Source organism: Onychostoma macrolepis, chromosome 08 (assembly GCF_012432095.1).
Source record: "Onychostoma macrolepis isolate SWU-2019 chromosome 08, ASM1243209v1, whole genome shotgun sequence".
In the NCBI taxonomy this organism is placed as follows: Eukaryota; Metazoa; Chordata; class Actinopteri; order Cypriniformes; family Cyprinidae; genus Onychostoma; species Onychostoma macrolepis.
Window position 1 is genome coordinate 8,555,550 of NC_081162.1, and position 139,073 is coordinate 8,694,622.

Below are 139,073 nucleotides of genomic sequence, written 5' to 3' on the forward strand. Positions count from 1 at the left end.
CTGTCCCAAAGTATATGTTTAACTTGTAATAAAAAACTGCTAAAATCCAATCAGACTTCTTAAAACATCCAGTACATCCTTGTTTGATTAGTTATTATATCACAAGCTTATTTGAGGTGGAACTTTCCACCATGTTGTGCGCAGTAGAGCTGCAAGAAAAAGGTACAAAGAGCAAATAAACACACAATAAGGATACAAAGCACTAGAAAACAGACTGAATTGACAGACAATTTACAAGTGTTGTAGCCATGCAGGTGTGTATGGTTGTGCATGTGGAGAGGTGTGAAGTCGTGGTGCAGTGTTTATGGGTCCTGAATGATTCATGTAAAAGGCCTCTGGCAGTGTCCTCCATTAAGGATCTGCATGGCTTGAGGGAAGTTATGTTGGCCCTGAGGCTGCGGGAGCTACCTTTTGAAATGCTCTCCAACACTCTCACCCATTCAAAGTCAAGCCTGCTCTGTTGTCGAATGCCTTCTAGTAACATCTGTGCCATGTGTTCATCAGTAATGCCGAGGGTATCATTTTGCAGACATTAGTGCCTGTGACAGGCCTGGTCACTGGTCACTGCCGCTGTAACTAATGTGTCTTCATGCACTGCAGCAGTTTCAGATGATGGATGCAGATCACCTTTATACATCTGCCTGGACCTGCTCACGCTTTCTCACCGACTGAGGGGAATCAGACAGAGATGGAGGGCTTTTGGATGTCTGCTGCATCAACAGTCTTCCCATTACTGTAAGGTGAATTCAAACCACGGTTGCACCCACTTTTGCACATAGTATGCAAAATCCTGCTAAATGCACTGAATTGGCACAGCACAGAATTGAAAGTGTTATTATTTTCCATGCATACACACCTCCTTTATGTATAAATTAGGCCCATTATATAGGTTTTATAGAATAATGGTAAAGGTAATTTTTATTTATGGCAGCAATTCCTCAAATGATGATCCAATTGACATATTGGTAAGCCCTGCCCCCCTTAGTTACTGTTGCTCCCTTGGACAAACAAACAGAGTTTTACAATGACAGCTGTCAATGTGAAAATCCTTGTCCCACAATGTTTTTGCCCAATTTTGGGCACAGAATGGCCACCATTCAAGTGGGAATTAAATATTCCATGGAGGGATATATGAAATATTTTAAAATAAATACGGTGGGTAACTGGAAGCGAGAGTTTACAGATCACAATGCAAGCAGGAGAAGTCTCATATTACGGTCTTCACGATCGCGAATGACAACATGCAGGATCAACACTGTTCATGTATCGCAGGGTATGATTAAAATAATGTACATTTAACCAGTTTAATATGGAGAGGCACTGAAATGTAGCCCTTCGTTTATGTGTTTTTAGCTATTAGCTAGTTTTAGCCAGAGATACCTTGCTGAAGCACAAGATAACATTAACGTTCTGCTTGAGCAGATGAAAATTGTAACTTAATGAGTGTATGGCAACCAGAAAATGAACGTTTTGTCTTCATTGGGATTGGGGGTGAATGCTTAGGGACATTTTGCTCTGTTTTGTTTGGGTTTAGGAAATCTAATAAAATAAATACTATTGTCCATCCCCTCAGGAGACCTGGAATCAGTGTTACAAGGGTAATAGTTTGCAATAAGGTGTCATTTGTTTAACATTAGTTAATGTATTAACTAACATGAACAAACTGATCAATACATTTATTACACTATTTATTCATCTTTGTTAATGTTAGTTAATAAAAATACAGTAATTCATTGTTAGTTCATAGTGCATTAACTAATGTTAACAAACACAACTTGAGATTTTAATAATGCATTAGTAAATGCTGAAATTAACATTAACTACGATTAATAAATGCTGTGGAAGTACTGTTAGTTTATGTTAACTAATGTTGTTAACTGATGTTAACTAATGAACCTTACTGTAAAGTGTTACCGTTGCGTTACAAGTACCACAGGCACATAATTTTTCCATTTTTGTAGCATAAACACCATCAAACCAATGCGAGCTTCGGATCTTCCAATGTTTCTCTATGGCACTGAAACCTTAAGATGTCCGAGTTCCGCTCCCCGTTCAACTGATACTCAACTTACCGATAGGTCAATTCTGAGAAAAAATTGTCATAACAGGGCATATATACAGACATGCAGTATAGCAGCAAAAAAATTAAATAAGGGGGAAAAAAAAAAATTTTTTAGACCAACATATGAAACGTGAAATCATCATATTTGTGGGTAAGTGACTTTAAAGTACACTTATTTTGATTTGTTTATTAAGTGAAGCACATACAATTATTATTAATTAATGGTTATTAATTATTAATATATTTTAAATACTAAATTGAAACGTCATTGTTACAAATGTGCAACTAAAAATGTTAAAATACAAGTTTCAATAAAAATGACATTATATTTTGAAAGTGAAAATGAAAGTATATTTTAATTACCTTAAATGTTAGTCAGTACATTCAGCAGTACACTTATACACTATAATTCAAAGACGATTAAGTAAGCATTTAATATAAATTCAAGCTATTATACATTTTCATTTAATTGTAAAGAAATGCAATCATGTGTCCGAAAACATTACATTCAGTTTGCACTAAAGTATATTATTTTATATTATTTCTATAATACATTGTTTTTCGCAAGGGTAGGCTTAGCTAGCATACCATGCTAGCAGTATGCCAAGCTAGTACACTAAGTAGCTAACTTGCATAAAACATCTAAGAACAAAAACAATGAGAAATATTTCATTTCCCAATCCATTTCATTAACATAATTTCAAATACATTGTTGTTTAACAGTTCAGACCTCATACTGAACATCATAAAACAATTTGCCTTAATCAGGCAATAAATAGAGGCAATAAGCTATTTATTCAAAATGCGGAGTGAATTGTTTATTAACGCAGATTGTGGAAAAGGTTGATGTTCATTCAGCTGCAAATCATGGTCAATGTGAACGCCTCTTTAGTGAATCTGCCCTCAAGTCTCATGTTTTGCAGCTTGTAGAGGGAATATTTACGACCATTAATTAAAGAGTGTTCCTATAGATTTTACTTGCTTTATTTATGAGTACTTGTCACCAATTTTCATTGTGGGTGTTCATTCAGCTGCGTGATTATGTGAGTCTGAACACAGCTGAATCACGGCATACATTATACTTTAGTGGTGACTTTTTATTTTATAAATGCTGATTTAAAAGGTTGTTACTGAATAATAAGCATTTGCTAGGAGCTGTTTGGGCTGGTGAGAGTGAGCAAGCACCGTTTTGCCATCACTGTACCCCCCCCACACACACACACACACAGTCAGTGAATTTACTGCAGTGACGCAATGGTTGTAATCTTTACAGGGTCATTATAAGGTTGCATGATATACGTGGACATATGTGCAATTCATATGAATTACAGTATCGGCAAAGACTGCCATCCTTCGTGGTAATGACATAAAAATTCACAAATGAGGCATGCATCATTCACATGCAATATTCATGCTCAACGTGACTGCAGCAGAGAGGAAGCCTGGCTCTACACTCACAGCTCATACACTGTAAAAACGTGTCCTTACCCTGTTTCTACATCATCTGACCCTGGAAATTACAAGAGAAAGAGAAAGATTGTTCACCATTTCAATGTTCAATGTTTTTTTTTAAGTTCATTTTAAATGAGCCAAAACCTGAAGGATGGCAAACAAATTTTTAAAAGTATAAATATTGCGTGTTGTCTTTCAATTAATGAGTTTTTTTTTTTTTTTTTCCTATTGCTTTTTACCTATAATAGTTTAAATATTCTTCTTTGGTGAAACAAAATACATTCAGGTTGCTTCAGTTATATTATTTATATTTGTGAGTCCAGAATAGAATGTGAAGAACATCGTTTTAGATTATATGACAACTATATTTACAGCACTGTAAAATTTGCTGTAGTTTCTACAGCAAGATTTTACAGAATTTTACTGTTTAAACATTTTACAAGATGTAGCTGTAATTCGCAATGCATTATGGGTCAAATAAGGTTTTACAGTTGTTAACAGTATATTTCCATGTAAACTGTAATTAATTTACAAGAAGCAGGTGTTGTCACTGTAGCTCCTGCTTTTTACACTAACTTACTGTAGTGTGGTATTATGGGATTGCGCGCGCATCGTTCAAATCTGAAATCCAGTGGACTGGAGCTGTGCCAGAACGATTGAAGATTAGAGGCTTTATTCATAATTCCTGGTAAATTCACTTAATTTTTCTTAAGAAATATATCCTTTTATATTTATTTAAGTTAATGTAAAAGCGATATCATGTTGCAATAGCCTGCTATCACGCCATTTAGACAAGCGGCCTTGGTATGTGCAGTAAGCTGGAAAGTGCTATCATAGCATAGTTAGGCTAAATGCTGCATTTTTCTCATTTTGACAGTTTAATTTTCTCACTGAGAGTATTTAAAGTAGTGTTTACCCAACTTTTAACATAATGCCCAATGCCAACGTTTATCATAGTAACTTTAACTTGTCACGATCTCGGGTGGGGCTGCCCTGCTTTTGTTGTCCTGGAGCACATGGCCTTTTGTGTTTTGACAGCTGGCCATGTGCTCCGCTGTCATATGGTGTTTTCTCCGCCTCTTATTATCCGGGTTCTAATTTTCCCCTCCTCACCTGCACTCTATTTTGTACTCATTATCTCCCCTTTATAAACCCCTCTTGTTTGCTGTCTGGTGTCAGTCCGTATGCATTATACTGAGGTTCAGTTTGTCTTGCTGCCTGTTGTGTTTTCTGACTCGATCTCGTTTTGTTTATTTTCCTAGTCCCGTCGGTCTGGCGCTCCTGTTTTGCTGCTCTTTTTGTTTTGTTTTATTTTGTTTTTGTTGCCGGCTGCTCTAGGACTCTGGCGGCTCACCGCCGTGGCTTTTCTCTGCCCGTCGCCCGTCCCTTCACGATCACCCCTTCCGATCCTCCTCTGCTCGCTCGGCGCCTCTCTGGATTTCAGCGGCCGCTGTCTACGAACTTTCCGCCGCCGCTCTGCCTTGCTGGCTTTGGTGAAGCCGGACTGATCTTCGCGCTGTTCAGTTGGACTATATACTGGCGAGTTAAGCCATTCGGCTTATGGTTGGGACTGAGTTCTTTTTTTGTGTTTCAATAAACTCGTATTACTCACCTGCTATTGGATCCCGCTCTCATCTCTGACAGTACGGACTGACCATCATGGATCCAGCCGGTGAGGAGTTTGTTCGATCCGCCATTGCTCATCAAGGAGCTCTCCTCGGCCACCAAGCCAGCCAGCTCTCGTCCACAGCTCAGGAGGTTGAAAGCCTCACGGCCCAGCTGGCTGAATTAAGAGGCCGCTTCCGTGAACTTCAACAAGACGTTCTGTCGTCCTCCGCTTCAGCAGCCCCCCTGCCTCTCTCTCACCGCGATCGCGAGCCTGAGCCGCACGCCAACAACCCGCCCTTATATGATGGGGATCCAGATTCATGTCGGGCGTTTCTATCTCAATGTTCCCTGGTGTTTGCGCTGCAACCACGCCGATATGCTACAGAACGGTTAAAGATTGCTTACGTCATTACTCTGCTGACGGGAAGGGCTCGCGAGTGGGGGACTGCCGTGTGGGACGCAGGAGCTTTTTTCTGCAATAACTTTGAGGAATTTCGTGATGAGATGACAAGACTTTTTGATCGCTCTGTAAGGGGGGATGAAGCTGCATCCAAACTAGCGCGGCTCCGTCAAGGAGGCCGTACCGTGACTGAATATGCCATCCAATTTAAGACTCTAGCAACTTCCTGCAACTGGAATGAGGGGGCGCTGCGAGCTATGTTTCGGGAGGGGCTTAACTTTGAGATCCAGGATGAGATTGCCACCCACGAGCTACCCCAGGACCTGGAGGGCTTTATTAATTTGGCCACTCGAGTCGAAAGCCGCCTCCGCTTGCGTCAGCGACGCTGGGCACCCCGCTCATCCTGGGGACTGGAGGAAACCCAGCCCTTCAAGGGCCACCCACCACCTCAATCACCCCTGCCTGATCCAGAGCCCATGCAGTTGGGGCAACTTCGATTGTCGGCCCGAGAGAGACAGCAGAGGCTGGTTCAGGGCCTCTGTCTCTACTGTGGCAAGTCAGGCCACTTTGCTCTATCGTGTCCTTTAAAAGCCAAAGCCCACTAGTTAGCCGGGGAGTCCTGGTGGGCGTTTCTTCACTTATTTCCCCTCAGTCACGCACCCAGCTCTCTGCCACCATCACTTACCAAGACTCCATCCGCTCCTGCAAGGCTCTGATTGATTCGGGCGCCGAGGCCAGCTTTCTGGACTCTAGCACAGCCAAGAGCTGGGGCATCCCTGCCATTCCTCTCTCCTCTCCTGTCTCTGTCTGGGGCCTCTCTGGCCAGCTGGTAGCCACCATCACCCACACCACCCCCTGTGTAAGTCTTGTTGTGTCAGGCAATCACCGTGAGTCAGTTGTGCTGCTCCTCATGGAGTCCCCTAATGCCAGTCTTGTTCTGGGGCATCCCTGGTTGGTGCAGCACAGCCCTCAGGTTGATTGGTCCCGCAGTCAGATTATGTCTTGGAGTCAGTCTTGTCATGCGCGTTGTCTTGGCCTTGCCTCTCCTCCCGTGTCTGTGTCTCCTGTGTTGCAGGTTGAAGCAGCTGATTTCACCGGGGTCCCGGAGGAGTACCTTGATCTGCGGCTAGTTTTCAGCAAGTCCAGAGCCACCTCGCTTCCCCCCCACCGGCCGCTCGATTGTGCCATCGATCTCCTTCCAGGCACTTCTCCGCCCCGGGGTCGTCTCTTTTCCCTGTCTGGTCCTGAACGAGAGGCTATGGACAAGTACATTCAAGAATCCATCAAGGCCGGACTCATTCGCCACTCGTCTTCCCCTGCTGGCGCTGGGTTCTTCTTTGTTAAGAAGAAGGATGGCGCTCTGCGTCCTTGCATTGATTACCGCAGGTTGAATGACATTACTGTTAAGAACAGGTACCCCTTGCCTCTAATGTCATCTGCTTTTGAACTCTTGCAGGGAGCCAAGGTCTTCACTAAATTAGACCTCCGCAACGCCTATCATCTTGTCCGCATTCGCGAGGGCGATGAGTGGAAGACAGCCTTTAATACCCCCACGGGACACTATGAATACCTGGTCCTTCCGTTCGGGCTCACTAATGCCCCTGCTGTCTTCCAGGGCATGGTCAATAGCGTGCTGGGAGACATGATTAACCAGTTTGTCTTTGTGTACCTCGATGATATTCTCATCTTTTCTCCATCCCTCCAGGTACACACTCAGCACGTCGCCAAGTCCTCCAACGGCTGCTGGAGAACCAGCTTTATGTCAAGGCGGAGAAGTGCGAGTTCCATGCCAAGTCAGTTTCATTCTTGGGCTTTATCGTTTCAGCTGGGGAGATTAAACCGGATCCGGCCAAGGTCGAGGCTGTCGCTAAGTGGCCAGTCCCGACACTAGGAAGGCTCTGCAGCGTTTCTTGGGCTTTGCCAACTTCTACCGGCGATTCATCAGGAACTTTGGCCAGGTAGCTGCACCCTTAACGGCGCTCACCTCCATTAAGGTACCGTTCACCTGGAGTGCTCAGGCTCAGGAGGCCTTTGATAATTTAAAGTCCCGGTTTATCTCTGCTCCTGTTCTCTCCATTCCAGATCCCGAACGGCAATACATTGTTGAGGTGGACGCCTGATGTCGGGGTAGGCGCAGTCTTGTCCCAGCGTTCCTCCAGGGATGGGAAGATGCACCCCTGTGCATATTTCTCCCATCGCCTCAACCCAGCTGAACGCAATTATGACATTGGCAACCGGGAGTTGCTGGCGGTTAGGTTGGCCTTGGGTGAGTGGCGTCACTGGTTGGAGGGGTCGGCTCAGCCCTTCTTGGTCTGGACGGATCATAAGAACTTAGAATACATCCGTTCGGCTAAGAGGCTGAGCTCGCGCCAGGCTCGCTGGGCTCTCTTCTTTGACCGGTTCGACTTCTCCCTTTCGTACCGGCCCGGGTCCAAAAATGTTAAACCCGATACTCTATCCCGCCAGTTCGAGCGCCCGGGAGAGGAGACCCCGATCGATGCCATACTCTCGGAAGGAGTGGTGGTAGGGGCTCTCTCCTGGGATGTCGGCGTCGGGTGGAGGAGGCCGGACGAGGGTGGAGGTGCCAGTTGAGTGTCCTGCAGGCGGTTGTTCGTTCCGGAGGCACTGCGCCCTGAGGTCCTCCAGTGGGGTCATGAATCTAGGGTTGCCTGCCATCCAGGAGTCAGGAGGTCGCTGGCTGCCATCCGCCAGCGATTTTGGTGGCCATCCATTGGCCAGGACGCCAGGCAGTTTGTATTGGCTTGCTCTGTTTGTGCCCAGAACAAGGTCTCAAACCGTCCCTCCGTTGGTCTACTCCAGCCCCTTCTCATCCCTCTCGTCCCTGGTCACACATAGCCTTAGATTTTGTCTCTGGCCTACCCCTTCAAGAGGTTACACCGTTATTCTCACGGTGGTGGATCGCTTCTCTAAGGCGGTTCATTTCGTGCCCTTCCCAAACTCCCTTCTGCCAAGGAGACAGCCCAACTGGTAATTGACCACGTCTTCCGGATCCATGGTCTTCCGGTTGATGTGGTCTCTGATAGGGGTCCCCAGTTTGTCTCCCGTTTTGGCAGGAATTTTGTAGACAGATCGGGGCCTCCACGAGTCTGTCGTCAGGTTTTCATCCCCAGACCAACGGACAGTGTGAGCGAGCCAATCAGGATCTCGAGCGGGCCTCCGCTGCCTGGCGTTCCGCAATCCTGTCTCATGGAGCCAACAGCTCACTTGGGTTGAGTATTCCCACAATACTCTCCCAGTAGCCTCCACAGGTATGTCACCGTTTGAGTGTTCTATGGGCTATCTACCTCCCTTGTTTCCTCTCAGGAACCCGATGCTGCGGTACCGCCTGCCCTAGCCTTTGTCCGAAGATGTCGTAGTGTTTGGAAGAAGGCTAGGAAGGCCTTGGTCCAGGCCTCCAGACGGACCAAAGCAGCGGCCGATCGCCACCGGATTCCGGCACCCGCTATGTCTGCGGTCAGAAGGTATGGCTGTCCACCAAGGACCTGCCTCTCAAGGCTGTCTCGCAAGTTAGCGCCTAGGTTCATTGGTCCATACCAGATCACCAAGGTCCTTAATCCGGTTGCGGTAAGGCTCAAGTTACCTTCCTCTCTTGGTCGGGTACACCCTGTTTTTCATGTATCCAGGGTTAAATCTGTTTTCAGGTCTCCTCTAAATGCCAACGTGTCATCCCCTGCCCCCTCCCCTCGTCTAGTGGATGGTGCTCCTGCCTATTCTGTTAGGAGATTACTAGATGTTCGTCGTCGTGGCAGGGGTTTTCAATACCTGGTGGACTGGGAGGGTTACGGCCCGGAGGAGAGGAGTTGGGTTCCGGCTCGGGACATTCTGGATCGGTCGCTGATCGAGGACTTCCGCCGGAGACCAGGTAACCCTTCCCTTAGGTCGCCTGGGGCGCCTTGGGAGGGGGTACTGTCACGATCTCGGTGGGGCTGCCCTGCTTTTGTTGTCCTGGAGCACATGGCCTTTTGTGTTTTGACAGCTGGCCATGTGCTCCGCTGTCATATGGTGTTTTCTCCGCCTCTTATTATCCGGGTTCTAATTTTCCTCCTCACCTGCACTCTATTTTGTACTCATTATCTCCCTTTATAAACCCCTCTTGTTTGCTGTCTGGTGTCAGTCCGTATGCATTATACTGAGGTTCAGTTTGTCTTGCTGCCTGTTGTGTTTTCTGACTCGATCTCGTTTTGTTTTATTTTCCTAGTCCCGTCGGTCTGGCGCTCCTGTTTTGCTGCTCTTTTGTTTTGTTTTATTTTGTTTTTGTTGCCGGCTGCTCTAGGACTCTGGCGGCTCACCGCCGTGGCTTTTCTCTGCCCGTTCGCCCGTCCCTTCACGATCACCCCTTCCGATCCTCCTCTGCTCGCGCCGGCGCCTCTCTGGATTTCAGCGGCCGCTGTTCACGAACTTTCCGCCGCCGCTCTGCCTTGCTGGCTTTGGTGAAGCCGGACTGATCTTCGCTGTTCAGTTGGACTATATACTGGCGAGTTAAGCCATTCGGCTTATGGTTGGGACTGAGTTCTTTTTTTGTGTTTCAATAAACTCGTATTACTCACCTGCTATTGGATCCCGCTCTCATCTCTGACATAACTACTATCTGTCGAAATAACTGTCGAATAGCAAAATATGTGAAATTTAATTTGTTTATATGTTTTCAACTGTCCCATACTGACATGACATCTTACTATAATTATAAACTAACATTACTTGTAAATGAGAAATTGTGTCTGCCACTGTAAGTTAATTGTACTCGACATTAAAGCTTGTCCAGGACAATTTTTTTTTTAGTGAAAAACTAAAAAATTGGACAAGTTAGCCTGATTAAAACTTGAGTAAAAAAAAAAAATAATAATAACTAGGGAAGCATCGAAAAGCAAAACTGATTCTGATTTTATTACATTCAACATCAAAACAAATAACCTTAAAGGCACACATAAACTCACAGAAGAAACAGGAGGTAAATGTTCAAACTGTTGAGTTTATTTATAACATATGATATTGTTAAGTAGCATAGCAAGTGATCTGTTGCTGATTATCACCATTGCAAATGTTACATAGTTCAATAAACAATTAACATTAAGTTGCTTACTTTTTAGACGCAATATTGACTGTTGTTCTATTTCACCATCGAAAATCGTTCCAAACAAAGATCAAAGCAAAACTCAGCTGTGTTTTTACTGAATGATTCAGCATTCTGAAGGAATCGGTTCAATGAATGACTCACTCATTAAGTTATTTCTGCCCCCTAATGGCGGTTTAGTTTCACGTTTAAAAAGTATCATTGCAATTTTACAACATTTGTAATTTCAAAACTTAATATAAAACATTAATGTCATAACACAGTTATAATTTTGCATTTTAAATTATTTAATTTGATTGGTGGTACAGTTATACAATGTATTATTATAATTTAATTTATTAATAAAATTAATTTTGGGGTGTTCATTTTGGTCTCATTCATGTAAATGCATTTAAAAAAAATCACAAATTAATTTTAATTATTTCTTGTAGGTGCAAAGAATAGCAGCTGATGTGGAGAAATGTTTGATGCTTCAAGACTCTCTGAAGCTTATTATATTAGGTAATGTATTCTTATTCATTCTGTTGTAAATCATTTGATAAACTTGTATTTTAGATTACAATTTATATTGAAATACTGTATTGTAAGTTACATTATTGCTTATATTTATTTATTTCATTTGTGCACCCATTGGCTTTTGACTAGGCCTATTTGAGGGTCACATTATTGTGAATTCATACCTCAACTTTGTGTCTGGATTTGCAGTCTTATTACAACTTCAGTCTGGCGTCCCGGGAGCAGGCGTCTTTTGCACACTCAAATTATTTCAAAGGTAACATGTTTTATTTGAGTAATTTCATTTGTGAAAAAGGTTACTTGTTTAGTTTAAGTACTGGTAAATGCTGATTGTATTGTATAAGTGGCATTTTTACATTTATTTTATTGAGCTAGTTTAATTCAATACTGAACTTTGTTCTAAAGCTTCTGCTTGTTTTTATGTGCAGATGTTTTGTTGGAATCACAACACTTACTGGATACACAGAGGCAAAACAAGTGGAAAGGTCTCAGAGAAGAGGGACAACCCTCATGTGTGTGCTCATCTCGGGAAGTTGATGGACTTTCAGTATGTATTTATTAAATTGTCTTTTGCATGAATATTCTAAATTTAATATAACATAAGCTCAACAGAATTTGTGGTATATTTATTTGCAACATCTTTGACTTGGTTTTTATTCATTTCTAAATGTATTAAGGTAGTTCTCATGACAATGCATTTAAATCAGTATTTTACAGTTTACTGTTAAAATTATTCTTTGCAGCATTTTCATTGTGAAATTATTACAACATCATCTTGGATTTAGGGGTATTTACAGGATTTTATTGGCAACTTTTGTTGCCAGGTAAATACTGTACTTTAGTGAGAATACAAAATATTGCTGTAAAATAAACTACAAGTTTAATTCAATGTTACTGTAAAAATACTACAAATTACTGTATTTCATATACAGCAATTAACTGCAATTTGCTTTGCGGTATTATACTGTAATTAATTTTACAGCAATTAACATCATTTTTACAAGATTTTATTGGCAACTTTTTTGCCAGTAACATCCTGTAAATTCTACGGTACATTTTTTTCAGTGAGTGCACACTGCAGGACATCACTTGTTAACAAGAAGTAGACTTAAATTAGTTGAATATGCACTTGGAATGTACTTAAAATCTTTAAAGTATATGTTTAAAAAGCTGTGGTATATTTAAGTATTCCATCAATGCTCATCAGTATTCAGCAGAATATTTTAGCCATACTTTAGATAATTGAATGGTTTGATAAATTTATGTCAAACATTTTGGTCGTCCCTCATGTTTTTTCTTTCACTGCACCTCCATGAAAAAAAGAAACGGTTTGTGGTATGGACTGGAATCCATATAGTGTGAGCTGTGAAGCCACAACTCAACAATCGGACTGTATAGTGTGAGCAGGTATACCAATAGCTTTGGTTTATATGTTTATCTATTTGTAGAGATGGTATTTAATAAAAACATTGCTAAAATAGCAAAGTATACTGTATGTCTGGATTTGGAGTGCTGTGCTGATTCTGTATGTAAATTCTTGTCAACATTACTTTGTCAAGTTTTACCATTTTGTTTAGGTTTGTAGTTTCTGGGTTAAATGATTTAGTACTATCTAATTCCTTGTTGCCTTTACTTTCAGTATTTCTAGTTGCTTTTTAAAGGAATGGCCTTTGACTTCAAAACGTTTTTCCTGGTTTTCTACAAAAAAAAAAAAAGAGAGACACATAGAGACATATTTTGGGTGTTTGTTTGTTGGAAGTGGACATAATTGTCATCCTGAATATGCCTTAGCTCTCTTCTGCATAATTTATTTGCCAGGACTCCTTCCTTCCTTGATCTATTTATAAACACCAATCTTTATTCATTACTCAACTCTCTCTTATGTGCACACACACACTTACACTCACACTGTGTATGTCTTTCTCAAAGACATCTGACCTTTTTATTTTTAACTTTCTTTCTTTCTTTCTTTCTTTCTTTCTTAATTTAAAAATCACAGGTTATTAATCACTAGAGTGCAACAGCGCCCGTCCTCTTTTTCAGTGGCCTTGGTTCTAAAAGTATTTTTCCCATTCATTTTTCCCCAGAGATTTTTAAGAAGTCCTAATTAAAGTGTTACAAGCCATGAACCAAACCCACCAGCTATGAGGTAAAGCACAAGATTAGAAACTTTGATTTGAAGCAAAAGGTACTTGAAAATCATGAGAAAGGTACAAGACTGTGATGGCATGAAGCGTTGTGAATGAAATAACCAGTTAAAAGTGACAGATGCAAATAAAACTATTGATTTAAAGATGTTGATTGTGTATATAGGTTTGTACATTTATTGCAAAATATGCATATACACTAATATTTTAGTGGTTTGAGCACTGCAAAAAAAAAAAAAATAGTTTTTCTTACTTAGATCTTTTGTCTTGTTTCCAGCCAAAATATCTAAAAATTCTTAAATCAAGAAGGAATTTCTTGACAAGTAAACATTATTGTCTTGTTTTCAGAAAAAGAAAAAGAAAATGAGTTTTTGCTTAGAACAAGCAAAATAATCTGCCAATGGAGTAAGAAAAATAATCTTATTTCAAACAGAAAGCAAGATTATTTTTCTTACCCCATTGGCAGATTATTTTGCTTGTTTCAAGCAAAAACTCACTTAATTTTGATTAGTTTTTTTCTGAAAACAAGACAGTCATTTTTACTTGTCTAGAAATTCCTTCTTGATTTAAGAATTGTTAGATATTTTGGCTTAAAACAAGACTATAAGTTTTATTTTGGCATGATGTGCTTGTCATTATTCTCTGATTGGTGGAAAATGTTTTGTTTTTGTTTTTTTCATGATAATGTTTTTCACTGGAAATTCCAGTGTTAAGCCGTTTGTTTAATAAATAAGCTGAAATAATGCAGTCCGATGGCTTCAAAAGAAGCAGATACCATCACTTAACAATGTTGTAGCCCACTAGGTCTCCCTTTAAATTTACCGTGAAACAGGTTTTTTTTTTAAATCTCACTATGAGTCAGTGACCTCCTGTATAATGCTATGGATTGTGTATGCATGCTTATTGCTGCTAGTTTATGCATGCAGTTTTCTTACTGTAACTTTCGGTCTGCCTCTGTGTTTTGTAATTTTCTTCCTGTTGGTTGGTTTTATGTGAACACTTTTCCCTATTCATTTCTCTGGTCATGATTTATACATGCTTTGCACTCAAGCCTGCACTCTGTCTACACTACACTGAAGTTAACACATCCCGAGGTCTTCTGTGGAGGGATGATATAACTCTTAGGGAAAACCCAAAAACCTCTGAGAAACCTTCCATACTGCTGCAACAGTACAAATCCAGATCAGATCATGCAAAAAAAAAAATTAAAAATTAAAAAATGAATGCATTCAGTGCCCACATAAACAAAACAGCAGTGTAGTGCCAACTGCGGCACCTCTTCAAACAAAGTGTGACTCAGATGGCTGAAAAAAATAGGACACATACACAGAAATTCTGTTTATTTTGTGACCATCAGCCATCTAGAGTTAGAAAAAAATCTTAGAGATACACAGTATACTGTAAAAAGTAGTAACCAGCAGTTGTTACCTATAAGAGCTATTTCTACCTGATTTAACTCATAAAAATTAGTTTTGTTGGTGTGGATGTATGTATATTACTCGGTTCAGAGATGATAAATAATATTTTTGTCCTGAATAAAACCAGTTCATTTAGATTTTTAATTATACATCATATGCATTACAATCAATGCTTCTATTATCAAAATGCTAACAATTATATCAGATTATAAGATGTCGCTGTTTCCTAATATTGCTGGTTTGTATGCATTAATAAACTCTGAGAACATTATTGACATTATTGAATGATGTCAAAAGGTCATTTACAGACGTCAAATATTTCTGTGTACCCAAACTGAATAATTATATTTCATATAATATAGAATATAGATATAGAATTACATATAACCTTAACTGTTTAAAAGAGTCTGATGTTTAATGGATAGATCAAATTGAATCGCTAAAACATATTCCTTTACAAGATATTAAATTTAAGGTATATGTTGGAAACTGAATCTGTGACCTTGCCGTTGTTGGCCTACGGAAACAATAAAATAAGAAAATTGTATGAGCTCAATAGTGAGTTCAATGATTAATGAATCATACTGAATTTAATGCCACAGCATGACACACATACATGCTGCCATGCTGATTCAGACATCAGTGAATGAAAATCACATTTCCAAATACTCGTGCACAAATCCATGCCAATAACTGAACAGCACACTTAGCAGTCCCCCCCCCCCCCCCTGCAACAGATAACACATAATTTAAGGTCAGAATATCTGCAAGAGTGGAATGAAAGATTCAATATGCCCTTGACTTCCTCCAGGGGTGCATTCAGGACAGGCTCAATTTCTCTTTCTGTCTTTTCTTTTAAATGGTTGTTCCTCTCTCTCTCTCCCTGGCTGCTCATAAATCTCAGAAGCTCTAGCTGCAGTGCCAATAACAGGGTTGCAGACCGAGGTGAAATCAATATGTTCTGCCGTGACTATCATACCTGTATTGTAAAAACTTATTGTACAGACTTTATTGTTACATACTTAACAAAAAACTCCTATACAAACACAAACTTTCACAAGTGCTTCATTTGCCTATTTGGATTTTAGCAATAAACATAATTTAACTCTTAGATTTTTAGATGTTTGTTTATTTGAATATTTTTTCTATAAATAATATGTAAATCTATATTCCAAGTGAAAATTTAATATTAACACACACACAAGTTTGTTTCTGTGAATTGTGGGGACTTTCCATAGACTTCTATTACTTTTATAGTTACAAAACGATATTTTTTACCCTACCCCTTACAGAAAACCTGTTTGCATTGTTACACTTTCAGATAAACATCATTTAGTATTTTTTTTATTTTTATATATAAATGTGGGGACCGCAGTCCGATCAAAAATTTCTGGTTTTACTATCCTTGTGCGGACATTTGGTCCCCACAATGTAGCATAAATAAGTACACACACACACACACACACACACATCATTGGTGCTCAAGCAATATTGCTTATTATTTTCATTGCTGAAAACTGATTTCAGTTTTCAGTTCATGATGATCATAATTTAAAAGAACATTTATTTGAAATAGAAATCTTTTGTATAATTATAAATGTCACTTTTGATCAGTTTAATATGTCCTTGCGGAATGAAACAATTTAAAATAAAAAATTAAACTAAACTAAATAATAATACTAAAATGAAATTTAAAAAATCCTGACCCTAAACTTTTCAATGGTAGTGTATATAATATCAATTATTCTATTAAATGCTACCATAACCAAATGTCTGGAGTCTGATTATGAGTCATAAACCTTTACTTAAAACACACATTAAGGGTATATATAAACTTAACTAAATAACTGTCCATCTAAACCTCTGAAAGACTTTGCAGCCGAATCTTGACATCATGACATTCAAACAGTTCTTGGAAGTCCATCGTGTCCTGTGGCATTCCACCTTACGCAATATCAGTTAATGATAACCAGAGAGCACTTTGTGAAAGATTGTCATCGGAAGGTCATTTTCTGCCCACGGTTTTAATCTTCACCCCAGTACAGCTGCTGGTCAGCCTAGTGCTTTCTGTAATCCCAGTGAAACGCCCTTGGTTGTCCTGGGGCTAAATGGACAGCTCATTTCAATTCCATTTAAACATTGGCAAGTCTTGATAAAAATGAGAATCCCAAACTGCTTATTGCTTAAACGAGCTTATTAGGCGCTCATATCCATGTCTTGTGCTGTCGAATAGAGTGAGATGACTCTTACATTCTTGTTTCATTTTTAGCTTAAATGAAAAAGCAAATTGCAACATTTTTCTATGGCCTTAATCTGTGGATTAGGTCAGCTTTTGCAGTCTGGGAGGGTTGTGTTGTGTATATGTGTATGCGTAAAGATGGGAGGTGCCCTCCGGGTTAAGCGCTAAAGCCGCTTGGCCCAGATGAAAATGGTATTCAGGATGGATGCCAATCATGGCAGGAATTTGAGATTCCAGCAAACTTGAGGGAGTCGGTCCACATCTGGACCAAGCCTTTCTATTTCACAGCACAGAAGATGTGTGATCCTTGAAGATTCTGTCAGCTCTGCTTCTGTCACTATCCCTAAATAATGTTTACTGCCACTGAAAAAAAAGAAGTGAGCTTAACTGTATGGAATGCACACTTGTAGTGTACTGCACATCTTCAATGTATGTATTAATGAGATACACTTTCATGATTGTTTCTTAACACGCTTAAGCATACTTTTAAAAGTGCACTTTGCATTAAAGTCAAATTAAAAGTTTTATTTTAAAGTACATTTTAAATCATTATGTTTTAAAGTTTATGTTTTAAGTTCATTTCAAATACATTTGAATGCATCTCATACAAGTTTCAATAGAAATGACGTCAGAAATGACACTCTGCAATACACTTTAACCAAATTTCAAAGACAGTTGAATTCTGAAATTCCATATAAAGAAGTATTTAAGTCCTATTTAACAGTGAATAAGTGTTCACTATTCTAAAGTGTTACCACATTAACATTCTGAAACATGGACAAAATTGGCAGAGCTTGTGCCAAATTTTATTAATGAGCCCTAAATTGTTATATCATTAGAGAATTCATTTGTTTCATGATATTTGATGCCTAATTGGACGTGACTGTGTAATTATCAAGTAGTTTTCGATTGACATTTGGGACATTAGAGATTTTATATGTATTTTTTTTAATTATTCATTTTAGCTCATTCTGGAAATTGACAGACTATGAACATGCATACAAACAGCAATATGCTTTTCTGACAAGTGATTTGGATTTGGACAAAAATGCAAATGGTGGTAAAGTCAAAAGTTTGTGAAGGTGCTTTAATCAGTCATTTAATTACAGAAGGTTTTTTGTTCTCAGCAATGTCATTAGAACCATATATAGAAATATGTCTTTACACAAAAAATATGCACAGATATGAGAACAGATTCTTTAATCACAGAGAAATCTTCAGAGTTCAGAAACATTTTCTGTGTCTTTGAGCTTCTGATGCTAAAAATAGGCGAGATGCCGCACTTAAATGCTTTTAGGAGGAAAAGTGTTGGTCTCAGTGGAGATTCACTGCATGAATACAGCCAGGCCAGCACGTTCTCATGCTTCTCAAAATCTTATCTCCTTTCTTCACCCTGGACCTTGATACCACTTATCTGCACAAGGTTCATTTGGGCTGTTATTTTTTGTTTTTCTTCATTATTGTCTCTGTTTCTCTGATTCAGTTTGTATAACATTTGATAGAACATTTAGCAATTTTAGTGCATTTGAGACAAGACACTCTAATAACTATTACCATAATTACCCAGTTGATTGATTACATTTATAACTTTTATTTATTTATTTATTTATTTATTTATTTATTTATGTGTTACAAGCTTTCTGAAATGTTATGTTTAAATTTGCGAATGATTCTTGTCTAATTAAATATGCACTGATTTGCATTTGCATTCCAGAACAAAAATATGAACATTGTATAAAGCCAGGCTCAGAATTCTTGTTTGATTTCTTTGACATATTAAAGTCGAAGGTTACAGAGGATATTTTGGATATCTTTTCTGTTATAAATCAGAAAATACTGTCAACAGCCAGAAAAAAGGAATAAAATCTTATATAAATCAGGCAAATGATATACAAACAAATCCTACTGTAAAACCCTTCACAATATAGATAGAAATAAGTTATTTTCTAACTCATAAAAAAAAAGAAAAGAAAACACAGCCTTTAAAAATGCATATTGGAAATTAAATCTACAAATGAAAATAGATGAAGTGCAATAAAATAAACATATAAAAGTGTATTTTTGATGTTTTCTTTCCGCTAGTCTTTCCAGATAGCCTAAAATATATATATTTAAAAAAAAAAAAAATTACCAGCGTATGAAAAAACTGTGCTTTTGCCTGTAGTGCCTTGTCTTAAGTAACATTTTTTAAATTAATTTACAAATTATAAGCGTAAAAGTTTGAAAAAAAAAAAACAGATAATGACTTGAGCTGCATGAGCTCCACATTCATATAGAAGTATACAAAATTTCTTATTCAATAAAGTTAAAATATTTCTTTGTTTAAAAATGTTTTTCTGTTTTAAATTAGATTATGAATTCAATGTGGTTTTAGAAGTTTGGAGTCTACATGCAAATGCACATACTGTATAAGATGTATGAGAACATTTTATGCTGTTCCAGAGCCCCATATTTGTATCCATACTTTGACCTCTCCAGCTTCACACAGTGGCTTTTATCCATCAATGTTTCTCTCTGAGCAGATCTATCATTTATGTGTCTAACCATTTGTGTGTCCCTCATTCCTGATGTGTGCTCTTTCTCACCATCCTGCACTTTAGAAGAAAAACCTTTAAAATCTCTCTATACCTTAATTTATTCTCTGTATTTATAGAAAGCTCTCAGGAAGGAAGACTCAGTGGAGTTTACGTCTGAGGTCAGAAGGAAAGTGTGTATAAAAGACAGCAGAAAGCAAGATTTCCACATCACTTCATCTCACAACGACTCCCCAACCTGTAGCATGACAGAGAGCCTGTAAAAGCCTCTGGCAATCACTCCTTACATGGCTTATGCCTCATAAGTATTTTATCACATATAGAAACATATAGGTGTTTGATTCATGTGTCTCATGAAATGGCAGAATGGAAATATCGATGCCCCTATGTGATTTGATATCAAACCCAGTTTTCAGGAAAACAGGAAAATAGGTAACACTTTACAACTTGGTTAAATTTATTAACAATATTAATACATTAGGTATTGTCAATGAAAAATTAACTTGTTTTTTGTTTGTTTGTTTGTTTGTCGTTGTTGTTGTTTTTTTAAAATGTTAATAATTTCAAAATACTATTGTTAATGCGATTCATTCATATTATTATACATTAACATGCTAATTTATACAACTTAAAATGAATTAGCAAATGTGGAAATGAACATAAACCATTATGTTTTTAAATTATGTATTATATTATAAATATTCTAAATTATATTAAAGTTCCTTTTACAAAATATTTTTAAATTATTTAAAAATATTTTGTAAAAAGAACTTTAAAATAATTTAGAATAGTTATAATGTTAATGTTAGCTATTTGATTAACGAGTGTTAAAAAAAACTGAAAACAACACCCTAAAGCAGTATATATATACAGTGAGGAAAATAAGTATTTGATCACCCTGCTATTTTGCAAGTTCTCCCACTTAGAAATCATGGAGGGTCTGAAATTGTCATCGTAGGTGCATGTCCACTGTGAGAGACATAATCTAAAAAAAATCCAGAAATCACAATGTATGATTTTTAACTATTTATTTGTATGATACAGCTGCAAATAAGTATTTGAACACCTGAGAAAATCAATGTTATTATTTGGTACAGTAGCCTTTGTTTGCAATTACAGAGGTCAAACGTTTCCTGTAGTTTTTCACCAGGTTTGCACACACTGCAGGAGGGATTTTGGCCCACTCCTCCACACAGATCTTCTCTAGATCAGTCAGGTTTCTGGCCTGTCGCTGAGAAACACGGAGTTTGAGCTCCTCCAAAGAAAAGATTCTCTATTGGGTTTAGGTCTGGAGACTGGCTAGGCCACGCCAGAACCTTGATATGCTTCTTACAGAGCCTCTCCTTGGTTATCCTGGCTGTGTGCTTGGTCATTGTCATGTTGGAAGACCCAGCCTCGACCCATCTTCAATGCTCTAACTGAGGGAAGGAGGTTGTTCCCCAAAATCTCGCAATACATGGCCCCGGTCATCCTCTCCTTAATACAGTGCAGTCGCCCTGTCCCATGTGCAGAAAAACACCCCAAAGCATGATGCTACCACCCCATGCTTCTCAGTAGGGATGGTGTTCTTGGGATGGTACTCATCATTCTTCTTCCTCCAAACACGTTTAGTGGAATTATGACCAAAAAGTTCTATTTTGGTCTCATCTGACCACATGACTTTCTCCCATGACTCCTCTGGATCATCCAAATGGTCATTGGCAAACTTAAGTCGGGCCTGGACATGTGCTGGTTTAAGCAGGGGAACCTTCCGTGCCATGCATGATTTCAAACCATGACGCCTTAGTGTATTACCAACAGTAACCTTGGAAACGGTGGTCCCAGCTCTTTTCAGGTCATTGACCAGCTCCTCCCGTGTAGTTCTGGGCTGATTTCTCACCTTTCTTAGGATCATTGAGACCCCACGAGGTGAGATCTTGCATGGAGCCCCAGTCCGAGGGAGATTGACAGTCATGTTTAGCTTCTTCCATTTTCTAATGATTGCTCAAACAGTGGACCTTTTTCACCAAGCTGCTTGGCAATTTCCCCGTAGCCCTTTCCAGCCTTGTGGAGGTGTACAATTTTGTCTCTAGTGTCTTTGGACAGCTCTTTGGTCTTGGCCATGTTAGTAGTTGGATTCTTACTGATTGTATGGGGTGGACAGGTGTCTTTATGCAGCTAACGACCTCAAACAGGTGCATCTAATTTAGGATAATAAATGGAGTGGAGGTGGACATTTTAAAGGCAGACTAACAGGTCTTTGAGGGTCAGAATTCTAGCTGATAGACAGGTGTTCAAATACTTATTTGCAGCTGTATCATACAAATAAATAGTTAAAAATCATACATTGTGATTTCTGGATTTTTTTTTAGATTATGTCTCTCACAGTGGACATGCACCTCGATGACAATTTCAGACCCTCCATGATTTCTAAGTGGGAGAACTTGCAAAATAGCAGGGTGTTCAAATACTTATTTTCCTCACTGTATATATATATATATATATATATATATATATAATTATTATTATTATTATTATAAAAATATATTAGAAATATTATAAATAAAATATTTCTATATTTCTATAGATTAAATATTTATTTATTTATTTATTTTATTATATATGTATTTTTTTATGTTAGCCATTGCATTACCTAATTATGGAGGGCCGTTTCCGCCACTGAATAAAAAATAAAAAAGGTAATTGCGACTCTTTATCTCACAATTCTGATTTTTTTTTCCTCGCATTTGCAAGTTTACATCTCGCAATTCTGACTCTTTTTTTTTTTCTGAAAATTGTGAGATATAAATAGAACTGCGAGTTTGTATCAGGCAATTCTGAGAAAAAAGTCAGGATTGCGAGTTTGTATCTCAGAATTTGTCCGAATTTGAGTTTGTCAGAATTGTGAGATGTAAAGTCGAAATTGCGAGAAAAAAGTCAGAATTGTGAGATAAAATGTCGCAATTACCTTTTTTCATTTTTTATTCAGTGGCGGAAATGGGCTTCCATAACTAATGTTAAGAAACCTTATTGTGAAGTTTTATCAGAAAATAAAACCCCGAACCAGTTAGTGTTGGTCTTGTGCTGGTCTAGCTTGTTACTAAAAAACAAGAATGAATTGACCAGCCCTTTCTGGTGATTGCTTGTTTGTTTGTTTGTTTGAGCTAGGGACCATCTAAAACAAATCATGCAACAAGCTGTGCTGCTCTTTTCAGCAAGGAAGGGCAAAAATATAAATATCTCTAGCTTTCAGACTTGCAAATTGGAACTGCATTGGACTTGCAAATTAGCAGCACCCAGAACAGATTACCAACTGCGTAGCAACAACCTAGCAACCAGCCATTACACCCTTACACATTTTCTCAAAACATACATGCAACAATTCAGATTGCTGCTTTTTTGGTTGGTGAATTCTCAAGGCAAACAACCTGTGAATGAAAGCTAAAGTTTTAACCCACAACCACATGCAATCTTTTGTTGATTTGCCACCTTTCTCATATGAGCACACTTTGACACAGTGATGACACAGACATTGCAACAGACACCACATGTAAGCAAAGAACATTCCTGATCACTGCATTGTGCGTATAATGGTTAGGCACAGGCAGCCTCTAGTTGCGTAGCAGAGAGAGAGAGACGACATGCTGTGTGAGTGTTTGAGAGAAAAAAAATGTGCTCTTAAGCATTCCATCATTTACGTCCCTGCAGCCTCTCTCTGTCCCCCCAACCCCTCCTCCTCCTCCTCCTACAGAGAGAGAGAGAGTCAGTACGCAGAGAGGACTCCAGTCTGCTGGAGCACAGCACAGCTCGCTTTCTTGTGAGGAGAGAGGCAGAGAACCACGAGCCTTCTCCTCCTCCATCCGTGTGAGGCTGGTACACGCGTTGGCTGGTGGACACAGCAGCAGTGTTAGCATTAGCAGGGGATCTGTGCTCGAGCTTCCAAAATGCTCAACAACCTCACCGAATGTGAAGAGGGCGATGGGGGACCCAACAGTCAGGGTGAGTGGACTGATCCTGTAACAGCTATTGGGTGTGTGTGTGTGTGTGTGTGTGTGTGTGTGTGTGTGTGTGTGTGTGTGTGCGTGTGTGCATGCGTGCAGAGGATGAGCAAATGTGCCTTTTACCGGTCACTAGTGATGGTACCAGTTCAAGCTGGAGTGTGTGTGTGTGTGTGTGTGTGTGACCAGTCATGCACCAATGACTGATAGCTGCTTGTCAGTGTGTGTGGGAGATACAAGATGTCAGAATATGAGTGCAAATATTCTTGCACTATCATAATCAGTGATGCTTTTGTATTTGTGCGCATGTGTGTATGTGGCAAGGAAGCATTCAATGGAATGATACGGTTGGAAATTATTTTGTGTGTGTGTGTTTGTGTTGGTGTGTATGCAGCTTTGGCAAAGGCTCGTGCTGCAAGGTTGCTGTGAGGAGAATGATAATGCTTTCTGTGTCTGTCTGAGGAAGTACAGACAGCAGTGTGTGTGTGTGTGTGTGTAGATTTTCACACTCTAAGAAAAGTCTGTAAAAATAGACATAACATACAGTTTTAATGCACTGAAAAATGTTTGTATGTATTTAATATGATTAAAAATTAATGGATATAAATTAAGTTGAATATTATATACATTATATATATATATAACTTATTTTTATTGATTAAATCAGGTAGAAGTCTTTATGGTAACAATTGCTGGTTACCAGTTTTTAGAGTGCATGAAGGAATTTTCCATATTCATTTTTCACAGGCGTTTTACTCCTATTTTGACTCACGCATTGCATTGTGCTATTTTAGGATTAAAATTACCATATAATGTCCTTGCATAAAATTACCAGTACCAGTCCATTTTTCTATAGATTTGTTTCTTACAATTGTAGAGGACGACACTGCTTGTCACAGCTCTTCTGCTTGTCTGTCCTTTTCTCAGTCTGTCTCTCTGTTGCTTAATCGTATTTCGTTTCTGCAGGCAGGCTCCCTGTGTCTTAGATCCTTGGGAATAATTGGAATAATTGGAGCGTTTTAACAAAAGCAGACCTTCGGTGCGTTTCATGTCGTTAACCTCTTGAAAAAGGGGAAGGGGGTCTTAGATGCAAGATCTCAGTCTCTAAAAGATCTTCGTGCCTACAGGTACAGCTCAGCTCCAGCCCGTGAGAGAGGAATTAAATTAGCTTGTACCTGACCTCTTCTCGCATGCGTTCTTATCAGCCCCCTGCAGTACAGCAGAACCTGCACTCATTATGAGTGCTGAAACATTTTGTGTGTTTCACACACATTACAAATTGAGGCAGTTGAGCAAATAGCTCTCTTATTAAATGCACCGTGGTATAAGTGTCATGATTGGATTGCTGCGGTTGTAGCAGAGACTCTGTCCGTGGTGCTGAAATGGATGCTGATTGAGCTGCTGGTATCAGTGGAGCTCTCCATGGTTCTGAAACAGTCAGCAACGGCATGCATTGTGAATGCAAACCCATTCCAGGCCCACTGTCACTGACAGACTGATCTGTTTTGTGTAGACATGAGTGGAGCTGGCTGCAGAGTGCTGCATTATAGCTTTTGCTTCTTTTCAAAGGGTTTCTCTCTCTCTCACTCTCTCGCTCTCTCTGCTTCGCTTCCTTCAAAGTCCAATGCTGCCCTGAATTCGCTCTCTCTCTTCCTCCCATCAGGGGGTAGGGACAGTACTGCAGTGGTGCTAATGCCTATTTGGTCATAAAATTCATGCTTGGAAGCTCACCAGCTAAAGCTGTCCCAAAACAGTCTTGTTCTGTCATTCTCATTTTGGGGGAAATAATAAGCTGACATAATTCTCTCTTAAATTTAAACTCAAATACATTCAGTATTTTTAAATTATAAAATAATTGAAATGTAATGAATGAATAACTAATATAATATAATATAATATAATATAATATAATATAATATAATATAATATAATATAATATAATATAATATAATATAATATAATATAATATAATATAATATAATATAATATAATATAATATAATATAATACACATTGTAACACACTGAATTAAATGTGTAATTTTGAAATAGATGGAGTTAGTATTTTCTACTAAAATATGCAACAATTATATTGATTTTATTTATAACTTTTAAAATATATATTTGAATAACTAATAAATTATAAATATATATTTGAATATATATACAGTGTCGTGAAAAGTGTTTTTGCCCCCTTCCTGTTTTTTTTACATTTTTTGCATATTTGTCACACTTAACCTCTTAACTGTCACCGTCCACCCTGTGGGACGCCTACGTTTACTTCACTATTTTACAATTAAATCCTAATCTAATCATGACAAACTATATATCGTTGGAAAGGTCTAGGACTCCTAAATAGGTATTTTACCACTTTTTTTGTTAAAAAATGATGTAGGAAAAGTAATAGATTAATTTATGACAAGAGTGGCCCTAAAAAATGTATATCATAACAGGAGTTCTGACCTTTGTCACAGAAAGTCTTCTTAGTTGCCTTTTTCTCTATCACGCTTTAGAAATCATAAGAAATTATATATCAGTTGAAAATTTAAAATCTCAAAATTCATCCTTTGAAACCCATTTTAAAATCAGACATTGCATTACCATGGAAATGGTACATCAAAATCACATTGGAAAATGTTTTCATTCATGAATTATAAAAAATTAAGTTTGGATAGTGCACTATAATGTCTATGTTCAAAACTGTGAGTGACAGTTAAGGGGTTAAAAGATTCAGATCATGAAACAAATTTTAATATTATATAAAGATAATGCAAGTAAATACAAAATGCAGTTTTTAAATGATGATTTCATTTATTAAGAGAAAAAATCTGTCCAAACCCAACTGGCCCTAAGTGAAAAATTAATTGCGCCCTCCTATTAAATCATGAAAGAACTCTGATTAACCACATTATTTTAGAAAGCTGAGTTAAATTTCACTAGCTAAACCCAGGCCTGATTACTGCCAGACCTGTTGAATCAAAAAATCACTTAAATAGAACCTGTCTGACAAAGTGAAGCATGTTTAAAGATCTAAATGTGTTGCTCTGTGTGTTGAAGATCTAAAGAAATTCAAGGATAGATGAGAAACAAAATCGTTGACATGTATCAGTCTGGAAAGGGTTATAAAGCCATTTCTAAGGCTTTTTGGACTCCAGCGAACATGGTCAGAGCCATTATCCACAAATGGAGAAAACTTGTAACAGTGGCGAACCTTCCCAGGAGTGGCCGGCCTACCAAAATTACTCCAAGAGCGCAACGACGACTCATCCAGGAGGTCATAAAAGAACCCAGAACAACATCTAAAGAACTGCAGGCCTCACTTGCCTCAATTAAGGTCAGTGTTCATGATTCAACAATAAGAAAGAGACTGGGCAAAAATGGCATCCATGGGAGAGTTCCAAGGCAAATGCCATTGCTGACCAAAAAGAACACAAAGTCTCGTCTCACATTTGCCAAAAAAGTATTCTGATTATCCCCAAGACTTTTGGGCAAATATTCTGTGGACTGATGTGACAAAAGTTGAACTTTTTGGAAGGTGTGTGTCCCATTACATCTGACGTAAAACCAAAACAGCATTTCATAAAAAGAACATCATACCAACAGCCAAACATGGTGGTGGTAGTGTGATGGTCTGGGGCTGCTTTGCTTTGCATGGTTAGATGGAACCATGAATTCTGCACTCTATCAGAAAATCCTGAAGGAGAATGTCCGGCCGTCAGTTTGTGACCTCAAGCTCAAGCGCACTTGGGTTATGCAGCAGGACAATGATCCCAAACACACCAACAAGTCCACCTCTGAAGGACTCAAGAAAAACAAAACTAAGGTTTTGGAGTGGCCAAGTCAAAGTCCAGACTTAAATCCGACCTTAAACAGTCCATTCATGCTCGAAAACCCTCCAATGTGGCTGAATTAAAACAATTCTGCAAAGAAGAGTGGGCCAAAATTCCTCCACAGCGGTGTGAAAGACTCCAGATTGCCAGTTATCGCAAACGCTTGATTGCCAAGGGTGGCACAAACCAGTCATTAGATTTAGCCAGGCTGGTTTGGACAACTTTTTTCCCTTAATAAATGAAATAATTATTTCAAAACTGAATTTTGTATTTACTCGGGTTATCTTTGTGTAATATTCAAATTTGTTTGATGATCTGAATCATTCAAGTGTGACAAATATGCAAAAAAAAAAAAACAGGATGGGGCAAAAACTTTTTTCACCACTATATATATACAGTAGTTATACATACACTTTGAATATATATTTTTATATTCATTTATGTTTTTATTTATATTAATTTTTTGATATAAGATATTTGTATAAGTTAATAAATACATCAAAGGGAATTCAAAATGTTAAGGTTTGTATAAAGTAAATAAATGAATGTAATATTTTTACAGCCTGAATGTTTTTACTTTAAAATTTTGTTTTATAAGTTTAACAAAATCACAATCTTCAATCTTTCTTATTCATTTTATCTATAATCATTTTGTCTAATCATCCATCTGATTTCAGACAGATTTGATTTATTTTTTTCCTTTGTACAGTGTACTACCCAGAAAATTAGTGGATCGTATCTTTACGTTTTTGCATTCTTGAGCTTTCAATCTTGAGTCATCAAAAAGCAACTTAAAAGTCATTTTCTTGCAACCATGCAGACAATTCCCTACTATCTCCATCTGACAGCATCTTAAAATTCACAGACTTGTCGGCTTTATGAACTTCCAGTGGAGAGAATGTCATTCTTTTGTCTAATGTTTTGTCAGTTAACAGCCAAGCTGCACTGTGTGAAATGCTGACTTCTGTTTAGGTGTGTTATTACCAGTCGCAAGCTTCAGCAGCTTCACAGATAATGTGCATTCTAATGACAGTCACTGTGACAATGTAGTTACATCACTCATAGAGCAGCCTGCCTGACGCATCGGATCGTTTTGGACCTAAGGTGCTTTCTCTCAGTGGATAATGAGGTTTGAGATTGCATTATGACACCGGTGATCTTTGGCATTTGTTAGCAGTGAAGAAGGCTGGACTAGATTAGTTGAGAAATTGGATGGGAGGCAGAAGGAAATTGATTGTTGATCGACTTCAGAGGAACAAATAAAATCCCTATCAAATCACAGCTCCAAATTATACACACGACTGTCAGCATAATGATATATCTTCTCACTGTGATTTTGAGCAGGCTCCATTTAAATGTAATGTTTTTTAAAAATGTCTCATGCTCACCAAGGCTGCATTTATTTGATTCAAAATATATTGTGAAATATTATTACTATTTAAAATAACTATTTTCTATTTGAATATATTTTAAAATGTAATTTATTCCTGTGACTCCAAAGCTGAATTGTCAGCATCATTACTGCAGTCTTCAGTGTCACATGATCCTTCAGAAATCATTCAGTTTAAAATAATTCATAAATCATATTGTAAACCTTTGGCCATATAAACTCTGTGTGTGTGTGTTTCTGTTAGAGATGGGTGGCTTAATTTTATATACTGCAATGTAAGATAGAAAGCACAGGAAGATGGAAAATAAATATATTCTGTGAAGAGCGTACACGGATGGCTGCTTGTCCTTGCGGTGAAGTCTCAGGTCAAGTGAACATCAGGCCAGATGGCACCTGTTTTAACAGCCGCAGACACATTATAACATAACAGGACCACCCTAAATTAGGAACATCTAGAGCACTAGCTGTCCTCAAAAACCATACAGACACTAACAGAACAAGAGAGAACTATTTGTTCTTAAGCAAGCTTAATTACATGGGCATTGCCATAAGAATTATACAGGAACCAAGAATTTTTACCTAACACGACTTAATGCATTTGGGTTGCTTTAGTCATGTAAAAAATATTTTGACTCGAATAAAACCAATTTAAATGCATGTTTGGGTTCCCTTACAAAACACTTTGCAGGCAGACACAGCCATCATCATAATGCCATGACGCACTCTCTCTTTGAGAAAAAAGGAGCTGCCAGAAGCCATAAGTTATGTCAAAACATACAGTATTCATAATGTTGTAATACTTCACTTTTACATAAACCCTGACTTGGAATCCAGTAATACATTCTTCAGTATTATAAACTGCACCATGCAATGTTACCTCATAAACTCATAAAGTATAAAAAAATATATTCATAACTTTTCCTCATAAGACACAGATGCTAGTAAATATTATACTTCACTGCAGGTTGTTCATAACTATCATTTGATAAAGACAGAATACAGTGTTACTGGATCTGTTTGATGTAAGTTTTTAATCAACACTTCATGTGTTACCAACAGCTTCTCTCCGCCAATCAACTCATGGCATTTTAAGCTCGTAGTGTGAATGTGTTTGATAGACAAGCTGCCACAGTCATGACAAGCAACAAAAAGGCAAGCAAGAAACTCCATTCCCTGTCAGCTCGTTGCTTGGATCCATGCAGAGTCGGTGTCGGATGCGTTTATGAACAAAAATATATTTGGGTGGCTTAGTTCTGAGCTATTGTATTCATTGACAAATAGACTGTTGTGATAATTGGTTGCGATTTATCTTTTATCTAAAGTTTCAGTTACATGTATAGTCAGTACTGTCTTCTTCAGGCTCATGTGACATTCACAACTGAATTGGTAACACCTTTTAAATTGAAGTTATGTTTTAAGTAGTAAGCAGGATGCAGAACTGTAATTAAAATTTTAATGCCATTCTTTTGAATTTGTATTCAACTGAATTTCGATTTTAAATGTAAAAATTTACATATCAGGAAATAAACATAACTGCAATCATAATTCATGGGGTAGGTGTGTAATTCATTTGTTTTAGGGTCGGGGGGATGTAGTTCTTATGTAATTGTGGCAGTGTAGTGAGTATTATGTCACTGCAAAAGACCACGCATTATATAAGAATATTTCCCTAATGCCACATAAAGGATTTTTGTATGCCCTCCTGTAATCCTGCTGATGTATTTGCCCTTGATGGATGGTTTTGTTAAGTTGTCGTGGCCAGCTGTCTCTGGCAGGTGCCTGGGAAGCCATTTTAGGGTGAGAACAGAGGGGAGGGCAGAGGCTGTGAGGTGAGACATTCTAAAGAAAAGAGCAGCGACAATAGTCTGAAGAGAGAGGAGGAGATGAGATTTCATGCAGGGTGGAAGTTATAAGAAGGTTAATCACATGTTGAACATGTTAAATGCTGTTCTGTTAAGACACTGGTTAGTTATAAAGAAACTGCATTATGTAACAAGGAGCATCATGCACAAATTATTCTCAAAGAGGCACCAGTACTGGTACTTTCAATGACTACAAGAAAATATAGTTTGGTGGTTTAACTTTCATTGGGTATGCAAAGGGACCGAGGTTTAAATTATGATTCGTAATCTAAATATTTTTGTACTGAAATCACCATGAAATCAAAAATAATAATTCCTTTTTTTATGGGATATTGCAGAGTTTATTATCTATGCACATCATCCATTTTTTGTTATTTATATGCCTTTGTAATCTTTAATCTTTAGGACCTTTTTTTTCATCAGAATTCCTCTAAATCCTCCACCTCCCCCAGCTCCACCTGTCTAGATCTATATATATATAAGGTATCTGCTTCTGTTGTAAGAACAGGGCAACTGAAGAGTCACCTATTTGTAAAGATGTTAGTCATTCCCAAACACTGACTGTGTGAAGTTGTGAACATAGCCATGGAGAGTTGGCAGCACACACTCGCTGTATTTGACTTGCTGGTTATGTATGAACACTCATTACAGTGATGTCCACAGAAGATTGAGCATCTCTGCCTTGTGCTACTGCAGATTGCAAAATGTAGTGCTGCTAATCTGCGCCATTTTTTATCTCATATAGACAAGCAAACATATACCCTCAGAGTCTCTTTATTTGTGTCCACTGGATAGAGAAGAATTAAGTCTGTCTGGGGCTTTTGATGTTTGGAGGAATTTTCTCGGCTACATGACTGTGTGAGGTCTGCAAGTTCACTCTTCTTATCGTCACCTTCCTGCTGTCAGTTAAGAATTCATTAAGTTTCACTCTGAAGTGCCAAATCATAGTAGGCAGTGGCCTTGAAAAAGTAATGAAATTGTTCTTGCATAACCACAATGAAAATTGAAGAGCGAGGTACACATTGAGCTGTGGTGCTCATGCAGATGATGCCAGTTTGAATTCCTAATTCTGTTCACGTACCTTTTCTGTCTCTTCTGGTTATTCAGATAAATAGGCCTAAAGATCTTGGGCCGGATTCACAAAACATTCTTAAGAAGAAATTTCTTCTTAACTGCCGTTTTCTTCTTATTTTCTAACTTAAGATAAAAGTTAAGAATATTTTGTATTCCCAAACATTCTTCTTAAGAATATTCTTATCTTTTTTCTTAAGATTGTTCTTAAGACAAAACTTAAGGAGAATTCAAATTCTTGAAAAGAATCTTCTTAAAAATCATCGTAAATAACTTCTTAAAGTTAGGATAGCCCCAGAATTGTCTTAAATCCCAAATAGTAAGAATTATTTAATGAATTTATTGGGTTATTTCAAATTAATTGTTATATTTAAGCATTACAACAACACTAGCTACATATAATACATAGTGGGACTATTAATAGTGATGCACACAAGTTTTCTGAAGTGACAGCAATGACTGATAATATAAACAATGATCGGTCATGATTAGCCTATGTGTGACGCTTCATTTCGCTGACTTCAAAACTCAGTAGCAACTCAAAAACGAGTCAGATAGGAAGCTTTAATTGAACGCTTTTAATTTTAGCCTATAAATACGACATCATCTTTGGCAGTATTCAGCGCATATGAATGCGCAGGACGCGTTTACTGTATCAGCGTGGACAGGCTACATACCGGAACCATTCACTCGGATGAGAGCGCAAAAACACAGCACAATAATGAAACAGATCGCTGCAACTTGAGACAGGCTCTTTAAAAGTAACTGTTCAAAAAGACGGCACATTAAAAAGTGAAGCAGAGCGCCAGTCAAGATCGCGACGAAAATAGTATGAGCACTTATTGTGATTATTAGGGTAATCTGCAGAAAGCACAAAAAGACGATCCTTAAAGCGTGAGTTCATCAGTGTGTCTTCATCCATGTATTCACTCATAGACTTTCATTTTCTTCTTAAGAAAAAACAATTAAGATGCTCTTAAGAACATATTTGAGAACTTCTTAAGAATTTTTCAAGAATTGCACTTAAGAACATTCTTACGAACTTCGTGGAATTTATCTTAAGAAATTTCGTAACTTTTTTCTTAAGATGATGTTGGTGAATCCGGCCCCAGGTCCTTGAATCTGATGATGCAGCATTCCAAGAACATTGCATCATTTCATTCATTTAACCAATTCATTTAAAAACGCTGATTCATTCAGGAACAAAATAAGTGATTTTCTGAATTCGGTTCCACATAGTAATAAACTACTCTTAATATTTTTAGAAATAATAAGAGTAGTATATACAAATTCTGCAATTCGTTTTAATGAGTGAGTCATTGAATCATTGTCTAAACCAATTTTTTAAGAGTGGTGGTTCATTCAGGAATTAAAGTCTTAATGACTGAGTCATTGACTCATTTACTCAACCAATTCATTCAAAAACACAAATTCATTCAACAACAAAACACCAGTACTTTGTGTTGTGCAACTGTTTGGGTCGGCGGAGTAAAAACTCACAACTTACCTGGCAATATTGTCTAAAATGTAAATTAATGTAAGGAATGCCACTCATACCTTTAGTTTACTTTTATTTGCTCATGCATTCCCTGGGAATCAACCCCATAAGTTAGCATTACTAGTGCCAAAAACAACTGTTTTTAGCTACAGAAATGCTTCCATTTGCATGGCTGTCTTTACTGACTAAAGCCTCGTGTACACCGGGACGATTATCGCACGCACTTATTGCCAGCGTTTTTCAAGACGTTTTTCGATGCGTCTTTGTCTTCATACCCAAGCGATTTTTGTGCAAATTCACTCCCTGATATTAGATGGTGCTTAATGAAAAACAGAAATACAGAAATAATTCTTCGTCTACTTCCTTCTTCTTCATTGTTAGGTATCAATGTGTGCTCGGCAAGACTGTTTTGTACTTGAGCGCCACCAAGTCGTGTTTTACTGTAACTTCAGCAGCTCCAGGCACGTGAACAAAAGTGCCAATCTCATTGGTCGGCCAGTTTTTAACGCGGCGTGTCAAACCAAAAAAATGAGGCTTTTTAAAAAAATAAATGACACTTTTACGCCTGCCATTTTGCACGTCGGTGTGCACACTCACATTGGCGCCCTTTGTTTAGACACGAGGCGTTAAACATCGGCGATAATCGTCCTGGTGTACACAAGCCTTAAAGGTGCAGTCACACTTACCATTGTTTGGGAGATTTTGTGCCTGATACCCAGTCATTTAAATATAATTATATGCAGTCGCAAGGTGAAAGTATGGTTATATTTGCCGTTGTTTGCGAATTGCAAATTGCATATTTGCGTGTTTGCGAATTGTGAAAAATCAAGTCAATTTAATAGTAATCCATGTGACTGGTAATGTCACATTAGAGCAAAAGATTTCCCCACACAGATTTTGCATCGAGTTGAAGTTGGTCAAGCGAATTCGCTGCAATGAACAACAGAAAACTGCTTGGTTTGAAAGTTAGCTTCACTTTGAAATGCATTTTGTACATCGCTACTTTATTGCCAGTAGACAGTGGACCATTTTTTGCTTGTGAAATTTAAAAAAATGTTGCTAATGTGACTATACCAAAACAACTGTTTGGTGAGCTGATATTCATATATTCAGTCACATTTGTCCATACACTGATGAGAACAATAAATTACCTTGAGAGCAGAGATGGAAATGAAGAAATGGTACATGCTGTCCCTGTTAGTGCTGGATGAGTCAGTTTCACCCTAAGCGCACTGTGTGCTTTCTCCATTTCTCTCTCTCTCTTAATCTCCTATTCTTTCCCTCCCTTTTCTCTCTCTCCTTTCTGAATAGGGTGAGGATTTCCTTTTTCATCTGGAACTGTACTAAATCCCTCAGCCGGTCTTCATGCATGTCTCTCTCAGTTCTGTTCTCCATTTGCACTGGTCTACAGTCCCCTGTATTCTTGTTTTCTTTTTAAATAGGGAAGTTAGCTGAGCAGGGCTTGTCTCTTGATGTTGCTATAGAATTGATGGATTTCCGTGTTTTATTCCTCTGTCAGACAATGATGTCAATTTCATAGTTTTTATTTATGAGAAATAGATGGTCTAATTGCTTTGTGTGTGTTTGCATGTATGTAGAGTCATGCTTATCCATGCAATACATGCGAAGCAACAGCAGTATTGCACATTTTTGACCTTGACATTCATATTGCATTAATCAGCATAAATCATGCTTGATTTTGCACAGTAATAATATAATTAGTAGCTCGTTTTTGCAGTCAGCATTAACATAGCATGACAGTTTAGTCCTTAGTCATCTCTAGTGACCTTTTCCACAGCTTTGTGTGTTGCATATGAATGGCTTTATTGATAAAGACGACATGATCTCCAAGGGCAAGATGATTTATGACATGGCCCTTGTTCACAGACACAACAGATTTCTAAGTGGAGCTTTGCCTGGGGTTTTGTGGCAGTTGATATGTTCATGCGCAAGACAGTGACATATGACGTTCCATCCCATGTGCTAAAAGAAGCTGTGTGTGTGTTTAGTCCAAAACCATGTCCTCTTTCAACAGGACTGTTTTCACACCATGTGCCACTGAAGTCTGGTGAAGCCTGCCAGTATTGGCTCTTAACACTTTGTCCTGCTCTCCCACTCTGTGGGACAAATCTTTAATAGCCGCTCAGCTGGCTGGAGTTCCGTGTGCGGGTGCTGATCTCTGTAAGCTGGCCTGTTAAGTAGCAGTATTCAGGACTGTCTTAGACTGGTCTGACCTAAGAACGCTTTAATGTCAGTGCAACCAGCGACTCTTAAAAAAGGTCAATTGCGTGGTGTGCAGAGATGAGCTGGCCATAGGGAACACAGGGACTTTTCTTAGAGGGTCGGTTCACTTGTGGGCCTCCTGTTAAAAAGGATACAATTTTAATACACCAGGTAATTATACAAAGAGTTAAAGGGAAGAATGTCCTTGTGGGTGGCATTTTTCAACTAACATTTTCCAAATCTCTTGGTTATTTAAATATGACTCAAAATCTGCAAAGGGGTAATTAAATGTAACAAATCATGTAAAATGTATCATCTTTTATTGTAAAATGAAACAATATTTTATCCAACTTTGATAATTGCCTTTTAAACAACTGAGAAGATAGTGATCAAACTATAATCACCTGTCAGTTTTAGCGAGTGAAGAATAAATTTATTCTCACGTGCGTTATGTATTTTGTATGTTACAGTCTCTGACAAACAGATGAATCAAAAGGTAATAATTTATTTATTTATTAGCTAGCAAGTATTCAGTGAAGTGATTGATGCCCATGAGTGTGTTCTGGCAATGTTTTCCGTTCTAATATTCTAACTGACAACAAGCCTAAGTTTTTGACGGACGTGATAAGGCATGTAAGGGGTGAACTGTTTGATTTTGAGGTACTATAAAACATACAAGAAACATTTTAAATACTTTTTGCATCGTATTATACTTATACTTCATTATACTTATACTTATTTATTTCTTGGCTTAAATAAATGACGTTATACTCACATATTTGGCTTTTAATTTTACAGTCAGCTGCTGAAAATTTGTTGATTTTTTGTAGTTGTAGTTTTGTAGTTGTTTTTATCATCTCTTATAACAAAAATATTTTATTTAATCCCATGAAAATGCACAGTCTATTGTAAACAATAGTGAAAAATCACTTTTAAAAAGTGCTGTTCCATTATTACCCGTTAGTAAATTTTGACATCACACTTGTATCACAGTCTCCACAAAAATGTATTAAGCACCACGGCTGTTTTCAACATTGATAATTAAAACAAGGCAAATCAGTATATCTACCTATCTATCTATCTATCTATCTATCTATCTATCTATCTATCTATCTATCTATCTATCTATCTCTCTCTCTCTCTCTCTCTCTCTCTCTCTCTCTCTCTCTCTCTCTCTCTCTCTCTCTCTCTCTCTCTCACACACACACACACACACATATCAGGTGGCTCTGTGCAGAAAATGTTATGTTTTAAGGAATCACAATAGTAATGAAAAAGCTGAATGAATCATGTGGATTTCAAGCATGAATCACATTATGTCTGGTGCATTACATGCGTATCTGATTGTGTGTGTGTGTGTGTGTGTGTGTGTGTGTGTGTATTCTTGTGGCAGCTGCATACACCATCAGGCAGTAGTTCTCCACTATGTAGGTCAGACTGCATGGAGAGAAAAAGATAGAGACCTGTGTTTGCTGAGCTGAATGCCATCAACACTGTAACTCTGTTTGCTTATTTATTGAATTGGAAGCAAGAGTTAATTTCTTTCTGACCTTTTCATGCATTCATGTGTTCAATTTAACAACAAAAAAAAAAGAAAAAATCAGAGGTAAGGTTTGAGTGTGCACATGTCAGTGTGTATGTTTACTTGTGTGCTTGTATGCGCAATTAAGGATCTTGTCATAGAAATTGTCCTAAAGTAAGAGAGACTCCCCTGGGGGTTTACACTGGCAGCTTAAGCTTCCGGGAACTCTCTAGAGAGAGACAGGGGTGTGTGTGTGTGTGCAGGTGCATGGATGGTGAAGGTCAGAGATGCATTCCTGAAAGAACCCCCAACAATAGGCTTATAGGGATAGGTACTCAATCACACTGTTGGACTTGTATATTATGCTGCATATCAATTTATCATCAGAGATGTCACAGTTTTACCTAAGGCATGTGATTACAGATGAATTTGCTTTTGGATTTTAACATAATGCATATTTACGGCCAAATTTACTAAACAGGGCAAATTAGCATCACAATCCCATAAAAGTGCAGATCGGAGTGACAAGTTTGGTTGATCTGCTGACAATGAGCAAATTAAAGAACACAGATGCAGCCAGATCGTTTCCATAATGACTAATGCAATCTACCAAGAGCAGCACAAATCAGCAGCTATCACAGCCATTTGAAATACAAAACTGGTTAAGACATGCTCTTTTTTTCATTAAATAATGGCACAAATACCAGTAAATTGTCTGATAATGTTCCCCTCCATTGGACGGCTAACTGTTGTAACTGAACCATTGAGTCAATGAGCTGAACCCAACTCAGAATCAGTTCAATTAATCAATGAATCATTTAGATTGACTTTTTTTTAATCAAATAATTAATTGAAAAGATCTCAAAAGATTTTTGTTTTGTTTTGCTTGTTTGTTTGTTTTTTCATAAATCAGACATATACCTGCTTTATAACTACCTCATCGGTTATGGTACTTTTGCATCTTTTTAAAGCTTGAAAGTCTTACAGGTTTTAATTTAAATGACAAAATTTATAGTAACACATATCATAACTATTTTTATGCTACTTCTGTGCTGCCTTTGTTATTTGGAGCTGAATAGAATAGAATAGAATAGAATAGAATAGAATAGAATAGAATAGAATAGAATAGAATAGAATAGAATAGAATAGAGTAGAGTAGAGTAGAGTAGAGTAGAGTGGAGTGGAGTGGAATGGAATGGAATAGAATAGAATAGAATAGAATAGAATAGATGGGAGATGGTGGAATGGACTGCAGGAGAATGTGATGTCAGTGCCAGACTAGCCATTATGGGAGATTAAATCTGATCCACGCTAAGAGTGACCCTGTGGAGAGAGAGAGAGAGAGAGAGAGAGAGGGAGGGAGACGCTCAGCCTGACTTATTGTATTAATAGCTGTCTGTGGGTGTCAATAGCTGTATATCAGATCTGGAGAGACTTTGATTTGATTTAAAGTTTGGCTGTTGGTCAGTCCCTGCCCTTCAGTTACCCAGCACTGCGATGTCTTTTCTTAAGTATCTCCAAATGTGCATTCATATAACATTGTACGTAGTTTAAAAGGAGCTCTGGAACACAGGATTTTTCTTGCTCTTTTGAAATAAACATCAACCATGAGCGTATTAACATTCAACTGCCCATATCTGCATAACAATTAAATTCAGTATTCAGCAACTTAGCCCACCTAGTCACGATGAAGTAATCAGATGTAGGATCAATTATTTCAGAGACACAAGAATAAAATACTAATTTCTAGATACGTGGGAGGTTCAGCCATGATTAGCATATTCCAGAAAAATTCTTAAAATGTACAGAGGCAATTTATGATACTAAGACTTTTATTAAGCTAGGATACATTAAAATTATTAAATAATACATACTGTGAGTAATATTACAAAAGATTTTCTATTACAATAAATGTTATTCTTTCATACTTTTTATTCCTTATAGAATCCTGAAAAAAATGTATCTGTTTCCACAAAAAATATTAAGCAAACAACAACTGTTTTTAACATTGATGATAATAATAAGAAATGCTTCTTGAGCAGCAAATCAGCATATCAGAATGATTTCTGAAGGAAAATATGACACTGAAGACTGTAATTATGCTGAAAATTCAGCTTTAATTACAGGAATAAATTGCATTTTATTTAAATATATTAAAATAGAAAACTTTTGATCAAAGTAGCCTTGGTAAGCTTTAAAAAAAAAACTTTGAGCTATAATGTAATTATAGAAGTCTTAAATGCAAAATATTGATAAAAGCAATAATATGCCATTTTTACTTCTGCTTTTTCTGCTGCTTCTGTTATATGTTCTGTTATAATATTTCAACTTGAATAAAACCATTGTCAGGGTACAAAACATTTTTTTTTTTAAAGTGAGTCTGAGAAAAAATGAAAACTAGTAATGTAAAATTAGATTATGGCTTTAAAGGATAAGTTCACTTATAGAATGAAAATTTCCTGATAATTTACTCACCCGTCTTTCTGTCTTCAGTCGAAAATACTTTTTTTTTTAGGTTTTTGAGGAAAACATTCCAGTACTTTCCTCCATATAGTGGACTTCAATGATGGCCAACGGATTGAAGGTCCAAATTGCAGTTTCAATGCAGCTTCATAGGGCTCTACACGATCCCAGCCAAGGAATAAGGGTCTTATCTAGCTAAACAATTGGTCATTTTTTAAGAAAAATACAAATTTATATACTTTTTAACCACAAATGCTCATCTTGCACTAGCTCGACTTCACGCATTACGTAATCACAAATGTGTGACGTTGGTGGAAGTACTGACCTAGTGTTTACAAAGCGAACGTGAAAAGAAAGTCAAAAGCCCTTTACAAAAAAAAAGGTAAAACAATGATGTCGGACGTTTTTGAAGTTGGAGGATGGAGTTTTTCACCCTACCCTACCGTTCTGAACCGGAGTACACAGACAAAGAGCTGACTGCGTGTGACTTTTCCAACATGATAGCACAATGCGTGAAGTCATGCATGTACATCGCAGAGCTAGTACAAGATGACCATTTCTGGTTAAAAAGTATATATATTTTTTTTAAAGAATATGACCGATTGTTTCGCTAGATAAGACCCTTATTCCTCGAGATGGTCCTCACTGCAGAACACAAGATCCACGGGGTGGAGTTGGATCTAGATCCAACTCCTCCCAGCTTACATAGACCTAAACCTACCCGTCTCCACCCCCTGATCCATAAACCCACCCATCCCCATCCCCTGGATGTGGATACAACTCCGCCCCCTGGATCTTTGTTCTGCAGCGAGGGGCTACTGTATTCCTCTGCTGGGATCGTGTAGAGCCCTTTAAAGCTGCATTGGTCCAATGTGGACCTTCAACCCATTGGCCTCAAGTTAAGTCTACTATATGGAGAAAATTGGAACGTTTCCGCAAAAAAACATAATTACTTTGCGGCTGAAGAAAGAAAGACATGAACATCTTTGATGACATGGTAGTGAGTAAATTATCAGGAAATTTTCATTCTGGAAGTGAACTTAAGGTACTGATATTACAAAATGCTATTCAAAATAAAATGTTACAAAAGTGTATCATATGGCACCTTTAAAGTATAATTTATTGCAAATAAATGTTCTCAGGGTGGACGTTTAACCTTGCTGCGCTGACGGACGTGGTTTGTCAGGCTAGCGAAGGTATGTTATGATTAAGCCGTTGAATACCAGTCAACTCTTTGTTGTTACTAAGCAACCTGTTCCCTGGCAACGCTTTACTTGTCCTTCGGCAACCATTGATTTAATTCAGAATGACTGTTCCCCCTTCACTCCCATGCTGTGTCATCTCTAAGTCAATGCAAGTCTCGGGACCAATGAACCTAGACATTAAAGAATGTTCAGCATCCAGATTTGACATTGAACCGTTCTCTGCTGTAAGTGTTAAAAAATTGCTGCGTCAGAGCACTGATGCTGTACAGTATTCACATCGCTTCAGTACAGCCGGGACTTTTTATATGGCCATGAATCTGTTCAGATAAGCAGCATCTATGAAAGGTGTGTTTCGACTGGCAGACTGCAGCATGAGGAGAGCGAGACAGCTGGGGGATTTCATCAAAGAGTCTGCGACAGGGAGCAAGAGTGGGAGGAAGATGAAGACAGAGAAAAGGAAGGAGAGAGACGTTACTCAGGCCAACAGCAGCACCTTTGCAGCTCTGCAGCACTTTGTGTGTCAGTACCTCCGTTGGAACATTAATCTGACAGCTGTGGCCGTGTGTCTGCGCGTGCCTTTGTACTTGTGCGCTAACATTCAGGTGGCCTATTTACTGAAATTAATGCAATATCTGGCATGCCACGGTCACCCACTCTGCATGTGGGATAATCCTAGTGAGACACACTTCTAGTAAAGCCTTTGAAATCTAGTGTAAACTGTCCATTTTGGGATGAATCTACCACGTGAGAGACACAACCTGTGCTGATCTAGTCTTTGCTGGTGTTTTAAACAATCTGCTAGTTAAATGGACCCATATTTAGTGCCATTCAATTGTTACATCAAATTGTGCTATTCCTGTACTGTGTCTATAGTGCTATTTGTGTTACAGTGAGCCTCATGGGTCTGTACTGTAGAGAACCTTATACTGTAGGTCTGCTATGAGCCAGACCCTTGTGAAAAAGAAGTGCACTTAATTGTATCGAATGTGCACTTGTAGTGTACTTCAAATCTTAAAAGTATATTATTTTAAAAATTGTACTTGAAGATTATATCATATTAATGGAATATATGGCCACTTAGGTATACTTGAAGAGAGTACACTTTTTTAACACACTTGAGGACACTTCTTAAAGTGCCCCTATTTTGGATTTTTGAAAATTACCTTTCATGCAGTGTGTAACACAGCTCTAAGTGAATGAAAACATAAAGTTATTGTCACTCAAAAGAAAGAGTCGACTCTGAATCATTGAAACGAGTCGTTTTTAAAACGAATCCCAAGCCGTTTCATGTTGACGTCAACATGAAACATTAGCATATTGGCCGCCCACTTGTTGGTCTTTTTGCGTTGGTCTGAATGAAAATACAAATTCATTCTTTGCCACTAGGTGCGGCTTTTGGTGTGGTAAAAATAGCGGTTTCCCCGGTAATGCTGTACACAAAGCAGCACTGTGCTCACAAACACTGCTTTATCAGGCATTACAGGCATGATGATGAAATGAAAATGAGACAAATCGGACCAATCACCGCAGATTAGCGTCACGCAAAGGCGAATGAGCGAATGGTTTGAGAGTCATTGAGCAAGTAGGTAAAAATAAATGCATATTATAAGACAATGAAAGTGTTTTTTGACCTTGCATGCATGTCAACCTGTTGTTGGGGACTCCCAAAACCAAAAAAAGAACCTTTAATTACCCATAATAGGGGCACATTAATATTATACTTTATAATATAATATTAAATATAACCAGTTATTTTAAATGTTCCCACTTGTTTTAGGTTACAGGACAACATTTTTACAGTGTATACCAAGAAGTGAAAAACAGTGAAAAAGAAGTGCACTTAATTGTATTGAATGTGCACTTGTAGTGTGTCTAAAATTTTAAAAAGAGTATTTTTAAAAGCTGACATTGTAATTGCAGAAGTACAATTTACATCATTTTAATAACATTTTGTTATACTTTTTTTTGTCATATGTGATTTTAACTGTAGGGCCTTATTCTACGTATATGGTGATGAAAGTCAGTTATTATAAATGTACTAAATTGCAACTTCATCATTGCAAATGTGTACTTAGTAATATATTTAAATATGTGACCCTGGACCACAAAACCAGTCTTAAGTCGCTGGGGTATATTTGTAGCAATAGCCAAAAATACACTGTATGGGTCAGAATTATGGATTTTTCTTTTATGCCAAAAATCATTAGGATATTAAGTAAAGATCTTGTTCCATGAAGATATTTTGTACATTTCTTACTGTAAATGTATCAAAACTTAATTTTTGATTAGTAATATGCATTTCTAAGAACTTTAAAGGCGGTTTTCCTCAATATTTAGATTTTTTTGCACCCTCAGATTCCAGATTTTCAAATAGTTGTATCTCGGCCAAATATCCTAACAAACAGATCCTAACAAACCATACATCAATGGAAAGCTTATTTATTCAGCTTTCAGATGATGTATAAAACTCAATTTTGAAAAATTACCACTTATTTTGTTTTGTCGTCCAGGGTCACATATATTGCTTACAAGTTTCAATAGAAATGACAATCAAGTATATTTTAGTTACCATAAATGCTTGTCAGTACATTCAGCAGTACAGTTTAACCATATTTCAAAGACAATAGAAGTAATTATCAAATTATGTATAAAAATGTACTTAATGGGATAGTTCACCCAAAAAATTCTGTCATTAATTAGTTACTCACCCTCATGTCGTTCCAAACTTGTTGACCTTCGTTCATCTTCAAAGCACAAATTAAGATATTCTTGATGAAATCTGAGAGCTTTCTGACCCTGCATACACAGCAATGGAACTATCACATTCAAGGCCCAGAATGGTAGTAAGGACATCGTTAAAATAATCCATGTGACACCAGAGGTTCAACTGTAATTTCTGTTTGCTGTCTATGCGGGGTCTGAAAGCTCTCAGATTAATCAAAAATATCTTAATTTGTGTTCCGAAGATGAACAAAGGTCTTACGGGTTTGGAACGACATGAGGGTGAGTAATTAATGACGGATTTTTCATTTTTCGGTGAACTATCCCTTGAAGTACTACTCAAGTGAGTCAAAAACTACTCTTAAGTTCAGGTAATTGCATTTAATATAAATTTAAGCTACATTACTTTTTCAGTTATTTGCAATTAACATGCAAACAAGGAATCAAACCTGTGGTCATGGCATTGCTGTGCTCTAACAGTAGAGCCACAAAATATGCATATTCATATATGTGTATATGTTTGTATATTGTATATTGTCTGTTTCACTACACTGATCCACAATCACATTCACATTTTTTGTAATGGCAGTGCTGAGGGATCTCTGCAGAACGTCACACGCTGCAGCTGTAGCACTGCCTTTGGCTATGGTCTCCACACACAGATACACACACAGCTGCGGTCCTCTCTGCGCTTCTGACTTGTGGTCTGGACAGTCATTATGTAAGCCTTGAGTCACTGAATTGGTGGTGAGTTCTCCTGGGGAACATGAAGGTTTGTGTCAATACTGTTCACAGATACCACACAAAGGATTTGAGGGCAAAAGACTGTGAACGACCAGAGATTTAGACACAGAACAATGCTTGCCATTGTTGCACAGAACCTTTTGACTCTGACTTTAATAGCACACTGCAAACAGACAAGAATTATAGAATGAAAAATCCTATACACTGTATAAGTTTCTGAACACTTTGAAAATAGTCTAGTAGTCTAGTCTTAGTTTAGTGCACAGTTGCAGACAAGCACAATCTGGCTATACTGATAACACACAAACAGTTGGACTTTTCACATTCTTATTGAATACATTAAGCAATCATTCACATTGTGGTGTGGAAAAAGTAAGTGACCCCTTGAATTTACTTACTTAGATCCTCCTGCATTTACTTGAAGATTCATCTGGGTAGGCTTGATCACACGGCTCTCTATAGGATATGATTCAGCATCTGAATTGGCTTAAGGTCAGGACTAAAAAAAAACACATATTTTCTTGTTTTTCAGCCAGTCTTTATTTGATTTACTTGTGTGCTTTGGGTCATTGTCTTTGCTGTCCTTATACAGGATTCTCCACTTCTAGACTTTTGAATTAATTCAAATGAGCATATGTTAAAATAGAAAAAGTGTTCATTTATATTATAATAATATTACTGTTATTTGTTGTATTTTTAAACAAAATTTTAATTATGTAAAAAGTCTCAATTTCCTTTTTATTTTTATATAAAGAACCAAGATATAAACTCATGCAATTCTTTTTTTTTCCCCCCCTCACATCATGGAATCAAAAATAAATAACGTAATTGCAAACTTTTAAATCACAATTCAGCCTTTTTTCTCACCATTCTTACTTTTTATCTAATATATCTGAGATATATTTTGTTTCTTATGTCATTTTTATCTTGCAATTCTTAGAAAAAAAGGTCAGAACTGCATGATGTAAACACAAATATAAGATCAATTTTAATATATTTTTTAATGTTTTACTGTGAAGGCACAGCTGAATTTTCAGTGTCATTTGATCCTTCGGAAATCTTTCTAAAATGCTGATTTGCTGATCAAGATTGCATTTGTCAAAATCACAGTATAATGTTTTGGACAATTGTGCATAAAATTGGTAAATTGGTCTGGCAAAATATGGAGCAATATGTAGTCTGTTGTAAGATAAAAATAAAAAAAAACACTAGGATTTAAAATGGCATGTAATTGTTATCAGGTTGCTGAGAGCTGGTGGATATATGTAATATTTTATTGTAATATTTTATTGGCAACATTCTCTGCCACCTGAAAAAGTTTGAGAACAGCCATGACAGTCAAATATCTTGCTATGCAAGACTAGTCAGCTCTTGACTCTGAAACACTAATTTAGGTCCACCTCAAGACATACACAGACAGCACATACAGACGAGCTTATGACATGAGATAAATGACTGCTGGTCTGCTCACCCTGGAGGGCTTCTCAATCAAATCTCCACCATATGTCCAATTCTGTGCTCGTGAATTCAGACAGTTTGTATGTTTTGCCCACACTGAAGCCTTCCGCCATTAAGTTTGTTTGGATTAAGCCAGTTGGCATAGTGTTACATTCTTTGTCACCAACTCCACATTGCCAGCTCCATGAATCAGCACTTTTGGCTTGAGGATAAATGCTTGCGTATTCAGTCCAAATTCTGAGAGAAAAAGCATTTAAAAGATACGCACCAAAACAGACCTGTTAGATATGTCATTTTCCCAAGTCTAGGTTAATTTCTGCTGCATTAAATACACTTGAGAACTGTGAAAGAGAGTTGACATGCCCCAAGCTCTTCTCTTATAATGTCTCTATTTCTCCACCTTTATTACTTCTCTTGTCAGTTTTACTAAAACAAAGCCTCTCATTGCAGCTTATTAGCAGACATCATCTGATTCCATATTTAATATTTCAGGTCTTTAACTGTCTTTTATCATCAAAGCTCCTGAATCTGAGGATCAGCAGTTATTTAATTAACTTTTGTACAATCACTGGTTTCTTTTCTCCTTTACTCAAGACTAAATGGATGTGACCTAATATCATGGTGAAAAGGGATCCACGTAACAAACAGGAAATCTGGGGCTTAATCCTGTTTGGGTTATTTTCTTTGACTCTGCCTGTTTCAGGATTGACCCAGATGCTGTCCCTATGTTCACTTTCTGTCCAGATCTGATAAAACTCGTAGATCAACCAGCAGAATTTGGTGTTGCCATAGGTTCGATTCTCAGGGAACACACTGGCTAATGAAATCTTGAATCAATTGTAGGTTCTTGATGAGAACTCATCAAGAACTCACAATGCACAGTAAATTTGTCAATTCACCTTTTAGTGCTTAACCGCGTTCTACTACCGAATTGATTCCCAAAAAAATTTGGGTTGATTTACAGAAATTCATGCAGTGTGTGTGAAACTGGCATAATAAACACAAATCCAAATGCAATATCTTGGAAAACAAGCCACATACGCAAAATATTGTGTCCTGCATCTGCCTACTTTATTAAGTCCATAAAGTGGATTGCTTTATGAGCCGAGCCCAAACAACAAGCCTAAAGCCTAAATAATCATCACTTAGAGTGGACATGGCAACCCTTCGAGAGCATGCTCTTATGTTTGCAGCCTTCCAAACATAAAACACAACAGCTCTGTTGGTGGTTAAGTTAAAATGGCCGAACATAATGAGACTTTTGTAGATGTAATATTACTGGTTAAAAATAACGGATACCAAACGTGTGAGACAGCAAAACGTTGCTATGATTACTGCTTGCTATGAGTGGTGTTCAGTCATGGCAGTTTCAAGAGTGAGTTCTGTTTTGTACACACACAAAATAAATATTCAACAGATTCACTCCCGTATTTAAAGGGATAGTTCACCCAAAAAAGGAAATTCTGTCATTAATTACTCACCCTCGTGTCGTTCCAAACCCGTAAGACCTTTGTTCATCTTCAGAACACAAATTTAGATTTTTTGAGAAAATCCGAGAGCTTTCTGAACCTGCATAGACAGCAAAGCAACTACCACGTTCAAGGCCTTGAAAGATAGTAAGGAGATCGATAAAATAGTCCATGTGACATCAGTGGTTCAAGATGAGCAAAGGTCTTACGGGTTTGGAATGACATGAGGGTGAGTAATTAATGACAGAATTTAAATTTTTGGGCGAACTATTCCTTTAAACACGGTTGTCACTCCTGAAACTTTACAGTGTCTATGTGGCCAAATACTCAGAGAAGATAAATAGTTTCTCTAAAGGAGATTCTCAGATCAAAAATAACTATCAATCCCTTGATGATGCATCATAGTGGAGAATGCTTGTCAAAGCAGCGATTTAAAGAAACCTTGATACTAATACATCTGACACCCATCCTGTATAATCATTGATGTGATGACTGGCTCTTAAAAATAAAAGTTCATTGGCATCTGTGGTTTTATAAAGAACATTTAAGATCAATAGAGAATTTCCATTGCACAAAATGTTCTTTATAGTGGAAAAAGTTTCTTTAGATCATTAAAATATGCTTAAAACTTAGTAAAAATGGTTATTTTAAGAACTGTTCACTGAAAGGTTCTTTGGGGAACCAAATATGGTTCTTATATGGCATCGCTGCGAAAACCCCTTTTTGGAACCTTTACTTTAAAGAGTGTGGAGGATCATTTGTGAGAAGCAGTGAATTCTGGGTTATCAGGGCAAGCAGTTCTTGCAGTTTGGCTCTCTATGTATATACTAGACAAAGACCTTTATCCTGAGGGAAAGCTGTGTTGCACTGAGTGCCATCATGATTAAAAAAGGATATAATTTAACGCTACTAGCATAAAATAAGGAAAGACTAGAGTGGAGTGGAGTTCAGAAGAAATAGTTTCTGAAACACAATCCCCTTTTCAGTAAACAAAGATCAGTTACGTCTTTGGCCATGACCCAGAAGTGATGCAATGTAATTGATTTCTTCTCAAGAGACTGGATAAGTTTGGCATTATGGAAAATAGAGGATGTTTTAAAAAGGCAGTAATGAAAAGAACCTCTAGGGAGCTGACTGTTTTTTTTTTAAATACTGAAATGGGTAAGATTTATCTTGTAAATTTGGATCATATTGTATTATTTTCTACATCTTCTTTCATGTACAATCCCCTCTTGCTGAACCTGTTAACTAAAATAACTTTAAAAAACTTAATAATTTTCTTTTCAGTTTAGTTTGGTTTTCATCAGTGTAGTAAAAGTTGTTATGGTGTTCTCCCTAGTAAAAAAGTAATATATTTAAAATACATTTATTTCATAATAAGTTCAAATCTATCGACATATTTACTGACATATCGCTCAAGACTTTCTGATGTAAAAATTATAATTAAACATTATTTGGAGTACTGCTTGTGCACAATGCACATTTCTAAAAAACAAGCCTAAAATATGTTTTAATGCCACCATTGATGAGGATTGCTTGATCTTTGAATAATATTGGTCTTCAAATGCAATATATTTAAACATGAAGTACACTTGCAATATACTTCAGTATATCTTTAGTTGGACCTAAGAACTTCTTCCGTACAATTAAAGTGCATTAAGTACAAAATTACAATACAAATTAAAAGTTGTTCCAATTTAGCAGACTTTAGCATCGTAAGTCAATGAACAATTATAATCAATCAAGCAAATAAAAGACATCTCATCCATGAGGGAACCGAACAAGAAAAAGAAGATCCAACAAACTCTATGACTTCTGGATGCAGCATTTCTTCCCTAATGCAAACTGACCATTTAACAAGTGCCTTTTACCACCAGGACAAAACGGAAGTAAAGGAGGTTTTACTTGAAGTAAACCGAATAAGACGTGATTTGTGAGTCATACAGTGACACCGAGGTGCTTTAGCGAGGACCATGTTGTTTTCCCCAACAACAAAACATGAATCACTAAAGATCTGAAGGACCTGCTGAGCCAAAAGAAGGTGGTCTGAAGACAAAAGGAGGAGGCAAAGAGGATACAGGAAAACATGAAAATGGTACTTGAGATAGGGGAGAAATGATAACAGCACAAGTGTGATTACAAACTTAGTCAGAACAGCATGAAGGAGGTGTGGAGTGGGATGAAAACCATCACCAACTGCAAACTGGCCAGTAGCCATGCATTAAAGCAAAGCTTGTTTTCGTCAAATTTGTTTTCAGTTGCCCACTATAACCCTTTCATGCAGCGAGGACACTGAAGCCTCCATCCCACTCCCTCAGTCTCAGGCTGGCTATCTCTGCTGATCAGTTGTGAAGGGAATTGAGGAAGCTCCGCACAGCGGCACAGCCTGATATAATCAGCCTCAGGGAGCTCGAGACACAAGCTAACCAATTCTGCAGGCTTCTCAAACACCTGCTCTCTCCTTCAGTTAGATAAAGGTGCTTCAATTCAGAAGCTGACAAAGATGACATTCAGCCTTAGGGAATATATAGGCTCTCAGATTATGAAGTCCTTTAAGGGGCTGGACCCGAAATAGCTCGAATCCCTGGTCATCTAAACTGGATTCATTGCAGCCTGATGGTCTGATCTTCATGCTCCAGATAGACCCACTTTTTGCCCACTTCTGGACTTTGGGTTTGTCAGAAATTTAAAAAAATCTCACATTTTGAGTATTTCCCCTTCTGATAAAGAAAATAAATGTACTGACTATTTTTCTAAAAGACTGCACTTGCAGATAACATAACACTTTTATGATGTTTCTTAACAAACTTAAGTACACTTTTAAAAAAATAGGTTTCATAATAATATCAAATTAAAAGCTTTAGAAGCACATTTTAAATTGTTTTAATAGTCATCCTTTATCTATTTTGATATGTTGACTAACGGACTAAATTACATGTGAAGTACTTGATAATAAATTAACTAAAGTGTGTTATTCAATATTACATTTAAGGATATTATATTTGAAATGTAGCTAAATTGCAACTTAATCATAACAAATGTGCAATTACAAACATTTATATGCCTATGTACATTTATATGCACTTAAGTGAAAAAAAGCACTGCTAAGTTAATATAAATTTAAACTGTGAACATTTTCATTTAATTGCAAAAATGTTTGATGATAAGTATATAAATACAAAATAAGTATATCCATAATAAGTGCTTAAGTGCACTTCTTTGTCATAAAAGTCAGCACATGGATCCTACACACCATAAATATTTAGAGTTATGAAGTACTGAATGTGTTATGAAGTACTAAATACTAAATGTGACCACACAAATGCAAGCAGAAAAAGAAAGGGGCAGGCAAAACATTAAAAATTAAAAAGCAGATTACTTTGATGTCATGGGCTGAAATGGGCTTTGAAAAGCAGATTTTAAAACTGTGGATTATAGAAAGGCAAAGGTGCTTAGAGGGAATGAGAGCAGTGCTGTCTTAATTTCACTGAACATTCCCATATTAACAGATGTATCTGAGCAACATGGCTGTTTATTTGTAGTTTTTGTATTTTCGCTTTTTATAGCACACTGGGGCTTTGACTTTTTATTGCTTGCTTTTATTGTTGTTGTATATTAGTTTTATGCTTTCATACTAAATGTGCTGATGTAACAACAATGAACTTTTACTGTTACAATTATCACTCAACAGTGACCATTAGCATTTTTTAAAAATGTTTCTGAGCCATATTGTAACAGCATTTGAGCTCAACGAAGAGCCAACACCCCAACTGTGGAAGTCAGACAAAGTCAAGTATGATAGACAGTCTGTTTTGCCAAACATAATAAGTTGAATTGCTAGCATTGTAAAAAGCAGCAAACAACACCTAGTCAGCAACTAATTCCTTGTGAAAAAGAAGTGTGCTTGCTTGTATTGAATGTGCACTTGCAATACTATACAATCTATTTATAAAATTACATTTTATTTTATATCACTTTTTTAAGTTTACTTAATTGTGTTAAAAAATAAAATCAAATAAATAAAGTCATGGATTTGTACTTACTTTAAGTATACTTAAATTGCCTTTTATTTCATTTATATTATATGCAAATACATTTTTTTTTTTTTTTTTACTGTTTTATAAATTATAAAAACATAATTTTATGCTAAAGTGTACTTTTTTCACAATAGCTGCTAAGCTGAACTGCATGAAATAAGAACATCACGCTCATGTTCTGCTTTAGCCTACTCAGCCTACACATTTTGCTCATCACTAATTAGCATTTACTTATTTAGTCTTTGATGGGCTGTATATGAAATATGCATAAAGTTACCATGAATTTCTTCCTTTGATCTGCTGTGGGCTTTGACTGACTCATCATGCTAATCACACATGCTGATGTGCAAGTGTTGACTGTTTGGTATGAAGAACAGGGAAGTGCTATAATAAGTATGAACTGATGCACTAATAATAATAATAATTTCACCAAGCTTAGCTATTAGCAATATTACTGACATATCAATACTAATAAGTTACCATTTAGCTAGTACCTTTACAAATAGGTGACTTATATTACATGAAGAAACAGCCTAGAACGACATGGTATTACGGGACAATATTGAAAAAAAAAAAAAAATGCTAATGAAATGAGCAGTGCTAATCTTCAACTGTTAGCCCAGTAAATGGTGACAAACGTCTTTTTGAGTGAGTGATTTGAATAATTCATTCAAAACACTGATTCGTTCAGGAACATTCCTTCAGCTGAATCATTCCAATTTGTTCAAGATTCATTCTGGAGGCCTGCTGTGTGTTTTGCTGTGGATATGTTGGCAAACATTTTTGCTGGTGGAGTAAAAATAGACAAAGTAAGTGGCAATATTTGGTATAAAATGTAATATTGTATAATATTAACTTCTTATTTGTTGAACTCTTGTATGAAAGCAGTATCATAATCATGTTTGTCTGAATATCACCGTGGGTGTGATATTGCTTGTGTGATATTGCGTAAATATAATTTGATCGCATGTGATATTAGTTTATAGTTAATAACAAACAGAACGGGGTAAGAGAACCTGATGTGTGTGAGTGTGTGTGTGTGTGTACTGTATGTGTATGTTTCTAATAGTGCAAAGAATGTGTAAAAAAAAAAAGTGGTGGAAAGAATAGCTCTAAGAAAACTACAAGCATCAGCTGCCTGCTCTGGCCTCTGCAACATCTCCGAACCAGAGACATAAAATGGACAGCAGGGCAGAATCAGCAGAACCCCTCATCTAGCAAGCTTTGATATCTGTATGATATTATTATGTCTGTAATAAGTCTAGAGATCCTCTGAGTCCCTTCTGGGGTTGTAACCATAAACCAAATGCTTCTGTTATAAATTTCACCACACAGCATGCAAGATGTCAGAGATTAGGATCTATCTCAATCTGTATACCAATCTTTTTCTCATTATTGCTTATTACATTGTGAGTCTGCTGGGGTTGTGGGATGATGTGTGTCAAGAGAGCCAGAAGTAGGAGTTTTTGCAAAGATTAGAGAGAAAAGAAACGCATACAGTAGGAACCAAGTGCTAAACCAGGATGATTCATGCATTTTCAAACTTTGTGAGACCAAGGATGCCTAAATGAAATATTTGGTTTTAAATCATTAAAGTACTATATGAAAATCTCTGAAAATATAATATTGCTTTACTACTCATTTTGCATAATGTTCAATGTGTAAACCTTAAAATAAAAACCTAGCTGTCAATAAATAGAAATTAAAGTAAATGAAATTACATATATACATATATGTGATTTTATGTTTAGCACAATTGACATAATCCTGAGATTATACAGTCATAGTTGATCTCATGAAATGTAATCAATACGATTATTAATGATTACATATAAAGTCATATATAAATAATCATGAAATTATTTTTTTACACATAGAATTATTAAAATACATTTACATTTTAAAAGGCTATAAAAGCATTCAGATCAATTGTGCTTGGTTTAAAAAGGCTCAAAGCTTTAAAAAAATCAACTATCGTTATTTCTTGTGTCCTCGTATTTTAAACTACCATAGGAAACACAAAGCTTTGCAGCTTATTGATTCAGCGCTGACAGATGAAATTACAAGGTGATGAATTGTGTGTTTAAAGGTCATAGGGTCGCAGGTCAATAAGCAGGCAAATGCAGTGTAAATTAAAATGTACAACACTTTACCAGGAAGCATGATTAATTAAACTAATACATCAGATTAAACCGGGCAAGCGAAGAGGCAGGATTCCCTTGGCCATTTAATGAGCATGCTCCCACATATAATTATGTTAGAGAAGGCAGGGAGGGTGACAGCATACTAAAGAAATTACAATACACACTGCAATTTAGAAATACACACAATTAAAAACCATGACGCATTTATAGGACACAGCATCGTTCTGAACCTGAGGGTTTATGTTGCATTGCTTCAGAATTAAGCGATCAAAGGTTCCTGTGATAAAGGATGTGCGGCTGAAAGCGGTAGTGTAAAAATAGGCTCAGAACCGGGTTGTTGCTATGGAAGAGTATGTAGAAATCCTGGAATTCCTCACCCACACACACACTGATACACAAGAAGTGCATCATGTTGATGCGCTGCTGTTTGTTCTTTACAGTTGTATTTATCCACCCTCTTCCTGTTCTTTTCTATTAGATGGACAGGAAACTTGGAGTAATTGTAGTTTGTGTGAGATGTGAAAAGATGATCTGCAAATATTGTGAGACAAAGCTGTCTTGCAAAAACAGAGCATTTTCAACCAACATGCTTGTGATGTAAATCTGATGATATTGCTACAAAACCTTTCTGAAGTATTACATGCTAATGCGATGACGTTGATGTTACATGCAAGCAAATCCAGTGGGACCAATGCATGACAAATTGCGAATGGATTATTGTTTTTATTTGTTGTTGATTTTGATTAATTTAATGCACAATGTAATTGTATAAATATAAATAATATTTTTAGAAAATTTTAAAACCTAACAGGATTTTTGTGAGAAGTTTGTTTATTTGTATTTTATTTATTTATTTTAGTTATCTGATGTACAATACAGTTCAAAAGTTTGGGTTATGTAAGATTTTTATTTTATTTTATTTTATTTTTTTATTATGTGCTCTTTTATGCTCACCAAGGCAGCATAGCTACAGTAAAAACATTAATATTGTGAAATATTATTACAATTTAAAATAACCGTTTTTTTTTATTTTAATATATTTTCTAATGTAATTTATTCCTGTGATGCAAAACTGAATTTTCAGCATCATTACTCCAGTCTTCAGTGTCACATGATTCTTTAGAAATCATTCTAATATGCTGATATGCTGTTCAAGAAACATTTTTTTTATTATTATCAATGTTGAAAAAAAATATTTTATCCTTTTGTCATGATTCTTTGATGAATAGAAATGTCAAAAGAATCTTTTGTAATTTTATAAATACTGTATCTCTGTATTTCAAAATATAATCTTGCTAACCCAAAACTTATAAAAATATTTTTAAGTGTCCTAAAGTGTCACAATTTACATCCTTTGTAAATATATTCTAGCTCAGATTCTAATAAACAATGTTTATTTCATGTGCCATATGTTCACAGGAGATGCGACATCCAAGGAGAGCAGCCCCTTTATCAACAGCAGCACCAGTGACGTAGAGAAAAGCCAGCAATATGATGGGAAAAACATGGCCCTGTTTGAGGTAGTCCAGTGTTGCTAATGATTTAAAACAGTTAGAAATGAATGTGCAGTAGGTTTACACATTTGTTTGTATGTGTGTGTTGTGTAGGAGGAGATGGACACCAGTCCCATGGTATCTTCTCTGCTGAGCAGCCTCGCCAACTACTCCAACCTGACGCAGGGCAGTAAAGAGCATGAGGAGGCAGAAAACAACGAGGAGGCACGGAAGAAAACCGTGCAGGTGACAAGATCTCTTCCATTATTTCTGCAGACTGCCAAATCACTACTGACCGTTTTTTCATGATCCTCAGTCTTCTGTGTTGATGGATGGTAGCTACTCATTGACTGGGTGGATGTTGATTGACAAGCAGCCAAAATAGCCTTTTAATGATGCTGTGTATTGAGCATTATGTTCCATGGTGTCCTGATCATTGATTGGTTGATTGGCAGGCTCCACGTATGGGCACCATCATGGGTGTTTACCTGCCATGTCTGCAGAACATCCTGGGGGTGATCCTGTTCCTCAGGATGACCTGGTTGGTGGGCGTTGGAGGCGTCTTGGGAACCTTCACCATTGTCTTCATGTGTTGCTCCACGGTCAGTCTTAAATGCACATACACTACAGGAGGCATGGGGGGTCCGGTATGCCAGTGGGTGGGACACACAAGCTCAAACACTCTACAAATAGGCACACTATCCTTCAGATCTCAATGTACTTTACACCGATGGAAAGGCCTGGATAGCAGAATTCTTTATTACCATTATGCAGCAAGAGCCCCAGAGACTCCTCTCCAGAGCTTAGGGTTTCCTTTTACCCCTCTGCTACTTTAACTGGAGATTGCTAACAGTTATACAATCACTTTGTTGTAAGTCACTTTGGTGAGTGGGTTTGTGAGCATGCCAGACGGAGTTTCTGCCAAGAACATAAATGTAAATGCTTACATGAGCTGTTTGATTTCAGAGCTGTCAGTTTAGCACATGTCGCTCCTGCTGTTGGTGATTCTTGTGACGTGTGTAGGGCCCTATGAAATCCACTTAATTTTTTTCCCAGATACTGTGGGGGTTTTTTTTCACCATTTTAATTTGCCATTTTTGTTTTGATGGAGTCCATTTTAATAATTAGATTAAGTGTTAATAATCAATAAGCATGTTTAAATACATAATCATGAAACTTATACAAAACAATAAATGTAAAAAAAAAATAATAATATTTTTTCCCAAATTATGCATTTTCTGTTTTAATTTTTATTGATTCTGTTTTAAAGGTTTAATTCAGTTTTAATAATCAAAATGCGTGGCTAATTAATTGAATTAATAAAATTTTTACAATTTAATACCAGGGCCCTATGAAATGTTTTTCTATTTATTTATTTATTTATTTATTTGAAAATGTGTTTTCTGTTTTAACTCATCTGTATTGGCAAACAAAGTGTTAGATGTAATTAGTTAAAAATGGAAAAAAAAAAATTGTGATGTGTGAAATAATTGTATTATTATTATCATTATTATTTTGAGAAGTACTTTACAATAGAGATATTTTTTGTCACAATTTCTTCAAGTTAAACCAAACTTATATTTTGTAGTCAAGACCTTTTTGAATTATAATGCCCCCCCTCCAATAATGCAGGCTGATCAGAGTATAACATCCGCTTGCAGTAGAACACACCTACTCACTGTCTGGTTCACTGCCAATTATTTCCCGTATATTTACAACGCCATTGGATTAGAGTGCTATCAATTTCACAGCTAAAACAGGAGAAGCGCGATTTCGCAGGCTGCAGACCATGTCTCTGTTCATTGTAAGTATTAAATTATTATAATTATAGGCCTATATATTTATATATGAAATACGTTAATGTATGTTGAAAAGCTGCTTAAGAGTTTGTGCTTATTTGTGTTGCCACAATGCACCAACACCACTTGAAATAGAAATCATTATATGTTACATTTCTTTCTGTTGTTTCGAAGATTAAAGGCACTATCACTTTCCCAAATAGTCTGCAGTAACGTGGTAAATGCTAAAATGTGGGGTTTTAATAATGTTAGCGACACTTGGAATTTTAAGATGTAGAATAGTAAACACCTGTTTGTATTGAATAAACAAATGTTTTTGCGTGGTAGTCTTATATTTTTTATTTGCCATGTCCAAGAACAGCTTCACATTTAAATGATTTTGTCTTTAATCAGAAGAGAATATGGTTATTAAATGTACTATTTGTGTGATATTGATGATTAAGTTAGAGTTTTTTGTTGTTGTTGTTGTTTTTAGACAGAATTTTGTGTAAAAAAAACAATGAAAAGGGGACAAAGTCAGGCACAGCAGCAATACATTCAAGGTTTCTTCAAGAAGAAACCATATCAAAGACAGGTAGATACAGTGCAGTGCATGTCAGTGCCAATCCACCAGGCAGGGTCAAGTTGGCCAGCAAATTAGCAGCCCTGAACCTGGCAGCACAGGTCAGAGCCAGCCAGAGAGGGCCAGTGAGGACTACACCAGCAGCCATCTATCTGCAGCAACAGGTGAAAGTCAGAACATGAGCAATTTTTACAAAATGTTCACAAGACATACACACACACACACACACACACACAAACACATAGTCTGTTTGGACAAGTATTGTCTAAATGCCTCATTTAGGTATTGTCTATTCAGTGGTTTTTATTTATAACAAGAGAGATGCGTTGTCCAGGCGCTTGTGCAGTACCATTTTTATGTCATTCCACTTGTGTTGGGACACATGACTTTTCCCATGACAATCGCCCCTGACTGCAGATACTGAAAACAGCACTTGTTTACACAGAGACAAACAGAACATGTTCATATTTAAATAGCAGTCTTTTTGCAGTTTAATATTCACATACACTAGTCCATATAATGATTTGATTAAATGTTCAGACCTATTTTTTCCTTTTTTTTCATCCAAAAGTTTTCAAATTCCAAGTTATAAAATTTTTTGACTGGATTCCGTGATTCTATCCACGTTTTCAGCATTACGAAATTTATAGGCCCCTACGTGCATGTTTTAATGCATTCTATGTGTGCTTGTGACACATATTAGTGAATATTTGCTGCAGTATTTTGTTTCAGCAGTATTATGTAAGTGAATGTGCAGTGTGGTCCCACTCTGAGCTCTTTCCCCCTCCTGTCATATCTGTTTTAATATTGTTTGATATGAAAAAGCTGAAAGCTGTCCCTTCAGATTCTACAACCATAAATCCTCTATAATGCCCTTCTGACCCTGCCAAACCCCAGGAAATACACACACACTCACAGAATAATTCTGCCAAGCCACACTCACTAGTCATTGTCACAAGGTTTGTTTCAGTCCTGGCTGCTCTGGCAGTATATGAATACTTACAAATAAATAATAATCTAGCTTCGTGTTTTAGAGTTTGAGTACATCAGATATCATACACGTTACATGAGTGTAAAAATGTATGTATGTACTGTAAGTTAAAGTATGCTGCCATTCAAAAGTTTGAAATAAATTTAGCAGAGGAAATTAAATCGATCAAAAGTGACATTAAATATATTTATAATATTACAAAAGAATCCTGATAACAAAGTATCATGGTTTTCGCAGAAATAATAAGCAGCGCAATTGTTTTCAACTTTGATAATAATCAGAAATGTTTCTTGAGCAGCAAATCAGCATATTAGAATGATTTCTAAAGGATCATGTGACACTGAAGACTGGAGTAATGATACTGAAAATTCAGCTTTGACTTGCAGGAGTAAATTACATATTAAATAATATATTAGAATATTTTAAATTGTAATATTATTTCACAATATTGCTGTTTTTTTGTTTGTTTGTTTGTTTGTTTGTTTGTTTGTTTGTTTGTTTTTTGTGACTAAGAAGAGACTTTAAAAAAAAAAACATTAAATAAAATCTTACCCACCCCAAATTTTTGAACAGTATTGTATATCGGTTGGTGAAGACACAATAATAAAATTTGTTTTAGAAAAAATAATGACTGTTACCAAACAGGTTTCTGAAATTCTCATCCGTCATTGGTATACATGTGGCTCCTCCTCAAACTCATGCCAATTGGTTGAGACAGTGTTATAGTGTTACAACATGCATTGTATGGGCATTGTACAGTGCCCTCCACTAATATTGGCACCCTTGATAAATACGAGCAAAGGCAGCTGTGAAAATAAATCTGCATTGTTTATCCTTTTGATCTTTCACTCAAAAATGTCACAAAATTCTAACCTATCGTTGAAGTAAAACAATTGAAAGTGGGGAGAAAATCTCATGATGAAATAAATGTTTTTCTCCAATGAATGTTGGCCACAATTATTGGCACCCCTAGAAATTTTAATGAGTAAAATATCTCTGAAGTATATTCCCATTCATATTTTTTTTTTTTTTTTTTAGCACACCAGGGTGACTAGGAGCATGAAATTATCCGGCCATGGCTTCCTGTTCCACAGGATTATAAATATGAGGAACACAAAGGCCAAATTCCCTTAATTATCCATCACAAGGAGGGTTTTTGGCAGCAAACCCACCAGATGAGTTTAGTACAAACAGGGATAAAAAAAAAAGTACCCCATGTCCAGGGTTAAATATTATTGCGGGATCTTTAATGTTGTGGGCCTGTTTTTCTGCTGGAGGTCCTGAACATCTTCTTCAGATGCATGGCATCATGGATTCTATCAAATACCAACAGATCAAAAATCAAAACCTGACTGTCTCTGTTAGACATCTTATAATGGGCCGTGTTGGGATCTTCCACCAGGACAACAATCCAAAACAAACATCAAAATAAACACAAAAATGGGTCACTGAGCACAATATGAACCTTTTACCATGGCTGTCCCTGTCCTCTGACCTGAACCCCACAGAAAATGAGTGGAGTGAACTGAAGAGAAGAAGTACTAACATGGAGCTGTGAATCTGAAGGATCTGGAGACATTCTGTATGAAGGAAATGGTCTCTGATCTCTTATCAGGTTTCTCCAAACTCTTCAGGCATTACAGGAGAAAATTCAGAGCTGTTACCCTGGGAAAAGGAGGTTGCAATAATTGGGTGCCAATAATTGTGGCCAACATGAACTAGAGAAAGCATTTATTTCACAATGAGATTTTCCCCCCACTTTCAATTGTTTTACTTCAGTGATAGGTTGAATTTTTTGAATGAAAGATAAAAAGGATAAATCATGCAGATTTATTTTCACAGTCGCCTTTGCTCATATTTACCAATGGTGCCAATATTAGTTGAGGGCACTGAATGTAATATTGTATGTAATAATTTATTATGAAAATATTGACACTTTACAATAAGGTCTCATTTGTTAACATTGGTTAATGCATTTTTCCTTACTTGAACTAACAATAAGCAATGTATTTTTAATACTCCCTGTCAGAGTTAGCTAATAAAGTACAGTTGTTCATTGTTTGTTCATTTTAGTTCACAGTGCATTAAGTAATGTTAACAGATACAACTTTGGATTTTAAAAAAGTATTATTAAATGATGAAATTAATGTAAATATAGAATTTAATGTTAATGTTAACTAATGTATTGCCAAAGTATTTAATCAACAAACAAAAAATAAATAAAAAATACATAATAATGGTACAATATAATTACAGAATTCATGTGTTTATGCAGGGCCTTCACTTTAAGTCAAGGGGCCTGGGACAAAATTATTATCCCCCCATGTCCTTGAGATCAATGAGTCAGCTATACTGCTGTAAAACCCCCCTCAACAGCACAATGTCTTAATGTGCTCAAGGTTTCTTTTTTAATAAATACATTTTTCTTTCACGAGTGACTGGAGGACTTAGTGGGGGCCTCTTGTCTCTGTCACTCACTGTCCCCTCTGTATTGATCTTTATTTACTCTATTTCCAGACTATGCTGACTGCTATCTCAATGAGTGCTATTGCCACCAATGGAGTTGTGCCAGGTGAGCAGAATTCAGCGTGTTTGTGTTTGTGCAGACGCCCAGAGGACGGCCGTCCTGTTGTTCTTCATGGGCAGTTAGCTACAGTGCACAGTACAGCTCCCAACTGTGCTGAGATCAGCTCCGCATTCATAACTGTGTGGATGCATGTCTGTCTCTGTGTTTATTTGAAATAATGGTAACCTGTAGATATGCCTCTCGTTTTCAAGAAATTTCAAGAAAAGAAAAATATGATGACGGCGAGAAATATTCTACTATGTATATGCCTAATGGTAAATTTGTTTGTGCACTTACAGCTGGAGGTTCATACTACATGATCTCTCGTTCGCTGGGGCCGGAGTTTGGAGGGGCCGTTGGTATATGTTTCTATCTGGGCACCACTTTTGCAGGAGCCATGTACATCCTGGGCTGCATCGAAATCCTTCTGGTACATTTTCACTGCTTTTATATATATATATATATATATATATATATATATGACAAGTCTTTCAAGCAATGATGCAAACTATAAATTACATTATTTAGCTTATTTTAGTATCATTGAAATACTGAAAGTTTTCATTAGTAGTTTAGTATTTTTTTTAATAGTTTTTATAAACATTTGAATGTTTTTATTTTTGCATTTTCAATTTCCATAGGTTTTAGTAGTTTAGTTGTGTTTTTGCCATTTTTACCTATTCATTTTTTATTAAGTTAAACTAAACAAAAATGAGAAATGTTGCCTTTGTAACTATGTAAAAAGTAAGTTTTATATTTTATTTCAAGTAACAATTTTTGAGTTTCAGTTAACTATGATAACCATATTTCACATCTTTTTTCTTACATTTTTACAACAAAATGACGTGCATTTATAAAATACTTTTATTTTAAATGTGACTTTTAATGTATATTCTGAATAAGTATTATTCACGGTTTTGATATTTGTACAGTACTTGTACATTAATTTTGCACAACTTTAAAGGGATAGTTAACCCCAAAATGGAGTTTCTTTATTCTGTTGAACACACACAAAAAAGATATTTTGAAGGATGTTGGTAGCCAAACAGTTGCTGGTAGCTATTGACTTCCATAGTGTGGGGGGGGATACTATGGAAGTCTTTGGGAACCAAAAACTATTTAGTTACCAATATTCTTCAAAACATCTTCTTTTGTGTTCAGCAGAATAAAGAAATTCATACAGGTTTAGAACAAATGAAGGGCTTTTTTGGATGATCTATCCCTTTAACCATTGGAAACTTCTTTACTATTTTATTTAATTTCTTTCTCTTTAATTTTTTTCTAGATCTACATTGTGCCAGCTGCTGCCATATTCAAGATGGAGGGTCTGGAGGGAGCAGAGGCCGAGGCAGCGCTGTTGAATAATATGCGTGTGTATGGTACCATCGTGCTCTCCTTCATGGCTTTAGTCGTCTTTGTCGGCGTGAAGTATGTCAACAAGTTGGCCCTTGTGTTCCTCGCCTGCGTCATTCTCTCCATTCTCGCTGTCTACGCTGGCGTCATCAAGACTTCTTTTGACCCCCCTGACTTTCCGTAAGTAGAATTTGAATGTTTCTTTAGGGTACAGAATACATTTCAGGAGTGACTATAATTATACAGCCCTTATCCTGCGTAGGGTGTGTGTGCTCGGGAACCGAACTCTTGTGTCAAAGGGATTTGACATTTGTGCCAAGACCATTGAGCGAGGCAATGCCACAGTCACCACCAAGCTTTGGAGAGCCTTCTGTGACTCTGAGTTCCTGAACGCCACCTGCGATGAGTACTTCACCACCAACAACATCAGTCAGATCCAGGGAATCCCTGGAGTCACCAGTGGCATCCTGGCAGGTTAGAAAACCCCAACACTCACATTGATACTTTAATATTCATCACCACATTTTACAATTTCAAATAATACTTGAATAATTTACTTTTTAAAATAAATACTGTTCTTTTGAAATTTCTGTTCAATAAGGAATCCTAAAATAAACATTTCCACAAAAATATGAAGCAGCACAACTGTTTTCAACACTGATGATACTCATAAATGTTTCTTGAGCAGCAAATCAGCATATTATAATGATTTTTGAAGGATCATGTGACACTGAAAACTGGAGTAATGATGCTGAAAATTCAGCTTTCCCTCTCAAGATATTTACATTTCTCACAGAAAATCTCTTCAGCGCCTTTATGGAGAAAAAATCAATATTAGAGAAGCGAGGTATACCAGCAGTACTCGACCCTGAGGCCCCAGAAACCAACACTAACCGATACGTCCTGGCTGATATCACCAGCTTCTTCACCCTGCTGGTTGGCATCTACTTCCCCTCTGTCACAGGTCAGTATAACAGTTTGATCATTAGTAGGGAAATTATTCATGTCTTTATTATGGCCATTTTTTACATATATGGTCACATTAATTTTAATCGTACTTATGCTTTGTCTTTTTTTAATTCGGTAAAAGCAGTAAAAGAACATTTTTTTGTTCTCGTAATATCTGTTCTCCTAATATCCCTTCAAACACCAGTGTTTCTAGATATAATATATACAGTATGTGTGTCACAGGTATAATGGCTGGCTCAAACCGTTCTGGTGACCTGCAGGACGCTCAGAAGTCCATCCCCATTGGTACCATCCTGGCCATCATAACCACCTCCTTCATCTGTATCCTTTACTCCGAAGGCAATAAACTGCTCCAGCTTTGCAGAAATAAATGACCAGTGACTTTCACACAATGCAGAACTGCACATCTTGGAATGTACAGAATACAGTGTAATTGGATATCCAGGAAATGGCAGTGATAAAATCATAAGACTTGATGTTTCCATCTGTGGGAAAATAGCTGAAATAGGGTGAATGCCTTTTTGCTTCTTTGTGTCATTCTCCTAAATTTTTGCTCTCGCAGACATGTCTAGTGTGATTCTGTTTGGAGCCTGTGTGGACGGAGTCGTTTTGAGGGACAAGTGAGTCTGGAGTACAGACTCCAAATGAATTGAAAATTAAGTGGGCACTTTTCAGCTCAGCTGAATAATTAACAAAAAATGTGTGTGTGTGTGTGTGTGGGGTCTGGGTAAACCCTACATTACGGGAACAAAATGTCCCCACAAAGATGGCAATATCCAAAATCCTTGTACTTGTGCGGATATTTTTTGGTCTCCATGAGGAAACAAGCTGATAAATCATACAGAATGAAGTTTTTTGAAAATCTAAAAATGCAGTAGGTTTAGGTCTAGGGTTGGTGTACTGTAGAGCGATTAAAAAATACAGTTTATACAGTATAAAAACCATTATGCCTATGGAATGTCCCCATAAAGCATGGAAACCCAACTGTGTGTTTATATGTATTATTTATATGCTAATATAGCATTTATTCATATTTCGAATTACCTTTTATTTTTATATTTTCACATTTCAATTTCATTTTAATTTGTTTTTTTGTTTTGTTAGCTTTTGTCATTTATTAGTTTTTGTTTAAATATTTCTATTTAGCTTTATTAGTTTTATTTTCAGTTAATTGCCAAGGCAGCATTTCTAATTCCCTTTTAAGGTTTCATCTGATATTTATTTTATTTCAGCCTTATTTCATTTTAACAAAAATGCTTTTAATACTATTACTTAACAATAATAACAGTTCTAGGAACAAAGATCTAAATTTTTACTTTTAGTATTTTTAATATTTAAACTTGAATAAACTTGATTTTATTTCAGCTAATTGACAAGTGAACATTTCAAATTTTCTTTTAAGTTTTCATCTAATATTTTTATATGTTTATCTTATTTCAGATTTTTCAGTTAACGAAAATGATAGATTGAAGATTTTTTTTTTAATATTATTAGATAACAATAATACCACTCTTCTACACACATAGATTTCAGTTTATGTGTAGAAGTTCTATTTATTTTTATTTCAGTTTAATTTGAGTCATTTTAGTATTTAAACTTTTGTTATATTTCTAAGTGTCTTTTAAGTTTTCAAAGAAAAATGATTTTTGATACTATTGCAATATAAACAATAACAACACTGCTTTAAACACCCAGATTTGGGGAAGGTGTCAACGGTAACTTGGTCATTGGCACCCTGGCTTGGCCCTCGCCCTGGGTCATTGTGTTCGGCTCCTTCTTCTCCACCTGTGGGGCAGGGCTTCAGAGTTTGACAGGAGCGCCCCGTCTCCTTCAGGCTATCGCCCGAGACGGCATCATTCCTTTCCTCAGGGTACATCTCTACATTTGCCCTCTGACTATCTCTCTGTTGATGCTTTGATTCTTCATCATAGTGATCATACTAACCTGATCATATTCTGTATCTGACAGGTGTTTGGTCATGGCAAAGCTAACGGTGAACCTACATGGGCTCTCCTCCTGACGGCCTGCATCTGTGAGATTGGCATCCTCATCGCCTCCCTGGATGCAGTCGCTCCCATTCTGTCCATGTAAGTAACACTCCTCAAAAAATACAAAGCGCACCTCATTCTTTATGATTCCTAGAGAAACAACACGGGACAACATTATTACAACAATCTCTATTGCTGTAATAAAACTTCTCCGCTGTGCTGAATAGCCTCTTTTCTAAAAGCCTGTTCTTCAATAACTCCTAAACTTATTTACAGGTATATAGCACAATAAAGTACCATTAATTCAGCACTTTGTATTTGCTAACACTACATTCCCCCTTATAACCTTTGCACATATGCAGCTTATAAAAGTATGGACTTTGTCATGCTTTGGTTTTTTTTTTTTGCTGCTGACTGGCAAAAAAAGAGTCTTTGATTTCAAACAGATCTGGACAAAGTGATTTAATATAATTATGAGCATAAAATCCAGAATAATTGAATTCATAAATATTCAACACCTTAAATATGACGCACATAAATTATCACTAATGCAGCCCATTGGTTTTTAAAGCCAATGTAGTTAAATGGAGATCACTTGTGTGATGTCAAGAAGCTTAAATTAAGGGGTCAACGTCTGGCATGAGCCAGTTAGTCCCCGCTGGTAGATGCCATAACTGCACGATTTGGCTGCAAAAAGCATCATAATCCACTGATGGCCTTTCATTCATCCAAGTATCTTCCATCCTATCCTCAAGTATGCTTTCTTTAATTGTATTATTATTTTAAAATATTATTTAAAAACTATTATAAATTATTTTAAAATATTTAACTTTTCTTTTAATTATAATTTATAATTAATTAAAAATATAGTTTTAAGTTATAAATATCTTAAATTATTATAAAACATTATCTAAAATATTATATATAATTTAAAAATTATTTTATTTTATTATATTAGCATTTTGAAATATTATAGCATTTTGCATAGCATTTTGAAATATATATTGTCTTATTTCAGAATATTTTATTTAATGATATTATTATTATTTTAAAGTGAACCTTTACTTTTAAATGGGAAACAGAAATAAGATTCTACTGTCTAAATGCTAATTAAATGTGACCCTGGACCACAAAACCAGTCATAAGTAGCAGTAGAGTATATTTGTAGCAATAGCCAACAATACATTGTACGGATCAAAATTATTGATTTTTATTTTATGCCAAAAATCATTAGGATATTAAGTAAAGATCATGTTGCATGAAGATATTTTGTAAATTTCCTACTGTAAATATACAAAACTTAATTTTTGTTTAGTAATATGCATTGCTTAGAACTTCATTTGGACAACTTTAAAGGCGATTTTCTCAGTATTTTGATTTTTTGTTTTGCACCCTCAGATTTCAGATTATCAAATAGTTGTATCTCGGCCAAATATTGTCCTAACAAAACCATACATTAGTGGAGAGCTTATTTATTCAGCTTTCAGATGATGTATAAATCTCAAATTTAAAAAAATTTACCCTCATGACTGGTTTTGTGGTCCGGGGTCACAAATAGTAAATACTAATGCAAACTAATCTGTGTTTAGTAACTATAATAAAAGTTGGCCGGGGTGTTTTCGGTTTGACTTAGAATATTATATAAATAAGTAAATAAATGCATACTGTACATACATAAATGCATAAATAGTGGTTCAGTACTGCAAAACAAAACATGAAACCACCCAAGGGGGGCAGTATATCTCTTTATTACATATACAGATGTGTTTTTGATCTTTTTTGCCCACAGGTTCTTCCTGATGTGCTACATGTTTGTAAATCTGGCCTGTGCGCTGCAGACGCTCCTCAGGACCCCGAACTGGAGGCCGCGCTTTAAATTCTACCACTGGTACAAACACACACAAACACCTGCTCTCTTAGATTTGTGTCACTGACAGAACAGAAAGTGTGTTTGTTCACAAAATTACTGGTTTGAGGGGATGAAAGTTGAAAGCAAATAGATATCACACCACATAAATGAGTACTTCTTCCACCACTAAGATCATTAGTGGTGGTTATCATCACTACAATAAACACAGCTGACACTAAAATCACAACTGGACAAATGAGCATGAGATGGCCTGTGATCTCTCTCCAGGGCTCTGTCACTCTTGGGCATGAGCTTGTGTCTTACCCTGATGTTCCTCTGCTCTTGGTACTACGCCATTGTTGCCATGGTAATCGCCAGCTGCATCTACAAGTACATCGAATTCTGCGGGTAAGCAAACCTAAATGAGCCTCAGGAGGACGCGGCAGGAGAAAAAAGGGAAAACCTAATGAGTTTCACACTAACTAGATCAATCTCAGTCTTGGCAGAAAAGGCATTATTGTCTGTACAGCTTTTTGTTTTTTTCATGAGGATTTATTTAAAGGCCTGAGGAATGCAGATGAATAATTATTCACTGTAAATGTATATACTGTAGTTTTACATGATTATTAGTGGAAGATTGTTGATGAATGATCATCACTTATGTAAATCTACATTTTGGCCTACGAAACATTATGAAACCTTACAAGGGTCCCTCTTCCTGAAATATAATCATTGATTTTTTTATATGAAAAAAATTCTAAAGATTTTTTTCTTTCTTTTTCTTTATTTTTTGCTTTTATGCTCACCAATGCTGTATTTAATTAATCAAACATACTGTAAAAACAGTAATAATTTGAAATATTATTACAATTTAAAATAAGTGTTCTGTATTTTATTATGTTTTAAAATGTAATTTATTCCTGTGATATCAAAACAAAATTTTCAGCATCATCACTCCAGTCTTCAGTGTCACATGATTCTTCAGAAATCATTCTAAGAAGTTATTATTATCACAGTGGTGCTGCTTAATATTTATTTTGATTATTCATATGTTCATTTTGATTAGCTTTGATTAGCTTGACGACATCTTTCAATATCTATTAATGTTAAATATATGTGACCCTGGACCACAAAACCAGTCTTAAGTAGCCAAAAATACATTGGGTAAAAATGATCGATTTTTCTTTTATGCAAAAATCATAAGGATATTAAGTAAAGATCATGTTCCATGAAGATATTTTGTAAATTTCTGACCGTAAATGTATCAAAACGTAATTTTTGATTAGTAATATGCATTGCAAAGAACTTCATTTGGACAACTTTAAAGGTGATTTTCTCAATATTTTGATTTTTTTGCACCCTCAGATTCCAGATTTTCAAATAGTTGTATCTTAGCCAAATATTGTCTGATCCTAACAAACCATACATCAATGGAAAACTTATTTATTCAGCTTTCAGATGATTCATAAATCTTAAGACTGGTTTTGTCGTCCAGGGACACATATAAACCTTTCTTTCTTTTTTATTTCTTGTTAAAAATAGTGATGTGAATAGAATAAAATAATTGTAAGGTAATATCCTGATTTCAGACTTCAAAAAGCTGGATAAAACAGTTATATCATCAAATTATTGTGTTAAACATTTGTAATATCTAAAAGTTATAACTTGAGCATAGTTTGAACACCCGATGCACAGAAAGTCGAATTACCAAATGTGTATTTCTTCTCTGTAGGGCAGAGAAAGAGTGGGGCGATGGGATTCGTGGCATCTCTCTGAGTGCCGCTCGCTATGCTCTGATGAGGCTGGAGGAAGGTCCTCCTCACACTAAAAACTGGAGGTCAGTGACTGATCAGTAATATGCCTCTTCATACAGTCAACAAGCAGTAACGTATTACATGCAGTGTATGGTTGCCACGTCAAATTCTCCAAAATATTGAGAATGTATTTTACACATTTTTTCAAATTTTATCAATCTTCCAGGCCCCAGATTCTGGTGCTTATGAGTCTGGATGCGGAGCAGAACGTAGAGCAGCCTCGACTGCTGTCGCTAACCAATCAGCTGAAAGCAGGCAAAGGCTTGACCATCGTGGGAGCGTGTGTGGAGGGCACCTACTTAAACAACCAACCACAGGCGCAGAAAGGAGACCAAGTACGCACACACACACACACACACACAGGATCAAAGCTGAGCTCCTGAAGAAATGAGACACTAATAAGCTCCATCTCTCTCAGTCCCTAAGGAAGCTGATGGAGGTCGAGAAGGTGAAGGGATTCAGTCAGGTTGTGATCTCTTCTAACCTGCGGGACGCCACCTCACATCTCATCCAGGCTGGAGGTCTAGGTGGCCTCCGTCACAACACGGTTCTGGTCAGCTTCCCTAAGAACTGGAAACTGGCTGAGGAGCACCACCGTTGCAGGAACTTCATTGGTAAGACAAAAGACGAGACATGGAGTTGGATTAGTTTGGACAGTGTGGCAAAGAGAGCACAGCCTCTGATATCTAATCAATCAACTTTTTTACTCATGTTTTCATGACTTTTGTTGCAGCTTAGCTTTACTGCTTGATATGTTATCAAGCAGTAAAGCTATATGCTCACACAAAAGATTGTAAACTGCCTGTTATGAGCAGTGATAAAGACTGCATAGATATCTATATAGATGAATATTAACTACATACATGTATATGACTAGGGCTGCACAATTAATCAAAATAACATTCATTTTGTTGATATAAATTAATGTATTTGATTTAGTGATGCATTTTTAAACCAGTAAATTTAGACGTTACATTTTTTTTAGTGTACTGTGCTTTTACACATGAGCAGCATATGATCCGCCAGATGCAAACTGTCCATCTTTGCATCCGTTCTAATTTTAGGCTGCTTTGACATGCATTTGGGAGTGAAACCTGCAACAACCATCTTCCCAAACTTGTAATGAGTAGCGTGTATCAACAAAAGAGAAGCTTTAAGGGCGCCCTGCAGTTTATTATCCACTTAAAGGTTTAACAGTTTAAATTTTGAAGATAATTAAAACAGAAAAGATAATTGTTTAAAGAAATTAAAACAGCCATTCATATTTAATATATTTAAATACAAATACTTTTTTTTTTTTAAAAGGCCATAAATTGTCATTTTACATTTGTTACATTTGTAATGTAAAATGAAATTATTATTATTGTCATATTTTTTTGTAAATACTTGATTTACAGTGAAATAATAAAATAGCCATTCTTGAAGTATTACAGTAGTAGTTCTTGTTTTGTTTTGATGTAGTGTTTTTATATTATTATGTAGTAATAATGATTATTATTTCATAACCATTTTGATATATAATGAACAAATTGTGCTGCCCTGTGAACAAGCTCAGCAAACCTGGATATTTTGTTTAATCACAATTAGATTTTTTTCTCAAGTAGCCCTGTGCATGAGTTTATTGGGTGAATTGAGTTTACTGTTATTCCCCCACAGAGGTTGTTAGGGAGACCACTGCAGCTCACTTGGCCTTGCTGGTGCCGAAGAACATCTCTGCATATCCATCAAACGGAGAGCGCTTCACTGAGGGCCACATCGACGTGTGGTGGATTGTCCATGATGGAGGCATGCTCATGCTCCTTCCCTTTCTTCTGCGCCATCACAAGGTACTGCAAATGTTTTATTATTGATGGTAGATAATAGTACTTTACTTGTGGACAAGAACCATATAGCTCTGATCTAAACTCTATTGGGCACTTTCCCGGATAGAGATTAAGCCTAGTCCTAGACTAAAATGGCCCTTTAAACCAGATTAACAGAAATCTGCTTTCTCCGTCTTGGTTTTAAATAATCTTAGATTTAGACTAGTCTAGATTTTAATAGGCTGATTTCCTGGAGGAAGACTAGAGCTAATTCAGGACTAAATTGAGGCTTAAATTAAACCTACCAGGAGGCAGGTTCAACTTCAGATTAAGGTTGTTTCCAGTCTTTATGTATCAAAATTATTGGTACCCTTGGTAGATATGAACAAAGAAGCCTGTGAAAATAAATGTGAACTGTATCACTGGTCACAATTAATGGCATCCTTTTATTCAATACTTTTTGCAATTTCCTTTTGCCAGTTGAACAGCTATGAGTCTCTCCTATAATACCTGATGAGTTTGGAGAACACCTGACAAGAGACGAGAGACCATCTCTCAAGATCCTTCATATTCCCAGCTCCATGCTGATGCTCTCTCCTCTTCAGTTTTCTATAGGGTTTAGGTCAGAGAACCTGGACGGCCATGGCAGAACCTTCATTTTGTGCTCTGTGAACTAGTTTTGTGTTGATTTTAATGGTCCTTTTGGATCATTGTTCTGTTGGACGATCCAACCATGGCCTATTATAAGGATTTCTGACCCCAAGACTCAACTATTTTCTGCAATTCTCAATTCTCAAATTCTCAATCTGCAAATGTTCAATGCTTTAGCTCTTTTCTTTTTTCTTTGTTTTTCTCCAATATAATTCTGACCATGACTCTCTCTTTCACTCTCTAGAACAGCTGCTTTATGTATAATATAAATAATAATAATAATAAAAATGTTGCAAAGCTGACGACAGCTTATTGCAATAATTTATGCAAGAATTCATTACAAAGAGATTCCTTGGCATTCCTTTTTTTATTATTCGACACCTGAAGTCTGCAGTTCACTTTGTTTGCATTAAAAAAGTTTTCTCTTGTTCAGTAACTTTTTTTTAAAATTTATTACAGTCTTTTTCGTCTGCTATTGTTTTCCTTGGATTTGCTTCTCAGTTCCATACAGTTTTAAGCTTTTCTTGGTTCATTCCATGTTTTATAGGCAACCTCTGTTGTGCTAATTCAGATTAGCACAGTTGGTTTTAAGTTAATGTTGTTTATTTTAGTTCAGGACTCCATAGTCCAGGAGTTAGTAATCTGTACCTAATCTGTGTTTCAGAAAGCCATTTTTTAAACAATGATTAACTATTCTAGATTAAGCCTACTCGTGGCTTAATTTAAACCCTGTCTTGGAAACCGCCCCAAAATCAGTCTCTTATGTGCTGTATTTAACTGAGTAATTGAGGATTAATGCAATTGATGTCTATTATGTATTCATTTAACATTTCAGTTCGGATGCCTTTTATTAGTTGCTGCCTAGCGAGGGCGATTACTACACTGGATAATCATATTGCTTCAACTGTAGGTGTGGAGGAAGTGCAAGATGCGTATCTTCACTGTGGCTCAGATGGATGACAACAGCATTCAGATGAAGAAAGACCTGATGATGTTCCTCTATCATCTGCGATTTGATGCCGAGGTGGAGGTGGTTGAAATGGTGAGAAACCAACACACACTGCCTTCACACACACACACACACACACGCACAAATACTGACAACCATCATTCTAACCTGTACTTTTATTTACTTCAAGCATGACAGCGACATCTCGGCCTACACCTACGAAAAGACCCTGATGATGGAGCAGCGGTCGCAGATCCTGAAGGAGATGCACCTGACCAAGAACGAGCGTGAGAGAGAGGTATTAATGGGGGGAAAAGGACACTTTAGCATACTCAAAAAAATACTATGGAGGCCAGAGGAGAATAAAATTAGTTTGGTTACCCACGTTCTTCAAAATACCAAAATATAGAAAATCATACATAGCACCTAATTACATCTTTTTATATCATTTCATAATTACTACTACAAGTCATTTCTACTTAAAAATGTAAGTCATGCATTTCAATATATTTGTAATTATACATTTGTAATAAAGTTGCAATTTAGTACATTTAAAATATAATGACTTTAAATGTAATATTAAATAACAAACTACACTTAAAAGTATAATCATGTACTTTACATGTGCTTTAGTATATAGTCAACATATTAAGTGTTCTTTTTTAAAGCATGACAAAATAATAATAAAACAATGATTCAAAATCTATTTGAAAGTAATTTGACATTATTACACTTGACATTTGATTATTACATTATTAGATCTGACATTATATTAAGTGCACTTAAAAGTCTACTTAAGTGTGTTAATAAACAGTCATGAAAATGTACTGTCTTTAAGTACACTTAAGCGGCTTTTTATTTCATTCATATATTTTCTGTAAGTATAATTATATACTTATATAGGCTACTACTTTTTTTAAAGAGTCAATATACACTACAAGTGCACATTCAATACAATTAAGCTCACTTCTTTTACACAAGGTTTATTCTACCAAACACCATTTATTTGAAGCAATAAGCTGTGAAAGTCACAAGTTTTAAAGTCACAAGTTCACCCAAAAATAAAACGTCTGTCATCATGTTGATCCAAACCTGACTTTCTTTTGTTAGTGGAACAAAAAAGGAAACAATGTATATGTACACAGTAGATAAGGAAGAAAAGCTGCTTGGCCAATCAAGCTAGAGAAACGTAAAGCGTTTAACAGTATAAATCTGATAGTTTGAATCAGTCTAACAGCTCTGATGTTGTCTCTTCAGATTCAGAGCATCACAGACGTGTCCCGTGGCTCTATACGGCGAAAGAACCCTTCAAACCTGCACCCCCAGAGGAGTATCGCTGAGGAGTCTGTGGGAGGAAGTGGTGAAGAGAAATCTGAAGAGGAGGTAGCTGCTGTCTCTCACGTTGTTCTCTGTGCTATTATCCATCAAGTGTGTGACTTTGTGCTTGTTTTCCATTTGAGCTAATCACGCCCTTCTTCCTTCTGGACGATTAGATGATAGCACGGACCTATCAGCCATGAAGATAGCATCTCTTTATCACTTTCTATTTTTGCCTTTCTCTCTCTTCTCTCAGTCATTATCTACTAGAAAATCATTCTCTTCTTGTTAACACCCTGGCAGTGCATGCGTCTCTCTCTCCCTCTCTATTTTTTCTTTATCCTTCTGAGAAAAGAAGGTTACCAGAAAAGCAACAATTCTCACTTCTTCATTTTTTTTATCCCTCTCTACCCTCTTACTCTTTTTACCTTTCTCTTAGTCTGTCCGTCTCTCCCGTCCTCGACAGGTTCAGCTCATTCAGGGAAAAAATGCCACCCCCACCCCAACTAGCCCCACCTCCCCTATCGCTCCCACACCAATGGCCATGAGCCCCGGAGAGGAGCTGCAGATGACCTGGACGGACGCTACGGAGAAGCCCAATAACCCAGCAGTGGCCAACCCTGAAAGCATAAAGGATATGTTCAACATGAAACCGTGAGTCAAGATAATGACAGTCTGTACTGAGTATGTATTATATCAGGTGAATACGAAAGCTTTTAACCAATCAGAATTGAGATTTAAGTTATTAAGGAAATGTTTAGTCAATCAACGTATTATTCTGTTAGTTGAGGGTGAGATGTTAGTCAAACCTTTGCATAAAGTTGCACTGATTTTGACAACAAAACAACAGGATAAGATATTTTGCTTATTAAACATTTGACTACGGAACACCAGATCATTGTATTGACACTTTAATTTAACAAAACTTAATTACAGCCCCACAGAGATGTGCAAGAGCTATTTTCAATGTCACATTTAAGTATTTCCACTGAGCATTGTGCATTGATCAGTGTACATCGATCTGTTAGTTGGATGTATAACAAAGCTTACAATGAAAGATATAATGAAAGGAAAATAGCAATAATTATTTTCATGATAAATAGTATAAATTTATAATAATTGAAATAATTATGAATTTAATCATTTATTTAAATTATATATTTATACTATAAATAATATTTAGTTATATATTTATATATAATTATTATTGAATATTTATTTTATTAAAATAAAAATATCTAAAAACATATACATTATGTAAAAAAAATAATTCCGTATAACTATGTAATTTTTATAGCTGTTTTTTTTTCTTGCATATTTGCAGCAAACATCAGTAATGTAAGTTAAACTCTACTCTGAAACAGAAACACTTTCATCATGATTAGATTTATTGTAGCAATTGCATTCGTTTCAGTTGCTTAGCTCACTTAGGAAAAAGAAAAACAGTGAGACTCGTTTTTGACACCTGACACAAAAAAATAAATAAATAAATAAAATCTGCGAGACATGACACAAAAGCTAAAGATATTTGTCTTATGTGTATAAAAACCATCCGAACCACTGATAGTTTTAACTTGACCAATAATCATCTGAAATACATTGCTGTCCATACGTTTGGTACATCTCTACATTTGAACTTATGGTTAAAGTCGAATTTGTACTGTTAATGTATTTGTGTTGTTCACTGTTATTTTCCTTCGCTTATGCCTCAGGGAATGGGAAAACCTGTGAGTACACTTTTAAGATAACACTAATGCTACTTCATTTGATACCTTCTGATTATTTTAAAAGATGGTACACTGAATTATCACATATAAATGTGTGCTTCACATCTGCTAAATATGTAGTCATTTAACGAAACCTCACACTCACAAAAAGTCTTTGCAATATGGTGTTTCATACAGGAACCAGTCCAACGTCAGACGCATGCACCATGCACAGAAACTCAACGAGGTCATTGTGAAGAAGTCACAAGAAGCTAAACTAGTCTTGCTAAACATGCCTGGACCACCTAAGAACCGCACTGGAGAAGAGACCTGTATCCTTTTTTCATCTAAATATAAGTGACTTCAGACTTTTTTTAGTTAAAGTTCATTTGTGCTGTCATGTAACTGTGAATGTCTACCCGATCTCATGAAAGTGTGTATAAATAGTACGCCAAATAAAAATGAAAACTCGTGGTATTGATACGCAAAAATGGACTTTGGCGTGTATTAGGATTAGAGTTGTGGGGTAGATGCGTATCACATGTACGTGAAAACTGCGTATCATATGCACTGCAACTAATTTTGTATCATATGCACGCGAAAACTGCGTATTATATGCACGCCAAACACGTTCGTAACATACACTCTCAGAAATAAAGGTACAAAAGCTGTCATTGGGGCAATACCTTTTCAAAAGGTACATGTTTGTACCTAAAGGGTCCATTTTGGCACCTTAAAGGTACATATTAGTACTTAAGTGAACCTTTTGAAAAGTTACCGCCCCAGTGACAGCTTTTGTACCTTTATTTCTGAGAGTGTATGTACGCCAAAGTCCACTTTTGCATATCAATACCATGAGTTTTCGTTTTTATTTGCCGTACTATTTATACGCATTTTCATGAGATCAGGCTGTGAGTGCGAATGTTTGCCTCTTAACTTCATTCACAGACATGGAGTTCCTCGAGGTGTTGACTGAGGGTCTCAACAGGGTCCTCCTCGTGCGTGGAGGTGGACGTGAGGTCATCACTATCTACTCTTGAGGGGCTCAGCTCAACCACCAAATATTCCTCACCCCTCGTCTCTAACTGCATAGATGGAACGTCCCAGTAACCCCAACCTGCACCATGAGCAATAACGCCCCCAGCACATATCAGATGACTTTGCACTACATAGTCTAAAAAGACACCAGCTTAGTAGATGTCACTTCTTCCACATGATTAAGTTTTATCCCTCTATCTATCTCGCAATCTTCCTCTTATTGGCTCAGTTCTCACCTCATAAACTCAACAGCTTATGTCACACACAGATCAGTAAATTATTGAGTTGGTCTTTTCTGACTAATTTCCAAAAGCCCATGTTCTCCAGTGGCACCTGACCAAATACTCTGACCCAACTTCTCTTTATTTAATATAATGTATCATAACAACACTTTTAAGGGACAGTCACACTGGATTTTAAACATGCAAAACAACTTTATTTTTGGTGGGCACTTCAAAACAGTCCATTTTAAATGTCAAAATGTGGCATTTGTTCTGATTCATACAACTTTCTTTAAAAGTTTGTTTTTATCTAAACTTGTATTACACTGCCTTTCAAAAGGTTGGGGTTAGTAAGATTTTTAAATGTTTTTGAAAGTGTGCTATGCTTACCAAGGCTGCACTTATTTGACGGAGAAAAAAAAAACTGTAGTATTTTGAAGTATTATTTAAAATAACTGTTTTCTATTTGAATATATTTTAAAATGTAATTTATTCCTGATGCAAAGCTGAATTTTTAGCATCATTACTCCAGTCTTCAGTGTAACATGATCCTTCAGAAACTATTCTAATATGCTGATTTGTTGCTTAAAAAAAAACATTTCATATCATTATTATGTCAAAAACAGTTGTGCTGCTTAATATTTTTATGGAAACCAGAACATGTTTTACAGAATAGAAAGTTCAAAAGAACAGTGTTTATTTGAATATATATATATATATATATATATATATATATATAACATTTTCTTTTTTAAGTCATTTGCTTAAAGTCCTTGCAAAATTAAAGTGTTAATTTCTTTAAAAAAAAAAAAAAAAAAAATCTCTCCAACCCCAAACCTTTGAATGGTAGTGTATATAGAAGATTATGAAAAATCCCTAAACTGTGAGTATCCTCAACATCAATATGATATTTAAATCTTCTATTGGTCAAACATTTTATAGATATTCAAATAGGCAGCTCTAAATCCACCAGATTATTATATTCTTCTGTGTTTGTTTGCATGTGAATGAAAGTATGGAAGTGAACGAAAGTCAAAATCTAGTGTGACCTTCCCTTTATGCTTTGTATTTTGTCCCTATACTGTCTCTCCATTGTTTCATTACTTGTCATAGGGTAAATAGAGTGGAATCTTTCTTTGTTGAAAACAAGTCTTCCAGTGTACCACGTAAATGTCCGAGGTGTGTTTTTACACCGAGGACAGAATTGACCAGGGTTTAATGTGAGCCAGGTGTAAGCACTTCTGGATCAATGACTATCAGCTTTGCCCTTGACCATCTGCATGTCCTCTGACTACATCAGCCTTTTAAGAGTCATATATACTGTACAATATGAGAGGGCTGGACCGTGTGTGTGTTTGCACATGAGTAGATTCAAAGGGGTTTTATAATATAGAAGAAGGTCTGACGGCCGTGTTCCTTTCACAAATATGTTCATTTAAAATATCATCAGCAGACATGAATTATATTGCTCAGTCACACAAGTGTACATACTGTGAAGAGAGTCTAAACAGAACTGCTGTATAATGGAAAACCCATACACAGTTCAAATATTCCATGAAAATATAATCCTGAATAATCTCATTTAATAGTAGAATCACATATATATTAAGGGAATGTAAATAGAAAAGAATTAGTATTTATATTTCAAACATTTATTTACAAAGAAAATTATTTATTCATCCAGCAATTTCTGATTGATTGTAAACATGGAAAAACATGGTATTTACATCTCTTGCCAAATCATTAAATATAAACCGTGCCATATGAGAATAAAAAAAAAAAAGCGAACAAATAAAACATTTTCACATTTTCATATACAAGAAACGGATAGTGCTGGGTCACGACATTAAAACATATCATGCGTCTGATATTACCAGTTACTTTATAAAGCAGATGCAGTTTTATCATCCTTTTTCACCAAATCAAATTTGTGAACAAAAGCATATTTTAAAATCTGCATAGTATTTTAAAATCATATCTAATGTTTGTCATGAATGTTTGAAATTTTCATTTATTTTTACATTTGTAAAGACGACACTAATTTGCTACATTTAAGCAGCATCTGTGAGCGACTGATGTGGACTGTTCAATTCACGAGCACGAGCATATTATTTAGTTCATGTGTGGTAGAAATAGAAGATATCAAAAGACATTTATCTAAAAAACTATTTTATTTTTTTGTAAAATTGCAACGATCAAAAAAGGAATATATTAGATTACTGAATAGACTAGTAAAATATCGTCTTGTGTAACTGTGAGACTTAAAAAAGGAAGTTAACTAACTGTATGTTTTAAAATTTCAAATCAAATTGTGCTGAGGTTGCTGCTACCGTCATTAAAATGTAAATAGATTGCACTCCCCCAAAACGTAAGACTGAAAACAAAAGAAAAAAAAATGCAATATTTATAGATTTTTTTGCATTTAAATCTAAAGTGTATTACATTCAGACAAAAAGTAATTTTTCACGTGATGTTTTACAGGGTTTCGAGTTCTACAACTCCGAGACAGGAAGTACTTTACTGGCAAAACGTCTCAGATAGTTTGTCAAAATGCCACCATCAGTCTGTCCTAATACTACTCAAGCATACCTCATACATTATCATGTCAGAGTTCACACTTTGTAGTAGAAAGGTAGTGTGTAAAGGTTGTGGTGTATAAGTCCATAGAAGTGATATTTAACTAAATCGTTGTTTGAGAAAAGAATTTGAATTCTAGCAAAGTAAATTTTCTTTATCAGTATTCTAGTTATGCTCAGAACCACCTGGTCCTTTTTTTTAAAATCCACAACAGAAATTGCAAAGTGCTACCTATCGTAATTCTTCCAAGTTTATTGCTTATGTTTCTAGCTAAAATAATAATCTTATCTGAAGGAACTTTTGCATTGCTGTACGTTAGAATTTACAACACAAAAGACCAGTTTGGCTTGTTTGGAGTCCTATGCAATTACAGTTTAGTTATTTGAGGGCCTAAAACTACTTTATACTGAATTGTTTATAGTGGTACTATTAAGTATTATAGACTGAAATCAGAGCTTCCGTATCTGCCAGGGTGACTTGCAGCTCGATGAGAACTTTCCACATTATTTAAAGTCATGCAAAGGGAAACATGCTGGGACAATGTCGTGATTTAGCCATATTGGCTGCGTGCTGCTGGATACAGAGGTTTCACTCTGCGGCTGAAGATGATAATGGTGACGTCCCAATCATCATGAAGTATAGAATATCTGAATTGAATTCACATTGATGCAAAGGGCTTTTCGATATCATTTTATCAGATTCGTCTTATCCTTCCCCAAGGCTGAAGACATAAAGAAGTGTCATAAACCTTATGCTGTATAGCATGTCAATCCTTATCTTCCCTTGAAAGGGGCAGTAAACTCGAAAGTCACCCCAAATTGGCCAAAGCATAACTAGAAATAAGCACTGTGAAAATTCAAAGTTAGTTTCTTTTCACATATCTACATTCAGTCACTTTTTATTTTTATTTCATGTCCTTGCTATGGAGCACTGTTGTAGGAAATTGAAGTAAACATCTTTAGAATAGTGTATAGGTTAATCATAATGCTTTTTATGCAATGCGGACTTGTAAGAATCCTGCAACAATGTTACTAGTCGACTAACAGGGCTTATAAAATAACCAGCGAACTGAATTTGAAATCGCAGGTGTTTCAGAAGGTGCTAATGATATTTGTAAGTGATTGCTGAAGCGGCGTGTATGAAAATGTTCAAGTGCATTATTGAGAACGCTGACTTGTATGAAATGAGCTATTTAGCCAGGCTTGAAGTTAATCGAGGGAAAAGAAGTTGCCACAGTTGATTTATCATGTTGTATTGGGATATACGCTCTAAAAAATAAAGGTATTGGCATCAGTGGTTCCACGAAGAACCTTTAAAGGAATTGTTTGCCTAAAAATTTACTGACAGACCCTCAGGCCATTCAAGTTTTTGAGGAGTTTGTTTCTTGTTCAGAACAGATTTGGAGAAATAGCATTGCATCACTTTCTCACCAATGGATCCTCTGCAGTGAATGGGTGCCGTCAGAATGAGTCTAAACAGCTGATAAAAACATCACAATAATTCATAAGTAATCCACCCCTACTCCAGTCCACCAATTATCATATTGTATTACTTTAATCTGTAACTTCTGACTTCAGTTAATCCTTTTATCAAAATCCACTGACATATTTTAGAACTGTTTTTGCTTGTAAACTCTGCTTGATCTGTGCATATATTTCCCTCCTTATTTACACAATATGACCTTTTCACTGAAGAAAGCAATTTTACAGATAAAGGTCTTATATTTTAGCTGAAAACAATAGTTTAAAGTTGAAAACACAATGGATTGTTGTAATGTTTGTATCAGCTGTTTGGACTCTCATTCTGACGGCACCCATTCACTGCAGAGGATCCATTGGTGAGCAAGTGATGTAATGCTAAATTTATCCAAATGTATTCTGATGAGGAAATAAACTCATCTACATCTTGGATAGCCGGAGGGTGAGTAAATATTCAGCAATTTCTGGAAAAAATGTTCTTCATATCATTCAATATTTTCCTCACTAATAAGAAAAAAAGGTTATTTTCAAAGAAATTTTGTTTGAGGAACCTAAAATTGAATTGCTACGAAAACTCACTTTTGGAACCTTTATTTTCAAGTGTGAACAAACAGAAGGGGCTTTTGCAGTTATTTTAGATTTGCGGGATCATTCATTCAGTGCTCCTGATACCTGTTTCAGCATGTTGGTGTTTTAACTCCAGAAATTCACCAGGCCTCACCTCAGTCATCCTTTCAGATTTTAAGCATTTATTCTGATTTTCTAATGGCAAAGTACATTTTCAGATACTTCTGAGTTCTGAAACTTTCCCAGCAGTGTGTGCAAGAGTGTTTCTACACAGCTGACATTTCTACTTTCTCCATAGGAGGGCAGTTTGACACTTTTTGTATGGTAGTCAGTGTAGATCCAAAGACAGTGATTTGATTAGTGATTGTGTTTTATGTTTTCTGCTTCGGTTCTCACGAGGAGTCAAAATGGCGTGTGTTTGTGAGCGTGACTGTAACGGGGAAAGAGATGGCGTGTTTCTGTTTCTTCATGTATATGACTGTGTGACATATCACTTTGTTGGAAAAAGAGAGGTTAAACCGTGGCAGTTACTTTTGTAAATATATGACACATTATAGTTATCTTAGCCTAGCTGTTTAATTTGTGTGTCCATGCAAGTTTAATATTTTAAAAATAAATAGAAAATTGTGTCTCAATTGTGTTATATGAAAATATATTTAAACTAGATATCTTAAATTATTGTTTTATCTTGTCAAAAGCTTCTATGTTCTATGAATAATGGTTTCTCTGGACCATTTTATAGACTTGTCTGCACAAAATGCAATAAAGTTCAAGTCATTTATTACAACTATTTTTGTGTTTTCATTTGTAAGCGAAAGCAGTCGAGGATCGTTTGTTCTAATATATGGAGTTTTTGCATAGTTCCTCAGTAACAATATTTGTATTCAAACATTTCATTCAGAATTCAATCTAAGTATAGACTAAGTAAAAAATTATATTTACATTTAAATGCAAATAGTGATGGGTGCAACTTACAGAACATACAAATACAAGTATTATGCTGTTTGTGTTGAACGCAAAATATCTAATCAGTGTTGGGTAGAGATAGTGTAAATAGCCTTTGCCAAGAGGGTTGGCTATTCACTGTAAAAAAAAAAAAAAAAAAAAATTACAAAAAAAAAAAAAAAAGTTCAGCCAACTTAAAATTTTAAGGTAACCAGCTTCAGCAGATTTTTGAGTTTGCTCTACTTATTTTTGTGGGAGATTCTCAAATTTTTGTTGTATAAACTTAAAACGACAAGTCTGCTGGTTGCCTTGAAATTTTAAGTTGGCTCAACTTTTTTTTTTTTTACACTGTTTACACTCAGTGTAAACAGATACTGTGTGAAGTCAAAGAGTTAATGCGTTTAAACAAATGTACCTGTAATGTGACTTTTTATGATATGCGGTTAAGACAAATACGAAAGTCCAGATCAAATATTTTAGTACATGCATTGTTTCACCCATTTGTTACCTTATAAATGGCTATAATAAAGCATACTGTGTTCAGTTTTATCATTATCCTGGTGTTTGCCGTCCTTTAGTTTTTTTCATGCAAATGTCAGGGTGTTCCTGTAGCTCAAACAGTAAAGCATAGAGTTAGCCAAGGTCAGGGGTTTGCTTCATGGGGAATGCACAGACTGATTAAAAATAAGGTTACACTTTATTTCGATAGTCCACTTTAGACATTCTACTAACTATAAGTCACTTTGTAACTACATGTTAACTACATGTCAACTAATTCTCATTAATTTGCAACTACATGTCTATTAAATCTCAGAGTAGACTTAGGGTAGGTTTAGGGTTAGTAGAATAAGTTGATATATACTTGCAAAGTTTCTCATAGTCAGTATGTTGTGGACCCATCAAAATAAAGTGTTAGAAGATATTAAGCAGACAGTCTACTAATACTCTAATGACTGATAGTTGACATGTAGTTGCAAAGTTACTTACACTGTAAAACCGGATAAGTTAATAGAACTCAAAAAAATAGTTGAAACTGATTACATCGAAATTTTTAAGTTATATTAACTTAATTTATATTATATTAAAAATTTTTAAGTAAATGTTACAAAGTCATTTGAACTGATACTAACTTAAATCTTACAAGTTACTATAACAGTATTGATCAAGTTAATTTTACAAGGAGTTTTTGGGTTCACAGAACCAATTAAAATTAATTAAAGATGACTTCATTTTTTTGTTACATTACAATTAAATTTACCTTCGTAAAAACATTATAGTTTTAATAAATAACTATACACCAACTATACTCATTCTGAAATAAAATAAAAAACAAAAACGGATTAACAGACAATTTAAATGCAAGTTACTCTTTTATTAAGCAACCACAAATCATTAACAAAACATCAACATTAAATTGTTCAACATCAAATGGAAATACATTCTCCAAAACAGTGCAAGGTCCTTGAAAAATGAGCTGAGATAGTAACTGTCACTTTTAGAAGTGGACAATATGGATATCTGGATATCACTCAGCTGTAAACATTTCCCTAAAACAGGAACACTTCCAAAATTCACATCTAACAGTAACTTTAGAAATATAAAACTTATACTTTGAAACTTATATTTTGAAAAATTTCAAAATAGAGCAATGTTTTTTTTTTAAACTGTTATTTCTATGAGTGGATGAACATGGTACTGTATATGGAATGTATACCACTCCAGAAAATCAACTGAGAAAATGTTCTGCTAATTAAATACTAGACAAATATTGTTTAAAAAAAAAAAAAAAAAATACAAATACACAATTCACTAAAAGTGACAGAAGTGAAAGTTTAAATGAAATGTCAAATAAAGGAGTAACTTTGTTAAAACACTGAGGAAACTCTACTGACAAAAGTCCATTTTTAAGACTCAACGCTCTGGGTCTCAGCTTCCCATCCTCCAGACCCATCAAGACTTTCCAGGTAAAGTCAAATGTATTGTCCAACTCTTTTGGGGAATTTAGATCCAAGGTGTAAGTTAGTCCAAAAAGCATGACAAATGCACGAGCCAATACGGGGAAATCGTTATTTATGTTACCCAAAATGCAACTTCAGTCTTCTCTGAGCAGAAGAACATGGCAACTGTTGAATTTTCACTAATGGAGAGGAGACGAAGTGATAAATCTTCAGCGTCTGGTTCATCAGATTGTTCTACCTGAAGACAAAAACAGAGTAATGTTACTCTAAACTTCCAAAGGCTGACTGCTAATAAATGACATATATTTACATCTACTCCAAACCATTCTATCCCATACAATAACTACATTATAATTTATATCCTATATTCAAAACCTGCAATCAGAACTTGAATGACATCTGAATGGAAGGTGAGATAGCTGATTACTGAACAGTTTCAGGTTGCATTGATTTTCATAGTATTTTTTTCTGTACTATGAAAGCCAGTTCAAACCAAAACAGTTTGGTTATCCAACAATCTCTCCTGCCATTCAGGCTGTAGTTCCAGGTTTTGAATATATCCTTTATAATTGTAGTAACTCTTTGGTCTTCTGCAAAAGTGTAAATGAGGACTAGACAGCATTTTCATTTTTAGTGATCTCTCTCTCAATTCAAAAGGTGATGATACACGGGGCAACATTTTTGAGCAATGTTGCTTGGGCACTTTCCCATTGAGAATGGGCAACAAATTTCTATCTGGATACTTTAGATCGGTCGTGTGCCCTGTGTCTCATTTTTTGCCCAGCAAAATTGCTCAAAAAGTTGCCCCGTGTATCATAGGCTTAAGCAACACGATCACTTACATCCCCCATCTTGAGAACGTTGGAGTCATCCTCAAGCAGATAGGCGGAGGGAGCACGGAGGACAGCAGCTCATCGTGGACATCACTGACAGCAGCATGGATGTTAATATTTCCTTCAGAGTGAGAATTAGAGACTTGAGTATGAGAATCTTGATTTAACATGGAATCTAATTAGCACAGCCACACAACACTATGCATCACCCTAAAACGTCTGTATGTATAACAACACAACTGAAATCACTCAAAATCAACCCTATCAGCCATTAAGAAGAGTAACCACTGACCTGAAGTGTCACATATCCTGAAGAGCTGACGCAGTACTTCAGACACTTTTCCTGTGGGATTAACTTTATTTCTGGTTCTTCAGGTTGACGTTTACTCACCCTTCAGCCAACCAAGATGTAAGCTACTTTCTTTCTTTAGTAGAACACTAAAGATGATTTTTTAACTGAAGTCGTGTTTCTTGATGATTCATAAACTTCAAGTCAACAGGTGCCACCAATTTGTAAGTCAAAAAGCAGATACAGACAGCACATTATAACATTATGACCAGGAAAACCAGAGTCTGGAGCTCAAGATTTCTGTGCCACCATGGGTATTAATTTTGTGTTGCTTGTTTATGTTTTTTGACTCGCAAAGCGATGGCACCCGTTGAGCTGCATTTTATGAATCACCAAGGACCATGAGTTCAGCTAAAAATTATCTTTTGTTCTACTGAAGAAGGAACATCAGCTACTTCTTGAATGGCCAGAGACAGAGAGTAAATTAATGGCAAATGTGCTTTTCTGGGCTAACTAATACTTTAAATGGATAGTTCACCCAAAAATGAAAATTCTGTCATTAATGACTCACCCTTCATGTCGTTCCCAACCTGTAAGACCTTCATTCATCTTCAGAACACAAATTAATATATTTCTGTCAGGACCACTATCGTCAAAAGATAGATACTTAGCATAAAGTTTTGGTTTGGCGGTATGGTTCTGTTCTGTGCAAAAACTCCCTGCCCATCCATGCAGCCTGTCATGAATGAGCAGGGAGAGCAACAATAACCCCCCAGAGCAGCAAGCCCCTTTTATGCAATACCTGAAAAAGATGCAGAAAAATTGACAGCTAATTGACTCACTAAAAAAGACAGCCTAATTTGCAGCAAACAAACGTACTGCAGCCATAGAAGCGAGCAATGAACGGTTCAGAGAGAGAGAGAGAGAGAGAGAGAGAGAGAGAGAGAGAGAGAGAGAGAGAGAGAGAGAGAGAGAGATCGCATATTCTACCTGGCCTAAAAGCTTCAGCATCCATTTAAAAACTCTATAGAAACAGCATAATAACTCAAATCAACTCATCAGTTTACAGGTTGTCGTCTCCCATTGGCATTGCGCTCGTTATGTTATGTGTCTTCAATCTGACAACCCACGTGAGTGAAGACCAATGCACTTGACAGCTTTGCAACAAGCATGTTGCAGTAGTCAGAGAAACTTAAGGAAATGGCAGTCCCAATAACTAGATGAGCCATAAGCAGCAAGCATATTTCGAGATGGCAATCAGATGGCCTAACAACAGGTTAAATATTAGCTTCTTGCTGTTGCAAATTTACCAAGTACCACAACCAATAGCTTAAAGAAAGAAGCAGGTCTAGCAACAAACATGATACTGATTACTAGATAAGCCCTAAAAGCAAGCAAAATCCCAATACCCTAACAGCTTTAAAGCAAAGACCTTCTGAAACCGCGTAGACTGCGGCAGCATGCCCTTTAAGAAGAAGAGAAGCAGCGAAGGGGTGCTCTTCTTTAATCAGCAACTGAGAAGAGCAGCATGCCCCTTTAATGCAGTACAGCATATGGTCAATACCCGACGTTTAGGCAACAGCATGTTGCCCTTATCCAGATAATCGTTAGCATTAATAACCTTTGGTAGCAAAATCTACATACTGCCCGTTAAGTATCAAGCACACTGATTAAAGCAACAGCATATCAAATAGAAATAAAAATAGGATAAGTTTAATGAAATAGAATTCCCAATACTAGATGAGTCTTAAGTAGCAACCTGTTTCATATCAGACAGCCTTAAACAACATATTAAAAACAGAGAAGTAGTACTTGCTCAGGTCACTTCCGATTCTATCAGCTTATATCAATCGCAGCGAATTCGTGTTCAAGTTCAAAAACTTGTTGAATCTGGTGAGAACTCCGTGGGAAACGAACCCCTGAAAATTCCTGACTGAAAGCTTTCTCATAGAGATGGAATTCGCCGTCTGATTCGCTCCTGAGCAAGCGGAAAAAGCTGCTGATTGATACAGAAGAGAGCTTATATAGGAATGCCGCGATAGGTGTTGTATTCCTATAGGTAGATACGATCAGCTGATGCAAGCTTGACTCACGTGACCTGCCAGAACTAACACTAACGCTTCATTTTTTATTAAATCCGAGAGCTTTCTGACCTCTGACAGTTACATTCAGCAATGTAACTGAAATGTTCCCAGGTCCAGAAACATTAGTAAGGACATCTGTAAAATAGTCCATGTGACGAGAATACTTTTACTAAGCTACGAGAATACTTTTTGTGCAAAGAAAACAAAAATAACGACTTTATTCTTGACTTCTCCTCCAAGTCACCATCCTCCATTATAGAGAGTACCACGAAAGCTCTCATATTTCATCAAAAATATCTTAATTTGTGTTCTGAAGATGAACGATGGTCTTACGGGTTTGGAACGACATGAGGCGGAGTAATTAATAACAGAATGTTCATTTGTGGGTGAACTATCCCTTTAAATATAAAATATTTTCAAGTGTGCTAAGAAAAATATTTGTGACTCCATTTTAAAGCAGGCCAGCAATCCAGGATCTCACCAATCTGTAGGTTCCAGTATGTCTATACAATGAATGCGTATTAAAATTAATAATTGGACATCAATATACCAAACTAAACTTCCAGCTGCTTCACTTTTATCCTGAAAAGAAACAGATTGAGAAGTTAGTCAGGTTGTAATATTTGCCAAAACACCAGGAAAATTCTATTTAAAGCACATGAAACAAATCAGTTATTTAACTTACTAGGCATTATGTGAAATATGGTGCTTAATTTAATCCCATAATACAAACACACACACACATACATACACACATACATATAATTTGCTCTTTAAAATGTTACATTTTAGACAGCCTTAAACAACATATTAAAAACAGAGAAGTAGTACTTGCTCAGGTCACTTCCGATTCTATCAGCTTATATCAATCGCAGCGAATTCGTGTTCAAGTTCAAAACTTGTTGAATCTGGTGAGAACTCCGTGGGAAACGAACCCCTGAAAATTCCTGACTGAAAGCTTTCTCATAGAGATGGAATTCGCCGTCTGATTCGCTCCTGAGCAAGCGGAAAAAGCTGCTGATTGATACAGAAGAGAGCTTATATAGGAATGCCGCGATAGGTGTTGTATTCCTATAGGTAGATACGATCAGCTGATGCAAGCTTGACTCACGTGACCTGCCAGAACTAACACTAACGCTTCATTTTTTATTAAATCCGAGAGCTTTCTGACCTCTGACAGTTACATTCAGCAATGTAACTGAAATGTTCCCAGGTCCAGAAACATTAGTAAGGACATCTGTAAAATAGTCCATGTGACGAGAATACTTTTACTAAGCTACGAGAATACTTTTTGTGCAAAGAAAACAAAAATAACGACTTTATTCTTGACTTCTCCTCCAAGTCACCATCCTCCATTATAGAGAGTACCACAAAGCTCTCATATTTCATCAAAAATATCTTAATTTGTGTTCTGAAGATGAACGATGGTCTTACGGGTTTGGAACGACATGAGGCGGAGTAATTAATAACAGAATGTTCATTTGTGGGTGAACTATCCCTTTAAATATAAAATATTTTCAAGTGTGCTAAGAAAAATATTTGTGACTCCATTTTAAAGCAGGCCAGCAATCCAGGATCTCACCAATCTGTAGGTTCCAGTATGTCTATACAATGAATGCGTATTAAAATTAATAATTGGACATCAATATACCAAACTAAACTTCCAGCTGCTTCACTTTTATCCTGAAAAGAAACAGATTGAGAAGTTAGTCAGGTTGTAATATTTGCCAAAACACCAGGAAAATTCTATTTAAAGCACATGAAACAAATCAGTTATTTAACTTACTAGGCATTATGTGAAATATGGTGCTTAATTTAATCCCATAATACAAACACACACACACATACATACACACATACATATAATTTGCTCTTTAAAATGTTACATTTTAAGCAAGAACATAAACGCCTAGGTAAATAACACAAGCTTTACTGGTATGGCTTGAGCCAACAACTTGAATACATTTATAAATACCTGTCCTTACAAAAATGTACATCTCGTGGAACAAAGTAAATCAAATTATTGGGAAACCTCTATGAAAATCATTTTACTTTATGTCCAGCAATGCAAGCCGATTAAATATACGAATCAAAACCGCCAATTTGAGGTTATTACAACTTGTTACCCAAAAACGTTTTTAATGTGTGCACACTCGATGCAAAAAGACAGACTTATATATATATATATATATATATATATATATATATATATATATATATATAATCAAAATACAGTTGCTTCATCAATTCAATTGATTTTTGACTTTTAGTGAGGCGGGATAAAATGGCTCAAATAATTTGCAAATGCATAAAATACATTAACTGCTAAGACACTAAACACATTTAAACAAATAAAGCAAGGAACTTAGGTTAACTCACCGGTTGCGCGGGCAGCACGATGAAGAGAAGCTTTATTTTTATTTTTATAAAATACGAGCGAGTGTTGCAAACTTATTTAAAGGGCATATTGCAGGTTAAAGACCCCAGTGAGTCGATGTATAGAAAAATAATGTAGGAACTAGATTTTCTTTAAAATAAACTTTAAAATACGCTATTAAGGCTTCTGGAGTCGTTTTTGTGAGAGAATTTTACTTCCGCATCTGAAAACCGCCAAAACCGGAAGTGACGCATCAAAAGGGAGAGCGGTCCATGTTAACCACAGGAAAGCAATGGATTGCAACGACAGTTCGGACGCTGAGGAAGTTTTAAATGTTTATTTACACTCGCATGACGGACCACAGATACAATTACGAACCTGCTATGCGGCCAAGAGAGCAGGAACAGGTCAGGATTAAACAGAACAACGGTCAGAGGAGACGAATTGAGTTGATGTGCGAGGAGAACAGGACAGGTGTCTTGGTGAGAGACCAGTGTTAGCTTACAGATATACACACACCTTAGCTAACGATATGTATTAATCAGGCAATAGCAAAACTAGTATTGGTCATCCAGGGCTCGAAATTAACTTTTTTACTTGGTAGCACTGGTGCTCCCAACTTTAAAACGTTAGGAGCACCAGCAAAAATTTAGGAGCACCCACCAAAAATTAATGAGCTCCATAACTACAAATTATATATTAACAGATTTCATCTTTGACATGTAACTGCACAAACGATCCTTACATTTGGTCTATTGCCACCATGCAACAAGTAAACCAGCTGCGACTCCCATTTCAATGAACAGGAAGACGTACAACAAACAAAAGGCCAACGCATTATTCAACACATCACTACATATACAATAATTTACATTCTTAACTTTAATGCAGATGGGTTAATATATTAGCTGTCAATCACTCAGTCACTGCTTCCCGCTGTCAGGTGACAGGGAGCTATAACTACCGCGGGGGATGCAAAGGGCTGAAGAAGAGAGAAAATGAAAAGAAACACTGACTGATTTCTTTCGTAAACCACCGAAGTTAATCTGAGTTTGGTTAAACAGAGAGAGAGATCTCCTCTTTGGCGAGGGTTAGGATGGTGTATGCCGTGTTAAATTTTACATTCAACTCTGCAAATTGCGCAGAATGGCTGGCTAGGGGTGTGCAATATTGACAAAAATGTATCTCTCTTTTTTTAATCGATAACAAGAATTAGATGAGATTTTGCTTGTGTTATTGTGCTGATCTTGTGTTATTGTGCTGGTAGTCTTAAGGACTACCGTGGACAGCTGATTTTGATGTTCTTCATATTCTGTGTGGTGGTCAGTTCACAGCAGTGATAGAAATTAATATTTTCCAATAAGTTTAAATTGATTTTTACCTTTTATGGTCATTTTCACAATTAAGCCATTTTTTCTAAAAGTGTGCATCATCATTTGAGTCAAATTCTTAAATTTAAATCAGTCAATTAGAATAAGACGACATTTGGGCTGTTATCAAGCAAATTAAATCAGTATCAACAAAATTCATCTTTGAATTTGAATTTTGAATTTCTGAAGTGGCATTTAGATGCACTTACACCCTACTTAATGCAGGACATGAATGCATTTAACCTACATTTACACATGCATATATAATGTTTTAATACTGTAAACATAAAACGTTGAATACTGATATTTGAAATTATTTTTTAAAAATTAAAAGATACCTTAAATGTGAAATTACAATCGCCAGCAGGTGGCATCAAGTCACTGTTAATAAGTGAGTCACTGTGCTTGAACCGAATCATTTAAACGGTTGATTCATTCAGGAACGAAACCCCTTCATGTTGCTCAGAGACGCAAAACAGTGCTGTGGCTTTGTTTGGAATTATTTTTGTTGTCGAAATGGAGCAAAAACAGGAAATATGGTGTCTAAGACGTAAGTCTCAATTAACTTCTTGTTTATTGAACTGTTGTATAAAATCAATATCACATTTGTAATCATGCTGATTTTTGGAGGAATTTTGTTATGCATTTTAATAGACTAAATCATGCACTGTAAATGCGCACGCGCACTAGTCTAACCTACTAGACTTCACGTCACGTGTGCGTGCACTCTCTGTGGGTGTTTGGTTTTTGCAATATACTCTATAATGTCAAATCGCACATCGTTAAAACAACAATTACGATATTATCGCAGCCCCTTACGTGAGCATCCTGACAATTAAAGGCCTTAACGATTGAACCTGACGATCCTGAACGTTTTGCCACACACTTGTCCCTGCATTTCTTGTGTTTGGCACTCTCTGTATTTAACCAAGCTCTCGAGCTTAAAATGTGTAGATTCGTTGGCGAATGCTGTTAGTGTTACCTGCAAACTCCGTCTCACAGGCTTTAAAGTGAATGCAGTGCATAGCGCACAGTGCATTTTCATAGCGGAGCCTCTCGAAGTCTTTCAACCATTCTCTCCGAAAACTGTACGCCGCCTTTTCGGGCGTTATTAACCAATCTAAAATCTGCATTAAATTTAAGAACGTAAAGATGAAGTTATATAACGTTTGATAGAACGGCAGACCGGTCACCATATCAGCACACAGAAGGCACATAACTGTGAACGCTTTTAGAGAAATTAAAACAGGTCGCACTACAACAATTATATGCACGCGCACAAATGCGCCCAAATATATTACGGGGACTCTCAGAGCAGTTCTGTAGATATTGTTTATGTATTTATGTCCTCATTGAGACGTCAGATGCTGAATCACCGCGAGCATCAGGCGCGCTTCAGTGTGTGTAGTTAAAAAAAAGAAAAAACCGCGCGTCTCTGCCATTCATTCACTCACACAGAGACTCGCAGAACATGCGGGATTCATATTTGAATCGACTTTTGCGGCTTAATATTTACAGATACTAGTCCACGTCACGATTTGATTTAAGTGCAATGACCTACTTTTGATTAATTCATCCAAACTTTGACAAATTCCGTGCTAAACTGTAAATTCCGTTTTTATAACTTTCCGAGATTCCGTCCGGGTTTTCTGCATAGCGCAAATCATCGGGCCGTATACGCGTCAAGAACCGGGTTGACCGGGTACTCGGTACCACCGGTACTTAAAAAAACCTGGTACCGTGACGTTTTCACTTTTTTAGTACCGACTTGGTACCGAAGTACCGGGTCTTTTGACAACACTATTACCGTGTACTGTTAGTAGAATGTCTAAAGTGGACTATCGAAATAAAGTGTTACCAAAAATAATAATAGGAATGTAGCCTATACCTTAAATGCAATCTAAGTTGCTTAAGAAAAAGCAAATGTAAAAACAAGGCTGAACTGAAGCAGAAGTCGTCATAGTTGGGTAAATTTCTGTAGTGGTGAACACAGAATATACATTTTGCATTCCCATTTGCCCTAATAGCAAAATAAAGTAAAAATCCATTATAGTGTATCTATGACTTTTTAAAAAAGTCAAAAAAATACAGAGAGATTGATTATGCTGGTCAGATGAGAGATGTCAAATTTGCAGAAACACTAATGCAGCAACTATAGTTTTCTGTAAGAAAACACAAAACATTCTAAATGTACATTTTTAAAAAATGAAAGTATAAAAAATTACATTTACGATGTGAATAACTGTTGAAATGCGTCAAAACAGTCTGTGAAAATAGCATAGAGAGCATAGACCAAAGTGTTTAGAACAATGTGTTCCATAAACACAGTCTCAAGGACTTACTGCATTTACATACACAGAATACAATCTGCTCTTCAGACTAAAACACAGAGGTGCTGTTTGTTCTGATAGGTCAACATAAACTTCCAAACAACAGTTCATAGTGTGCCTCAAAAACTACAGCAGAAGAAAATATCGGAGCACACTCTGTCTGTCGAACAGTCAATCTGTCTATCTTTCTGTTGTTCTGTCTATCTGCTTGTCTATGAGTCTGTAGATCTGTCTGTCTCTTTCTGTTCGTCTGCTGGTCTATCTGTCTACCCTAGTGAAAAATAAATATATGTATTTCACACTAAGTGTACTACAAATACATTTACATATTTATGCACTTAATAAAAATACCCAATTGTTTTTTTCAGTATACTAAACTGGTGTACTTCAAGTCTGCTAAATTGTATCAACTAATTTTGTACTTATAATGCACTTTAATTGTGAGGAAGTGCTGAAGTCCAACTAAAGATATACTGAAACATATTTTATTGTGCTAAAGTGGAACCACTTAAGTATAATTTACACTTTAAATATCTTGCATTTAAAGACTGATATTATTAAAAGGTCATACAATCCTCATTAATACTGACATTTAAATAGAATAAAAATCAAATTTTAGGCTTAATATTAAGAAAAATGCATTGTGCACAAGTAGTACTCCAGATCAAGTTTAATCATATTTTATATCAATAAGTCTTGAGCGATATGTCAGTAAATATTTTAATACTTGGTATGAAATAAATGTATTTTTAATATATTGCATTTTTACTAGGGTATCTATCTTTCTGTTTGTCAAACTGTCTGTCTATCTAGATCATCCAACAGTTAGCATACATAATCATACAGCTGAAAGCTTCTACAATACTTTCCTTAAAGTTCAACAAGATTTAAAACACACTTATAAATTGATTGGATTTTCCTTTTACTCTCATGAATTCATCATCATTAACATCTTTCAAAAGAAATCTCACTAGCTTTCTAAAAGATTGACTTTTGCATATTTAAATGCAAATGAGCAGTTCATTTTGTACTGTGTTATCAGCACTATAGGAAACAATAATGTGAACTCCTGTTGAAAGTGCATTGCTCTGAACTCAGCAGTGAGCTTCTATCTTGACTGTATCTGATTGTGCCATTGATCTTTGCAATAAACACGTTAATGAGTTTCTTTATGCCTTTTCTCTTCCTATCTATCACTCTTCTGTGATATGATTTAAACTGAGTCTATACATTACCCTTTGTTGAAGTTGAAAAACTGCTGAGTAATTTAAAATCCTGGGAATGGTTATTACTTAGGACAAAGTGCAGTTGGCCTCCCCTTCGCCTAAAGCAGCATGTGGATGATGAAACTTCATGGTTTAGCCAATGGCCAGCATTCTGCTTATCAAACTACAGTAGATAAAATAAATAAGTGTCACAGGAAGAGAAAGCGAGGCAGGGCTGCTGGCTGTGTGCTCAGTTACAGTCAAAATGAAGAATAAATCTACCAATCTCCGTGTGCGGCTTCCTGCACTAATTTTTGCATTGGAGGTCATGATTGTGGGTCTCTATGCAGTCTTTGTAACATACGAAGATGATGCTAATGCACTTCTACAGAACAACCAGACGCGGCCCATGGAGAACTCTTTGTATAAGAACTATCCATTTTTTGCTGACATTCAGGTGATGATATTTCTCGGATTCGGCTGCCTTCTGTCCTTTTTCCGGCGCTATGGTTTTGGTGGAATGGTGTTTAATTTCCTAATCGCCACATTTACCATTCAGTGGGCCATTCTGGTGCAGGGCTTCTTTCAGTTTTACCATGATGGGAAGATTCATCTTGGTGTGCTGAATCTGATCAATGCTGAGTTTGCCTGTGCCGTTGTGCTCATCTCTTTCGGAGCAGTGTTGGGAAAGACGAGCCCTGTGCAACTCCTGGTAAGTGTATTATTTTTCCAGCAGGTGGCTTGAAATTAGATATTGAAACAACAAAAGATGTTTTGCCTTATTTTCCATTGTCAAATGACTGCAGCACTGAAAAGGTACAGTTCAAAGATGCGTTGAACATTAACAACAATCTGTTATCTATATTCTTTCACAAAAAGTAAGAGATAACACCTTCACCTGTTATACTGTATGTGTGAGATGAAGATCTACCATGCACCAATGTTTTCTCTTAAGCAATGCAAGACTGTCATGAAATATTTTGCTTAGTATGTTTCTATAAACTATAAAAAGTTTCTCTAAAATTCACTGCCTACTGCCAAAAGCATCTTCCTTCTAAGAAGCATCCCAACCGGAGCTCCTTATTAATTGAATGTTAATTGCAATTCCGTGAACATTATTATAGTTTGAATTTAAATGCAATTAGCTGAACTTTTGACCCAATTTTATATGTAATTTTTATTTCTATTGTCTTTGAAAAATGGTTAAAGTGTATTTTCTAATGTCTTAAAAAAGCATTTATGGTAAATTAAAATATACTTCTGCTCTTTTAAAATAGCCTTTTATTTCATTAATATATAATTTGCTTAAAAATATACTTTCAAGATGTGAAGTACACTATAAATGCACATTCAATACAATTAAGTGCAAATTTTTCACAAAGGTAACCAAACAGCATGATACTCTAATGCCGAATTGACACCACAAAGGTGGCACAGAAGCGCTTCTATTTAATGCTGCTCAGAGGTGGCATGAATGGATTTACACAGCAATTTGTACTGCATACTTCATACTAGGGGCTGGCATGTGTCAGAGAAGGAATAATTTAGTGTGACTGTTATGCTGCATTGTGTCTTTACACAGAATTTTGAACAGACACAGAGCAGCATTAACTTAGCCGATTAAAAAAATATCCTAATAAGCATAAAAATACACACATGTTGGATTAAATAATGCATTTTAATTACACTACTTCTACTTAGGGGTGTGCAATATATATTGTCTGCAATAATATCGTAATTGTTGTTTTAACAATATGTAATTTGACATTATTGAGGATTTTGCAAAAACCAAACAAAACACCTACGGAATGCACACTTACATTACGTGATGAAGTCTAGACTAGTGCACGTGCACATTTAGAGTGTGTTCTTTCACTGCATGATTCAGTCTGCACTAAATGCACTAAGAATGATCACAAAATTAAAGATACCGGGCAGAAAATGTTTATATATATATATTAGGGGTGGCACGGTACATGTATTCGTCCCGAACCGTCACGGTACGGGCATCTCGGTTCGGTGCATGAGGTCTTATGACGAATACAAGCAATTCACCCCCAATCCAGAAGGGGGCACCCGCAGTAATGCAGCGCTGTTTGATAACCGCCAGCAGAAGAACAGCGAATGCCATGAGTTGCGCACTTGAAAACAAAGCCCCCAGACAGTGACAATGTGCTGATTCTGAATGCATCTCTCACTGACAAGGGAGTATACTTTAAAGGCTTGCGCACTCAACTGTTTGCGAAATGGGGCTTTGTGCTCGTGTATCCTACCTCTCTCATTCTGCACAAATCCAAATATTCCATAATATTTCCATATTTGCGATGTAACTTATCTGAATGCTAAACTATTATTTATTATGTAAATGATAGGCTTTGTACTTCAGTCGCGTTCCAACGGTGACACAGAGGCGCGCGCGCTGATGTTTGGCTCACTGTATTTTATTTTGATAAAGTACCAACTGCGCTGTCAAGTTAGCAATGCTGGAACTGATGTGTGTGTGTGTGTGTGTGTGTGTGTGTGTGTGTGTGTGTCAAGTTAGCAATGCTGGAACTGACTCCGGCGCGATCACTTCAACTGTTTCCTTACACCAGCAGAATCAACTTTAAACACTTCTTGTCTTATTAATAATCACTGTATAAAGGTCTGCTTTTATTTATGTACACTAACAATGAAAACAAAACAGATTTTATATATATAACACTTGTATTTTCACATCTAGATGTAAAAAATTGTAATTTGCACTACTGTCTGTTCAAAATAAATGAAAAGAAACTGAGCATAGTAGATTCCGAAACGAGGTACGTACCGAACCATGACATCTGTGTACCGTGCCACCCCTAATATATACTGTATACAGTCATGGCCAAAAATATCGGCACCCTTGCAATTCTTTTGCAAATGTTTTGGTACGTACATGTTTATTTATTTTATTTTATTTTTTTGCATTGGAACAACACAAAAAAAACAGAAGAAAAGTCAAATCTGATACAATTCCACACAGAACCCCAAAAATGCACTGGACAAAATTATTGGCACCTTTAACTTAATATTTGGTAGCACCTCCTTTGGAAAAAATAACTGAAATCAGTCGCTTCCTGTAACCATGAATGAGTTTCTTACACCTCTCTACTGGAATTTTGGACCACTCTTCTTTTGCAAACTGCTCCAAGTCATTCAGATTTGAAGGATGCCTTCTCCCAACTGCTGTTTTGAGATCTCTCCACAGGTGTTCTATGGGATTCAGATCTGGACTCATTGCTGGCCATTTCAGAACTCTCCAGCACTTTGTTTGTAACCATTTCTGAGTGCTTTTTGAAGTGTGTTTCAGGTCATTGTCCTGCTGGAAGACCCATGACCTCTGGTGGAGACGCAGCTTTCTAACACTGGCCAAAACCTTGCGCCCCAAAATTCTTTGGTAATCACCAGATTTCATGATACCGTTCACACAGTCAAGGCATCCAGTGCCAGAAGCAGTAAAGCAACCCCAAAACATCTTTGAACCTCCACCATGTTTGACTGTAGGGACTGTGTTCTTTTCTTTGAAGGCCTCATTTCTTTTTCTGTAAACAGTGCCATGATGCCCTTTACCAAAAAGCTCTACTTTTGTCTCATCTGTCCACAGAAGGATTGTGGTTTTGTCACATAAGTTTTGGCAAACTCCAGTCTTGCTTTTTTATGCCTTTGTGTCAGCAGTGGTGTCCTCCTGGGTCTCCTACCATAGCGTCCCTTTTCATTCAGATGGCGACGGATAGTGCGAGCTGACACTGTTGTACCCTGTGTCTGCAGATCAGCTTGAATTTGTTTGGAAGTTTGGTTAATGATGGTTCTTTATTCACCATTCGAACAATCCTTTGTTGTAATTTTTCATTAATTTTGCTCTTCCGTCCACATCCAGGGAGGTTAGTGCCATGGGCTGTAAACCTCTTGATGATATTGCACACAGTGGACACAGGAACAGTAAGATCTCTGGAGATGGACTTGTAGCCTTGGGATTGTCCATGTTTTTCCACAGTTTTTCTCTCAAATCCACAGACAACTCTTTACACTTCTTTCTTTTCTCCATGCTCAGTGTGACACACAACACTAAGGTTGAGTCAACTTTTCTCCATTTTAACTGGTTGCAAGTGTGATTACTATATTGCCCACACCTGTTACTTGCCAAATACAAATTACAGGAGCATCACATGCTTGAAAAGCAATTATTTCTTACAATTTTGACAAGGTGCCAATAATTTTGTCCAGTCCATTTTGAGTTCTGTGTGAATTTTTATCAAGTTTGAATTTGTTTTTTTGTGTTGCTGCAGTGCAAACAAAAACAATAAGCACATGAATACCAAAACATTTGCAATTGGAACAATTTTCTGAGAAAAGTGTTGCATTTTCTGACAGAATTGCAAGGGTGCCGATATTTTTGGCCATGACTATATATATATATATATATATATATATATATATATATTTCATATAGTTAATATCATACGAAGAGTGCCGATTTTTCTTCAAAAATAAGCATTATTACAAATGTGATATTGATTTTATACAACAGTTCAATAAACAATAAGTTAATATTAAGAAACTTACATTTTAGACACCATATTGCCTGTTTTTGCTCCATTTCACCAACAAAAAAAAATTATTACAAACAGCTACAGCACTGTTTTGTGTCTCTGAGCAACATGGCGAAGTTTCGTTCCTGAATGAATCAACCGTTTAAATGATTCAGTTCAGTCGCAATGACTCACTTATTAACAGTTACTTGCTGCCACCTACTGGCAGTTTTAATTTCACATTCAAAGTATATTTTCATTTTAAAATAATCTCAAATATCAGTATTCTATGTTTTATGTTTAAAATATCAAAACATTATGCATTTGTAACTGCAGGTTAAAGCATGTCCCTCTGAGTTGCATTAAACAGTGTGTAAATACATCTAAATGCCACTTCAGATGCAACTTCTGCAAAAATTAATTTACTTGATACTGGTTTCATTTGTTTGGTAACAGCCTAAATGTCTTATTATTCTAACTGACTGATTAAATGTAACAATTTGACTCAAAAGATGCACACTTTTAGAAAAGAAAATGGCTTTATTAAAGGTAAAATTGGCCATAAAAGGTAAAAATCGATTTAAACTTATATGAAAAGATTAATTTCTATCACTGATGTGAAATGACCAAACAGAATATGAAGAATATCAAAAACTGCAGCTGTCCACAGCAGTCAGATATCAGCACAATAACACACTCGGCAAAATATCGTCTGATTATTGTTTTCGAAACAATTCCAAAAAATATCGAGATGAGATATTCCTCATTTGTAAGTTGTAAAAGGCTTGGGTGAATGCACCTGCCGAATGCATGTAAATTTGCACATATCACACATCCTCACTCTACATATTGTGTATTGTGCAGATCATGGCCTTGCTGGAGATCCCTGTGTTTGGTGTCACAGAATGGGCTGTAGTGAAATACCTAAAGATCAACGATGCAGGTGGCTCGATCCTCATCCACATTTTTGCCTGCTACTTCGGACTGGGTGTCACCTTTGTCCTGTACAGGCCCAGCCTAAACGAGGGACACCCAAAAGAGTCGACAAGTTACCAATCGGATCTGCTATCGGTAATGGGAACCCTGTTCCTCTGGGTGTTCTGGCCCTCTTTCAACTCAGCGCTGACCTTCAAGGGTGACGACCAGCACCGAGCCGTTCTCCACACGTTCATAGGTCTCAGTGCCTCCACAATCACCGCCTTCGCCCTGTCCGGCATGCTCAGCAAGAACGGCAAGATCAGCATGGCCGATGTGCAGAACGTAACACTGGCTGGTGGCGTAACTGTCGGTGCTTCGGTGGACATGATGATTTCGCCGGCCGCTGCTTATGTGCTGGGCATCCTGGGATGCATTGCATGCATGTTAGGGTATAAATACTTGAGCCCGTTCTTGGCACGCCGGCTACGGTTGCAGGATCAGTGCGGCATACACAACCTGCACGGCCTGACGGGACTCATTTCCAGCCTAGCAGGAATCTGCGCTATCCTGCTGGCGACTGAGGAAACGTACGGCCCCAGTCTCTACCAGACCTTCTCTTATCGGGCCCCTCCAGAGGGAGACCCTCTGCTAGCGGAGTTGCAGGAATTGATCCCAGATCTGGAGGCGGGTTTGGGTCGGACCGCACAGGAACAGGCCCTCTTTCAGGTGGCTGCCATGTTCGGGACTATTGCGGTGGCAGCAGTGGGGGGTTTGCTGACTGGTGTGGTACTCAAGCTACCTTATCTGGCTTCCCCCTGTGATGAGAAATGCTTTGATGATGAGCTGTTCTTTAATGTTCCTCCAGATTACAACTGCGTAAATGGTCCGCAGGACGTATGGTCTTATGTTCTCAGAGAGACAAACAAAACTGATGCTGACTGAAGAATGAAAAAGACTGTGCATTAAGTAAGAGGAATAAATGTCGATGTAGGACTGCTGTGAACTTCAGAACTGAGTACTGTGTAACTTGCTAACTGTGATTGTATTTACCCAAAAAATAGTTTATTTTAATATTTGATGGGATGAGGTTTGTATACTGTGTATCAAAATATAAAAAGTGTATGATTTTGATTAAATTTTGTATTTGTAGAATATTTTAAATAATATTTTATATAATCCATTTTCATTTATTAAAAAAACTGCACATTAGCATACTTTTAAATTAGTATAATAATATACTGTATGTAAGTGTGAACTTGCAATTATATTAAAATGTATTTTAAATGCAGTTAGTTGAACTTAAGATTGTTTTGACCCACTTATGTAGGACTCAAATACATCTTTATATGTAGCTTCATAATTACTTCTATTGAAATGTGGCTAAATATGTACTGCCGAATGTACTGACAAGCATTAAGGAAAATATACTTTAATGTCATTTCTATTAAAACTTGTAAGTCATGTATTTAGACATAATTATAATGATGATGTTTCAATTTAGTACATTTAAAATATATTAACTTTAAATGTAATATGAAATAGCACAACTGAAATCATAATGCATGATTTTCTTTACATGTACTTTAGTTTGTTAGTCAATACATCCAAATAAGTGTACTTCTTTTAAAAAGTGACAAAACATTACAAAACAATGATATAAAAATGTGCTTTTAAACAAAGTGCAAAGTGCACTTATTAAAAGTGACTTAAGTGTGTTAAGAAACAGTCATGAACATCTCTCTTTAAGTGGCCTTTTATAATTTTAGTAATATTATTTTATCTTCCATTTCCTTTTTTGTTAATCATACTTTAAAATTTGAACACTACAAGTTTAAATTTAATATAAAGAAGTGCACTTCTTTTTCACAAGGTTACAAATGGATGATAAATGATATCTGCGTATTGTGAGCACAGCCAGATTCACACTGAGTAAAGGTGGACACCTCCCTCTCTAAACAAAAGATAAGTTAAACCATTAACAATTCAAAAACTGTGAAATATGAACTACAGTACATTTACAGGCGATGAAAGTTATCTTGATGAAAAGTTATAAGTGGATTGTATTTCTTGGGGTCATGTCCATGTCTGTAGACAGATAGATATGCATATAATTAAAAGCATATATAGCCTATAAACATACATTGCATGCATATATTGTAAAATGTATAACCATGGAATATTATTGTATTAAAAAGTTAGGCTGTAAATGCTTCCAGTTAAATAATATGATAGCCTTTTGCAGGGGCGTCATGCACTCATTATTTTTGAGGGGGCATGAGTGTGTGTGTGTGGTTGGTGGTTGGGGGGGGTCGTTTGTCATGTGACACACAGCAGCCACAAAAGCACTTGTTTTTTTTTTTTTTCCTTTTTATTGGAAACATTCCCAAATGCATTCTCACCTTTATAGATTATGTTAGTTGATCTATAGTGAGCGATGGTCAAAGTAATAATGTACACACTATTAACTATGCATAAAAACCTGTCCGTTTACTTAATTAACAGATATGGTGTTATGCCACAACATATTTTTAATACGACTGACTTTATATTTAATGTGAATTTAACATTGAAAGTTAATGTGAATAAAAACATTGTAAGTTAGGCTACTATAATCATAACACTTTCATTGTACAGAAAGAGAGCAAAGAACATTTACATTATCAAAGAACATTTTTACTGACTGTCTAGACTCTAGAGCATTGGTCTCAAACTCAATTCCTGGAGGGCCACAGCTCTGCACAGTTTTGCTCCAACACATCTGATCCAGCTAATCAAGTTCTTCAGGATCACTAGAAACTTCCAAGCAGGTGTGATTTGGAGCTGGCTGTAGCTAAACTCTGCAGAGCTGTGGCCCTCCATGAATTGAGTTTGAGACCACTGCTCTAGAGAGTTCAAGCACTCTCAAAAACTCCCATTAAAATCACTGAAGCTGTTCACACTGTGAAATTAATATCTTACTTGCAGATTCGTACACACATTTGCACTTTGATGTTTCTGACTAGAGAATTCGCCAGAAAGAGGTATTCAGTCAGCGAGCAAGTGAAGAAAACACCAGCATTTTAGCGATGACTCATCTGAACGCCTCTGACTGGTCATTCCCGGATAGCAAAATTTGTCTGGCCCACCTCTGGGCCACAACCTTGCTTAGCTTCTGGCCCAGTTCTGGCTGGGTCCCGGCCCAAAACTGGCACACACACTGAAAACTGACTCAAACAATTTCCTCTGGCCCAGATGCGGCCCACGCCCTGTAAAATGACTCTTATTTATTGACGTGGCCCAGATCTGGCCCGCATTCTGTAGAGTGACTTCTATTATTTTATGTGGCCCAGGTCTGGCCCAGACACTTTAAGCCAGATCTGGCTGAGACTCGGCTTGGTCCCCGGGCCGAATGTGGCAGTGAAACACAAATACAACCATTTAAAAGGCTTTAATTATAAAAATTCACACTTATACATATATATATATGAAGAGTTCATTTGCAGAAACAGGTAACTTCATTTTTAACAATTTTTAAAAATCATGTTTTTTCATTGTGCATTCCAATTAATCTCAATCAAACTACATTCAGGTTATTTTGATTAGGTAAAGAATAACTAATAAATACTAGCTAACTAACACAATAAAAACATGATAACAAAAAACATGATTTTTAAAAATATTTAAAAACGGAGTTATCCGTTTTTGCAAATAAACTCTTCATATATAAAACATTGTGTGTCATAATTCAGTTCAGTTCTTATCAAATGGTGTCAGTGCAGACAAGTCAATAATATTGCTGAATATTAGGTGTCTTCAACCAAGCAAGACAAACGGCAACAGTGACAAGGAACCCAAACCCAAACAAGACCCGGCTCAGTCAGGAAACAGTCTCGTCTGGCCAAACGAAAGAACGTGGTGTGATTATTCCAGGCTGCATCACAAGTCAGATTGTGGATTGATATCATTCAGAATATTTCATCCAACTTCTTCTGCATGAAGAAACATCACACCAGCAGGTGAAGCTGGTAGAAAGGGTCTGTGCAGAGGGCTTGTCTGGTTCTCGTAGTCTTTGCTGAGGATCTGTGCTGGGGCCATCAATGAGGTCTTCACAGGGATCTATCATCTAGCTGACAAGGTCTCCGCTGACAGTCAGGGATGTTTTGTGGTCGTTCCTGGGTGCAGGTCCACCGTCTGGTCTGGATACCGACTGGATCAGCTGATTACTGTAACCTAGGGATAAGGGTGAGACAGTATATAAGCAACTAATATAAGCATTGATGTCATTCTTCTTACAAATTAACATGTACATTACATATTATAGGAAGTGTTGCTACTTACCCTACTTGGTGCAGCATAAAAATCCTTTAAGAGATTTGAATTATAGAAATGTGATAGTGTGTCGTGAGTATGGAAGGTTAAAGAGATGGGTCTTTTAAACTCAGAGTGTGTCTGCCTCCTGAAGTCCACCCTTTTGATCAGCTGGAGCCACCTCTTCATAGTCCCCTTGACCTCCATTGCAGCAGCATTAGCTTGAAAGTTTTTTCCAAATTGCAGCCTTGAAATAAGTACAAATATATATTGTACGGTAATTATTTAATCTTAAGCATTACAGCTTTTTACAATCATTAGGACCAGACCCAGAATTCGCACCTTATATGTTTGATGAATGTTCATGCAGCAGCTCAGAATTTCTGTAAAAAAAAAAAAAGTCAGATTACATATATAGTGTTCAGATTAAACTTTTACGTTTGTTTGGTCATAATAATCCCCACCAGAGTAAAAGTAGTATGATTTTAAATCACATCATACGGCATATCTATGCTTCAAAAGTTTTCATTCACTCTAAAAACTGAACCTGCTCAAGTGCAGCAGACATATTAGGCCTCCATTCAAGAACAAAAGATGATGCACTTACATTTTACGGCTCCCTCTTACGTATCTATAGTGTTTTTCTCTGTCAGAGCATCCCACGCGGCAGTGTTACCACAAAATAAATATTATTAAATTCAGATTGCACATATTGAATTGTCTTAGCAGGTGTAATGCTACAACAGCGTGCTCAGTTTGATTCACAAACAAATGACTCATTTGAATGGTTAAGTGAATCGAATCAGTCACTCGTATAGATGTTTATGGCGCCACCAGCGCAGTCCGACTCCTTTGATTCAATAGCAATCACTCGTTGAAAAAGATGAATCGAATGAATTCTAGCAAACAAAATAGAATTTAACTCATTAAAATTTAATTACCTAACATTATCGTGCACTGGATACAGCTCATCGGTTTTTCATATTAAAAAATTACATATTGTTTTTCTAACGAGACCGCGCCTGACAGTTAGGCCTAACGTTACTCATCAACACTCAATATATCCGGGACCGAATGATTTTTTGACGCTATGTTATCATCGCAAACCTAACAGAAAGCATCTAAAAACTATACTCTTCGTGGCATTTAAACATCAAACAACACTAGATTGATCATTAAATAACTTAACTTACCTTTTTGCAGCTGAAGTATTCCTCTTGAGAACTGTGCCCGCCGAAATCTCCTCAGGATTAACCGCCAAATCTTTCTCTCGGCGGCTGATCTCCTTCATTCTAGCAGCTGCCGGAGACAAAACCAGCTCGGGCCGAAGGTAAATTCACGCAACTACACCGAGTGCGGACCTGCCGCACGTACAACAGCTTTCAGCCGAGATCGGCCCAAAGAGAAAAAGCCGTCTGTCAGCCAGAAGTGTTTTGTAGAGTCGGCGCGGCTCTGGCCCATTATCTTCTCACAGACGTCGTGACTGAGCCGACAATGCCGCATTTCAGCCAGAATCGGCCCGAGTGTGCTTGCTATCTGGATTGCATTCATAAGCTCAACAGAATCGTGTGTGATTGGTTATAATGCGCAGCGCTGTGCGTCTGTATCTGGCTCAGTGCCAGCCAGCGAACGCAGATTTGAATTTAGCAGCTGATGTGATGCACTGAACGATCTAATCACGTGATTGTAATAAATATAGAAAATAATAATTGGCTATTTTTTGTCTTTTGGAAGCTGCATTCAAAATCCACTTGGCTCAAAAATCTTTGAATGTGCATGACACCTCTGGTCTTTTGTAATGTAAGGCTAGGTTACTCAAAGTCAGAGTGTGAATGCTGATGAGGCTTTCTCAAAATACATAACATGGAATTATTTCGTTCGAAAAGAAAAGGAAACAAAACAAGAAGTCGGCACCGATAGCCTTGTGGGTAATGCGCCATCATACAGCGCCGTTGCAGACACCCCTATCTCTTCCCCACTTCACTTCGTTCTGATCTGTCCTATCATAATAAACGCAAAAATGCCAAATAAATAAATGAATTTGAAACAATAATAATAATAAAATTGAATTGAATTTAAAAAATATATATAAAAAAACAAGAAAAAAGATTTTGACCTGCAAAAGCGAATTTTGTTGTTGTTTTGGATATTTGTAATTGAATATATTTATATTAAATATATCTAATACATCTCTGTGCACTAAACCAATTTTCAAACAATTTTCACGCAGCAAACAATTACAAGTAACATATTGAATTAAACATGAATGAAAGATACTAACTCTCAAACAGGTACAAGACTTTATCATGGCTGTGAGATATTGAAACAATAATTATCAAATAATAATTTTTATCTTTTTAATCTTTAAACCATGTAATGAACATTATTTAAAGATTTGGTTGTCTATTTGGCCAATATATTTTAATAAAAATGATTTTATTAAAAATAATATCCCTAAATTATTTCAGACAGCTGTGAAGACGAGTGAAGAACTGGCATTATAGTGAGAAGAAACCCTTCAATAATATCACCAATTATTAAAACATTAATATTATGCATTTGAATGAACTTATTTGAGTTAAAATACATATATAAACACTCTCTAAAATTAAGTAATTATTATTAATTAGAACATAATATAAAACTGCATATTATTGTACATTATATAGCTAATATAGATACAGATAATATAATAATATTAGCTTTTAATTTACATCGCCTAAATATTACTTTATATATGTGTATACATTTAATATTCATGTAAATACAATTTTAATTCGAGCCTTTCTAGATATAATCTGACTCCGCCCTTGTTTACAAAGCGCTAAACTAGTTTCTGCAATGAATGTGGGAATTGTGCAATAAACAGAGCAGATTTATCAATGGTGGTATTTAAAGAAACAAAACCGCTGCAAATTCTGCAAGAATAACCACACAGGAAGAACAAAAATACTAAATTCTCCTGTCCTCGACTTTTATCTAACGTTACATTACGAAACGATAGGAAACCCTGCCCCCCTCAGCCTCCATTTTGGGTAAAGCAGGAAGTTGTCTTGTGAGGGAAACCTCATGACAAACTGAACTGAGCTTACTAAATATCCACAGATACACACATCGGTATTTGTTTTTTCTTGAATGATTATTCGTTGTATGTTTTGCTCGTCTATAGGCGGATCGGATTGTTTGTTTCGCAGCTGTGTTTACGGTCAAACTTCATACGCCCGTCGAAGAGGTCGCGACGGTAACCGGAGTGCGAAATAAAACCAGGTAATTTTTGCTAATAAGCAGCTATTGGTCTAATTAACAGTTGGGCTCAGAATTAAATGGAAATATAGCATGAATTACAGTATTCTGTCATATATGGATACGAGCGTGGCGTCTAAATTAGCTGCTTATGTAATGCTGTTGTTTTCGTCTGGAGAGCGTTTACTGCAGAATCGACAGCTCGACTGTAAGATGTTTGTTTGTTTGCTCTGTCGATGAAACGAGTGCTTAAACGGAACTGTAAACTATAACTCATCAGGTTGGCTGTGTTTGTAAAATGTATGTTGCTGTTTTCATATTCAGCAGGTCAGAATGGCGGATGACTTCGACGTTGAGGCCATGCTGGAAGCTCCTTATAAGAAGGTGGGTGGACGACCGGAAGTTGACGGATCTTTTTTTTTTTTTTTTTTTTTTTTTGTAGGCATTTAAGGATTAACAGTAGTTCAACCAAAATAAAGTGTCATGGTTTATTCACGTTTATGCTTTTTCAACCCGTATGGATATCATTTTAATGATGAGCACAAAGGGAGAAATTTTGAAGATTGCTTCTATCCATGTAAGAGTCATGAATGAGGACTGAAGCTTTTAAGCATAATTTTTTTTTTTTTTCAAAAGCACCATAAAAATAGTCCATATGAGTGCAGTACTCAGGTCCCAGAACTAAAAATTGAATTATTATGGTTTCCACAGGGGATTTTCTTGATAAGGATAACTTAAAATCCATTAAAGAAAGACCTACTTTGACCTGCAAGGTTGTTAAACAATGGCATATGCTTTTGTTGACGATATCGGCCCACTTTAGTTTCAAAATGATCATATTTAACAGCAAAATTCTTCATGAAAATCTACATTATAAATATAAAAGACTGTAAATGATGCTCTAAAATTATTTAAACATTTGTCTAATAATGCATATTTTTCAATAAACAAAAATGTGCAGTTTCTGTATATATAATAAAAATGTTTACGGTAATAATTTTATATTTCTCTATTGTTTGAAATTTGTTGTAATTTGATCATATCTTTCACAATGATTCATGGGATTGTAGTTCTTTTCCACATTAATGCTGTGAAGTACTGATTTTCAAATACTTTTTTTAATTTAAATTAAAGTTTGTAATGTTGTGATTCACCTTGTTGATTCAGTCTTACAAGCAACTTTAATAATATATATATATTATTTTTTTATTATTTTTTTTAAGTTTGAAAGCCCCAATGCCCATTCATTTTAATTGGTAAAAATTTCTCCTTTTATGTTCAACAGAATGAGGTTTTGGAACAACATGGGTGGATAAACAATAACAACATTTTCATTTGTGTGTGAATTGAACTCGTGTTGTCATATGGCTGCTCAGAAACCCTGCTTTTATTGCCTGTGCCTGACTACTAAAGTGTAAAATTGTGTAATGTGTATGAGAGAGAGCTATGATTTATAGTGTGATATCCTGAATTACAAATAAATGCCCATCTATCTCTTTTTATAGACTTGCCTAATGATATCTCACCTCTACTCCCCTGAATACATCTTTGATTCCAGTGTGAACTGTGAAAAAAAGTAAGGTTGTAATTGCGCAATGTATTAATGTACTTTGATCTAAAATACAAATAGACCGCCACCATACACCTTTAAATCAATTTGGTTTCATAACGGTGAATGAATGCCAATAGATGGAACATAATGTGACATGGAGCAGAGACAGTATTCAGGTTTCAGCCATGTCACCAAAAATCTGTAAAAGGTGAATCTGATGCAGTGGCAGAAAAATATTCGCTACTGTTCAAAATTCTGGGGTTGGTAAGAATGTTTTAATGTTTTGAAAAGAAGCCTTGTGCTCACCAAGACAGCAAAAATGTTGTAAAAACAGTAATATTGTGGTTTGTGAAACTGTTTTCTATTTTAATTTAACTTTAAAAAATTTCAGCATCATTACTCCAGTCTTCAGTGTCACATGATCCTTCAGTAATCATTCTAATATTCTGATATGCTGTTCAAGAAACATTTCTTATTATTATCAATGTTGAAAACAGTTCAGCTGCTTATTTTTTTTTTTTCAGTATTCTTTTGATAAATAGAACGTTCACAAGAACAGTATTATTTGAAATATAAATCTTTTGTAACATTGTCTTTACTGTCACTTTTAGACAATTTAATACATCCTTGCTGAATTAAAGTATTAATTTCTTAAAAAAAAAAACATCTTGCTGACCGCAAACTTTTGAATGGTGGTGTACATACTATACACCTTAGACACACGTTGTAAACGGATCAAATCAAAAACCCCTGCCCAACATTTAAAAAAGAAAAAAAAATGTTGAACTTCTTCATATTATGGAAGTAATATTTATTGCAAATGGCATTTCATATGGTGTAGCCTTCTCATTGGACCTGGAGTCAAGAATTTAAACCTTGAAGTCCTGGACTGTATTTGACCTTTACTGAAGGTCAGCTTCGGTGTTCAAACCTGAAAAGAGCAGAAGTGTCCTATAAATGAATTTTAAGTTTCTAAATATGAATACTGTCTCTCTACCCAGTGTTTTGATGGTCTCTAAAACCGTTGACATTGGCATATGGTTTGTGCATGTATTTAGTAATATCTCTTTATAATAAAACTGTTTGCTATTTTTTTAAAAATGAATTACCCAGTAATAATTTTTATCAGTAAAGGTAGATTTGTTTTTAATAAGTTAACAAAAAATGACTGTCATAGTTGTCAAAATGAGACAGATGCGGAAAAAAGCCCTGAAAATCTTTTGATGAGGTTTTAAGTTGTGTCTTTTTTTGGCTGATTTTGATGCGGTGTCTTTTGGGAGGCGATATGACTAAGCCGTGTAAATCCCTGTCTGCTTCAGGACAAGCTGTGAGACAAAGATGGCATCGAGCTCTCACAGTCCAACAGCGCAAACTGGGGAAGATCACACGGACTGACAGCCTCGACTCTGGAATGCCCTTTAGCAGCTCTATAGCATGACAACAACAAGACTTAGGCTAAAAATAGCAGGGTACCTATACTACCCTAAAAACACATGGCCTAGCATGTCAAGACCTTGAACTTAACTGACAGTTTTCAAAAAAGTTAAAGACAGGCCCCCCTCACCTCTGATTATTTACAACAGACCATTTGATTGCATTGAATTTGTACACGCTTTTATCCAAAGTGATAAAATGAGGAATTTATCATAAAGGAGCCAACAATAGTAGCATTTCTGGCTTTTCTCTTATCCCATTGCCCTCTTAATTTCCAGTGTTATCTCTCCATTCTCATGTTGTTCTTTTATCAATCCTGTTCAGGGTGAAAGCAAGTCCTCTAGCGCCAATGGTCATAATGAGGAACGCAGCAAAAAGTAAGCAAAAACCCTCTGTCATCCTGCTTTTCAGGTAAATTAAGTACACATGTTGGTAATGAATGAATTTGTGTTTTTTGCACGTAGGAAAAGACGCAGCGGCAGTCGTAGTCCGAGCCCAGGTCGGCAGAGGAGTAGAAGCGGGGGCCGCAAAAAGAGCCGTGAGCAACGCAGGAGCCGCAGCCACGAGCGGAAACGTTCACGGAGCAGAGAACGCAAGCGGTCACGATCCCGCAGCAAGGATCGTGGTGGACGTTTTCGTGGACGCAAAAGCCCCTTGTAAGTTAACCCTTAAATGTTCAATTTAGAGTCTATATGTTTTTTTTCTTGGTCAGCATGCCGAATTCAGGATTGTAAATTGTCACTCGGTCATCAATAACACAGTAAAATACTTAAAGAAATGGTTCACCCAAAAATTAAAATTCGACCCTCATGTCGTTCCAAAGAACTTAATGGGGTCATCGGATGCAAAATTCACTTTTACATGTTGTTTGAACATAAATGAGTGTTGGCAGTGTGTGTACACAACCACCCTATAATGATAAAAATCCACTCAGTGTTTTTTTTTTTAAAATCCAGATAAATCCAAACCCATTTCTCATATCAAGCCGTTCACAGATTCTTGGCAGAATGACGTAGTTCTGCACAGGCCCCTCCCACAATTGTTGATAGAAAGTGGCATCAGTCTTTGGTTTCAACACAGACACGCCCTGAGTGAGCTGTCATCAGTCCACCATTATTTCGACGTTAGAGCAGGAGTAGAGAGTTCATTAGCATTTAAAGGGACATGCAACAAAACGGCTTGCTGTAAACAGCTGTTTTTGACAGAGTGAAAAGGGTGTTGTTTTGCACTACCATCGAGAAATTTTAACCAAAGTATGTTATAGACTTTTCATTAAGACCCTGAAGAATCATATCAACTTGTGGAAAATGGGCATCCGATGACCCCTTTAGGACTTTCAGAACACACATTGAGATTTTTGAAATCCTTTTATCTTTTTTGTACTTTCAAACTAAATTTTCAAGCTTCAAAAAGTTCATAAAGACATCGTAAAAGTAATCAATATGAATTTTGCAGTTTAATCCAAGTCTTCCAAAGAAACATGCGTACATTGCATGCTTTTATTTCCGTATAAACATTGATGAACGCACATGTATATAGCTTATAAAATATGAAAAACATAAGCTCAACTGTACAAACCCAGCAAGTAAGCACAGTTAAACTTCCATTTACCAGATTTCATGAGCTCTACTGTATGTTTTAAAAATGAGTTGAAGTCATACAGGTTTGGAACGACATGAGGGTGAGTAAATGATGACAGAATTTTCCTTTTTTCCACAGACCATTGACCAAATTGAATTTATTGTCACATGTTGTGTATTTGGGAAGCATGGTTTAGTTTCTTGTAACTAGAGAGTGATCAGTGTCTTGCTAAATGTGCATCTGCTTTGCTAAGAATGCAGAATTACGTGAATCTTACATTCCTTAATGCTGCAGCACATTGCAATGTTTTTGAAGATGCCTGGTGCTTGTTTTGAGGAATTCTCAGAATAGAAAACCTGGAGGCGACGTCCATCCAGGCCTACTGTGTTCTGGTTCACGGGGGCCACCTTAACCACAAGTTCATTGGCCAGTTGCAGTCACCTAACTCAGCAGCCCTTTATGGAGCAAGCAGTGATCGCCCACTTCTTCAGTTATCATGATTGCAAAAATAGTTTTTTTTCCATGGGATTTCTTCAAATATTCATCATAATATAATATAATATGTGACCCGTTCTGGCAAAATGAGTCGGAATGCGCAAATTTTCAAAAATTAGTTCTTTTTATTTTATTGATATATGACTTGTTGAAATCAGATAAAAAATGACTGAGCTACAGCCGTTTGAAGGCAATAGAAGCAGCAGATCTGATTTTGAGAAAAATCGAGTTAAAGATTCCAAAGAAAAATCACCAAGCAACGTTGCATATTTTCCTCCCAATTCTTTTCTTAATAATAATTACTATATTATTAATCACAATATAGCTATTTTTATTTGATCTTTGTTATTAAAAATAAGAACAAAGATGCAAATAAACAGTTTAATCAAGAGCAGCGAGTGATTCCGTCTTTTCTTTTAATGTATGATTAGCATTGAGACAGATCTATATTAAGACCTACTGTAATGCATGGATCAAATATAATGTTACACATCAGATTTCCCCCCAACCATTAACTAAACGTTCATGTAAGACATAACAGATTGTGATTGTGAAATATGTATTGGCGAGATTCACGCAATAATATTCTTTATAAGGGAGATCGCGCGCTCGCGGAAAGGCGCGTCTTATGCACGCGCTTTGCAAATGTGAGTCAGCGCGATCGTTTTGTTTTCATCAGCATGGGTTTAAAAATAATATTTCACTGGTTTGGATTCATGTCATGGAGAATTCGATATGAATATTCACAAAGCTGGAATGCTGTGCTTTGCAACAATAGACTTACAACTTGTGGTGAGAAGCAGCAGCAGCAGCCGTCTAGAAGTACGCAGAGAAAAAGGTACTCCTCTCAGAAAACGTACAAATAAAGATCATTTTAGATGTTTAATTACTATTTGGAGCATTGGGATCACTAGAAGAGGGCTTAATGAACTCGTTTTTGTGAAAACCTGACATTTTTCATTTCTTTTCATTTAGTGACTATGGTTGCATTTTTTCTGTAAAATAAATTATTATATAATATAGGGTTAGGGTTATGGTTAGTGTAGTTTTCCACTTAAGTTTGGCTGTTTAACATGATTTTTAAAGAAGCTGAAATCGCACTTGTGATTTCTGTCGATATCATCTCATAACTCATGTCTTTTTTACACTATCAATAATAATAATATTAAAAAAAATCTTGTGAAGGCAATTTTTTTAGGAACGCATAGTTTTGCCAAGGCTTGCAATGGGTTTTCACTGGATACTTGCCCTTCTGCACCAGTATGTAGTAGCCCTTGCATGGCTGCAATGGCTGAAAGTTGACTGGTTTAACGCTGAGATTAACCCTTGTTTTACATTTCATAGTATGGGGTCAAAATTAAATGGTGGTCCTGGAGGGAAGACCGGCCCACAACATTTCACCAAACACAGGTGATCTCATCTGTGACTCTTGCTGCCTGTTGTGTGCTGAATGTGTGCTGATGTGCATGTCTGTCTTGAGTAATCATACACGGATGGGTGATAAACACAGACTGACGGAGTATTCTGACTCTAGTCGCAGGCGCTCTCGGAGCAGAAGCCCATTTAAGAAGGACAAAAGCCCTGTCAGGTGAGACGCTCATCACTGTCTTACTCTACTGTAGTACTGAAGTATTGAACACCTTAAAAAAAATCTTTCCAGTGCACAAATGGTTCTTTATAATGGAAATATGTTCTTCAGATTATTAAAGTATTCTTCACACTAAGAAAACATTGTTCTTTTAAGAACTGTTTTACTGAAAGATTCTTCGGGGAACCCAGAATGGTAGTTCTGTTGTATCACTATGAAAACCCCCTTTTGGAACTTTTATATTTAAGTGAAATAGTGAAGTATTACCACAAGTTATTCCATAACCACATGTGACGTGTTATTTTCTATAACACTAAGAAGAGACAAGGAGAAATCTGCCATCTTAATGCACTTAAGCTGAGAAAAGGAAGTGGGTGCAGTTATTTTTAAAAGGTGTTAAAGGCACTGTTAACTCTTCTGCCTCACAGTAATACTGTATATCATATATCAAGCCTACAGCTCTAGGGTCTACATAATTGTGCAGTTGTTTCAATTCATTAATGTTGTTCAATATAGTCAATAAATGTCATTTTAATAGAGAATAATAAGGTCATTTTAGCCTGACATGAATGTTTTTAAAAAGCATTTATTCTGTTTAAATTCATGGATAATCTAGTCTAATCTAATCTAATATTGATTAACTTGATTCTCTCCTAAAGGGTCTCAATTTGCTGTCAAATTTAGTAAACAATGTTGCATATTTAGGCTATATAAATTCTTGGAGTGCATTGTTTGCACACTATTTCAAAACGTAAAAAGCTCATATACACGTGAAATGTAATGTTTGTATTCTGGTTTTATTTTATGAACCTATTATAAAATAAAAGAACTTATCAAATATCAAGTTAAACAGCTGAGTAAAAATTAATAAAATAGTCTTAAATCTTGACTACAGTTAGCCTACAGATCTTCTTAATCATTATTTTCAAGGTAAAAAAAAAAAAAAGGATTTAAGCATAAATGTAACTTATATTTCAAACTTTGCCAATAGGTCAAGAAAAATAAACTTAATGAAATGTAAAACATGTCTTAATATTTTACAGAATCTTGCTTCTCAAGTTAATGTCTTGTTTTAAGCATGTTTAGATATGTTTTACTAAAATAAGACTGGAAAAGAAAAGGACGTTTTGCAGTATGTTCAGTTATAGAACTTGGAACAGGATTTTCAATTCAGTACATTATCTTGTGGCCGAGAGATATGAATTTAAACTTAGTAGTTTATATTTTAAAAGATTAAAACTTCATGGAATGGCGATCATGTTGTGGGAATGTCCATGAGAGATTATTTTAAGGTCACAAGCTTTATTTCCAGAGGGAATGATTTGTCTTTCAGTGGTTGATGACCAGTGTGTTTCTTCAAACAGGCAACCGATAGATAATCTGACCCCAGAGGAGAGAGACGCCCGTACCGTGTTCTGCATGCAGCTCGCTGCCAGAATTAGACCCAGAGATCTGGAAGATTTCTTCTCTGCAGTGGGAAAAGTATGATGGCCTTGATTAAAATAAACTTAGTTGTGATTAATTTTTTACTGTCCATTTGCTGATGTTAAATGACAAATACAGCACATGAGAGCTTTTGTATCCATCGTTTAAGGTCCGTGACGTAAGGATGATCTCTGATAGAAACTCTCGGAGGTCGAAAGGCATTGCCTACATTGAGTTTGTGGAGTCGACATCGGTACCGCTGGCGATCGGCCTGACGGGGCAGAGGGTTCTGGGAGTGCCTATCATAGTCCAGGCTTCACAGGTCAGAGCATTAACTCACCGAAAAAAATCCTCTGTCCGCTTCCTATTCCAGTGCATGTGAATCATTTTGTTGAATTGTTTGCGTATTTCAGGCTGAGAAGAACAGAGCAGCAGCCATGGCCAGCATGCTCCAGAGAGGCGGTGCAGGACCAATGCGGCTGTACGTGGGCTCCCTGCATTTCAATATAACTGAAGACATGCTCAGGGGCATTTTTGAGCCGTTTGGAAAGGTGTGGTTGGCATTTTAAATGGTTTTAGATGCTATAGATAAGCAACTAACCCAAGATAAAACTAGTGTGGAGTGAATCTGCTATTTAATGTGAGTGTTTTTCCTTATTGCAGATTGAGGGCATCCAGCTAATGATGGACAGTGAGACTGGCAGGTCGAAAGGATACGGCTTCATATCAGTGAGTTCATCAAAATGCAAATTTACTAAGGTTAAAGGGGCTATATTTGACATTTTATTCATCTGATTGACTAGATAATCAGTGGATGAATAGTCAACCATCTTGGTCCTTCCTTATTGTTACTGTCATCATGGATGTGAGTAGAGCTGCATGACTGAATTGCGATTTTTGTGCTTTTAGGGCTGCACTATTTGGCCAAAAAGTTTGATTATCAATATGATAGTAGTAACTATTATAATCTTTTTTTTTTTTTTTGAGGAATTATTGCCATCTATAATAGGATTTATTACAATTGTAATATTTTACTGTAAAATTAAGACTAGTATTTAAGAAAAATAATAGTTAATCATTTTAAAGTACTAATATTGTGTCTTGTCTTGTACCTTCAGTCCTAATATAATTTCCTCGTTTTCAGAACTACAAATCAACAAGCTTTTATTTTGGCTGAAAAATGCCCTTGAAATAAATCCATTTATTCCTGTGTATAAGCACTTCTCATTACAAGGCATATGCAGTGCTTCTATAATTATAGATACATGTGTTCACACTACGCCAGATCGGCAGAGCCGTAATCGTGCATCGCTCTTTGTGAGTTCGTAACTGTGATTTCTAAATGATCCATTTTTGCAGCTTTTTTCATCATGTTGTGACTGGCAAAGGAAAAACTTTATATACATAACTATAATAACTATATCTACATAATGGAAAAACTTCATTTCAGGAAGACAAGGACAGTTCTATTTTGCCATTGCATCATAATCCAATTCTGATTAACTGTCTGTTTGTGCAGTTTGCAGATGCAGAATGTGCTAAAAAAGCCCTGGAGCAGCTAAATGGTTTCGAGCTTGCGGGACGGCCAATGAAGGTGGGTCATGTTACCGAGCGTTCGGATGCCTCGTCTGCAAGCTCCTTCTTGGACAGTGATGAACTGGAGAGAACTGGCATTGACTTGGGCACAACAGGTCGACTTCAGCTGATGGCAAGACTCGCAGAAGGTACAGATTGAACACTGCACGTTACTGTCTCCCAGATGTGCCAATGACTGATTCAAACTACTTGTGTATTTGTTATTCCATATGATATTGCATTGTTGTAAACCCATTTATACGTGTCTCTGGGATGTCTTTAGGTACAGGACTGCAGATTCCTGCTGCTGCTAAGCAGGCCTTACAGATGAGCGGCTCTGTGGCATTTGGAAATCTGGCAAATGGTGTGTCTTTGAATCGTTTTCACATTCCTATCTTAGAATCCATTAAGTTGTATGGAATTTGAAGTGCACTGAGGTCCTGAGAATTTGCCCCTAGGGCGATTTGACAAATCGAGGAGAGTTTGTTGACTTGCTGTCTTGTGACCACCATTTATTGATTCTTCAGAAGGCCGTTTCACACTGAGCATGATGCGAAAAAGCGAGGTGAATCGCCGACAAACGGTGCTTTCACACAGAGCACGAAACGATTAATTGCCTTAATAGTGGCGCTGACCAACAATGCATTTTCCTCAAGATATTTATCTTGTATCTCGAATATGCTTTTTCGGTGTTTGTTTATAATGGTTTTTCGAAACAGCGCCACCACTCTGGCCCTTTTGTGCAACAGCAACTGCTCCGAGTGTGTGATCTAAGCTCAAATGTAATTGGACAACCTGTGTCATCGCAGAGAAACAGGAAAAAACACAGGACGGAAAAAAAAGGACGAATGATTGCACCTGGTGTCAATAACCCCATAGGGATCTATTGTTTTGATTCAAAAGTATCCTTGCTCCAAATATTCATGCCAAATTTTTCTTGTGTATGTATGTTTGTTTTTTCATGTGTTATGTATGTTTTTGTGCCTCTGACAGCCTCAACCACACAACCTCTTGTTCCCAATCCCGGGATGAACCAAGCTATGAACCTTCCAAATCAGCCACTGGCTACGCACTGTTTGCAGCTCTCCAACATGTTCAGTCCACAGACGTGAGTTGCATTTATTATTAAAACTGTCCTTGACAATATAGTGTATGTCGAATGGCATGTGTCCTCCTTAAAAGAAAGAAATTGATAATAAAATTTCTTGTTGTGTTGCTTTGTAGGGAAAACGAGCCTGGCTGGGACATGGAGATAAAGGATGATGTCATCGAAGAGTGCAAAAAGCACGGAGGCATCGTTCACATATATGTCGACAAGAACTCTGCTCAAGTAAGTCATCACCTTCATTCAATGGCTGTAAAAATTCTATACAGCCCTGTTACTGTCACTTTTGTCACCACTTTCAATGCAATATGAAATCCAGTAAAGTTTTACATTTAAAAAGCAGCAACATTAACAGCGTATGTAAACTTCTTATAGCCACAGTAGTTGAATATCACCAGATCTATTGAGAACATGGTCATGTTTCCCATCAAAATGGGTAAAAAAGGAAAATAAAACTTGATTTAAAATTAATCCTGTTTTTAGGAGCAATAATATTTTTTGCATGTCATTATTTTCATAATATTATAGAATTTGTATTATAAAGTATTTTTATATTTACCTTTCAAAAGTTTAAGGTCTGTAAGTTTCTAAGTCTCTTATGCTCACCAAGGGTGCATTTATTTGATCAAAAAATACATTAAAAACAGCAATATTGTTATTACAGTTCAAAATAACTTTTCTATTTTAATATATTTAAGAATGCAGTTTATCGTTGTTATGGTGAATTTTAAGCAACATCAGTCTTGTCACATAATCCTTCATAAATCATTCTAATATGCAGATTTTCAGATTTTTTTTTTAATCTATTGTAATGCATCTTTCTGAATAATTCAATTTATTTCAAATAAAGAAACAAAACCCCAAACGTTTGAGTAATTGCATTTGTTGTACAAAATAGTGAAAAAACTTCACTTTTCTTTTTATTATTATTTTCAGTCAAATTTTAATTACATTTTTAAAAGGAAAATTTTATTTTATTTTTTAAGAATGTAATGAAAATGACCATATAGATTAGAGAATAGCTATTATGAAATAATTCAAGACCCATTATGGTTATGAGATTTTTAGGGGGATATGCTTATTTGTCATAGTTAATTGAAAATAATATCAGAATCTATTGGTCCTGAAAACTAATATTCTAAATGCAACATAAAATTATTTTTGTGTGTGTGTGATATTGGGGTAAAATGTGATCTGAACATGTTTTTTGAGACTCATCCCTACATTCTAAAGTTCAAAATCAAAGGCTGCCTTTCATTTTTCCCAAAAATCCTAATCCTCTCTTTGCTCTTGTTTGGCAGGGAAATGTTTATGTAAAGTGTCCAACCATCCCAGTAGCAATGGCTGTTGTCAGCGCCCTGCACGGCCGGTGGTTTGCAGGTAAACCCGTCCCATTTCCCAATCTTTTCTCTTTATAGAGTGCCTTGTGTTGTTGTGTATGACATTAATAGCACTCTCCTTCCCTTTAACAGGTAAAATGATCACAGCTGCCTACGTGCCTCTCCCTACGTACCATAACCTGTTTCCAGATGCCGCCACAGCCACAGAGCTCTTGAGGCCCATGCACCGGTGATCCACGGAGTGACCCCTGCTGACCCCGCTTCGTCTGGTTCCTTAAGCTTACCCTACAACCCCTTCCCAAATGAACAGAGGGAGTCCTGTCATGGAGGGCCATCTAACGTATGAAGTTAGATTTCACAGTTGGACTGTATTTTCATATTGTATTTTAGCAGGGGTGTTGTTCTGCCGTTAGAATCGCCCTCTCTGCGTTTCGCAAGCTTCAGACCAGCTCTCTCATCTTTATGTACAGTGGTCTATTGATAAGTGAAAACCCGTAACACCGTCGCCCTCTCTAGATGAGCTCTTGACTCCCGAAAACCGGTTTTGAAGGAGATTCATGCGTTTTTTTTTTAAAAGGTATTTGAGCATTTTTCTGTTTGTTGGATTTTTCTTGTAAGGTTTCTTTCTGTTTGGTCTTCAAGTCAAAGTTTGCATCGGTCTTCATCTTTCCATGACAGACATTGTGTTGTGAACTACTGGTTCATTTTCTTTTCTGTTTCTTCATTTTTAAGCAACAAAAGACAACCAAAAAATTTGATTTTTCTTTTTTCTGGAGTCCAGTTGAGCTGTTTAGCTTTCTAAAACATCTTTGAATTTATAACTTTTCATAATCAAGAAATGATTTTTCTAAAATCTTCTACTGATTAAATGACTTTCACAACACTGTGTAAAAATGAGTTCTGTCTTTGTATTCATGCTGTTATGAAGGGTTGGTAGACATGTTTAATTAAGAGCAGAGCACCACTAGATGGAGATGTTAGTATGTTTTACTGTCTAGTTTATTGAATAATGAAGTATTAAAGGAACAATTCACCAAAAAAAAAAAAAAAAAATCTGTCCTAATTTACTCCCCTTTAATGTTGTTCTAAACCTGTATGACTCCTGTAGAACATTGAAGATATTTTGAGAAATTATTTTTATTTATTTATTTAATCACCAAAGCTGTTTGGTTACAGACGTTGTTCAAAATATCTTCTTATGTAGAAAAATGAAAAAAAGAAAATCATACAAGTTTGGAATGGCACGAGGGTGAGTATATGGCAGGATTTTATATTTGGGTGAGCTTTAAGTCAGATTTTAAAATACTAAGATCAAAACAATATTAATAACTATAATCAAAAACATTTATATCAAAATAACTGGCAACTGAAATTAAGTGAACTACTTAACTAAAATATTTCATCAAAGTAGGCATGTACATTGAATGAACTCGCACTCCTTTAGAGAAGTCGTTTTAAGGGTGCAGCTTTAGTGTTAACCTTAACCAGACATGTAAACTCTGCTAGATGAGACAGATCATGTGAAATGTAATGTGTCTTGAGCCCTCTGTCAACTTCATTGTGATTACGACTCTAGAATCAATTCCCAAATCCCATAATGGAGCATTGGGGCTTAATGAAATATTGCATAAAATCTTGTAAAGCCTGCTAGTGTGGTTTGTTTGAGCTGCAATTTAACCCTGGGAACTTGCCTCAGGAAGTAGCTTGAATCTGACAAATCTGAACAGCTAAACCCAAACCTTTTCTTCCAATCCGAGGATGACCCAGCTCAGTCATAGGCAATATTCCAACTTTCCCAGTCAATATCGTGTAAATAATGTCAAATGGGATGTGTCCTGGCTAAAAAGGTAGACTGTGTCTGTGAGCAAGCAGCTGTCTGTTTGTGTGGTGTGGTGCAAGACTTGTGTTTAAAGGCACACCTTCCAGCCAATCGGAATTAAGTGACTTTTTAATTCTTATGTACTTTATAGGGATAGTTCACCCATAAATTAAAATTCTAATTTATTTACCCTCATGTAAAACCAGTATGAATTTCTTCTCCGGAACATAAATGAAGATATTTTTAAGAATGCTGATAACCATTTTTAGTGCCATTAACTTTTATTGTATAGGCAAAAAAAAATTTTCCTAATAGCTATGTTTTTTATTGAACCTCTAGGACCAGGATTGAGAAAGGCTGATCTAGTGGCTGCAGAAACGCAATGCAAGTATCTCAAACAACAGAGGACAAGGTTCAGGTGTATAAAAACCTCAGAGTGGGTTGAATGCAGATTACAAATAATAAAAATAATAAAAAAAACACTAAAAGAGGAGACAATGTTCAAACGTTCAGTTTTTGCATCAGCTCTTAGTGGACTGGCGGACTCGAGTTCTGTGAGACTTCTGTAAAGTGTCCAGAACCCCACAGACCATGACAGAGCCAAAAAACCCATCTTGGCTGCTAAAGTTATGTGCATCCAGCTACTGCCTTTGAGGAATCCTGCGCCCCATCTGTGGTGGTAAATCAAATCTGACATTAAATTGGCATGATCTCAGAGACACCTTATGATCTGCCAGTCAATCTGAATCCTCTCAGTGAGTCTGAAAAACAAATTTTGCGATTCATGTTGAGAATAGAGGCTGCCTGGTTTCCAAATCTGAGGGGTTTTGGAAAATGAGAAAATACCCCAAAAAATAATAATACAAATCTTATGCTTCAGTGGTTTGTTTGCATCCATATTATATTTTAATATCTTATTATATTACTTTTTACAAATATATTTAAATACATGACATACAACTTTCAATGGAAATGATATGCTACTTAAAGAGATAGTTCACCCAAAAATGAAAATTGTCATCAGTTACCTAACCTGGTCCGTGTACCTCATGTACTGTGTTCATTCGTTTTTTGATTAAATATTGAAAACAGAAACATGAAAAAAGAAGCTGCCTTGATTTTCCGCTTTTACATTCAGGTGTAGAAAATGGATAAACAGCTTGAATGTTCGATTTCCACGTGTGGGAGGGAATTAAACGCCCCTTTCCACTGATTGGTCATGCCAAAAATGAAACGGTGCCGTCATCATATCGTCTTCAGTACTGTGTAACAGAATAAGAGTCCTCCGCTGTTAAAGCGCTTATTGCAACTCCTGCACTTCGTCTCTCTCTCATCAAACAACCAGACTAACAAATGAACGGGGTTTACTACTTATTAGGTGCTTATTGCAGAAATATGTATGTACCTCGGATCTGCAGCCACGTTACCCTTTTAGTCTATTTCTTTGGCACACCGCACATGCCCTGTCTAGGCGCTGCCCCAGTATGGGAAATGAAAAAAGGAAAATGGTGCGGTTTTCTCATGTTTCTTTTTTCAATTTTAAATCAAAAAAACGAATGAACGACATTACATTGGGTACACGGACCTAACCTCAAGTTGTATGAGTTTCTTTGTTTTGTTGAACATAAAAGATGCTATTTTGAAGAATGTTGGTAACCAACACTGACTTCCATAGTATGGGGACAATTATGGAAGTTAATGACTACCAGCAACTACCACGTTCTTCAAAATATCTTCTTTTGTGTTAATATTATAATATTATCTGCAAGTACAGTTTTTAAAAAGATTTAATATTTTAATATACAGTTACGTGCACTTCTTTTTCACAAGGGTATACAAAAAAAGCTGTTCAAATCGGGGTAAGCTATTTACACTGCAGGTGTGAGACTTCTGATTCCTATAGGTAAAATAAACAACAAAAAGAAAAGTGCAGTAAATAGTAAAACTGTTTGTGTTACAAACCAATGTGTTTATGATAATTAAAATGAAATGATAAGAAATACTAGTTTGCAGCTTTACGGACTGTTTTTGTTCAGCCGAAATAACTGGAAGTGGCTGACACCAGAAGTCTCGCACATTCAACGTAAAAATGGCCACGCCCCAAAAACTAAGGTGAAAAGTGTAGAAAGTATTGGAGTTACGTCTTCGCATGGGACTGAATCAGAATCTCAAAAATCTGTTGGTGAGAGACCGCTTCCTTTTTATAAAAATCTAATGAAGCAAAACACATTCACAGTTTTGGCTTTGTGTTTTTGTTCTGTAGAGTTGACATTATTAGTCTTGTTTATTGAGCAGAACCCTGCTAAAAAAAAACAAAAAAACAATAGAAGCCCAATAGAAACCATCACAGAAATTCCAATGGTTTCCATTAAAATACCATTATAAACCATTAGCTTTTTCCAATAAAACCATTACAAAATTCCTTTTTGTAGTGTGTTTTGGGCATTTTTCAAATAGGATTTAACATCCCACCAATAGAATCCATCACATACCAGTAGACACCATTATAGTTTCCATTAAAACCAATACAATTCACATTATAACCATTAAAACCATTACATTTTCTATTGTGTTTTGGGCAGGGTTCTATTGTTTTTTTCAGCAGGGAAGACATCTAGAGGGAGCTGTGAGCCTGTTTACACACTCTTTCCATTGCGTGGTAAGCATTTGCCTCATCTGAAGTTTTAGAAATGATATTAAAGACACTTATCTTAAGTTTCATTTATGGCTATTTGTACCATAAATGCATGCATACGGAATGTGTTGACTGTTTGTCATTGATTCTGTGCTTGTTCTATTGCTGGGCAGGTTGAGAAACAAAACAGTCAATACAAAATATTAGGCATACCAAAAGTCTGTTTGATATAGGAACATAGGAAATGGTCAATAACAGAGTTTCCTAATAATGGACAGCCAAACACTGTTTTCCCTTGTGAAAATGCAACAGACTAGCAGAACAGGAATGCTCTACAGGAAAAATCCATGTGAAAAACACCAGCGGTTATCAAAAACAGCACTTTGATGTTCACAGACATCTGTGATAAAGGCTAACCTTGGCAGGGATAAAGAAAAAGTGTGGGAAAGAATGAGAATTAATTGCAGAACTGGCACAATTGGTTACCACAATTTTTATTCTTTGTCACTGGTGCATTTGATGTGCATGTTTACATCGTAAACATATTTACAGACGTATTTTTTAGAGTGTTTGCTCATTTGTCTATAGATATTTAGAAAAGGTTTTAGCATTTGGACCAATCAGACACACAATTTTTCATTTGATTTAACAAATCAATTAGTTATTAGATTAACAAATAATCACAGACCCCTCACCCAATACACATACTGGGTGCCAGTATGTCTGTGGATGACTCCAGGCCCCTGGTTCCATGGCAACCAATCTGATAACACTAGTTTTATTGTTCAAAGGAATGCGGGCAGGGCAATACTCACCTCATTTTCCCTGAGGAAATTGACTTTATGCCATAAAAATGGACTCTACTCTAATTAATTCATAGAAAAACCTTTCTTTGAATGAACACACATATCTTCGGGTCATTGTGTATATTATTACTGTTCTTATATGTTCTTGTGTATTGTATCCTGTTTTATGCATGCTTATGATAGATCACTAGTTAATATTACCTCACATACCATGTTTGGTCTCTATCAATTTGTCTTCGGATGATCTAATTGAGAGTGTATATTATATGCTGATACCTATGCAACATATTAGTGTTCTAAGAATCTTTAATAGTTTGTATATCAATTTCCAATCCAGTTCATATGCAAATTATCATGTTCAGAGACAAAGAGTCGTAAAACATTCCCTCCAATGGTTCAAGACACCATTGGCTCTTTGACACCTCAGAGGTGTGACCTCTATAGCAGATAAAGCTCTCACATCAGTGACGCCTCCCCAGTCTGCGAATCTTTTAGATTCTGAGAAGATGAGGATGTGAGCTAGAACTCTTCTGGACCCTTAAGTTTTTGTGCCAGGACTTGCGGCCTTGACTTTCCATTCAACCAAAGATCCTCGGACCTCAGCAGATCTCTTTCTTAGCTCTTTTTCACTTTCTACCTGGGAAGAAAGCCCCAATCACCATTGAGTCAGGACATCTTTGGAATTCATCTCTCTTCAACCCAGAAAAACGTGATCACGAGTCCAAACCTTGAAACCATCAAGACTTTCATCCGAGACTGCATCCGGACACTCGTCAATCACCAAGGCAATGCAAGTATCGTACATTTAACTAAACGAAACAGAGGTTTAGTATAAGTTATAGACCCCGTTATAAACGGCGCTGATGGTTTTACTCAGGTGGTTAACTGACTCTTTCCATAACTGCATTCTCTGGTTTCTCTATTGGTGTCATTCATCCACTTTAGCTCCCCTTTTGTATGTACGCGTCAGTGTATGTATGTTTGTTTGTTTGTTTGTTTAGATCAGTTATGTGTGTTAGCGTTTAGTTAATAAAAGTTGTGTGAACAAATTACATGAGTCTCTGGTTCTGCCTTGCAAATTAATGTCTCTTTACGATTTTGACCCTCGCTACATGCTCTAATGCATTAATAGGAAAGTATTTTCTGTGGCCATGGAAATATCCTTTCTTAGAGTTGAGACGAGCAGATCAGTTGATGGCAATTTAATTCTGCTACAGTTATTACTGTCAGCTGATATAAATTATTGTAATTAATCATAATTAATTGTAATTATTTATATACATTTCCCTTTTGAGCTGATTTGCTACAAGGTCTTTATGATGTTTAGAATGAATATAAAACAGACTTTTAAAGACGTTTATCAGATGTTTGTACAGAGCAGATGCTCTTAACACTCTTTAACAGATTAATTGCAGACGCGCGTGTGCTTTATTACTATAAGGCTAAGCTAACAATGTGCAAATGCAAAGTCAAGAAACACTGAACATGAATTTTGTTCATTTGTTTGTGACAAAATAATGCTAGTTATCCCAATGGGCATAATGATTTATTGTATGCTCCATGTGCTAACCATGTTTCGACTCTTTTACAATTTCTCAGAAGCTTTTAACTTTTCTCACAAAATTTTAATATTTAAATTGCCTTTCAAAACTTTAAAGTCAGTAAGATTTTTAAAAGAAGCCTTTTATGCTCATCATGGCAGAATTGATTTGATCAAAAACAAAATTGTATTACAATGTTTGAACATAAAATAAAAATTCAGTCCTGTGATTGTGAAACTGAATTTTAGCAGTCATTACTCCAGTGTTCAGTTTCACATGATCCTTCAGAAATCATTCTGATATTCTGAAGAAAAAATCTGATTATCAATGATGAAAACATTTGTGCTGCTTAATATTGGATTATCTGATGAATACAGAATTCAAAGGAACAGCATTTGTATGAAATAGAAATGTTTTGTAACATTATAAATGTCTTTACTGTCACCTTTGATCAATTTAATGCAACAGTCTTGCTGACCTCAAACATTTAAATGATAGTGTACAGAATATTAGTTTTATAATACTTAAAAGTTTTAGAGAGAAAATTTGTTTTTAACAAAAATCTTGTCAGTATTTTTGGCTTTTGTTGTGTTTTGGCCTCTAGAGGTCCTCATGATGCTCTCTTGTTCAGCTTACTCTACTTGTAATTAGAGTCATTCTGTTCACATGTGTCTCATTTAGCTGTGTGTATTTAAGTGACGCTGTCTCCCAGTTTCTTTGCTTGGTGTTTAGTTCTTCTAAGACAGCTGCCCGAGTAAGTGTTATGTAGTCTGAGAAGTCTGTGGCTTCTTGGAGTGTTTGCCCTTTGATTGCTTCCTCTCTGTGTTGGATTTTTGTGTATTTTCTCCTTTGGAGTGTTTTTGCTTTAAGAACTTTGGATTTCTGGAATATTTTTGTAGACTTCAGTCTTTGGACTTTTTGTTGTTGTTGTTGTTATTTGAGAACTAATTTCTGTTTTTGCTTCATTAAACCTGCTGCATCTCAAGTGCTTCTAAGTGCATCTTACTATTGGGTTCGCCATCCTCCAGTGGCTCAAGGACTGAGTATCTGACTTTCACACCAGAGACCTGAGTTCGAGCCTCGGCTCTGACAGAAACACCAAGCTAAACTATGGACCCAGAGACGCCCAGCACTCAGGATCTCTTCACTACCATAGCTGAACATGAGTCTTCAGTTCAATGTCATGAAACTGTGCTAGTCCAACAGAAGGCCTTTATGGTGAGACATTCACAATTACTTTCTGATGTCATGACCTCCATCCGTCAGATCTTTAATCGGCTGCCATCTCCTCAAATTACGGCCGCTGCTGCTTCTGAACCTTGTCCATGTCCTCCAGTGTTTCCCATGATTCTCGGTCACCCTGGCTTCTTCAACATAACCCCATCTTGACTGGTCCACTGGTGCTATCCTCAGTTGGGGTCCCACATGTCACGCCACCTGTCTTATCCAGAGCTCCTCTGATTCTACTCTTGAGTCCCAAGAACCCTTAGACCTGTCTCAAGTCCCCACTCAGTACCGCCATCTTAAGGCAGCATTCAGTAAAAAGAAAGCCATGTCTTTACCCCCTCACCGTCCATCTGACTGCGCCGTTGACTTGCTTTCAGGTACCTGTCCCCCCAGAGGTCGCATCTTCTCTGTCTTCTCCCGAGCGTGCAGCAATGGACCGCTACATTGAGGAAGCCCTTGCGGCAGGGATTATTCGCCCGTCCACTTCTCCTGCTGGCGCTGTTTTTTTTCTTTGTTGGATGGGGGGCCTTCGCCCCTGCATAGATTATCGCGGCCTCAACAAGATCACTATACGGAACCGTTACCCCTTGCCGCTTATGGCCACAGCCTTTGAGTTACTGCAGGGAGCTTCTATCTTCACCAAAGTGCGCATTAGACAAGGGGATGAGTGGAAGACTGCATTTAACACTCCCACTGGGCACTACGAGTACCTTGTCATGCCCTTTGGCCTCACCAACACTCCCTCAGTCTTCCAGGCTTTATCGGGCTTTGATAAATGATGTTCTTAGGGACATGCTCAATCAGTTTGCATTCGTCTACTTGGATGATATTCTCATCTTTTCAAGTTTCCCTAATGAGCATGTCAAGAAGGTGCTAAATCGTCTCCTCAGAAATCACCTCTGTTAGGCCTGAGAAGTGTGTATTTCATGTAACTCAAGTACAGTTCCTGGTATTCATATTTACGCCTGGCCACGTACAGATGGATCCTCGGGAAAGTTCAGGCAGTGACGGATTGGCCCAATCCCTCATCTGTGAAGGAGGTGCAGTGATTCCTTGGTTTTGCCAACTTTTACCGTAAATTCATTTTAAACTTCAGCTCTGTGTTGGCTCCCCTATCTGCTCTTACTAAGGGGAAAAATGCTAGTTTTCGCTGGTGTCCTGAAGCAGAGTCAGCCTTCGGGGAACTCAAACTCAGCTCGAAAATACTATAAGACAAGCCCAGGTCCGGGAACCAGACTCAGGTGAAGGGCCTACGAACCGTTTGTTTGTCACTAAATCAGTTTGCTCCCAGGTTCTCCAGTGGGGTCACTCCTCTCATCTGACCTGCCATCCTGGCACAATTTGCACCCTTGAATTCCTCCAGAAACGATTTTGGTGGCCGACCATCAAAGAGGAAGAAAGAAAGCTTTGTAACCACCTGTCCCACATGCAATCAGGGGAAAGTCTCTCATCGCTCACCTCAGGGTTTACTCTATCCTCTTTCTATACCTCGAAGACCCTGGTCTCACCTCTCCATGGATTTTATTACTGGACTCCCACCATCCCAAGGTAACACTACCATAATGGTAATTGACAAATTTTCTAAGGCTGGCAGATTCATTCCCTTGCCCAAATTGCTCCCTGCTAAAGAGACTGCTGAGTTGATTATTAACCATGTGTTTTGAGTCTATGGCATACCTCAGGACATTGTCTCTGATCGAGGCCCTCAGTTTTCCTCTCAATTCTGGCGGGCGTTCTGTCAACATTTGGGTGTGACTGTGAGCCTCTGGATTCCATCCTGAGTCCAATGGTCAAACAGAGAGATTAAATCAGGATCTGGAAACTACTCTGAGGTGCATGGCTGCCAGCAATCCAACCTCTTGGTCATCCTTCATTATGTGGGCAGAGTATGTACATAACACTCTATGATGCCCTGCAACGGGCATGTCTCCCTTTGAATGCCAGTTTGGTTACGCCCTCCACTGTTTCCTGAACAAGATGTTGGAGTTCCCTCTGCACTGCAGTTCATCCGACACTGTTGCCTGACATGGAAGAAAGCTCGACACAAACTTCTCCGAGTCTCTCAGCAATATCAGCGACAGGCTAATCGTAGGCACAGACCTGCTCCCATACTACGTCCCGGCCAGAGAGTTTGACTCTCCACAAAGAACTTGCCCTTACAAGTTGAGTCCCGCAAGCTCTCCCAGCGCTTCATCGGGCCTTTCAGAGTGGCAAGGAATGTGAACCCTGTTACTTATCGTTTAATTTTACCTAGATCTTTAAAGATTAATCCAACCTTTCATGTCTACCTTCTAAAACCTGTTTTGTCTTCTCCTTTCACTCCGGCAGGTAGACCTCCCCCTCCTCCTCGCATTATTGGAGGCCAGCCTGCCAACACGGTCCACCGAATACTGGATTTCCGTCGGGTGTGAGGATCACTTCAGTATCTTGTGGACTGGGAGGGCTATGGCCCCCATCCATCTTAGACCCAAAATTAATAAGGGACTTTCACGTTTGTAATCCCAATCGTCCTGGGAGGAATGTCAGGAGCTGTTCCTAGGGGGAGGGGTCCTGTCAGTATTTTTGGCTTTTGTTGTGTTTTGGCCTCTAGAGGTCCTCATGATGCTCTCTTGTTCAGCTTACTCTACTTGTAATTAGAGTCATTCTGTTCACATGTGTCTCATTTAGCTGTGTGTATTTAAGTGACGCTGTCTCCTAGTTTCTTTGCTTGGTGTTTAGTTCTAAGACAGCTGCCCGAGTAAGTGTTATGCAGTCTGAGAAGTCTGTGGCTTCTTATAGTGTTTGCCCTTTGATTTGTTTCCTCTCTGTGTTGGATTTGTGTATTTTCTCCTCTGGAGTGTTTTTGCTTTAAGAACTTTGGATTTCTGGAATATTTTTGTAGACTTAAATCTTTTTTTTTTTTTTTTGTTATTTGAGGGGGGGGGGGTTTTCTGTTTTGCTTCATTAAACCTGCTGCATCTCAACTGGCTCAAGGACTAATTATCTGACTCTCACACCAGAGACCCGAGTTTGAGCCTTGGCTCTGACAAATCGGACTGGTTTTAAGGCTCACATTCAGGTTATATTTTGTGACTGAAATTAACCCTGTGTCAACTAACCCTGATTCCTTTTATTTCATTATTTAATGAATTAATTATTACTTACACTGGTGCAACTGTCTGCTGTGTAACTGCAATGAAAATGCCATTTAGATACAAATAAATACAACCTTCATCTCACTGTGGAACCTTCATAATGCAAACCCAGTGTAGCTTGTGTATTTGATTTGTTTTGAGAATATTAATTTTGGTTGTGACAGGAATACACCCAGTCAGCCTTCACATCTCGTTCACAAGAAGCTTCGTCCTGTTTTCCTACTAAATATAAGCTCTTCCTTTTTACTAAGAAGACTGGCTTGTTTTAATCTTTAACAGACGTCCGAAAATCTCTAACACATTTCTTTGGTTTTAATTTAGAGAGAAGTCTGTGAATGTTTAATGCTTTTGCCAAATGGTGACACACACTCCAACAGAAACTTAGACAGAAACAAAATGCAAATTGAACATCTCAAGTGGGTCGCCCGGAAACATTTGAGTCTGGAATTGTTTTCTTTTGTTTTGTTATAGTAGATAATATGCCATCCTGCTTGGATTTTGGCTTTGTGTGGAAAACCAAAAGAAAGTTCCCATAGAGCAACTTATAAAACTAAATATAAATGAGCAAAATTGCCCTCTTAAAATGTACTGTTGTCAGCTCAAACAGCATTTTCATATCAGCATGTCACCAAAAAAAGAAAAAAGAGAGAACCTTTTGAACTCTTTTTGGAAAATAGGCAGATATGTGAGACAGTGTTATCTTAAAGGAATAGTTCACCAAAAATGAAAATCCATTCAAGAACTGATTTGGATAAATGTAGCATTATATCACTTGCTCACCAATGGATTCTCTGCAGTGAATGGGTGCCGTCAGAATGAAAGTTGATAAAAACAGCACAATAATCCACAAGTAATCCACACAAGTCCAGTCCATCTGATGTGAAGCAAAAAGCAGTATGTTTGTAAGAAACAAATCCATCAAGTCTCTACTCTATCCATAATATTGCCTTTTCCCTTAAAAAAGTTCTCTTGTCCAAATCAGGAGAGAAATATGCACAGGTCAAGCACTTTTTACAGTCCAAAATGTTCTAGTTGACGTATGGATTTTGATGTGAGGGGACAACAGTGGATGGACTTTTTCATTTTGGCCAGTTTAAAGTTAAAACACCTTAATGATGGATGTGTTGTTTCCAGAGGTGGGTAGTACCGAGTTACATTTACTTCGTTACATTTACTTGAGTACATTTTTTTGGGTAACTAATACTTTTAAACTGTTACTCCAGTTTTCAGAGTCATATGATCCTTAAGAAATCATTCAAATATATTGATTTATTACCAGTGTTGTTGAAGAAAAAAAAAAAAAAAAACAGCATATGCTGGTTATGTATGTTTTGAAGCTGGGATGCTGGTTTATGCTAGTCTTGAGCTGGTCGGACCAGCACATGACCAGCTTAAACCAGCTAAGGACCAGCTTAAATCAGCTCAAACCAGCATCCCATGCTTCAAAACATACCATACCAGCATATGCTGTTTTTTTCAAACAGGGAACAGTTTTGCTGCTTAATATTTTTTGGAACCTGTGACATTTTGTTCAGGGTTCTTTTATGAATAGAAAGCTAAAAAAGAACAGCATTGATAATAAATCAGGCTGATAAAAAATTCTGATTTGCATCACCGAAATAAATGACATTAAAAAAAAAACATTAAAAGTATTTTGAACGGCAGTGTGTGTATGTGTATGTGTGCATATATATATATATATATATATATATATATATATATATATATATGTGTGTATGTGTATATGTATGTATGTATATAAAATTTATCGGTAACACTTTACAATAACAGTACATGAATTATCATGTACTAATACCTTAATTAATAATTACTTGACTATGAACTAATGAAGAGTTAAGACATGTATTAATCAAGAACTAATGAAGAACTAACTTAACTACGACATGAGTCATATGAATTACCGCATGAATAACACCACCTTAATTACATGTTAGTTCCTGCATGTTAGTTAATGTATTAATTAACACTTTGGGGTAAACTAAATCAAACATGCTCTAGAAGAAAGATTCATGAAAATGGCACACTGCAAAATTGTTTATAAATTTTCCACCTGCAGCTATGTCACAAACATCAGTGAATGACAGTGGATTTCTTGCAATATTTACGTTTAACTTAACTCATCCAACGCACAATGATGCATTCATAATTAAAAACAACTTCATCTCATCCTGTTTTGAGTGATTCCACTGCTGCCCTCCTACAATAATGTATTCATTAAGCAGATGCAATTTTTCAAATTAAAATCAGTGTTAGCATAGAGATGATGGTTATGTTATTGATTGGTTTACGGTCTTTATATCGTAATAATGCACTGAAATCAGACGTTTGTCTTGTGTTCTTGCTCTTCTTTTGGGCCACTATTGCCCCTTCAATTGTTAACCTTCCTGCTACCGTTCAGTTCCTTCTCCATCCAAATGCAGCCACGTGACCTCTGCTCTTCCACTTTTTTACAAACCACCAAAAAACACCAAATATCTGATTTAGATGAGCTGAATATGTATAAAACATGTGTAATTGATAACTTTTAAAGATGTGCCCTCAAGACAAGTCATGACATGATACATTGACAACTCATGAATTCATGTTAAGTTATAAGTAATTAACGATGAGTTAATGATATTGTGCCCCCCCAAGTAAAGTCATGACATTATGACACATTAACAAGTCATGAATTAATGTTAGTGATGCGAAATCCAATTCAGGCCAGACGGTTAGGTTGAAGGAATATGCAAATTTATTCTTTAAAGTTTCAAAAATAATAATTATGAAACATAACTCGAAAATGAAACATGAAATTTAATAATCATATGCAAAACAGCATATGCACCTGTTAGTACAGTTAATACAAATCACTCATATTTCAAACCTTACATAGTCAAAACCATTAATAAAGATAATAACCAATTTTGAGTTAATACTAAGTATTAATAAGGAACAATTTCCTTTTGAAAATACTACAAATATTCTAAAAAGAGATAAAATCTTCCTTAAAAGAGAAATCAATCTGCAATGAATAAAACCCGTCATAAAAGTTTTAAAAGGTGCACCCAAAGTATTGAAGAGTAAAACCTGAAGTTTCAAGAGGAGAGGAGAAGAGAGAAGAGCCTGCAGGGGAGGGATGCAGCACATCTTTTATACCCTTACAAAATCTAAATATAAGAAGAGCTCAATAATTAACATAAAGCTACAGTTTGCCACATATCAAAACACAATAACTGCCGAGTCCAAAGTCCACATACTGGCTCAACCCAAATACCTCGGTACTTTCACATCCTCTCTCTGGGGACCAAAACGATCTTCCTCTTTCTATTGTGTACTAGACATTTGAGATCAGTCAAAAATATCAACATGGCTTTGGTTGCAAACACAAGCTAAAGGAGCATATAGATCTCCTGCAAAAGTCATCTCTCAGCACATATCTTTCTGCAAAGACCATTTCATAGAGTCAAAACCTTTTAACCCTAGATAATTAACAACTATATCTGACTACATTTAATTATATGTATAAGGCAAAGATACAGTAGATATTTAAAGTCTGCCTACTTCAGTTATTTGAAAACAACAATTTGTGCACATAAACAAACACATAAGCATAAATCATATTTGTATAGGTCATTTTTCATCATCCAAGACACCAGTTAGTTAGTCTAAGTTGTTAATGATTTATTAATAATGTGTACAGTCAAGTAAAGTCCAGCGTGATCTCATGATAATTCATATGTATTTTACGTAAAATGTGGTTCTATAAAACGTACATTTACTTAAGTTTTTACAGGCACTAAAACGTACAATACTAACGTATTTTCAGCATCTAAATGTACAAATACTTACGTATTGACAAAAATGAATCCTTATGAATATTGAAATCGCGGAATTAATTTTATTATTAGTTGTCATATCAATTACCTTGTTTCCAATTGCATCATTAAATTGTTTACTCGTTTACTTTATATGAAATGATAACATTTCGTTTTATTGTGTGATTTGTGCTGCCGGCTCGTTTCCAATAATAGGCCTACAAGTTAAACAAGACTTAACTTTAAACCTTAAAATAAATAACATTTGAAATCGTTTAACCTTTACTTGTCATGAAATGTTTACTTTGTTTGCCATGGGCCACAAAAGGCGTTTTCTCCAACATGCTGTGACTGACAATAGAACTATAAAAAATTTTAAAAAACACCAAAACCGCAACATAATAACGAAATGAAACTATTTTATTCGTGCGCTGTAATCCAGATCTTCAGAATCCATACGACTGCGAGGAACAGACCCAAATCCAAGCTTTTATTCGACGATCTTCATCTCCATCTCGAGCAGCGAGTCCAGCGACCGTAAACAGCAAAGCCCGCGCTGACTGACGCCTTCGTTACAAATTCAAATGTTGCCGCTTCAACCGACAGGTTTTACGGCAGGATAATCGAACGCTCATTGGCTCTCGCCTGCCTTCGTCACAGATTGCGACATGCCGTGTTTCTGGTGAGGTGTGTATTTGAATGATGCTAGCAGCACGCGCGAGCCTTCACGAGTTCACTGAGAGGGAGAGGATCAGGAAAATAATCTGGATAATACTTTCAGCGATTAACAACATAAATTATGCTCAATTTGTACATATTCTGTGTATACTGTGTTCCTGTCTCTCTTGCTCCTCCTGCTCTCTCTGCTTGACAGGCTAATGAGTGCCACCTGACTCCTGTTTGGGCTCGTTAGCTGGAGTATGTAGGAGCCTGCAGAGCTAGCCCAGGGAGAGAGGCTGAGGTGTTCTGTCCTTGCAGCTACCATCTTCCAGTCCCAGCGCTGTTATTAAGCTGTGAATTACCAAAGTGTTTGTTGATTCCTTTACCTGTAGTGTTAAGGTAAAGTTGCTGAAAGTGTTGGTAGCAGAGAGTTTTCAGTTGTTTCTTTTGTAACTGTTTAAGTGGAAAACATTTGTAGGGAGGTGGATGCCATTTACTTTAGAAGTTACCCTTTTTCTCCTGTGTTTGAGTTAGAGAGGAAGACAGGGAAGTATCTCTGTATTTTTATTTCACTTTTCTTTTGATAGGTAAGTTATTTCTTAACCTTAGTTAGAGGAACTTTTTGTTTGTTGTTTTGGCCTTCTTCCCCTCCTGAAGCCTTAAGTATTGTTTCCACAATTTGTTAAATAAAATACATTTTTGGGATATTTCCTTAAAACTGGTGTTACTGAGCATTCTTGCGTACCTGTCCTGGGACTTGGAGACGGCAGTTCTCTCAGCCTCTCCCCATTTTGTTACACCCCTGTTACCCCTAGACTGCTAAAAGGGGCTCGTAACAAGTGGGGGCTCGTCCGCCCCTTTTCTTTTATTATTTTAACGGCTGCGTTGATTTGGTGAATATAACTACTCTTTTCTCTCTTAACGTCTAGTTCTCGCTGTCTCTGCTTTAGTTTGGGGGGGGGGGGGTCTCTGTGGTGGAACAAATGGAGTTTGATCTGTTGGCGTTCATCTTTCATAAATGTAGAAAAAAAGATCTAATTTTGATTGCAGAGTTCTTTAATATAGAAGTAGCAAAAGAAGAGAAAAAGCAAGTAATTAAGGATTGTCTATTTGAACAGCTTGTGTGCAATGGTATTTTACCAGAAGTTGATGAACAACCTGCAGTTATGGCTAATGCCGTGGCTGAAAAGGTTGCTTCTGGTGTAAATGGCACTGAAGGTGCGAACTCTGATCCGGCTTTATCCATTCGTTTAAAAGAATTAGACCTTGAAGTTAAAAAGCAGGAGAATGAAAATTTACGTTTAAAACTCAGAGTGGTAGAGGCAGAAACTGATAGAGTGGTTAAACTCCGTACTTTAGCATTACGGTTGGGGGAGTTGAGTCAGAAACCCGTTCCCGCTCCGCGCTCCAGACCGCCCTCCATATCTTCCCCAGCGTCTTTTCCTCCTGCACCCGTAGTCTCAAATGTAAGGGATGCTCAGGAATTTGATGTCAGCAAATACATCAATCTTGTGCCTCCCTTTCGCGAATCTGAGGTTGATGCATACTTTGTTGCTTTCAAGCGCGTCGCAGGTAAGCTTAAATGGCCGAATGATATGTGGGCGTTGTTACTGCAATGTAGTTTGACAGGTAAAGCTCAAGAAATTTGCGCGTCGTTACCAATTGAGCAGTCTCTCAATTATGAGGTCCTTAAAGCCGCCGTTCTCCAAGCATATGAACTGGTCCCTGAGGCGTATCGTCAAAAGTCTCGAAGGCATGCAAAGTTAGAGAGACAGACGTATGTGGAATTTACGAGAGAGAAAAGAGTACTGTTTGAAAAATGGTGTCTCCAGTAAAATCACTACTTTTGAGCAGTTGCAAGAGTTGATCTTACTGGAGGATTTTAAAACCTGTCTTCCCGAGGGTGTCGTCGTTCATTTAAATGAGCGGAAAGTAACTTCGTTGTTGGATGCTGCTGTGTTAGCAGACGAATTTGTTTTAACGCACCAGAATGTGTTTCCATCTGGCCGATCGTCAAATGTTTCGCTTGCTAGTAAAAATACTATCCGAGACTTGTCGCGTGTATCTTCGTATATGTCAAAAAGTATCGGAAATCGGGACAATAAGTCTGCCTCTCCAGGGGGAAGAGACCAACGTTCCTGTTTTAACTGCCTTGACGAAGGTCATTTGATTGCTGAGTGTCAGGCTTGGAAAAAGAAAAATGCTGAGGCTAAGACTAAAAAGACTGCATTGGTGCAAACTATGTCAGTAATTAAGGATAAGTCTATGCAACCTTTTCTCCTTTTTGGTACTGTTTCCTTGTCTGACACTGAGCATCAGCCTGTTGTGATTTTGCGAGACACTGGCTCAGCACAGTCCTTTGTCCTAAAGGAATTGCTGCCCTTCTCGCAAAGTTCATACACTGGCATGGATGTTTTAATTCGTGGTATGGAGATGGGGTGTGATAGTGTTCCTCTCCATCAGGTACACTTAAAATCTGATCTTGTGAATGGATTAGTTAGTCTCGGGGTGCGGGAGCAGTTACCGTTTGAAGGGGTGGGTCTCATACTGGGAAGTGACCTGGCAGGTGGTCAAGTTTTTCCCAGACCTATTGTAGGGAACGACGGTAAAGCTGATGATACTTCGAGTCTTTCCCAAAAATGTCCTGTGTGTGCAGTGACTCGAGCACAGTCCAAGAAGTTTCAAGACGTTATAAATCTTACTGACTCATTCTTACAAGTGCCCTCTGAACCTCTCAGATGTGAGTTAATGGTAAAGCCTGAGATTGGGGAAGGGGTTGATCTAAACAACCCTCATGAGACTCTTGGTGTTGACCGAGATCAGTTAATTGCTGCACAAAAGGCAGATCCATCTCTTACCCCATGTTTTGATGCTGCCCTTGATTGTAAGAAAGTGCACAAAACTAGAATTGCCTACTACTGTGATAATGAAGTGTTAATGAGGAAATGGAAGCCAGAGGATGATGATGATGATTCTGACTGCCGTGAAGTTCATCAAGTCGTCCTTCCTGCTGCTTATCGTCCACAAGTGCTGAAGCTTGCCCATGAAAATGTACTTGCAGGGCATTTGGGTGTCAATAAAACCTTTCACCGTGTAACAAAATACTTCTTTTGGCCAGGGTGCAAATCCTCAATAGCAGAGTTTTGCAGAACTTGTGGGATATGTCAGAGGTCTGGAAAACCAAACCAGAAGGTCCCCGTTGCTCCTCTGCATCCAGTGCCTGTGATGGCTGAACCATTTGAGCGATTTGATATTAGACTGTGTAGGTCCACTGCCTAAAACCAAAAGTGGTTACCAGTATGTACTGACCATCATGTGTACCGCAACCAGGTTCCCTGAAGCAGTTCCTTTGCGCACAATTAAGTCCCCTGCTGTGATTAAGGCTCTTGTGAAGTTTTGCACCACGTCTGGGTTACCAAAAGAGATCCAAACAAATCAAGGATCAAATTTTACTTCAAAAAAATTCACACAAATGTTAACTGAAATGGGAGTGTCGCACCGCATGTCAAGTGCATATCATCCTGAATCGCAGGGCGCTCTTGAGCGGTATCATCAGACCTTAAAAGCCATGATACGTGCATACTGTGTTGAAACTGGGAGAGAGTGGGATGAGGGGCTTCCTTTCCTTCTGTTTGCCACTCGTGAGTCTGTTCAGGAATCAACCGGGTTTAGTCCTGCTGACCTTGTGTTTGGTCACACTGTTCGCTGTCCAATGAAAAAGCTGAGTGAACAGCTTCTCTCTGAGACCCGTTCGCCGGTGCCAGTGTCAGAATATGTCAGTTCCTTTAAAGAACGCCTGCAGCATGCCTGGGATATTGCAAAAAGGCATTTGAGTGCTACGCAAGTAAAAATGAAGTCACACTTTGACAGAAAGAGTGTTAACCGTAAGTTCAACCCTGGTGACCTTGTACTTGTCCTTTTACCAGTTCCGGGTTCTGTGTTTGCAGCAAAGTTTTCAGGCCCATATACGGTTGAAAGAAAACTAAGTGACACTGATTATGTGATTGCCACCCCAGACCGGCAAAGACGTAAACGTGTCTGTCACATAAATATGTTGAAGATATTTGAAACGTGGAAATGAAACTTACAGCTCTACTACAAGTGTTGACCCTGTAGTTGCTGTCTCGACTGCCAGTTATTGTCTTGCCGAGGATGGCTTGATAGACAAAGTTCCTGTCA

At 36.8% G+C, this 139,073-nt stretch overlaps 2 protein-coding genes and 2 long non-coding RNA genes across 8 annotated transcripts; 2 read left to right on the forward strand and 2 right to left on the reverse strand.

Moving 5' to 3' along the window:
* The first annotated feature begins 23,246 nt into the window (after positions 1-23,246).
* On the forward strand, positions 23,247-101,775 carry LOC131545669 (solute carrier family 12 member 5-like). Of its 3 annotated transcripts, XM_058784707.1 has the most exons (27): positions 23,247-23,446; positions 54,500-54,600; positions 54,688-54,819; positions 55,029-55,175; positions 60,443-60,497; positions 60,791-60,921; positions 61,777-62,024; positions 62,107-62,318; positions 62,641-62,808; positions 63,036-63,134; positions 63,376-63,433; positions 64,509-64,683; positions 64,782-64,900; positions 66,591-66,689; positions 66,939-67,058; positions 68,383-68,487; positions 68,631-68,799; positions 68,883-69,078; positions 70,121-70,290; positions 71,828-71,959; positions 72,057-72,164; positions 73,124-73,249; positions 73,623-73,837; positions 74,896-74,910; positions 75,088-75,207; positions 94,555-94,873; positions 99,576-101,775. In XM_058784707.1, the coding sequence occupies exons 1-27, from the start codon at positions 23,392-23,394 to the stop codon at positions 100,569-100,571; spliced, it is 4,590 nt and encodes a 1,529-aa protein (XP_058640690.1). In that variant the 5' UTR covers positions 23,247-23,391; the 3' UTR covers positions 100,572-101,775. The 3 variants fall into 3 exon arrangements, with proteins under 3 accessions (XP_058640690.1, XP_058640688.1, XP_058640689.1); XM_058784705.1 differs by lacking the exons at positions 94,555-94,873; positions 99,576-101,775 and adding an exon at positions 75,838-81,557 and having other exon boundaries at positions 75,088-75,221; XM_058784706.1 differs by lacking the exons at positions 94,555-94,873; positions 99,576-101,775 and adding an exon at positions 75,838-81,557 and having other exon boundaries at positions 73,650-73,837; positions 75,088-75,221.
* Positions 83,105-87,181, reverse strand: LOC131545670 (uncharacterized). Its single transcript, XR_009272476.1, has 3 exons — positions 84,799-87,181; positions 84,516-84,627; positions 83,105-83,911 (listed from the first exon to the last, which is right to left on the reverse strand). It is a non-coding gene; the product is annotated as an uncharacterized LOC131545670 (long non-coding RNA).
* A 1,549-nt stretch (positions 101,776-103,324) lies between the features above and the next one.
* Positions 103,325-105,918, reverse strand: LOC131546027 (uncharacterized). Its single transcript, XR_009272589.1, has 3 exons — positions 105,110-105,918; positions 104,259-104,299; positions 103,325-104,163 (listed from the first exon to the last, which is right to left on the reverse strand). It is a non-coding gene; the product is annotated as an uncharacterized LOC131546027 (long non-coding RNA).
* A 1,011-nt stretch (positions 105,919-106,929) lies between these two features.
* rbm39b (RNA binding motif protein 39b) lies at positions 106,930-120,137 on the forward strand. 3 transcript variants are annotated; one of them, XM_058784708.1, is made up of 17 exons: positions 106,930-107,183; positions 107,484-107,543; positions 110,470-110,522; positions 110,610-110,801; positions 113,000-113,059; positions 113,566-113,631; positions 113,756-113,809; positions 115,174-115,291; positions 115,404-115,556; positions 115,648-115,785; positions 115,898-115,963; positions 116,754-116,958; positions 117,093-117,173; positions 117,803-117,917; positions 118,034-118,139; positions 119,216-119,294; positions 119,387-120,137. In XM_058784708.1, the coding sequence occupies exons 2-17, from the start codon at positions 107,493-107,495 to the stop codon at positions 119,485-119,487; spliced, it is 1,638 nt and encodes a 545-aa protein (XP_058640691.1). In that variant the 5' UTR covers positions 106,930-107,183; positions 107,484-107,492; the 3' UTR covers positions 119,488-120,137. The 3 variants fall into 3 exon arrangements, with proteins under 3 accessions (XP_058640691.1, XP_058640692.1, XP_058640693.1); XM_058784709.1 differs by having other exon boundaries at positions 107,487-107,543; XM_058784710.1 differs by lacking the exon at positions 113,000-113,059.
* Positions 120,138-139,073: the final 18,936 nt, after the last annotated feature.

Coding starts and splice junctions, on each gene's coding strand:
- LOC131545669 (XM_058784707.1), top strand. CDS start 23,392: ATGCTCAACAACCTCACCGAATGTGAAGAGGGCGATGGGGGACCCAAC. Junction 60,922..61,776: donor GCTGCATCGAAATCCTTCTG/GTACATTTTCAC, acceptor ATTTTTTTCTAG/ATCTACATTGTGCCAGCTGC. Junction 62,025..62,106: donor TTTGACCCCCCTGACTTTCC/GTAAGTAGAATT, acceptor TATCCTGCGTAG/GGTGTGTGTGCTCGGGAACC.
- rbm39b (XM_058784708.1), top strand. CDS start 107,493: ATGGCGGATGACTTCGACGTTGAGGCCATGCTGGAAGCTCCTTATAAG. Junction 113,632..113,755: donor CAACATTTCACCAAACACAG/GTGATCTCATCT, acceptor TTCTGACTCTAG/TCGCAGGCGCTCTCGGAGCA. Junction 118,140..119,215: donor TCGACAAGAACTCTGCTCAA/GTAAGTCATCAC, acceptor CTTGTTTGGCAG/GGAAATGTTTATGTAAAGTG.